This window comes from Neovison vison, chromosome 13, assembly GCF_020171115.1.
Source record: "Neovison vison isolate M4711 chromosome 13, ASM_NN_V1, whole genome shotgun sequence".
Classification (NCBI taxonomy): domain Eukaryota; kingdom Metazoa; phylum Chordata; class Mammalia; order Carnivora; family Mustelidae; genus Neogale; species Neogale vison.
Genome location: NC_058103.1, coordinates 9,638,242 through 9,781,445, shown reverse-complemented (window position 1 = coordinate 9,781,445; position 143,204 = coordinate 9,638,242). Strand labels below are relative to the sequence as shown.

The following is a 143,204-nucleotide window of genomic DNA, read 5'->3' as shown; positions in this document are numbered from 1 at the left end:
GTGGGAAATCTCTGTATTTTCCCCTCAATCTTGCTGTGATCCTAAAACTGCTTTAAAAAAAATGAAGCCTGAAGAAAACAAACAAACAAACAACAAAAAAACAAAGAGCCACAGACACAATGACATCTTCAAGACCCTGATAGATAATGTTTACAAAGGACAGGTACATTTCATAGAAGGGCAGTCAACTTTCAAATAAAGAGGTCAACCCCCTTTGTAATCTTAAAAAAGCAAAAAAAAAAAAAAATTCAATAAATATATTTCTAAAACATATTTTCTAAGTTAACCAAAAATGTATGTGAAAATGCCCAGATGTGGTGACATTCTGTTAAAACTACTGTATTCCCAGTAATAAGAATTGGTGCAATTTTTCTGGAAATCAACTTACTGGGAAACATAAAAATAATCACTCCTTGAACTGGTGATTATATTCTTAGGAAATTTTGCTAAGAAATACTGCAAAAAGGAAAGGTGGAAGTTGTTTATTATAACAGGTTTTTTTTAATCATAGTAAAATATTCAAAACAACCTAAATAATAAATGTTAAGATAGTAACTAAGCAAAATATGCAATCAGAAATGATGAAATATTCTGCAGCCATCTAAATACATTTTCACTCCATATAAAAATATGAAAAATGCTTGAGTGAAAGAAGAGTTGGATTAAATATTTCCAAGTATAATATTATATATATGCTCTGGTTAGGTTTTGTGAAAATTGTACATAAATATAAATAAGGACTAAAGTAAATGGAAAATTTTAAATAATATATGTATTAGGTGATTACCAGTGGAACTGTCTCTTCTAAAATATTTTCTGTTCTTATAATGTTTTTGCAGGTAAAAAAATTCTGAATAGTAACTCCATTCTTTTACTGCTAGATTGAAGCAGGCAGACATATGCTGAGATTCAGGATTTTATATCTAATCAGAAATAATAGCATTATGCTTGGCCTGGGAAAGAGCTATTTTCCGTCAATGGTGCACATATTTCTGTCTTCAATCTCATGTAAATTAAATCACCCGACTACATGATCTTTAAAAGAGGGAAAAATAATGCCTTATTAATTTGTTTTCTCCAGACCTGCACAGTGCTTGGCACATAGTAGATGCTGCCTACAAATTTTTCAGAGTCTGTTTTCATTGAGGAAGTGGCTAAGAACGTCCCCAAATAAGCTGACACTAAAAATTCGTAGCCCGTGTCTGCGAAGTTCACGGATGCCCTGTGATTTATGGCACCTAAACGAAGCTGGTGAGAGTGTGTTCAATGAGTGACTTCCGAATGAAGGCCCACTTGAGGTAGTCCTAGAAACTGGTCCTGAAATGATCCGGGGAGATGAAGTATCCTTCACTCTTACTCTCACACAATGAAGAATGAACTTCTCCGATAAGAGACAACAAAAAGATCAAGATTCCTTGGTTCCTTCTGACTTCCCCCAGGATAGCTGTGGAAAATGGCAAAGATCAAGAAAACAGGTGTACATGGAGTTTTGTTTTGTTTTGTTTTTAAAGCAAGACCCATGAACAGCATGTGTCACGTGTCACTTTCTCTTGCATCATATTGGTCAGAACTTCATCACACGGCAACACCCAGCCACAAAGAGGCCTGGGAAATGGAGTCTTTACTAGGCAACTAGGTGCCCAGATAACTATCTAGAAAAAGTAGTAAGGTACAACTAATAATCTACTGAAATGGGATAGTTTAAAATTTTTTATTATGGAAAATTTTAAGCATACAAAAATGTATAATAAATATCAATGTACCCATCATAAATCTTCAGCCACCATCAACATTTACTAATCTTATTTCATTCCCACACCCCTCTTCCCCACCACTACATATATTTATGGATTTTAGAAAATTATGGTACAATATACATATCATAAAAGTTGGATTATTTTCAGCATGACATCTTACCTATAAATACTTCAAAATGCCTATTTAACACTGACTTTTTAAAACATAATCATCTGCCACTCTTTACATTACAAAATTAACAATAACTTGTCAATATCACCTCATTTCCAGTCCATATTAAAATTTCTCCATAAGTCTAAAAAGAATCTTCTTATAATTCATTCAAATCAGAGTCCAGACAAAGTCTATATATTGCATTTGGTTGTTAAGTCTTCTAAGTCTCTTCTATTTTGTAAAATTGCCCCCACCCACTTTTTAAAATGTTATCAATGTATCGGAGACACCAGGGCATTTCTCGTGAACAATAATATTCCTCAATAGGTTTGTAACTTCTGTAGAATCGGGTTCTCAGCAAACATTCCTTAGAATGAATTTCTAGAATTTTCTGGTCAAAATTCATGAGCATCGGGACGCCTGGGTGGCTCAGTTGGTTGGACGACTGCCTTCGGCTCAGGGCGTGATCCTGGAGTCCCGGGATCGAGTCCCACATCAGGCTCCCAGCTCCATGGGGAGTCTGCTTCGCTCTCTGACCTTCTCCTCGCTCATGCTCTCTCTCACTGTCTCTCTCTCTCAAATAAATAAATAAATAAAATCTTTAAAAAAAAAAAAAAAAAAATTCATGAGCATCTTGCTCCGCACACCAGCGAACGGAAGTGTTGATCAAGTAGACTCCCACTAACGGGAAATTATCCTATCACACTTCTCACAGATTTGCAAACGCCAGGTGGCATTTAAAATTGTATGCTGATGTAGCGTGTGTAAAATAGCACTTCGATTTGCATTCTGTGAATTTAAAATGTGCAAAGTGGTACTTTTAACTTACATTTCTTTAGCTGTCTTTCCCCCCATGTGTTCCTGTAAGTTTGTTCTTTGTCTTATGTGACTTGACTTTTCAGATCTCTCCACTGAGACAAGCAGTGTACCTCTAACCCCAGAGGTAATTCTGGAATAACTTCCTGTTATAATCATGGTTATCATTCATCTTTTTTTTTTTTTTCGTTAAGCTAAAAAAAAATTGAAAAGACGTCATGTGTAGAGCTGTTTTAGGCTTAAGGAAAAACTGCACAGAAAGCACAGAAAGTTCCCGGGTGCACTATGCCCCGATTCTACAATTTTGCTGTTTTTCACAATCTTGCATTAATGGGGTACCTTTGTTACAATCGCCTAACCTGCACTTGACACATCATGATCACCCGAAGTCCGTACTTTATGGGAAGGTTCACTGTGTTGGGTAGGGCTGGGGTTCTGACAAAGTCATAATGACAGGTACCCACAATTACAGAATCGTACAGAATAATTTCACTAAAAATCCCATGCTCTGCCAATTCATCCCTCCCACTCTCCCCTGCAAACCTAGGAGACCACAGATCTTTCTACTATCTCCATAGCTTTGCCTTTTTCAGAATGTCATGTAGTATAGTTGGAATCATAAGGTGTGTAGCCTTTTCACTCTGGCTTTCTTCATTTACTAATTTGCATTTAAGATTCCTCCATGTATTTCCATGACTTGATAGCAGATGTCTTTGTATCGCTGAATAACATCTCATTGTATAAATGTACCACGGTTTGTTTATCTACTTACCTGTTGAGGAAATCTTGGTTGCTTCCAAGGTTAGGCACTTCAGAATAAAACTGCTGTAAGCATCCGTGTATGGGTTTTTGTATGGGCAGAAGTTTCAACTCATTTGGATAAATACCAAGAAGCATGATTGCTGGATCATTTGGTAAGACAATTGTTACAAAAGAAAGAACAAACCCAAATTGGAGTCTTTCGCCCCCCACCACAGCAAACGAAGATTTCTCTACAGTTTCAACCTCTTCCAAGAATATGGCCTTTTAAGTCCCCGGGACATTTCGGATCAGCTGTGGTGAGATCATCTGCATGAAACAAACCCTGCCGTTCCCTCCCCTCCCCCAACAAAAGAAGATGTTCTGACTGAAACAATCCTTTCTTTTCTTCTGCTAATAACTTCTTGCATCACCCTCCTGCCTATGAAAACCTTCCGTTTGGTACAACTCTGAGCATCTCTCTACTTGCTTCATGGGCTGCTACCCCATTCTTCAGTTGCTCAATAAGGCCAACTGGATCTTCAAATTTACTCAGTTGAATTTTTTTCTTTTTTAACATGATGCTTAGCTTTGTGGGAAACTGCTAAATTGTCTTCCAAGGTGGTGATACTGTTTTGCATTCCCAACAGCAATGGATGGGTTTCTGTTGCCCTGTATCTTCACTGGCATTTGGGATTGGCAGCGTTCTGGATGTGAAGGGCGATCTCATTTTGATTTGCAATTCCCTAATGATCTACGATGTTAAGCCTCCTATTAAATGCTTACTTGCCATCTGTTTATTTCTGTCGGTGGTGTATCTGTTCGGATCCTTTTCTTTTTAATTGGGTTGTTTTCTTATTGAGTTTTAAGAGGGTTTTTTGTTTGTTTGTTTGTTTGTTTTTGGGTTTTTTTTTGATACATGTCCTTTTTTTACAGATATGTCTTTCAAATACTTTCCCCCAGTCTGTGGCTTGTCTTTTTATTCTAGTCACAATCTTTCATAGTTAAACTTTTTATTTTGAGATAACTATAGATTCACAGGTTGTTGCAAAAAATTGCAGGGGTCAATGCCAGGCTACCCCAAAATGTGCCTTTTTTGGCATATTGGTTACTTTAAATAAAAGTCATTTAAGAGACAGCCCGTACAAGAAGGACAATCAGAACTTCATCCATCCTCTTGAAAGCAGTAAATAAAAGTCACATGTGAAAGGTCCCCTTCTTGTGCCAGGGGGTAGAGAGCCATCCTTATCAGCAGAGGTGGGAAATTTAGAACCAGGAAGCCTGTTTAGATAACCCTTGTTATTTTTTGCTAATTGACTACCCCCGTCCAAACTAGAATTTCCTACTAATGAGTGCTGTCAAAGTTTTCTGTGGGCACGTAATAAAACTTTGTGTTTTTTCTCCTGTGAATCTGTCTCATGTAAATTTAATTCTCAGTCCAGCTGGAAGACCTTGAGGGTTGAGAAGAAACTTTCCTTTCCTTTCAAGATAATACAGAGACCCTGTGTACCTTTTACACAGTTTCCCCCAACAGTACCATCCTGCAAATGTATAGTAACATATCAGGACAAGGATGGGGATGTCGGTACAGTCTATCACAGAACATTTCCATCACCACAGGGTCCCTCAGTCCATCATCTTCTGAATAGTCTTCCATACGTAGAGAAATTCCTGCTAGTGGAGGAGATGTGGTGGTGGAGGGCACCTGGTTTTCGGGGAGGCATTGGTAGTAGAGGTTTGCGAAGTTGAGCTCCTGGTGCATCAGAGGGGTACTGCTGGTGCCTTTCCCTGGAGCTTGAAGGGGCAGGGTAAGTGCAGAGATTTTCTCATCCGACTTGGGTATTGTTCTCGAAGCTTTAGCTTCAAATTCCTTTCCATATCCTTTTATTTACTTATTTAGTTGATTGGGTGAGAAGGCAATAAATAAACAAACACACTCCAGCATTATTAACTTCTACCTCTATCCTTTTCATTGACTTTTTTTCTGCTTCATCATCCAGCGTCAATTTCTTTTGCTTGGAAGGAAGCATTTTGACTGATCAGTTTCTTGAGACCCAAGTTCCCTTGGACCTCAAGAAACAAAGGTTAACTTTCAAGCTTTTGTGTTTATAGGAGTTTTGGTACAAAAATATTCATGGGAACCAAAAATAATGCAGATGGCCATCTGAGACTGGATACCAGATTGTTTGTATCACTGAGTGAACCCAGGGGACAGGCAGCTGAGGAACAAGCGGAAAACAAAAGATGCTGAATTTAGAAGAATGATCTTCAGTATGAAAAATCTCAGCCCCAGCCCTTCCTCTGAGGCACTCATCATGGTGTATACTGGGCTATAGCAGAAAGTTCGATCTTAAGGAGACCTCAGAGTTAAGATTTAGATCTGGGGCGCCTGGGTGGCTCAGTGGGTTAAGCCGCTGCCTTCGGCTCCGGTCATGATCTCAGGGTCCTGGGATCGAGTCCTGCATCGGGCTCTCTGCTCAGCAGGGGGCCTGCTTCCCTTCCCCTCTCTCTGCCTGCCTCTCTGCCTACTGTGATCTCTCTCTGTCAAATAAATAAATAAAATCTTTAAAAAAAAAATATTTAGATCTTCTCATCTATTGCCTAGGTGATGCCTTGGACAAGACCTCTCAGCCTCTATTTCTTCATCTATAAAATGGGGATGATAGGGATGCCTGGGTGGCTCAGTTGGTTAAGTGGCCAACTCTTGATTTCAGTTCAGGTCATGATCTCAGGGTCCTGGGATTGAACTCTGAGTCGGGCTCTGAGCTCAGCTTGGAGTCTGCTTGGGATTCTCTTTCTCCCTCTCTGTCGGCTCCTCCCCTCCATTCTCTCTTTCTCTCTGTCTCAAATAAATCACTCAATCTTTAAAAAATAATAAATAAGGGGCACCTGGGTGGCTCAGTCAGTTAAGCATCTGCCTTTAGCTCATGTCATGATCCCAGGGTCCTGGGACCAAGCCTTCTGTCACACTCCCTCATCAGCAGGGAGCCTGCTTCTTCATCTCCCACTCCACCTGCTCTGTCTCGCTCTTTCACATAAACAAATAAAATCTTTAAAAATAATGAAATAAAATAGGGATGATAATAATCTACCTTCAGGTTTATTGCAAAGATTGACAAACTTCCAAGCTCATAATAGATACTTAATAAGCAGTCATTATTATTTGGTGTTCTATTGCAAAAGAATGAGCTAACCCATTCCCCAAGATGGACAAGGGGATGCTGGAGCAGACACAACCAGCAGCTTCCCTGCTGTTCATTTCCTCCTTCTTCTCTATTCACAGACAGGTCCTTCTTTTGCAAGGGCAGCAACAGTCTTAACTACAGAACTACATTTCCCAACCTCCGTTGCTGCCCAGGGCTGGTCATATCCACAGTGTCAGCCAAGGGGACTTACATGGAAGTCTACCAGGATGGCTTTACCTTCTCCTTGGGGCTTCCTTCTGCATTTCTGGCACAGAGATGGGAGGCTGGAGCTGTAGAGACCATCTTTTGACCAGAAGAGACCATGAGGGCAAAGCCCACATGCTAAGAGTGGCAGAAGAGAATAAATCCCGAGATACTGGTGACATCATAGAGCCACTGCCCCTCAGGACCACCTACTTCAATGGCCTGTGGGAGAAATTAAAGCCTATGTGGTGAGCTCCTGTGGCTAGGTTTCTATAGCACGCAGCTGAATGGACCTGATGTGGAGACCCCAGATGTAAATTAGCTTTTAGTAACAACTTTAAACCACAAGTTCTAGAATGTACTGGGGAGGAAGGGCAGCTTAGACTTTTATCCCACTTATCACATACATAGTAAGAGAGAAAGCTTTTATTTTTTATATAAATTTAGAAAAGTTGGATGTTTTCCATAGCATCTATATGATGGGATGTCTCTGACTTGAGGTCTCATGGGTCCCTGGAATGCAGTGCCAGCCACCATTTCACATGCTGTACATAGGAGGATATTTGGAGATTTGTCCTCCCCTCCCCAAACTGTCCAGGCTTCTGGAGTGTTTGAAAGAGGAAGAAGTCTGATTTGGTTCAGTCCTGTCTGATGCTTTGATGATGTTGGAGGATACAGGCTTCCTGAAGCCAGGTACTCACCTGTGTTCACATGGTGACAGCTGGACAAGACCTCCTGCACCCCTGGCAGCCACAGGCCCTTGACAGTCTCTTTCCTTGGCTGGAGTATTCTTCCAGTGGCATGTGGGCCTACCTGCCAAGGGCTGTGCTCAATGAAGAAGGCTTGAAGATGAACTGGTCAAGGCCAGTTGGGAGAAAGCACTTATGATTCTGTGGGGGTGGAGAAATTTCTTTCTACTCTTCAAGGTTCTTACATGAAACAGATTTAAAAGGAAAAGAACAACAAAGTATAATTACTTTGAGGCCCAACAATGAAATGGGGACTTAAAGAAATGACAAAGGCAGGCAGTTTTTATATTTTTTAGACAAAGACAATATGTCTGTGAGGAACTGATGGGACAAAGAAAGCTTAACTTTGGGAGTTTTCTTCAGTAAGGAATCCTGAACAGAATTTGGGCTGGAGTAGTAAATTCATAAAAAGTTACAAGGGTTACTAACTCTGGTGATAAGGATGTCTCCTTATCTCCTGGTACAGGGAGGGTACCTTTCATTTGGGATATTTATATCCAGCTTTCAAGAGGACAGAGGGCGTTCTGAGTGTCCTCCTTGCACTGGCTGTCTCTTAAGTGACTTCTATTTAAAATACCCAATAGGCACATTTTGGGGCGGCCCACAAGTCTCTCCCCAACCACTTTCCAGGGCACGTGGGCAGCCCTTTGTGGTGGAGATGGGTCCAATGGGTGTCAGCACCTCGGGTGTGGGCTGCGGTGGGGCTCTCTGACCCTTCCCCCTCATCGCCAAATGACCTTTCTCAGTTCAGTTTTCCCCTCCATACCACAAGAAAGACCACACGCCTTTAGGAAACACAGAGGGATACCAAGAACATGAAACTAAACCATGTGTTGGCAGGTGCCTTGTACCCTCTGCAAGCAAATTGAACCCTCTAGGAAGTACACCGAGCAGCTGTGATGTGTGGGTTCAGGTAAGTGGTATCTGTTTAGCTAATAATGATGGGGATGCATAAGACAAAAACCAAGACTATCATTTCCCTTTTGAAGGTGGAAGGTGCAGGTGGTTTATGACGATGCTACTCAAAGTGTGGGCCCTGGCTTGCTGCAAGTCCTTGGGCCTCTGTGAGGTTGAGTTCAAAAGCTGAGAACATCCAGATATTTTTTAGGGATGTGACAGCATACCTTTATGTCCAGTGACTCTAATAACGTAAAATTGGGGCTTTTATTTTTTATGTCTTTATAAAATTTCATTTCTTGGTTATTGATTTATACCATATGGTACAAAAGTTGCTCTACGACAGATTGGAAATACATTCTTTTTTAAAAGAGATGTCTTTCTCCCAAGTAGTCTGGGGAGACCTCTCGTTGAGAGTTTCTCCCCACAGACTTTGACTTTAGGGAACTCTGTCCCCAGGTAGGCAAGGCTCCAGCCCACAGTCCTAGCTAAGCTCTGTCTTTGAATGCACATTTCCCCAAGCAGTGCCACGCGGGATCCTCAGGGACTGAGCTAAGGCTTCTTAGCAAGTAATTTTGCTTAAAATGGCACCTATGTGATTTGAAAGCTAACATTACCTAAACCCCAACTCCACACAGACTATTAGGAGGAGGGGATTAAAACTATGCTCAGCCTCTAGTTTTTCCTGTGGTCACTCCAGGGAGGTCTGTCTTTCACCCAGGAAGGCTGGATGACTTTCCACAGGGGTTCCCCATCTGCTGGCAGAGGTGGAGCCCCCTGTGGGAATTAATTCTCTTTCACGCTAATTTCAGTAGATGGGGCATTGCCACTTGGGCTGGACAGAACCTTAGTGTGAAATGCTGCTGTCTGTCTAGAACATTGATGGCTGTCAGGACATCCCGAGGGTTACAGCAATGGGACACAAAGTCCACAGATGACGAATATTGGCTAAGAGGGGGTTGAGTTCTAAGCAAATATAATGGGAGCTTTGACTCTGTTGTTTAGGAGGGAAAGAAATAAGGGCGCTATTCTAATAATATGAACATCTGTCCTTGGGTCATTTCTTGGGGATTTTCTCAGACAAGTCGCTCATTTCAATACTCACAATGGGCCTGTTACTGTTTTCCATTTCACATCTGAAGGATCTGAGGCCTGGGAAAGTTAGAGACTTCCCTGAGGTCCCCAGGAGAACTGACCCCCTGGTGCTAGGTAGCAAGGGAAGCTGTCCTGTCCAGTTTTCTTGCCTTTCTTGTGGAAGCCTGTGGGCCTCTGACCAGAATCCTGGGGGCTGTTCTTTCTGGGAGGAGCCATGGATCCGAGGCCACAGGTCACATCCCCCCCTGTAGAGGGGGCTACAGCTGGGGGCACGGAAGGGAGGCTGATATAGTACACAAAGTCTGGCAGCCCCAAGTTCTTATTCTAACTTTGCTGGGCAGAGTGTGAGTGAATTTATTTTATCCAGCCGCAGCGTTTGCATGGGCAGGATAGGGCCATCTCCCTCCTGGGTTGTTGTGAGTTTGATGACAGTGTCAAGGGTCCCTATGGTCATGGGGGAGTGCTCAAGAATTGGTAGCCAATGGTAGCCATATACACCGCTTTGCTCTCCAGCTACTCGCGGGCCCCTTCCAGGGCTGGACTTGACCTTATTCCTGCTCTTATTCCCAACACTGAGCCTGTGCACCCAGGATGGCTTCCACACAAGCGCATTTAACAGAGAAGCTGCACCCAGAATGCCCAACCTGACCGCCAAGACTTAAACAAGGGTCATCGAGGCTGCTAGTTGCCTGTCCCCAGCTACATCTGCCCTCCTGTTAGAAGTCTGTGTAGCCAAAGGACACCTGTCCTGACCACCTAACAGCCATGCGTGTGACCAAGCTCAGTGATCCCAGGAGAGATGGTATGCTGTCTGCTTCTTCCGGGCAGTCATAAAGGCAGGATGGCCAACTTCTGCTCCTTCTGCCATCCTACAGCATGGAACTGCCTGGGTCATTTGGGGGGACAGACAGCATTTTGGAGTGTGAGGGAAAGGACGTCGGTCTAGGGACGATACAGAGAGAGTGCTGTGAGAAGGGAGGACAGAGAAGGGGCTGAGCCAACCCTGGATTGACGGCCTCTCTCCTACAAGAGACAACATTAAAACTTTGGTCGCGTTTAATCCTGTGCTGTCATGGGCTTTCTGTCAAAGGCACCTGAAATCAATCCTAAATGTTACAGCTATTCATGGGAAGGAAAATGTCTTCACGTTTGACCTTTTCACGGCACAGGTGTGCCATCCAACATTAGGTAGAACGTCAAGTTGGAACAAGATGGCGCAGCTGGTTGTAGGCTTTGGTTGAGCCAAGTGTGGGATCTATCTTCCCAGCATGGGCCCCTGGTTCTTACTGTGGCCAGATAGTTGGATGTGTTTTCACCCTGCATTTCCTCCTTGCCTCTGATCAAGCAGGGAGCAGGCCTCGCATGAGGTCAAGGAGATCAGAGATTAAACCAAGTTTGGAAGAGGAAATATGCAAAGACAGCAAGGGGGGAGGGCAGAATGCCCACCTGGGGAGCAGGGAGCACAAAGTGGAGGATCCTTGGGATTCCAGTGGGAATGGCTGGTCGGGGTGCTGAGGACCTGGTGTCCAAACCCCATTGGAGATGCCCCAGCCTCAAGGCAGGGCAGCAGCAGAGCTTCAAAGGGGCTGTGCCCAGGGCTGACTGATGAACGGTCACCCAGGGCGCTCCCCGCACCGTGCGCTGGGCAAGGAGAGAGAAGGGGGACGTCCAACAGGCATCCCAACTTAACAAATTCAGACTCCAAACCTGCCCCTTCCACACACCCCCACCTCGGCGCATAGCGTATCCCCTGTTCCAGCCACTCAGGCCAAACCTCAGAGTCTTTCTTGACCCTCTTCTTTTCTTCCAAGCCACACTCGATCCATTAGCAACTCCAGAGGGTTTGCTTCCAAAATACACCCCAGTTCAGGTGCTGCTCACCATGGTGGTCCGTAGCTGTGTCCTCTCTTCCAGAGCTGGCTCTGTGCTCTGACTTTGACCCTCAGCACCTACTCTGATGGCAGCTGCCCAGCCTGCTTAAGTCCCATACGCTCAACCCTCCAGAGGGCCCCAGCTCACTTTTTTCCCAGAGGAAAAGCCGAAGCCCTTATGACATCCTACGAGGCCCTGCCTGACCTCATGCAGTGAGCCCCGACCTCTCCTCCAACCCCCAACTCACTGCTTTGGCCCCATGGGACCCTTAAGAACACTGGCCGTGGGCCCAGCTCAGTGCCTCTGTCAGCACTGCTCCCTCTGCCTGGAAAGATCTTCCTCAGACCTTTGAGGGACTTATCCCTGCATCTCCTTTGGGCCTTTATTCAAATGTCTGTCCCTCGAAAAGGCCTCCTTGACTATTCATACTGTTCCCCTCCCTACCTGCCCTCAACCTGATCCCCCTTCCCTGACTTTTCTTCGAGCCCTCATGGATAGTATGTGACATGCTGTGTATTCTACTTATTTTGTTCAGGTCTCTCTCCCTCCACTGAGACTGGAAACTTCAGGGGCATCTGCATGGCTCAGTCGGTTAAGCAACCGACTCGAGCTCAGTTCAGGTCATGATCTCAGGGTCCTGGGATCGAGCCCTGGGTTGGAGTCTGCTTAGTGCTCCGGGATTGTCCCTCTCTCCCTCTGTCCTGCCCCTGCTTGCTCTAAAATAAATAAATCTTACCCAAAAACCCAACCAACAAACAAAAATGTAAGCTCCATGACTACAAGCCCCACGAGTACAAGACTTTGGTTTCATTTACCGCTGGATTTTCAGCAATTAGAATAGCACCTGAGACCCAGCAGACGTGCAATAAATATGGTACATGGCCTTTAATTCGCTTTCCCTCTTTCCCTTGCCTCCCTCTTGCTGCCCTGGGCTGTCCTCACCCCGCGGCAGTGCACTGGCACATTAAGTTTCACTCGGCCTCTGTTTTCTGGGGAGCCCAGGGTACCGGAGTCCCTTGCGTGGGTCCAAGGGCTGGTAAGAGACAGCTTCAAGTTCAGGCAGTGTTAAGAACAGAGCCATGTAGCTATTACTGGGTTGCCTAGTAATATTGAGGTGTCTTCTAGGAGCTTCGCGTGCCAAGGCTCACACTCCCAACAACCTCTACAGCTCGAAAGCCAACTGGCTTCACGCTTACTGGGACCATAGTCTTGGTGAGTGGGACGCGGGATAGACAGTGCAATTTCTGATTGGCAAAGGCACCGCCACGCAGGGAAAAAAAAGTTATCAAGGACATGGACAGTTGGTGAAATTTATACTTAAAAATTTTCTTAAGAATACATGGGATTTTCCAAGACCATTCTTCATAGCACCGAGCCTACCATTCCTTAATAGAAAACGGTCAAATAGCAAATACTCCAGTTAATTTCCCATAGGTATAAATTATGCAAATAGTCATTTATATCTTCATTTACAATAATCAATAAATAAGAGGGCACATTCATACAATTTTTTTTTTTACAAAGATCCCTTTTTACAAAGCTACGGCTATATATATACTCAGTAGACAAAATAATCCTTGTTCTACAAAATAACATTTCACTTTTTTTTCCCATAGTTCTCTTGGCGCTCTCCATACAAATGTTCCGACGTTGTCCCTGAAGCTCTGGCCTGATGTTAAAAGAAACAGTAGCAGTGAATCTGTTAAACATATTTACAGACCTTGAAACAAACCCCTATCATCATTCACTAGAACAGGCTCCTAAAAAACCATTGCCTGGCTGTCATCTGTCCAGACAACACAAGGGAGGGAACAACCTTTTTTCTTATTTGTCTTTGGCTGTAAGGCAGGTGATGCCGGCACTGTCTTACGGTGTGAGCTCAAGCACAAAAGGCAGACCTCCTCCTCCTCACAGCGCCCCGCCCCGCAGGTGCGATGCTCATTCTGGGACATTTTCCACAAACGTGCCAGCCTTCGGCGGAAGGGATCCGGTGTTCCCACACAAACACCCGACATGAGTGGGGTTTCTGTACCTGGGGATTTTGAGTCTGCTAGGGGGAAGGGGGAAAAGATGGGAAGGGTAGGAAGGGCCTGTTTAAAGTTCTTTGTTCCTACTGCTGAACTTGGGCATTTGGGACAGATTTCTCTGGCAAAGTGTCCCTGACACGGACTTAATTTGAGGAGACCGGTTTCGTTCTGGGAGCCCAAGGAAGCAGATCTCGTCAATTCTGCTCCAACGTTCATCCCCACCCCTCCCACAGACGACGCTTTGTTTTACCAAACCCTTTCTGAAGGCACCTTTATCAGATACGAAAGCCGGAAGGAATGTTCTGACAGCTTTGGATTTCACTTAGAAATACAGACATGCATTGACTTTAAGCAAATAGGTCACTTACTGAGATTAAAAAAAAAATCTATCTTGTTAACCGTTGGCTTTTTAAACATAGGAAGGACTTTTTAAAAGATTTTCCAACTTCTGACCCAGAGAGGTCAATGAATTATTCAAGATGTCACAGCAGGTGAGCCAAAGCCCCCATGTGGCTTCCTGATGCTCAGGCCAGTGTTGTCCTACTCTGGAACAATGTCAACTCTCTAGGTTACAGAAACGCCCAGAGTTTCCTTTAAAGAAGTGGTTCGAGCCTCAGGGGACACTTAGAATACAGGCCTTTGTGCCTCTCCTGCCTCCTAGCACAGCACATGCTCTTACTGACTCCAGGTGGGACTAAAAGAAGCAGGTGCTACCACAAATGCAATAAACCCATCAAAAGATTTTTTTTTTTTTGCAATAGTGCAAAATTCCCAACTTGTAAACTTAAAGGATACAGAAGTATTCCTAGCCCACAGACCAACCGATCACGGCTTCATCCAAGTAATCCAAATCCTCCCTCCCTATTTTCATTGTGTTCTGCCCAGCCCAGTGAAGTGTCTTCGTGTTTTGAAGGAGCGCGCTTGATTTCCTGCTCTGAAAAAGCACGTGCTGGAGTGCGCCCGGGTGGCTCAGTCGGTTGGGCGTCTGACTCTTGGTTCCCGCCCAGGCTGTGAGACGAAGCCCCACATCAGGTTCCATGCTCAGTGAGACCCTTGCCTGAGATTCTTTCTCTCTGCCCCTCCCCCTACTCGCACTTGTTCTAAGAAATAAAGAAATCTAAAAAAAAAAAAAAAAAAAAGCATGTGTTGGGGGTGGAGAGGTGATTAGCTGAGGCAGGATGACTAGTCAAGTGGTGGCTGAAGTTTTTGAGGTCAGATGCCGAGATTTTGCTGCTAGAGGTTCTTTAGAGGCAGTGATTTCGGTTGCAAATTTGCAAGCACAGACAAAAACATGAATCTGGGTCATCTTCAGGCATTTTTATGCAAGCAGGAAGGAGACATCTGAGTGGTTTCGGTATGGGGTTGGGAGTGGTGTGCAGAATTCTGGGAGGGGGGAGAAGGATGCGTGGTGGGGAACGGCGATCTGACGAACCAAATTCACCACCTTCCCAGCTCTGGGACTCTCCACCCACAGATGCCAACGTGGCCAAAGTCATCAAGAATCAGAACCTCCTTAGGGTGTAACTTTATCTTCTAAGCAGTGAAGTCCAGGGTGAAAATTAGCATTTGAAATCAGCATAGAGGGGCACCTGGGAGGCTCAGTTGTTAACGGTCTGCTTTCAGCTCAGGTCATGATCCAAGGGGCCTGAGATGGAGCCCCGCATCGTGCTCCCAGCTCAGGGCAGAGTCTGCTTCTCCCTCTCCCACTCCCCCTGCTTGTGTTACTTCTCTCACTGTTTCTCTCTCTGTCAAATAAATAAATCTTAAAAAAAAAAAATGAAATCAGCAAGGAGCCCAATGTGGGGCCTGAACTCATGACCCTGTGATTAAGACCCGAGCTGAGACCAAGAGCTGGACGTGCCACTGCCCGAGTCCCCCAGGTGCCCCACAAATTCCTCTTAAAAGGTTTGGTTAGATTTGAGACAGAGCAGTTAGTGCAGAAGGTGGGCTGGAGAGGCTGGAGGAAAGGAGGCATCTGCAAAGCTCAGAGAGGAGAGGAATTCAGAGCAGGGCATGCGGACACTCAACAGCTTCCGGGCAAGCTTGCAAGGAAGCATTCAGTGAGGATGTATGTAGGGTCTGCTCTGCGCAGAAGACACTGGGAGAACTTCATGATCATCCGGATACCGGATGAGAGCAGGGACTCAGACCTAGATCTGGCTGATTCCCAAACCTGTGCTTTCTGGGTCCCAGGACACCTCCCGGAGGAGGAGGAGGAGGAGGAAGGGAGTCATGATGTAAGGAAAATGGTTTCAGTTACAGACCCCTGTGGGTTGGAAGCTAGACTTGGTTTCTGGGTGTCAGGAATTGGAAAGTTCCCAACCATCGGGCCCCGGATGGTTGAGTAGTGCTGTATTTAAGAACAACGTGGTCGAACAGCATAAAGTATTGGTTGTCTCTTCCCCATATACGAGGATGTTCCCTGGCTTGTGCATGTGGCCGCCCTGGGCCGGTGAGAACTTCCTGCCCAGTGTGTTTTCATCAAGGTGCTCGGAGCAAACTATAAACACAAGGAAGTCAGTCTCTCGGGCTCTGCGGGGTCTGTGGATCACAGGATGGGCTGGGCGCCCAGGAACTCTCATGGGCCTCCACCGGCTCTTGGAGCTCTAGGAGCTCCAAGTCTCTAAGCCTTTGCTCAATGACTCGGCCAAGCTCACCCCAAGCCCACGCAGGAGTGATGACAAGGCCTGACGGTCAGTGGGGAGCTCGGAAAAATCGGAGCCAGGAGGGCTGAGTGCTCACGTGGAGCTTAAACCCACCGAGTCTGCACCCAATGGGAATGGAAGCTCTGGGGCCCAGCTCACCCCAAGCCCGGGCTTCTCAAGCACCGGGCTCGCTCCCCTGAACTGTCCTCCCTCAAGGAAATGCCTGACGAGCCAGACTCGAGAGATCTGTGCACTCAGCATCCAGCAAAGAAGCTACATCTCCTTTCTGGGCTCCCTCCCTCAGCTGACTGTGACGGCACACTCTGCAGCAATTTTCAGCAAACAAGCATGATACCACCCCTACCAACTCTCAGCTGTTGGTGGCTCACCCGTGCTCCTGGCCCTCGTCCTCGGAGGTGCCCCGCTCACCGGCTCAAGGGCTGGATGGATAACCTACTGCTCAGCGGGGTTCCCACGGCAGCTGCAGGCCCAGGATGTTAAACCTCCCCTTAAAGGCAGTTTGAGCTGCGGTGAGGCAACGTCGGGGAAAGAGAAAGAACACAGCTGGACCTGGAGAGCTTTACGGGCTCGTTCCCTGGCGAGAGCATTGCCGAGAAATTTCTGAGAAGCCAGGCTGGCCGGAAACTCCGACATTCTGGGGACTTTCAGGATGTAAAGCTGAGTACAGGTGGGGGAGGCGGCCGAGACCCGTGACGAAGGTCTCTAAGCAGAAAGAGAGAGAGGCCACATGTCAAAACTCCAGTGGGCCAAGATTCAAGACAAACTGAGCTTGCATGAAAAGCGTCCTGTTGTGGGACTGCACTCTGGTGACGTCATCACGGGAAGAGAAGAGGTCTTACCCCGGAAGCTCTGATGCGATGATACTCAGTAAAAACTTTCTGTACTTGTTTACTCACATTTGTGTTTGAGAGATGAGCTTCATGGTGCTCTGAGTCCTCAGCAAGGAGGGAGGAACAGGGTAGCTTCAGGAACTGGAGGGTGAAGTTTTGGAGAAAACGTCATTGGTAATCAAGATGACCACACTGGGGTCACTCAGTAGCAGTGTGGGACGAGTCACATCCCTTCCTGACCTTCAGCGTTCTCATCGCTCAGACGGAGTGAAAGACCCATAAGAGATCCCTAAGATTATCAAATATTCTATGATTTACAAAGATTGACCAAAGAGGCGGCCTCTAAATGCTTCTGCTTTCTGAAACTCATGCACTGTGTGGGGGAGACGACTGGTGGGAGTTTGTTGCACCCCAGAAAGGGAGCGGCTGTCCTGGGCAGTGCAGGTTCCAAGTCCTGGTGGGACCCCGTCTCCCTATGGAGGTCGGCTCGGAGCAGGACAGGAAGCGACGCTCAGGTTCCCCGCAGCTGACCAGCAGAGGGAGAAGACCCCTTTGCTGGCAAACACGAGCATGGGCTACTTGTTTCCTACGTGAAGCCAGGGTGGTGAGGGAAACCTGGAAACTGTTGGGACACCTCAGACTAGAGCTTGTGGAGGGGGTGGGGGATCCGAGTGTCTGGGGGCAAGGCGTGAACACAGAGGAAATAAAGAAGGATCGCTTCTTACTTGGGGCCTCCTAGCTGAGCTTCCGCAAGCCTTTCAACCCTCTCCGGCAGCGGGCACCATGCAAAGGCACTTGGCCATGGCTCAGCTGGACGGCCATTGCCACGGCCCCAGCTAGACTGGGGGCGGGTTCACAGACAGGTGAACGGAGCGGTGAGCCACCCTGTCAAGTGGTGAGCCTTCTGTGGGATCTGTGGTTCAGGATGGTGTGCTGAACACGTGGGCTCCTCCCCTCCCTCGTGAAAGCTCATGAAAATAAGAGCAAAGACAGACAGACAATGGGGTAATAAGGGATGACAGCAGGCAAGAGATGCCAACCCACGTGTAGTGGGGCAGAGGACCCCACTGCCCCACCCCAGCATAGACATGCCACCGAGCGGCCACAGCGGCGGCTCTACCCCACAAGGGAGTCAGAGGAGCTCTATTTCAGGGGGACGCCGGGCACAGCAAGGCAGGAGCAATTCAGCGAGTCTCAGTACTGATCGTGATGAACTTGCCTGCTTGGGTCAGGACATGAGCACTCACATGTGTGCTAGGATCTCTGGGTACAGCTCTACAGTCTGCGCACTGAACAAAGGCACTTGGCTAAGGGAAGAGTTGGGAGTAAAAATCTAGTCCTTGCTCCGCTACTCAAGTCTTGCCCAAGCTCAGGTCTACATCCCACTGGAGAAAGGGGCAAGAGAGGCCACCTGCCAGTCAAGCCAAGTGCCTATGGGTGGCTTCTGCCCATGGGGGCATCTTTCTCTAAGTCAGTCATCGAGAGGGAAGGCATTTTCTTGAAATTGCATGAGGACTCTGCATAGGCCAGTAGCAGCTCTATGGATGTCCCGCTTTCCTGGGCAGGAGAGAAGTGAAAATACCTTGAAAGAAACACAATGAGTTCTAGAGAAAAGACCTGCAACTGACATGTGGGTCCTCCCATGGGGGGTCCAGGTGCCAACCCCACGACTCTAGAGTAAAGCCCACCAGCTGATACACAGAGCTTCCAGTCTGTTTTCTGATGGGTCACCCTTCAATATGAACATATCCAGAGAACCCCCAGCCTGTGATGTGAAAGACAGAGCCTGAGACTGACCAAGAGAAAGGGTACTCAGAGGAGACAAAGTCAGTACAGGGAGCAGAAGGAACTTCCCCAAAGCCACTCTCCTGGGCATCCACAGGGAGAGAAGAGCTCCATCCCTGCAAGGAGAATAGGACACGATAAAACAGGAACAAGAGAACAGCAACAGAATATTCCGGAAACCAAGCATTAAACATCCATCAGGTATGCGAGAAGATAAAGCTGAAGACCTCTCCCTAAGATCAGATCCCCAAAATAAAGAGGCCACACACAGAAAAGATATATAATATTAAAGGACTATAGCTCAGATGATCCAACACTTGGATAATGGGTGGTTCAGAAAGGATGTGAACCATTAGAAGATTTATGGGGTGCCTGGGTGGCTCAGCCAGTTAAGTGTCTGCCTTCAGCTCAGATCATGATCCCAGGGTCCTGGGATCGAGCCCCACATTGGGCTCCCTGCTCAGTGGGGATTTTGCTTCTGCCTCTGTGCTCACTTGCTCTCTTTCTCTCTCAAATAAAATCTTGAAAAACAAAATTACAAAGTTTTCCATGAAACCAAGCATGACATTCATAGCATCAAAGATGCACCACCATCAGGACATCAGAAGAGCTAGGAACACTAAGAAGTAAGGGATCTTGAACGCTTCCGGAGAGATGGGGAGAAACCCAAGTCCCATCTTAGAGGCTTGGAAATCTGGATGGTGCCAGAAGTCTCCACAACTAGGCTGGGGGGCAGTTGGAGGGAGTTACTCTCCACCAGCAATCCTATACCCAGCTACACTGGGGGACGGGCGGCATCAAGACATTTTAAGGTATGCAAAATCTCAAGAAATTTGTAAGATTTACTTCCCACGTCACTTTCCTCAGGAAGTTACTAGACAACGTGCCACACCAAAAAATAAAAATAAAAAAATAAAAAACCCAAAAAACAAAGATTATCAAACCAAGGGGGATCATTTTGGCAAGAAAGGGCGTGCTACACAGTACACTACTTGACTCGGGAGTGAACTGTCGTTCCTTGCCTACACTGAAGAGACATGTATGAAATAATGTGATGTAAGCACATCAGGGACACAAAGTGGGGGGCAGAGAAGCACTGAGACCCACCCCATCTACCATAATAGAAGTTGCAGGTGCTTCTAATTTAAAACAGGAAAATAAGCATAAGCATGTTATGCAGCAATGCAAAGGTAAATAATAAGCAATAGCTAAAAGCTTTGAAAGTGCTGCTTCTAGGGAACCAGACTTAGGGGACTGCTAGTTTTCATGAAAAGCCATATGGTACTTGTTTCTTCATAAACTATGAATATGTATTACTTGGATAAGAATTAAGAGTCAGTTCCTAAAAAAAAAACAAAAAACAACAACACTCAAAGCCATGGGGTGGTCTGTCCTGCAGGCTTCTCTAGACACCTTTGATACCCAACTTCCTCTCTCATGGAAGCCTAGACCCAAATGAGAATTTTTTTTGCCTTCAAAGAAGAAATTTGTTTACAGCCAACCAGAACCAAACGATTTTTAGGCAATGGGCCACTGGGTGGTTCTACACAGTATTACATGTTGTAACGGGTGGGAGAAGCAGCCTGTAGAGATTTTTTGGAACAAGGTCTAGCCCCATAAAATGGAATGATTCATGTTTGGGTCAGCTTCTCCCTGGCTCTTCCAGCATCTAGTTTAGACAAGGACCGCGTGCTGTGCGGGGTTATGAAATACCACACACGTCATCTGTACTATCCGTATCTCTGAGCTTTCAATGATGCCAAGGGAGCTCAGTAATTAGCCCGTTCTCCACGGGACGCTTGGCCTTTAAGATGGAACCGCTCCAAGCTCTTGACAGCTTTCGACAAGGAAGGCTCAGATTTGTTCTAAGAACCAAGGAGGCGAGAAGGCAGGCTATAACCAGAATGGGATTTTGGCTGTCATTGATCAAAATATGCTATGTAAATTCTTTTGGCCATGCTGGAATTCTGTAAACTTGAAGCCCGCTGCCTGAAATTTTAAGCAAGCTTCTCGCCTTGCTTGGAGAGAGCTCTGATTTCGGGGGGAGGAACAATTACCAGCTTGGCAGCCAAGCGGCTGTCCCAGCGGTCAAGGGTACTCCAGAGGTCACAGGGGCCAGGCATGAAAATGAATGCAGCTTCTTTGCTGGGAAAATACGAGTGCAAAGCAAAGGTTGTAGCTGGCCCCAGTTTTTGGTTTTGTTTAAATGAGGACATCTTTATCTAATCATTTAATTTTTTTTTTTTTTTTTTTTTTTTTTTAACGACACTCATGGATGGACCCGAGACAGGTTTCATTAAAGAGGGACAGGCTCTGGACCAGACATCAGGTGGCACAGATGCCCTTGCAAGTCTGTTCCTGGTTGGCTGTGTGACCCTGGTCAAACTGCTCTGCCTCTCTGGGTTCAGCAGACAAGAGGCTGTTTGAGGGCCCCTCCTGACCTACTGGTTTGTACCTCCTTGACCTACTGGTATGTGATTTTTAGGAGTACGGCTCAGAGAGGAAAGGCCATGGAGGAGGAAGTAAGACGAGGGCCCCAGGGCCTGCAACTTGGCTTGAAACGGGGGTGGGAGGGTGGTGCAGGGCAGAAGGAAGATGGGAGGGTGGGTGGAGGTCTCCCCACAAACCGCCTGCTCTAGTCTACTTTTCCGGGTACCTTCCAGAATGTCTTTTCAAGAATCCCATTATGACCAGCCACGAAGGCTGTCCGTGCTGACGCCCCAGCTCCAACGTCAGCCGCAACTTGTCCTGAGCCCAGCCATTCCTGCACTCCTCCTCCGAGAGTCTCCCCTGGCTAAGACATCATTTGAAAGGAGGTTTCCATGGGTGGAAAACATTTGAAAATCACAGCTTTAACCTCAATCCAATCAATGCCAAATTGAACATCCACCCTCTCCTCCCCTGCTCCCTCCAAAAATATTAGGGGGACAGAGTGCACCCTAGCTCCCTACACAACCCCCACTTTCCTCCTTGGGTTTGCTGTTCCAGAAGACAGCAGCTTTGTGCTGCTCGGATATAACCAACAGCCAGGCCACAACAAGTGCACGGACACCCAGCACTTTCACTCAAACCCCCCTCTGGGAGGAATATGGGGCAGTTTTCTTCCCCATGGAGGCCCCCCATGGGGCATCCCCCCAGCTATTCCTGTCAGGAGGATGTCCTCTGTAGAGTCAGGTCACTCGAGTCCATCTGGACCTTAAACACCTGAATGGGGGATGGGCTACGGCCCAGCTTATGGCTAAATAGGAGCAAGGACGCTTCCTACCTGACAAAGCAGGCACGCAGGATCAAACGCCACCTGACGCTCTAGTCTGACACACACCTGCACGTCGAGGACACAGCCAGGGAGCAAAGCACGCTCAGCACATAACAGGACAGAAAGGAAACCGGGGAGAAGCAGGGAGAGGGGGGCTGTTTCCCTGCGGCCCTCTACCGTCTGCACAGGTGCCCCCCTCCAGCCCCGAATAACAGTGAAGGAGGAAGAGCTCCCGCCCCCTGCTCAGGGGCCTGTGGATTTTTATTATGCAGACACGCGCATCAGAGTCTGTTGACGTCCAGCTGTGGGAACAGCAGCAGGCAGTAAACCAGGAGCCAGAGGAAGAGAATAAAATACATCATATCCGGCTGCTGGACAAACTGTGTCAGAGAGTCGCTCTGGGGGCTCTGGCTCTCTAGCAATGTGGCTTCGCCAGAGTTGCTGGCCTTCCTGCAGGACGGAAGACACAGGCAAGGCAGTTACACTCGGGTCCCGGGTTGGAGGACTCCCCCGCCCTGCCTCCCCGGCCTGTAACCTTACTGCCCAACGGGAGAGCCCAGGGCTTCCCAGCCAGCCGGTCAAGGGGCCCCTCGGGACAGGTGCCGACCCAAGAGGAGGGCCGGGGTCCCGGGAGAGCGCTGTGTTTTTGCGCAGGCTCAGTTCATCCGCACAACCCTAGGAGGGCTGGGCCATCAGCCCCATTCTGCAGATGGGCATGCCGAGACTCACGGGGGGTCCGTGGCTGGCTTGCTCAAGGCCACATAATGACTAAACCCTCCCACCCCCCTCATCCAGGACACCTTCCTTTATGCCACGGTGTCCTTAACGCAGAGCTGGACACTGACGGCACTCTGCCATCTGTCACTAACAGAGGGGACGTCATAAGTCATCTAAAGGAATAGAGTGCCCTGATTACAGATCATTTAAAAACAGCCATCGGAGACACAGGCACGCCCCGCCCCCCACCGCCCGGCTTTTGATCTTGGCTTTGGAACAGAACCTTGACGATAATGACTAGACTTGACTTTGGTCTGACTAGTCTTTCTTCTTTTGTGTTTCAGAGGGTGTCCAAGTGATGTTTCACTTTGGCTTGGTGGATAAAACCTACGAGGGTGAGGTGGTAACCAACCACAGCTCCCAGTTCCGGCCAAGGAAAGGGCTGGGGGCATCCTCTGACTGGAAGGGGGTTGGGGGCTTCTGCTTAAACCTGCATTTATGGAAAACTCAAGTGTGAGCTTCTTAGGGTCATCTGGGGCGGGCAGTGGAGATGATGAGGAGGGAAAACCACCTCATCCCTGATCCGTGTCCTGATGCAGAGTCGAGGCCAACAAGGGGTTAAACCATGGCCTTTGGGTCTAGGGACTCATTCACATATGACAACGGACAGAAATTTTCTTTCTTAAAACTTAAAAAAAGATTTAAACTCTATTTATTACAAAGGTAATAAATGCTCCAAAACATTTGGAAAGCATGACTGCATTTCTTTACCTTCTAGTTTAAATTGTCAAAGTCTCTATCTCCTGAAAGTGAGAAGCACTACTTTCCTAAGGAGTCTGTCGTGCCTGGTGGACAACATGAATTAATATTTCCATTTTATGGCAGAGGAGGGAAACAGGTCTTGCCTCTGGCCAGAGAGACAGGCTTCTAAAGGTCACACTCACGGGTGTTGGGCGATATTCAGAGAGGCTTTTCCACTCCAATAATCTAAGTCCTTCCAAGCCAACCGAAATCCGTGGCAAATATTTAAAAAAAAAAAAAAATCAAGACAATTAAGTGATTCGGTAACTTTAACAGGGATAGGGGGATCTCCAGATTGCCCGAGTTTGGGGGATTTCTCTGGGCTCCTGTGTTCTACACGGGCTGTGATTCAGCAAGATCTGACTAGGTCATCTAGTTCTCGAACAGCAAGAAATACTTTCATAGACATCCTGGCATGTTTGTACTCCCTCTTCATGTCTGCTCTGATGCCATAAAACTGTAAAATCAGCTCAGTGAGCTTCTGAGTATTGTACCTGCAGTGGCGACACAGAATGAACACGGGGTCAGGGGCGACCAGGTGGAGACCACACCCAGCATCACATCTCTCCTGCCCCGCTCTACCCCTCCCCTGCTGCACGGTATAAATGCAGCTATAGGCTCATGACCCTGATCCGGCTTCAAACGGAAGCATTATCTGAACCCTGCCCCGCCCCCCGGTGTCCATCAATTTCCACTCTCCCTCCTGCTTATATCCAGTTTCCATTCATTTGCTTTGCACCAGGTATCTCCTCGCACGAGCTCAGGCGATGACTATGGCCATCGACCAACGAGAGGTGGAGAAGAGCCACCCCACAAGGCAGACTGCATCATGGAAAAAGAAAAAAATATATATATCTATAGACCCCACAAAACTTGCGAGGAAAGCCACCAACCTGGTTAACGTTCGGTTTCTTCTGTCATCCAGATCTGCTGCGTTCCTCAACTGAACATAGCTAACATGATCCTACAGTGAAATTTATAAACAAAACCCCCGCAACCCAATTAGTAAAGATGAAATCTCTGAAACAGAAAATAAAATGATTTTAAATATACAAAGCCGAGCATGCAGCGCTGTTCTCAACATTGCAAACATTCAGTTCCCAAATCAAGTTGCTAACTGACGTTCTACAGCATTCTATCCTCTCCCCCAACCCCCGCCTAGTGAATCGGAGAGGCACCCCCCCCCCACTCGAGTCGGACCACAGTGCTCTGGGTCCCAAAACAGCCCGTGCTGAGTCGCTGCCTCAAAGTGTCGCACGGATATCTCCGAGGGTGGGCTTTCTGGGCGTGGGCACCAGGGTAGGATTGGGGGTCTTGGGTGCACAAAGAGGCCTTCGGGCTTTACCATCATTTTTTACCACTTTATTTAGTCACACCCCCTACTGCCCACACTGGACATCCCACTGGACTACGCTTAACCACAAGGTTTGAACTTGCTTCTCTTCTATCCAAAAGTCTATCTGTTGCACATCAGTGATTTCAAACCTCTGGGCTGAGGAGGAAGGATGGAAATGAACTGATTAGCAGGGCTCGTGCAGAAGAAGAAATTCACATACTAACCGATTCCAAAGACCTGTTAGTATGTCGTCGAATGTAAATGCTGGAGTCACTGTGACTAGTCCTGAAAAACAAACACACGTTTTGAATTGGTTGCCACCAAGGGCTCTTCGCGGCTCAGCTGTCCGGTCACCCCCATCCCGAGTCCTCCACCTGCGGATTTAAGGCAAGCTAGGATTTCGGACCCAGCAACGGAAATCTTATCCAATATGTTGGGTTGGGGTGTGCTTACAAATAATGGGATGGGTATTAGAGACACACTGTGGCCTCATCTACAGGAAAAAAAAAACAAAACAAAAATAACAGTGAGAAAGAATTTTAAATAGAAAGCAGACCACATATTTTTCAAAGTCCCAGGATTTCAGGGAAGGAAGGGAGGTCCTTCTCCAAACAGCCCAAAACCTGGGAATTGCTGGAGGTCCTCTGCTAATATCAGATCCAGGCTGAGACTGGCCATCCAGACTCCCTTTCTAGTGCTCCCTTCTGGGCAGAGCGCTGCTGTCTGACTGTCCAGCTCTGGGGTGTGCCACCTCTTTTCCTTTCATGCCCGAGGATGCTCATTTTCTGACCGTATCTTTGAGGCTGATGTATGTCTGATCATCTACTAGAGCTGATTCACACGGGGCTGAGGCAAAAGATACCCAGCCAAGCAGCCTGGGCTCCTGATTAATTGGCCATCTTAGTCACATACGGTGACTGTTTTCCTCATCTGTAAAATGGGTCATCATTCCTTCCCCAACTACTTCATGGAGCTGCAGTGCTGGTGGTAAGAACAGTGTACTCCAGGTCCCAAGGGCCCCGTCTTGCCGCTCAACAGAACTAGGGGTTGGGTGTCAGAGAGAGCCACCTCAGTTTCCTTAAGGCAAACCTCCCACGTGGCATCTGGGGCTCCAAGAAAAAGGCATCTGACCCAAGAGTTTATTTCCTGGGAATTCATACCTGGCAGCCTTGGTAATCCTGCCCGCTGCCATCCCAAAGCTTCAACAACCTCTTCCCCTGCCTTGGCATGTTTCCAGCTAATAGGTATTGAGTACCTACTATGTGCCAGGCGCTGGGTGTGGCCCCGGGAAACTTCAGTCCTTGTCCTCAATGCAAAGCCTGTGCTAGTTCCCCCAGCCAGTATCACAGCACAGGAACGAGACAAAATGTATCACGAAAATGTATCACAAAATGACAGCCTCAGGTGTCAGGGACCCAGCACTGTTCACTTCACGGGAGTGCCCAGAGACGAAGGGAAGCCCGACCTGCTCATAGTATTTTCTAGTAAAAAAAGCACATCTGCTTCAGGAAGGGCCCCTGTCCTCCCGCCCTCTCTTTTTCCGCCTGTTTTCCTACAGGTGGTTTTTGTGTTCTAGGACTGTCAGGCTTCCCTCCTGAACCTCATTCTTTCGCCAGACATTATCAAGAGCCTACTGTGTGCCAGGCACTGGGCTTGGTGCTGAGCCCACCCACCACAGCCTGAGAGAGCGATCTGACCCATTCATCATCCACCCGAAGGAGAGTTCTTATTAGAGGCTGGCTGTGAGCCAGGCGTGGCGCTAAGGGCCAGGACTGCTGTGCGCCCTCCCTGCCTCCGGGGAGCTGCTTCCCCGTCTCAGGGAACAGCAGATGATAAACAGAGCCTTACACAAACGACAGGAGAAAGGACTGTTTTGAGAGATGCTGTGAAGAAAGAGAGTAGGATTGTGAGAACAGATGAAGGGGGATTAAAAAGAGCCCAGAGCAATCCAAGAAGGCTACCTGGAGGAAGTGGGAGTGGAGCTGAAACCCAGGGAAGGAAGTCAGGGAACGTGCAGGGGACAGAAGGGGTCCTCAAAGGCAAAGGAGCTTGGGGGGCATTCAATGATCTCAACGAAGGCCAAAGGGCTTGGCAGGCTGGGGAGGAAGGCAGAGGTGACCCAGAGAAGACACGGATGAGCCTGGACAGACAGGTCCTCCAGAGGTCCCACAGGTTCTGGGACAATGGGCCTTTCTGCCTAGACCAATGGGAAGCGCCAGGGGGGACCAAGTCAAGGTACAGTCAGGAAAACAGGCTGTCTGGCAGGGAAGGTGCCCGGGGCTCAGTCCCCTGCAGGATAGCTTTAGGCCAGGCACTGACTTTTTTGAGCTCATTTTCTCAGTTGTCAAAGGGGGCGGTGGCCCCCTCTGCATTGCAGGGGGCAGGAGAGATGACGTGGTGCACGGGAGGGGCTCCAGGGTTCCTCACTCATTGCTTCCAAGGAGCGCACCTCTGCCCATCTGCTGAACGGCTGCCAAGAGCGGACCGCAGCTAGAATGCAAGGCCGTACCGACAGCTTTGCCCGGGGTGGGATAGGAGGGGTGATGCCACCCGCTCCAAGCAGATCCGTCAGATCTTTGCCGGGAAAAGCCAACTGGGCCTCCTTCCCGCTTTGTCTCCTCTTCCCTGGGACGTGTTTTGTGGGCATGGCTGGATGCAGCTGGTGTCCAAGATGCTCAATCCCCACAAGGCTCCCCCTGCTCCTTCTGACCCCCTCGCATCCAGCTAACATGTCCTGTGTGCCTGCTACCGGCTCGGGCTGTCTCCTCCACTCGGGATGCCTTCTCTCCTCACCCCCAAATCCAGACCCTGCTATCCCTCCGTGCTGAGCTCAAAGAACATTGCACACTTTCCCTCCCGCTTGCCCGAGCCCCTGGGGGCTGGGGCCGTGCCCGCGTCACCACTGCGGCTGACCTCTTCCCGGAGTGACTGGTCAAGGAGCACTACCAGCTGCCTGCTTAGTTCTCCCGAACTAGATGACTAGTGGCCCCTCCCTGAGCTGGGGTGACGAGATGGCAGCCCGGGCACCTGCTGCTAAGCCACGGATGTCTGCTGGATGGTCATGACCATGTCGCTATAGGGAGAGGGATTCTGGAGTCACGTGCAAAGTGGGCGGCAGTATTTTGCCCCTCACCTGGGTCCCCGTCTAGCCGCCTTTTATCCTCTGTAGAGCAGGTGCAGGAGTAGAGCGGAAGGGAGATGGAAAGCAGGACCCCTGCCAGCCCCTCCTCCGGGTCCGCTGCCCTGGCTTCTCCCCACTCTCTCCCTAAATGCTGATCTCAATGATTTCCCCTTTGCAGCCAGTGTGGCTCACCGACCACAGGCCAGCAAGGCTCAAAGGGAGAATGTGGATTACGGAGTCTGACAAGTCTGCATCCGAGACCCTAGCTCTGCCGTCCCCCAGGCTGGGCGGCACCCCCAGAGCCTCTGTGCCCAGCGTGGTGACACACAGTCCCTCCTACCCGCCTTGGGTGCTGCTGTGAGAATCAATGAGGGATCGGATGGGAAACACTGAACGCATCAGGGCAGGTCAAACAGTGGCTATCCGTCTGAGTTGGTGATGTTCCACGCCCCACGCCTACTCGGCCTCTGCCATCTTGCTGCCCACTGCCAGCTGCCCCCCAAAGGTCCTCGGAGTGGGGAGAAGGCAGGCCTCAGGTCCTTCCAGCTCTCTGGGCAGCGTGGGGCAGTCCGGGTGGAGAGGATGAGGGTGAATCTCTTTCTGATTCTGGCAAATGACCCATTGGCCAGATGAATTTTGTATGAACCTGTGTTTCCCTTGCTTCCCGGTCCCACCCCTCTGCGTCCCCACTCTGAGTCCTCGAATCAGAAACCAAGAGCGGAATGAGTTCAGGGAGCAACTCTTGAGCTCGGTCCCTAGGGAAGAAGAGAGTAACAAGATACCTGGAGAGGACTTTGTGGTCGCCAGGGTCTTCTTCTAGGTCCTCTGAGGATCGGACGCTGCCGGGTGCTATAAATATGGAACTTTCTACGTGGTCCACATGCTTCCTTTTCTCCTTTTTTTTACTGCTGATCGTTTCTCCCATTACCTTTTCTTCTAAAGAGTTTGCTAAGTTTCCCTGGTTTCCGAATTCCTGGGACTTAAGGACAAGACAACCGAACGTTTCAAGTCAGCATTTCATGCTGGGAGGCCCAGTGTGTGAGCACCCCCCCGGCCCCCGCCAGCAGCGCTCCGCTCAACCCGAAGTCCAGGAAGCTAGGGCATCCCCTCCAGTCCTGCCCCTCCTGGGAAGTCCTTCCAGCATGGCCTGTCGTGGAAGACAAGCCCACCCGCACTCGGGCTCCCTGGGCAGAGGGCAAAGGCCAGAGATTGTAACAAGAGCATGGGTTTCAGAGCCACCCAGACCTGCGTTCACATCGCGGCTGAGTTAGTTAGCTTACCCAATCGGCTTTCTCTTGCCCTCGGTCTCCTTGTCTGTCTGATGGGTATAATCATTATCAGTCTTTTCTCACTACACCACAGTGTTTCCCATGAAGGCTGCCCCGTACAGTGGGCCATGTGGGGCCCTTCACGCAACCATCATCTGCTTAAACAGAGGAGCGGATCCGGGAAGCCACGTGGGCCACCACATGCAAAGGGGTCCCCTGAGCTGGGAGAGTTGCCCCCACACACAGACTCATAGCTCGTGGGATGACAGCTTCACTGTGCCTTTGGTGGCTCACAGGACAACATATCTAGCATTTCTTTGACGAGGAAGATTCTTTGACGGCTGTCCACAGCGGGCAAATCTGGAGCCCATCAGCAACATTCCAGAGGGAAGTTAAGAAGCCGAGAAGCAGCGGTGCCTGGGTGGCTTAGTTGGTTAAACGTCTGCTTTTGGCTCAGGTCATGATTGCAGGGGTCCTGGGATCGAGCCCTCCCTCGGGTTCCCTGCTCAGTGGGGAGCCTGCTTTTCCCTCTCCCTCTGCCTGCCGCTCCCCCTGCTTGTGTATGCTCTCTCTCTGTTCAATTAATAAATAAAATCTTAAAAAAAAAAAAAAAAAAAAGGAAGCCAAGAAGCCTGGGGATTGCTAGAGCCCGCTCTCCCTGGGTATTACACATAAACCACGAATCTTGGAATACTGCATCAAAAACTAATGACATATTGTACCATGATGGACATAACAAAATTAAAAAAAAAAAAGAAAAAAAAGAGTCCCTTCAGGGGCTGGAAGAACCTGCTCAACAGGTACGGGAAGCTGGGGATTAGCGGGGCTAGTCCAGGAGAACAAAGGTCCTTGCAGGAACTGAAAAAACGCTCCCAGCACTTTGGAAATGCGAGTTCCTTCTCTGGGATCCAGGGACCAACATTACCTTTTCTGAAAGGTGAAATGAGAAGAGGACATTTTTTTTTTTTTTAAGACTGAAAGAAACTTTCCATGTTCTAGTCTTCTTGGAAGATTTTTCTTTTACTTTTTTTTTTTTTTTAAAAAAAGAGGCCCAGGTATCCGAGAAATGTTCCTGTGTCATCTTGTCTGACAGGAGGCGAGACTCCCAGGCCTCACCTGTCCTCCTGGGCCCCAAGCCAGGCCCCCCGGGACTACCGGGACCCCATGTGTGCCACCAAAGGCACACCAAGGACCAGGTGTGCTTGGGGGGGGGCATGTGCTCCCTCTCATGGGAGGGGCGAGTGCCATGGGAGGCAGGCAGGTCAGAGCCCAGAGACGGAAATGGTGGCCCACTGGATCCAGGAATAGAAGCTCTCCCCAAGGGTCGTGCTGAGCTCAGTGGAGGGTAGAGTCAAATCTACGTCTCCCAATTCCACTCCCAGCCCAGGACTCGTCCAGCTACACCCCAGATCACCTGTCCACGCGCTGGGCACATGCACCCGCACCACCTGCTCCTGGCAAAGAACTTCTGTCTTTGTAAAGCAGAAGGCAGTAAAGGACAGGTCTCCATGGCCGCAGAGACATTCAGTCGGCCCCGAGGGAGGAAGGGAGCTGCTAAGAAGCCATTTTAAATAGTAGAGACGGGTAGAGATGAAAATTAGTCCTTCTTCCTGTCACCCACTCAGTCCCCTTTCTTCTGTCCTAAAAGATCTATCCCTTAACAGTCCCAAGAATTGCTGTAGTTGTTGTCATGGTCCCCCAGCCTGGGGACCCCAAGATCTGGTCTTCCAGCAAGTCAGCAGACGGCAGGTGGGGGGGGGGCTGGGCCCGGGTTCCTCACCCCGGAGGCAGAAGGGGCAGGTGGCAGGTGGCTCCGGGCACCTGCGGGACTCCCCCACTCCCTTCTCTCTCCAAACACAGACACAGCATCGGTCCTGCCGTGCTGGCTTCTAGGTCGTCCCTGTCGGAGAATTCTGTTCCACCCAGTGCGTTCTCTGGGATTGGCGAACCCAGAAGACCAAGCCACCCCTTCTGGCCCATCTAAATCCTACGGGTCTTTTGTGGGGCTACTGGGAGTGTCCCTTTCTCTGGAAGCCCTCGTGCAAGGATTTCTCATTCCCCTGAGCGCCTTTCAGCCCCTCCCTCAGCCTTGACTCTCCCCTGCTGCTAGCCAGAGTGTCATCTTTATCTTGGCCTTTGACTTGACCCTACGTGTGTCGCCTTACACCCCCCCAAGCCATCATGCAATCCAGCCACCTTTGTTTCCTGCACCTCAAACCCTCCCAGGATCAGGATGCTCTCCAGAGTCTTAAGATTCAAATGCTCACTCTTCTGCTGGGACAGAAAATCACAACCTACCACACCAGGCTAGCAGAAGACTCGAGAGCTGTCATGTGTTGCTGGCTATGGAGGAGAAAGCAACTGTTCTGCCTGGGGAGAACCTAGGAAGGCTCCTAGGAGGAGGTGTCACTGACACTGGGCTTTGAAGGGGCCATCAGTGTTTGCCAAGCGAAGCTGAGGGAGGCAGAGCAGAGTGTGGAGTGCCTGGGAGCCTGGGGGAAGGCTGGCTTGGCTGGACGGGAGGGAAGGGGGAGGACCGAGAGGAACAGCAGCTCAGGGCCCCCTGTACCCTTTCATAACCCATGCCGGCAGCCCCTCAAGCTGCTGTGCCAGGCAAATGGGGATACCAAGTGGTGGCTGAGTGTGTGCCCCGCTGCTAGAACTCTGAAGTGCGTGTCCCCCGCTTGTAAGCAGAAAATGTACCAACAGGCAATTTTCAAAACTCAAGGCCAGAGTCAAGGGGGGTTCAGGTTCACTGAGCATGCACTAGACGTAGCTATGAGTAGCACTGACAGTGATCACTACCACTACCCTTGGCCCTCAAACATGACCTCATTCCATCCCCTCGGCCCCCTTGGGTGGAGGGCCAGGGCTATGGGGAGGCCAGGGAGGCACCTGACGTACAAATCTCAGGAGTGCTGAAGGGTGCCAACCCTGTCCTTGCCCGAGCCTGAGCGAGTGCCTCCTTAAATTCTGGCCTGGGCTGCCCATGAGGGAATCTTCTCCTTCTCTATTTTGTGGAGGGAGAAGAGCAGAGTCCTCATGTAGGGCCCAGGGTTCCCGAACCCACGAATAAGTACCTGCTGGTTCTCCACATGGGAACTGTCTTCGGCCTCCCCTTGCTGGTGGTCATCTGGTGGGGACAGGTCGGCAGGTTCTGAGGTCAGTCTGGTGTTTTCCACACCCCCAGTGGGGCATGGCACTGCAGGGAAACTGGCCTCGGGGACATCCTCGCCCAGCCCTGAGAAGCTGCAGCTGCTCTGAGACACCTCGGCTTCCTCGGCCTCCTCGGCCTCCTCGACCTCCTCGACCTCCTCGGCCTCCTCGACCTCCTCGGCCTCGTCCCTGGCCCCCACATCACACAGATAGCCGTCCGGCTCCTCAAGATCCAGGTCTTCGTTTTTCAAGTCCTCCGCGCCCTCTGCATAAGCCTCCAGAACCGCAGCCAGGGGCACCTCATAGTGCGGGTAGTAGAATAGCTCGTGGGGGATGACCGAGACCTTGGACAGCGGCGGGGAGGGCTTGAAGTCCAGGCCCGCCTCGCTGCGACTGTGCAGGGTCTCCAGGCTGACGCTGCTGCTCGGAGGCTCAGAGGGCGCCTCCCCTTCTGGCCCCCGCAGCCCCGTAACCTCCCCTTCGTCCTCGTCCAGATGGCGGCGTGTGGACTTCCGCTTGGGCTTCTCGTACACCTCCGGCTTCTTATCAGCAGGCGCCTCTCCTGGGGCCAGAGAATGGCCTTGGTCTTCTTGCCTGGGGTCCTTGTGAGATTCAAGCTTACTGGGCCTCTCCGGGGACTCATCTGAACCTTTCCTCTGGTGTGCAGACTTACTTCTCCTCTTCCCCAGTTTCTCAGCCTGATTCTCCAAAACCTCATCCTCTGCTGGTTTCTTCTCATGAGGCCAAGGAACCTCCGTGAAAGCCTGGCTGGTTGAGGCAAAATCTATGAGGTCGTTGTTAAATGTAGAGGCTTTTAAAGGAACATCTTCATAACAGTCTTCGTTACTCATAGCTTCTACGGTCAGCAGCTTGACCTTGATCTCCAAGGAATCAGCCATAACAGTGTTGTCCCCAAAGGGTGAAAGCAGACAACTCTCCTCCCTGGGGCTGGCCGCACCCTCTGGCTCTCCGTTCCAGGAGGGAGAACTCTGGGCAGTCTGCGAATGATTGATCTTACTGTCCACCAAAGAGATGTCACCTGGGGACTCATCAGAGGTTGCTTCCGAACCTTTTGGAACCTCCTGTTTTGGCTTTTCCTCAGCAGTCTCAACTGCCAGGATGTACCCATCCTGCTTTGGCAATGAGTCCTTTGTCCCTCTTGGGCTCCCTTCAAAGCGAAGGTCTTGACTGTAGAAAGGGTCCTTACTGCAGGAAGCATCCTTGTAGGTGTCAGCCTCGAAGTGCACAGTTTTCTTGATGGGTAAAGAGTTGGACCTCCGGCTGTCCTTTCTGGATGATAAAATGGAAGATTCTGGAGGTGGGTCATTGGTGCTGCTGGCTTTACCTGGGACCCCTTGGAGGGCCTGGTCGATGATCTGGGGCGTGAACTCGGGGGAGCGGTCTGACAGTGCATGGCTGGACACACCACTGAGGAAGCATTCTTTCTCGCTCTCGGGCTTGTCACAGACAAAGACTTTGGAGGGTGGTGGTTGGCTGGCCTCATGGTTAACAGTGTAGGCTCGCTCCCCGTTTTCAGTCAGAAGGAGCACTGTGCTCTCCTGTTCAGAGGGAGTTTCTTTGATGCGGACAAAGGTGGATTCGATAGGGGCTTCTTTATCTGAATCCATGAAATCTTCCTGCGAAGAAACAGGGCAACATAAAAATCAGGAGTGCTGAAGTACAATGTATATTCCATTTTCACAAAACAAAGACCAACATGGAAAAAGCCACTTCAGAACTAATGCAAAGCATTCTCACGGAGAGATGCCAATAGTTGCTCTTGCTGAAATGTGAAAACACCAGATTAAGTTCAAAATAATGTATTTTTTAAAAATTTAAAAAAGATTTTATTTATTTATTTGACAGAGATCACAAGTAGGCAGAGAGGCAGGCAGGGAGAGAGGAGGAAGCAGCTCAGCTCCCTGTGAGCAGAAAGCCTGATGCAGAACTCGATCCCAGGACCCTAGGATCATGACCTGAGCTGAAGACAGAGGCTTTAACCCACTGAGCCACCCAGGTGCCCCCAAATAATGTATTTTTAAAAGCTATGGGTGCAAAGAGATCTCAAAAAACTGAACTCTAGAAAAGGACCAGCCCTTCCGAAGTGAGTCTCAGCTACTTTACATGGGTGGGCCATTACCTAGTCTGAGCATGGCTAAGAGAGTGAGCCTACCCAGGCTAAGGAAAGATGAGCTGAATCTTTCTTGATTGCATGGGCCAGTGTGGGAGATTAAATGTGGAAGGGCCCCAAATGCAAAACCAATTGTCTTCATAGACTATTTCTTCCACATGGGGACTTTTGCTAAGAAGCAGCTGAGAGCAGGAGTGGACAGCAGAGAGCCATCTTGGTGGTACTGGCTCCCGGCGTACTGGTGGAGAGAGTCAACTGACCTCATCCTAAAATCATCGGAAATCAGGTGGCTGACATTAAGTGGAACTGCAATGGAGCCGTTAGTGACTCTTGAAAGGTCAAAACAATCAGCTACTCAACTAGGTCCTTGTTTGGGAAAAGGCTACATGTCTCTGGGGTAAAAATGTTGGCTATCTCAGTCTCTACTGTTCTTTCTTATACCAGGTCTAGCATAAAATGTAACATTGTAAGACACAGAGAAGCAGGAAAATGAGATCCACAGTCAAGAGAAATGACAATCATTAGAAGTAGACTCCAATATGACCCGGGGTTAGAACTAGCAAATTAAAAGTCTCCAAAAGTAAGCAGGACAACAAGAAATACAGAGATAATACAAGATAATATAGAGATAGAGATAGTTCTCCAGGCTGAAGGGAAAGGACCATAGACGGAAGCCTGGATCTGAAGGAGCGACTACAAAGCACCCAATGGTAAATATATGGTCAACATAAAAGACTATTTAAAAACTTTTCTTGGGGCGCCTGGGTGGCTTAGTGGGTTAAAGCCTCTGCCTTCGGCTCAGGTCATGATCCCAGGTTCCTGGGATGGAGCCCTGTATCAGGCCCTCTGCTCAGCAGGGAGCCTGGTTCCTCCTCTCTCTCTGCCTGCTTCTCTGCCTACTTGTGATCTCTGTCTGTCAAATAAATAAATAAAACCTTTAAAAAAACCCAAAACTTTTCTTAAAAAGTCTCCTATTTAAAGCAGCAACAATAACAAAGCACTGGGGGTTAAAACACATATAGAAGTAAAGTAAATGACAGTAATAGCCCAAAGGAACAGAGAAGCAAATGGAATTACATTGTTACATACTTAAAAATGCATACAATACGCATTTTACTCAAAGCAATATAACAATTCAAGGCAGACTAAAGTAGGTTCAAGATGTGTATTATAATCTCTAGAGAAGCTACTGCAAAGATAAAACAAGGAGACGTGGTCAAAAAGCCAACAGAGGAGATAAAATGGAAACAAAAAAAATCAAATAATAATAATAAAAAGTTAGGAAGGAAGGACCAAGGAGCACAGAACAGACAGGACCAATGAAAAACAATAATGGTAGATTAAATCTATGTCAATAGTTGAGAAACACACTAATAAAATGACTCACGAACTCTTGTGAGAATGGATAAAAAAGAAGACCTAACTGTATACTGTTTTTACAAGGACCTGCTTTAACTATAAGCACACATACACTGGAAAGAAAAGATGGGAAAAAGAAAAAAGGTAGATCATATAAACACTAATCATAAGAAAGCCGGTATGGTTATATTCCTATCAGACAAAGTATGCTTTGAGACAAAGACCGAAACAGCAGAAAAAGCCAATGATCAAGGCATCAAAAACAAACAACAATCCTAAATGTGTGTGCGTTTATAGCACAGCTTCAACATCAAAAAGCGAAAACTAACAGAACTAAGAGAAACCCGTCCACAACCATTAAAAGTTGGAGATTTTTAACATTTTCACCTCACACTAGTTGATGGGGGGGAAAAATCAGTAAGTGTACACAATACTAGAAGAACAGAGTAACCAACTCTATCTAATCAGTATTCAAAAAATGTCCATTTTTTCACTGCCTAAGACACCTTCTTTCCAAGCGCATGTGATCCATTTACTCAAAGAAACCGTATGCTGGGCCACAAAGCTAGACACGGTGTCTGGCACATGGCTGAGCTGGGCTTACCCAAGGGTTAGGAAGATGAATTACACTCAGCTGAATGGTTAAGGGACCATTGAGTGAGTGTCTAGATCGGCGGGGACTTCCCACCTGTATTCCATTGAGGATGTATAAGGTCAGTTGCAGTAACGTGCTGTGTTCTGTGAACCAGGATCGCTCTCTCCAGGTTTCTTCTCTCATTCAATCTCTTTCCTCCTAGCCCCAGTCTCCCACCCCAGCGCTGGGGAGGTCCAAGTGTCAGATTTGCTGAATCTTGGCTATGACCTCGACTCACACGGTTACCGTAAGATTCGGTTGATTTCAGACTCTGCCTACAGCTTAAGAGCTCAGGGTTCATAAAGGCTCTGGTGCCTAGCATCTCAGAATTTAGTCATGGGCAGAGAAAACGGAATTACAAAACAGTCACAATCACCACCCTTTGCTGAGCATCAACTGTCTGGCAGGCAGAAGACTGGGTACTTTATACCATCAATTTATTCTTCACGCATCTCTGCCATGTGGGTACTATTTTCATTTCACTGATGACATGTATCAGAGACGTTAAGTAAGCAGCTCAAGGTTGCACAGCTTTAAGTGGCAGAACTGCCATTCCAGCCCAAGGAATTCCTTTTAGGCACCTTGGGGAGTGATCTGTGGTGCAGGGACAGGGGGAAACACAGACACACAGAAAGGGAATGGAATGAGAGCCGAGCCACAGCACAGGAGGACCCCATCTGGCTCTTTGGAGGTGCATGAAATGGGGCCTCAGTTTCAGCCACATGTTGTCAGGGAATCTAAGAGCCTGAACTGAGGAGTCACAGAGACCTGGGGTCTCTCAGTAGCCATGATCCTGGGGTGGTCTTTGAGCTTCTCTGACCATCTGTATCCTCATCTGTAACACACAGAGCCATGTCGGGCGGGAGGGGCAGCCAGCCTGGAGACACGCAGGGCACCGATCTGACCAGCCTCCAGCTCCAAGTGCGGCTCTGCTCCCCGTCAGCATCGGCTTCTCATGCTTACTCTGCTTCTGTCTAGTACTTAACCACCACCTGAACCACTAGAATGTGTTTGTTCACTTGTTAACTGGTTTATCCAGTAGAACAAAGCTGTACCAGGTCAGGGACCTCATCCGTCCAGCTTACTGCTGAGTCCCCTTGACCGTGTCTGGTAAATTACCAGTGAATTCAACAGAGATTTACTGTTACATTGTTGCCATCACTATTTTACCAGTGAATTCAACAGAGATTTACTGTTACATTGTTGCCATCACTATTATCATCTCAAGGTTGGGCGTGGGGTGGGTGCAAGTTCAGTAGACCTGTGATGACTTCTGAAGGGTCTGATTTTGTTCCAAGTATAATCTGGGATTCTGAAAATAAGAGGGTGTGTGGGGCACCTGGGTGGCTCATTGGGTTAAAGCCTCTGCTTTCAGCTCAGGTCATGATCCCAGGGTACTGGGATCAAGCCCCATATCAGGCTCTCTGCTCAGCCGGGAGCCTGCTTCCTCCTCTCTCTCTGCCTGCCTCTCTGCCTACTTGTGATCTGTCTGTCAAATAAATAAATAAATCTTTTTAAAAAAAAATAAGAGGGTGTGCTTCTGAACGATCGGTCATTGTCTTTTTTTGCACACTCTGATAAAATCTGATAAACTGCTAAAATGTTCCATCGGACGCCTAGAGGATCAGGTCACCAATCCATGTGATAAGAGAGCACCTTTGACAATCTCAGTGAAGTCTGGTATGGGAAGACGTCTGTAAGAGGTATGGCTAACCAATTTGCCATCCTGCTTTTAAACATAAACCTTATCTATGATTCTGAAATTAAAATGTGCCAAGGCAACGCTCAAGGGACTTGAGATCCAATTCTGACTATCCCTGCTTGTTGCACAGAGCAACGCGGCCTGAACCCCAGCTTTGTGTGATGCCAGCAGATGCGAATGTACGCTTTCTATATTAAAGGTAAGGGAAACAAACATACGGCCTCCAGCTCCGGGAAATGTTCCAGAAACTGTGCCACGTAAGTCACGATAGACTGCTCGTCTGGCGTGTCAACCATGATGTCTGTCAAGAGAGACACAGGAGTTAGAAGGACGGCAATTGTGTGATGTTTAAACACGGTCAAGGAATGCTTCATGGTGAAGAGCCCCCAAGAACTTTGAGGTTTTTTTCTTCTCTTTGTTTTGTATTTGAGGAAATTGAGACCCAGAGCGGATGAATCACTTGACTATAGTCTCACATCTGGCTGATGGACAGCGGAGCTGGGATGCCGAAGAATCCAGAATTCCTCGCTCCCAAGGCTGTCCCGTTATTTCCTGCTGAATTCCCACCTCCTCCTGCTCCCCCAACCCCGGGAGCAGACGGCTTACTGCCGGCCCCATCCGGGAGTCTGCTGAGTCGGGACCCTTCCTCTCTGCTGGAGGGAGTCCCAAATCAGCCCCAGCCACGCGGAAAGCAGCCTGACAGCCAGCCAAACACCTTAGAAAGGTGCTCACTTTCCAAGTCCGGCATTCCCCAGGCGGCGTCTGGTCCCGGAAGACATCCTGTGGGACGCCCGCCCGCTGAGGTCCGTTCAGTAAGATGGTCACTGCAGGTCATGTATAAAAGTGACTATTTCCAAACAACCTCAGTGTCCCCCGGGGGTAGGAGACCTACGGAGACTTTTGGTAGGCCCATGAGCTAGGCCACTATGTAGAAACGGATAACAGAGACACGACAGCAACAGGCACAGCGCAGCTGTCATAATGACAACGCTAAGTAAAAAAAAGCAAAAGACAGGCAGTGGGGACGGAGAGCACGGTTATCATGAGGAGCACTGAGCAATGTACAGAACTGCCGAGTCACTAGACTGTACACCTGAAACGAAGACAACACCATATGGTAACTATGCTGCATTCAAATAAAAAACGTAATCACAAAAAGTAAAATATAAAACCACACGTGACCCTGGAAAGACTCGGGTTTGAGCTGGGCAGGGCTGCTCATACGCAGATGTTTTTTCCCCCCAAAAAACACAGTACAGTCCTATAATGTATTTTCTCTTCCTTATGTTTTCCTTAGCAACATTTTCTTTTCTCTAGCTTACTTTACTGTAGGAACACAGCACAAAATATATATAACGTACAGTATGTGTTAATTCACTGGTCCTGTTCTCGGCAAGGCTTCTAGTCAGTAGGAGGCTACTGGCAGTCACGTTTCTGGGGGGTCAGAAGGGACCCGTGGGTTTCCAAGTATGATGGGCCAGTCAGCACCCCTACCCCCACCCCCCCACGTTGTTCAAGGGTCACCTGTATACATGCACCAAATGATCTCAATTATATAAAAAAAAAGTAATGAGACGCGTGGAAAAATACTAAGGGGCGGGGATATAGGAAATATAAACATGTCTTCATTAGATTTTTCTGTATTTTCCCAATTTGTCTACATCTTATGTCAAAAAAATTGTTAACAAGCAAAAAAAGAGAGAGAGAGAACGAGCACTACCTTCTGGCTCCAGGAGCCTGGGGATGTGGAGGGCCTCGTGCGCGATGCTGAAAGCCTTCTCCAGGTTCTCCCGCATGGAGTCTTCCAGGGCCTGCTTCATGTCCACCAGGCTGGGGTCGATGGCCTTGATCACTGCCAGGAAGGCCATCCCGCTTCTCCAGCTGCCAGCAAAGTCCTGCACCGCTACACCATACCTGCAGCAAAGCGGCCACGCCGGCCACGCTGTGAGTCAGGACAGGCACGCCCCTCCCCGGCGAGGAGCCCACACATGGCAGCCTCACAGGCCTCGGAGCCCCCCGAGATGCCGATTCGCGAGGCCCTGGGACCCGGGAGAGCGGTTCCGAACCACCCAGATCTCCATTTCCAGGGAAACAGAATAATGTTAGAATAATCTAGAATAATAGAAGAGAAAGGTATAATCTGCACTGAGAGGCCAAATATAGGAGCTTGTGCTCTCAGATTCCCAGACACGTAAAGGAGCGACTCTGCACCCTGTGCATGCTGCAGTGAGGGTCGCAATAGCCAATCGGGGCGTGTAGTCAACACCAAGGTCACAGCCTGGCTGCTCCCAGCCCCCGCAGCCCCGCTGCGGCGAATCCTGGATCCTCTGACCCTCCAGCTCCTCAGTTGTAAAATGGGGATCGTCTCATGTCGACCCCTTGGCGGCTGTTGGGGGAAGTGTTAGGTTTTGCCCACGTGACACACACAAGCCACCAAGTAAGTGGCAGCCAATGTCATTATTCCTATCAAAAACATCAACCATCTACACGTGAGGGATAGAGAGAGAGAGAGAGTCCTGCCAGGCACTAATTTCCTTTAGGATCCATCCCAAGACACCACCCATCTCCCAACTGTGGTCACTGACCTCTCTGAAAAGAGAGTTTCATTTAGAAATCACTTGAGATTGCTAAGAAGCTGGAAAAGTGGGTACAGAGAGCTCCCATACTGTCTGTCTGGCTTCCCTTACATGCCTTCTGTCCCCTGAGTCAACCGCCAGAAGCGAGACCCTGACATTGGTGGGAAACTACTGAGCCATTGACCTCACCTGGATTTCTCCAGAGGCTCTCCGGTGGGGGTGGCATAGGGTACAGATGGCGGCCACTGCCATGATACAGACACAGACCCGGTCCACCATCCCGTGGACATGAAAGCTTGACTGTCACCCCACCTCCTGGCACTGAGCTCTCCTTCGGCTGATTTATTTTAAACCACATCTGAGGGTTGTTAGTGTTCACCGACTTTATCATGCCCGATCCCTCAGCCCAAACCCAAAGATCCAACTCTCTTCTCTTCTTTTTTCTTTTCTATTTCCATTGAGCGGGGAGAAGGGGCCCGATAAGTGCTATAGGACCGTGCAAGGCGCTTCCATGAGCTTGCGTCACATAATCCTCACGGTCCCGGAAGGTGGGTAAATTACCATCTTGCAGGTGTGGCTGTGATGTGCCAGGAGGGCACCAGGTCTCTGTGTGTCCCCGCAGGGGCGTGGCTCTTATCACAGGTGACCTAACTTTCCAGCCGTCCCCACCCAGGGTTCACTGCCCAGGGGCCCCAAGAGCCGTCAGCTGGCTGCCAGTAAAAGCCTGATGCAAAGTTGCAGAGAGCCCCGACCTGCTGGCATGGGGTCACCCAGCCGCCCTAGGACCTTTGCTCTGGGTCACCTGTCTCGGTTTTGGCAAGGTTACACCTAACAGAGCACGATACCGCCTTTATTGTTCCTAGTGTTTAAGTTGGTACAGACTCTGAAAGAGCCCTTGAAGCTCAGCAGTGGATACGTACCCATCATGAGGATCCAAGAGCCTTTCTCACCTTGGCATTAAACGGGGCAAAGCCCCTTTGATTTGTATTCCAATCTTCCTGTCAGTTTTCTGCAAACCAAGCGCTCTGCAAAGGCAGCTCTGTGTGTGCAGAAACCGCAGATGCACAGCGCTCCCTGCTCTCAGAGCCTCTAGGAGGCGACAGGTGTGTACATTAACACATGCTGATGCCCCCTTCCTCCGCCCCACTCCGCCACTCCGCAAAGCACCCCCCCCCCACTGCCCTTGGCCTGACAACAGCATGTGCTGGGCGGGGTACAGGACACCAGGGCTTACTTCCTCGTCTTCCTCTGCACCCATGCCAGCAGGGTCCTGATGGCCTTCCTCTGATCCTTCACGGCTACCGCTAGGCTCCTCTCTGCGGTGGGCGTGGGTGGGAAGGAAGAGTCGGAGTCTGTGCCCCCCGAGCCAGGCGACAGGCTGGAAGATGGAGAGTTTCTGCTGAGATTGCCCGTGAGCTCCTTAATCTGGAAGGAAAATGGCATGTCAGGCCCCGGAGACAGTCTCTGGGCAAACCCTTCTCTGCCCGCCCCCCGGCCACAAGGAGCCTGGCTGGAGGGTCCAGCTCACACACAACCAGTTCTCCGCATAGGGAAAAGCCGCTTCCTAAAATACCCGTTACGGCCAGACTGCTCTGTGGGGCTGGTGGAGCGTGTAGACGTTTCCCAGGAAAGCGCGTTTCTTCCTGGAGTCTCTCTCTTCTGGGGCTTTGGCCATGCACGCCTGCGAGGTCTTCCTGACCTGCTTCTGGCTATACCTTTCCTCTCATGGCTTACTGGCTCCAGGACGCAGGAGGCTGTTTTAAGCCCCATGCCTGTGTTCCTCCTGGTCCTGCTGCCTGGATGTTCCTTTCCTCCATCACCAGATTCCTGGCTCCTATCATGCGGCTCTTGCAAGAAATACAGAACCCCAGGCCCTGCCCCAGAACTACAGAATCAGAATCCGCATTTCAACACCTCCCCCAGGCAATCTGTACTATCTCTACACACAGCGAAGTCTGAGAACCGGTCTAACGCACTCCTACTCATCCTTTAAAACCCAGCTCTGGCGTCACTTCCTCTAGGAAGTTTACCTCACTCCCTTCCCTACTCTGCTTGCTCGTGCTCTGCATTCTAACACTCTGCTCATACTTTGATCAGAACCTGCGCCACACAGTTCTGTACTCTGGGACTTCCTTGTCTGTGGTCCCAGAGTGTCAAGAGGGCAGGACTTTGTGTATGAAGAGCCTGGCACGTAGGAAAAACTCATTAGACATTTACTGAATGAATGAATGAATGAATGATCGGGGGTAGATTTAAGGCCTTGACCTTGGACACATTTTCAAGATGTTTCCAGCATTGATCGGAGAGTTTAATAAGAGACATTAGTAATTGGAGCCTGTATATAACACTGTTTTTTTAAGCTCAAGGCTCACACGGAACTGGGTCTGTTGTCCGTAAACCTTGTTTGTGCGCATTCCTCTTAGCAACGCAAGCACCGAGAAAAAAGCCCCAACACATCACCACTGGGCAGGTCACTGTTGATCTTGGCAGGACAGTTCAATGAGCCAGGACATTCTATTTCAGAAGAGGGGATTTTAGAAGACAAAATGTCGGCTTACTCCCTCCTGCTCGGGGACAAGAACTTGAGCTTGTTTTAAATGCCACCCTCAGACTCCAGCCACCAATTCTGTCCTTCCCTATAAAATCCGTGTTTCCAAAAACAGGCTGAAGTCACCAAGGATGGAGAGCAGGGTCTCACCTGTCACACGTGCCCCTTCCCACAGCCATCTTCCCCACCCACTCCCTAATTCTCTCTTCTGCGCGTCGGTCATTTTAGTAAAGTAATTCCAAGCTCAGTTTTTGGTTGGAGTGACATTTACTTCATTCATTCATTCATTCATTCATTCAGTAAATGTCTATTTCCCCGCTTTACAACAAAACGATTTTCTGAAATAAATCTGTAACTCCCTAAGTCCCAAGGGGACGGCTCTACCCTTCTGGAGGACGGAGTTCATATCCCTATTAAAATCACAGGGACCCAGATGGTCAGCAATCAGATGGTCCCTGGTTCTTTCTCAAGACGCAGAGAAGTCACAATCCGTCAGGAACACGATCTCACAGTCTCCCTCGACGTGGCCCCCACCCCCCCACCCCATTCTGCTGGCCCTAACCAGGCTCAAGGAGATGATACTGTGTGTCACAGAAGTCACTTTACCTGGAAAAAGAGGATTATGTTCCATATCAGCCCAAGAACCAGAGAGGGGTTGCCGTCTGCTATTTCTGCTGCGTCGATGCTAACCAGTTTAACCTGCAGAGAAGCAATCGAGGAGCTTAATGTGGGGCCTTCCAGAAGGTTGCAGCCTGTTCCTTTGTGATGCCCTCGTGGGCCTCTCACTCTTTCTCGTCTTATCACTCAGGCCTCGCGTGCAGAACACAAGTAAATGAGTTTATTAAACGTGTCCACAGTACTTACCAGTAGCCGCTATCATAAGCTCCTCATAAGGAGGAACTCAGTTCGACCTCACAAGCGCCCCACAACGTAGGTGCTTCTGTTATCCCTACGTGTCGGGTGAGGAAATCTCACCGAGGCTAAATGTGACGCGCCTGAGACCCAGAGCCAGGAAAGGTCTTGGTCATTGTTCTCAAGGGGAGATGGTGGTGCCCGCTGGTCTGTTTGCATGCCGCACCAACAGCACAAAACCTCCAGATTTAACACGTTTGGACAAACACAGAGCACCAACAACAGCAATCATGGACCACCGATGGCTAAGATAATTATCCACTGCTAAGTACAGACAGCGGCTTGCGGGGGGCAGGGAGTGCCTGGGTGGCTCAGTCGGTTGAGCATACAACTCTTCATTTCGGCTCAGGCCATGATCTCGGAGTTGTGAGATCGAGCCCCATGTCAGGCTCCTCACTGGGTGCAGAGTCTGCTCACGATTTTCCCCTTCTGCCCCCCCATCCCCTTCCTGCCTCTTTCTCTCTTCCCTCTCTCTGAAAAGAAAGAGAGAGAGAGAGACAGAGAGGGAGAAAGAAAGAGAGAGATAAAGAGAGAGTGTTGGTGTAAGACTTATACACACTGCCCAGAAGAGCCATGCCCGGTGCACCGTTACTAAGTATTTTGGTTAAAATGCTCCCATTACAGAAACTCTTAGGGGACTAACCTATTTATTTAACTATGTTCTGACCACGGGATGATGCTCTTGGTGAATCCCTACAGCACTCGTTTTCAACGTGTGTTCCCTTGGCCCGGGGCAACAGCACGGCCCGCGATTTGGTTAGAATACACATTCTCTCCTTCATCCTCCCGAATCAGGAATCAGAAAGTCCGAGAGCAGGGCCCAGCCACCTGCCCTTGGAACCAGCGCTCCAGGTGATTCTGATGTGCGCTCAGGGTTGAGGATATCGCTTTATCCTGCAAACAGAATCTGAGTGCACAGGTCCGCACCCTTCTTCTGGAAAGGGCGGGAGATAATCACAAGGGCTTGTGGGCCACACCGGCCTCGGGCACATTGGCTTCTTTCCTTGCCAACTCCTCTACAGAAGTAAAAACCATTCTTCGGGGGCAGAGAGGAGAATTAAAGTCAGTCAAGTTCTCCTCCCAAATCCACTCTGCACAATTCTGCCAGGAGACCCAGGAAAGCAAGAACGAGGAGCGCGTCTCGCTCAAATACTTCTCGCGCTCCTCCCCGGGCCTTTTCCCAGCTGTCCACGCGGGTCTCAGGTTCTCTCCATGTGTCAGGGGGACCTGATGACCCCCGTCGGTAGGGCTGGGCTTTCCTGATCGGGGGAGAGACTCCCGAGGTCCCGGTCTGCTAGCAGAGAGCACACGACTCCGGCCGCCGGGAGCCCGGAAGGCATCCGTCAACGTTGTGAATTAAAGGGCTGATGGAATTTGGGTCCGGCGTTCTCTTCGCGCTCCTCAGGGGCAGCCCCATCCCAGGGAGGAGTCACCTGCCACACGGGGTCCTGCTGTCTCCGGACTCCCTTCGCTGACGGCCCCCCTCCCATCGGCGACGCCGTGCACTGGGATCATAGCAGCCCATGGGCCTGTCTCGGGCCTCACTCCCACCTGGAGGAAGCCCAGCGTGGCCCTCTGAGCTGGGCTTTTATGGGAAACCTTCCCAAGCCAAAATATGCCAGAGCGGCCTTGTTGGGAGACGCTGAGTCGGCTGCTGGACCAGCCGCGGAGGATGACAGAGGCCGGGCCTTCCCGCCTTAGCTGTGGGCTTCCCCAGTCCTACCTGCGCGGCCCGCCACCCCGGCTGGCCCCTGCCAACCACGAAGGGATCATGGCTCCCTTGGATGCCCCTGGTGTGACACGCAGCGTGCTGGCCATGTGAGGCCTCTCCCGCCGGACTCCAGGCTCCCCGAAGGCGCAGGCGTGCTTCTCACGCAGCTGTGTGTCCCCAACCCCGGGCACAACCCAGGCCCACAGAAGACACTTGTTCAATGTGCTCCGAAGGCTTGCTGGAAGCAGACCCGCCACCTCCGCTGCCCACACTGCAGGCCCAACAACTCGGGGCGGCGGACAGGGCAGGGAAGGGCTGGGGGTCGACCAGCAGGAAGGAAGAGCAACAAACCTCCCAGGCACTTGTTCCAAGGCTCTACGTTACCACAAAAAGGGCCGCTTTGGGAATGGGGGACACATTGCCCAGAAGAGCCATGCCGGGTGCTCCCTTCCAGAAGCAGAGATGCGGGGGGCAGGGAAGAAGTCAGAGCAGGTGCCCACGGAGCCCTGGCCCAGGGCCAGCACTTGGCTGACCTCCACCGGGCCGGGCACACCCAATCCTCAATGAGCTTCTGTGTTTTTATCACTTTCATTTTATGGATGGGGGGACTGAGGCTTGGAGCGTTGGCCTGATTTTCCCGAGCTGGAAGCCCGCCAGGTGTGCCCCAGGACCTGAGCTCCGAGCACCATAGGAGCCAATGCCAGGGTGAAGCCAACGCCGCAGACCGGCCAGACATTTTCATGAAATGTGACCTGCTTTTTTTAAAAAAAAAAAAAGGTCTTGGGACGCCTGGGTGGCTCAGTCAGTTGAGCCTCTGACTCTTGACTTCGGCTCAGGTCATGATCTCAGGGTGTGAGACTGACCACCCCCCGTCGGGCTCCGTGCTCACCGGGGAGTCTGCTTGCGTTGCTCTCTCCCCCTCCGCGTTCCCCCCACGCATGTGCACTTACTCGCTCTCTCTAAATAAGTCGGTCTTAAAAAAAATATAGAACAGCTTTATTAAGCTGTAACTCACATTCTGTTCCATTCACCCGTGTAAGCTGTATCTGTCAATGGTTTTTGGTATATTGATGAAGGTACGCGCCTGTCATCACAATTTTTAGAACATTTTCAGCACCTCAACAAAAGACTCCATACCCTTGAACTATCACGCCTCTACAACCCTAAGCAGCCATGAATCTATTTTCTGTCTTTTTTTTTTTTTGAAGATTTTATTTATTTGACACGGAGAGAGAGAGAGCACAAACAGGAACAGCAGCAGAAAGAGGGAGAGGGAGACGCAGGCTCTCTGCTAAGCAGGGAGCCCGATGTGGGGCTTGATCCCAGGACCCTGGAATCAAGACCTGAATTGAAGGCAGATGCCTACCTGACTGAGCCACCCAAGTGCCCCTATTTTCTGTCTTGAAAGACAGAAAATTGAAAGACAGTGTTGGACTTTTCATATGAATGGAGTCAAAGAATAACGTCCTTTGTGTCTGACTCCTGTCCTACGGCACAATGCTTTCAAGATTCCACCATGTTGTTGTACTTGACTCTTTTTTCATGGGTGAGTAATATTCCACCGGGGGGACAGACCCACTTTGTTCACCCACTCATCTGCTGATGGACACTTGGGCTGCCTCCACCTTTCTTTTCTTTTCTTTTTAAAAGATTTATTTATTTATTTGAGAGAGAGAGAAGGGGAGGGGAGAGGGGCAGAGGGAGAGAAAGAATTCCAAGCAGACTCCATGCTGAGCGTGGAGCCTGACTCGGGGCTCGATCCCAAGACCCTGAGATCCTGACCTAAGCTGAAATAGTCGTCTCTTCAAATGACTGGGCCGCCCAGGCACCCCGAGTTCCCTCCCCCTTTTTGGCTGTGTGAAAGCCACTGTAGCAAACTGTTACCAGGCTTCCTTGCTGCCATCACCTGAGCTCCCTCCTGTATCTGGAGCCTTCCCCACAGTATGGGAGGTGGAGCCCACCTCCTTCAAAAGGGAAAGGGCTTTCCCTCCCCCATGGCAGCGTGGAACTGGACGGGACCCAGGCATGGTGGCCCAGGCCTTCGAATCTGAATGTGTAACACTGAGAATTCATTCTCAGGGGCCGTACAGTGGACTGTGCTCACGGGTCCTTACACTGTGGGGAGGCAGGCTCTGCAGTGGTCCTGGCACCTCACATCCCTGGATTCCCCACACCTCAGTCCAGTAAGGCACTCTGGGTGCACTCGGCAGCCCTTCCACGAATTCCTTTTCTGCTTACAGCAGCCCAGGTCAGCTTCCACTGCTTACTATTAAGAACCCCATGTGCGTCACACTTGAGGTTTTCTTGCACGCTCCGATATGTGGGGCAAGCTGTGGACTTTCTACCTGGGCTACCTGGTGAAGCTTTACTGGAAGAGCAGCTCTGGAAAGTTCATCCCTCTAGGACCGCCCCTCCCCACTTTTGAAGGACATGAAGCAGAGCCCAAAATACAGAAAAAGCTAACTTCAGTCTAGAAAGTTCCTTGCTAAGAGGAAGGACCCCACTGTGGCACGCTCGCTGCATCATGCTTCAAAGGGATACAGAAGGAAATGTGAAATACTAAAGTCGGAGGGCCAGCCTGCTGGTCTACCCTTCCCGCGGCTGGGTGCCCGGCAGAGATGACATCGGATGGACAGGCCGCAGCGGGCAGGGAGTCAGGGACCATCTGTCCAGTTGAAGGCTGGCCGGAGGGAGTCCTGTTATGTTTAAACTTAAATTTTGCCGTGTTAGCAGGGTCCCCTTTTCACGCCTCTCCTGTGACTGGCCCTCGTCCTTCTCGTTGCAAGAAAAGCTTGTGTTAACAAGATGTGTTTCAAATACTTACGTTGCTATCTTCCAAAAACTTAAGTGCTTTCGCTATGTTGTTCAACCGGAAAATGCGATGGGATGAGGATTTGTACTCCTGCAGCTGCAAGACAGAACAGAGCAAACGAGTGTGACTGCAGCAGAGGCGCGCCATGGCAGCGGTGCTGTGGGGCGGGCCTTTGTCGCTGCCTCTTTCTCATTAACCCCAAGGAAAGTTAGGGGCCCGCAGCTGAAGCCCACCCCTTATGTACGGTCCTTGGGACTTAAACTCACTTGAGTTGGTGAATGGGGAGGACCTAGGCAGGTTAAACAGGGGACAGATTTGTCACATTGTTGTCTCTGACCCGGCTCCTGGCTTTGATATCGACCCCCCCCCTCCAGAGACCTCCAGGGACGCGTTCTCCTCCCCACGCAGATGGTTGGGTCAGGCAGGGAGCACCAGCCGGGGTGTCCCTACAGCTGCTAAATCAGCCAGCAAGTCCCTCCGAAGCGCCTCCGGCTGGGTGGGGTAACGTTACCCGGCAAACCAGTGGGAGTCAGCTCCACCGGCGGGGACCTGCCAGCCAAGCTAGCGGGCAGGCAGAGGCCAGTTCTTAGCTTAGAATCAAAGACCCCCCCAACAAAGACCCCCCCCACCTCACCAAGGACAGGTGTCTATCAACCAGTGGCCTGGACTGCTGAGTGGGAGTGTGTGTCGCTAGAATCACAGAACATGGAAGGAGGATACACTTTTGCAGGAAGCCTATGGGGACTGTGCTGCTGGCTCATCAGCCCTAAGGAAACGAACCCTGTTTTTACCACAGTGGGTCCATCCCTTGTGAGAGTTCATTATGAGATTCTGCACAGCCCCCCTGGAGCGGCAAACAGGAATCTCCCGTTTTGCTTTGGGAGGTGAAGACGGGAAGGGTTAAATGGGTACAATGAGATCCCAGCAACAGTAGATCTGAAAGCAGGATACACTCTTGACTTTAACTCTAATTAGAAGTAGATCTGGAGAGGTCCGCACTGGCCGAGCTATAGGCTGGCAGAGTTGTGACCCATGGCTGTGCCTTCTCTTCTGCCACCATGGGGAACAGAGGCCACATCAAATGCTAGACTCTAGAGTACGGTTTCTCAACAGCACCGGCATTTTGGCCGGGTCCCCATGCCCCCTCAGTGGACATCTGGCAATGTCAAGTGACATTTTTGGCTGTCATCCCTGGGGGTCGACTGGCATCCAGTAGGTAGAGACCACCGCTGCTGTTACAGATCCCGCAATGCCCAGGACAGTCCCCACGATGCAGAACTATCAGACCCAAAATGCCAACAGTGTTGGGGTTCAGAAGCCCTGCTCTGGGAAGGGGAGAGAGAAAGGACCAACCTGCACACATCGGACACATACAACGTGGAGAGGCAGGGAAGAGACCCACAGTAGAAGGACCCTCGAGCTTGGCTGCTTCAGTACAACACGGTTCTATCACACTCGCCCCTTAAATGTGGTTTCACTTTCAGCTGACTGCAGTCCAGAAGCCGAGGACCCTCCTTCTGACGTGTGGTCAGAGGGTCAGAGTGGCCTCATGCTACATCATGGACCTACGTCCCTTCCCCTCGCTTCCTCTCACCATGTGGGCTTGATGTCAACTGACATCATCATGAGGAGAAGGATAAGGACAGGACAGTAAGGCATTGTGAGAGAGGGAGAGTTCACATTCACATAATTTGTTTTTAATTTAATTTATTTTTTTCATGTTCACGTAATTTCTGTGACCGTATGTGGTGATAGAATTGTTCTATTTTATCATTAGTTATCCTTGTTAATCTCTCACTGTGCCTGATTTCTAAATTAAACTTCATCAGAGGGATGTGTGTATTAGAAAAAACATAGCATAGACGGGGCTCCGTACTGCCGCCAGTTTCAGGCATCCACTGGGGGTCTTGGCACGTATCCTCTGCAGATAAGGGGGAATGACTATACTTAAGAGAAGGTTCTAGAAGCCAGCAGTTGTATTTTTAGCCTCAGGCGGGTAATGGAATCCGGTTGGCAAGATGCCTTTCTCCTCCAACTTCCTGATTCTTGGCTAGTTACTATAATGCCTGGAGAGCTAAAGTTTAATGATCTAGTTTCCATCTTTACCCTTAGCTGACTCCCGGAAAATACTGAGCATTTATTTATTTACTTACTGAAGCGTATTTACTTAAAAAAAAAAAAGATGCTGCTTAGCTATTCATGATTGTATCACTCTTGGTCACTGAGAAAGGAATGTCACCCCTCCAAGTTTCTGGTCACGGGATCGCGCATGGCCAGGCATGGGCGCGTACATATAGCTGTGTACTGAACGCAGACCAGCAGTTTTCCTTTGCAGCTGATGTCTCCCTGACCCTCTGTGACATACGTACCAGATTTCGCCCAGACAGGACTTCTAACAAAGCCATTAGGATTTTGCCATCTTGTATATCAACGAATAAATCTTTAACTTCTAGAGGTGGGTTGCACTGTTGAAGAAGCGGGAAAAAGCAGCTGATTAGTGGCCTGTGAAATCCACCAATCTGTGTCCGAGCTGCAGGTCTCCCCCCGGAGAAGACTTCCATGCATCCAAATCTGGGTACAGGCAGTCCCTGGGGGCGGGGGGAAGGCACACCTGGGCTGGTGAACCAGGGAGGAGACTTGGTACCAAAGGGCTGATCACAAAAGGGACCTTGGAGATCCCTGGGACCCTGAGATCTGGGATCCCCCTCCCTCATCCCCATTACATTACATCCACACTTCTCCTTAAGGGGAGCAAGAAAGGGCATTATCGCTCTCCATAGAATAAAATGATTCCAGCAGGACTTCCAGGAACTTACCTAGTATAAGCCCTTCACTTTAGATTTGGGGAAACTGAGGCTCAAAAATGATTCCAGCAGGACTTCTAGGAAATTACCTAGTATAAGCCCTTCACTTTAGATCTGGGGAAACTGAGGCTCAAAGAGGCTAGGTGACGCCCCCAGTGTTTGGGCAGATCTGCTCTTTCGTACCAACAGTCCTGTTCCTTCATCAGGACGCACTGGCTGCCCGCGGGCGCTGTCCAGACCCATGTCACGATGCCATGATGCTGAGTCAGTGACCCTCTGGGCCTCGGTGCCAGTGTCCACAGGGATTCCCCGCCTCCCACACTGCTCCATCTCCGAACATGACCCTCCTGACGTGCCAGTTGACCTTCATCAATCTTCAGTCCAACTCTGGAGGTGGCGGGACCCCTGGCGGAGGGAGCCAGGAAGGCGGCGAGTGTGTGTGACTCAGCTGTGGTGAGTAGGGGCCGGATGGACAGACTGGACGGCTGGCTCAGGAGGAGAATCCCTTCTCCGCCCCCCACCCCCACCAAGTTCGTAGGCCTGTTAGGGACGCAAAGGTTGGGAGGCTGATTTATCATAGGTGTTCATGTATATTTCTATGTTTAGCCACAAAAGTAATCCATGCTTATTATTACAAATCAAACTAATTAAATTGTATAAAAATGTTAACTAGCATTCTGAACGCCACTCCCTTGGTTCTTCTCCAAAAGCCAGACTTCTGGAGAACCAGTGTGACCTCAAGATGCTCCTCTTACCTGTTCCACTAAGAATCAAGGGAGTTCCTGAGTTCAAATCCAGGCTCTACCCTCAACAGGAACTGGGCCTTGGTTATTTTCCTTAATGTCCCTGGGCCTGGCTGTCCTGGTCTGCGAGGTCTTAGAGCCACAGGTAGGCTTCCCTGGGGCAACTCGGCCCCCGCGATCTGGAGCATGGAGGAGGCCTGGGTGCGCAAAGCTGGGGGCTGCGCCTGGGGTTTCCTCTCTGGGCCTGGATGCAGGGAGTTCGACTGTCTAGGTGAACTGTGTCCACCAGGACTCTCGCTGGATGTGTGGCCTGGGGGCTCCCAGGGCGGCCTGGAAACTGTCAGTCAGAGGCCCCAGCACACAGATCTCCAAGCATGTTTTTCCTGGAACCCTGGCCTGGAGCAGAACAGCTTCAGGGTGTCCTATGGGGACCTGGGGGTGCTGAGAAGGAGTCTTATCGCTGGCACCCCATGCTTTCATCAGAGAGGTTTAGCTCTTACTGGCCTTTCTTTTGGGTTCGAGGTTAATACTTTGCCTGAAGAAAGGTTGCTGTTGACCAAACCGACTTGATAACAGGTCCTTCAATGCTGTATGATGAGAACTTAGCGTACAGAATCGCAGGGAACAGACTCTAGAAATGCACCTTTGTAATACGCCCTCACCCCAGCGTGAATTCTCAATTTAGTGTTTGGTCGTGGGGCTTTTGGCAATATTGCAACAGGTGGGGCCTGCTCCTGGGTACAATGAATGGGCCGTTCACGTGGGACACGGGACTGGGGGTGGGGCTGGCGGCTGGAAACCAGCCAGAGACTCAGGGGTCCGAGCAGAGCCTCGGAAACACGGAGGAGCTGTGGTCTGGGCACCTTTCCCTCCAGGAAGGCCTCCTTCTTCTGATAGCTTTGGAGGGTCCTTGTGTTCTTTTTTTATGAAGGAAGGTGGCATTTCCTTACCCCTTATATGAGCCCCCTGACCCCCCGTTAGTCCAAATACAGGCCGATTCCTCCTGCAGGTGCACAGAAAAGGGATCTGCTTCTAGGGCAACAGTGCCTTTTAACCACCAGGCAAATTATTTTCTTTGCAAACCCCCACAGCTCCCTGGGCACATTCCGCTCGGAACACGACGGCATCAGGTTACAGAGACTCTCGCGGAAATGTTATTCCTGCTAACGCGAGGCAGAAAAACGTGACGCCCAGACAAAACACCCCCTGATAGATGGACTAACAAATTTTCCAGGTACCAGCCCCGGCCACGGCCAAGCCCTGCTTGGGCGTCGAACCCGGAGAGTAATTTCCACCGACAGCGTCTGGAAGGGCCTCGGCAGCAGCAAATGGGGACTTGGCCGGAGGCCACGCGGCGGAACGGCAGCGGGAGACATTGAACCTGCTCCAGCGAAAACACGGCCGGGCCCCCAAATGTTCCGCGGGCTTCACGAGATCGGTATGGCCGAGTAAACAGCACCCCCAGGGCTTTCTTCATGATCTAACTCCTTTGGTAAATGAAGGAATTTTTCCAGAAGCCCCAGACTCCGTAAATATCTCTGACAGCCTTCAAATTGTAGTTAAGCCCAAGTCCCTGAGCGGTTCCTGGGTTTCCTTGACATGAAAGGTTGGTCTTGAAAGTCTCCAGGTTGGAAACATGGCTGTTAATTTCGCCCTGTTTATTAGGCGTGGGTTTCAGGTGTTATCTGATTTATTCTCAGAGCGGGGCGACCCACCTGCCCCGAAGAAGGGACGGGGGCCTTGGCCAAGGAGGCCATCCCTGATCCGACAGGCGCGGACGGGGGCTCCCTGAGGCTGGGGAATGCGTGTACGGGTATTTGCGGCATTACGCTCTGTCCTTTTCAGTATTTGCTTTTCAATTAAGAAAGAGAGAAAGAAAGAAAGAACTACTATGGCTGCCCTCCATCCACCAGGAGGAATTTCCAGCTAACACACATCAGGCATTAATTTAGGAGTTCTGCGAACTTAGATTGGGGGAACGGTTTTCCTTTTTTCCAAAAATAACACTTCGCTTTATGAGCCCTGCCGAAAATGCACCAAGAGTCAAAACAACTGGCAAGTGGTTTGTAACTCTGCATCCTGGGCAGCTCGGGAGCCCTCCTGGGTCCAGGGGACCCCACTGTGCAGGTGCGGGATAGAGGTGTGGGTGGTCAGGGGCTGCTCGGGGAAACATTACCGACCCCAAGGTCAACGGCACGAATTAGAATCTTGGTCAAGAGCTGCACTTCCGAAAAACCACAATTATTTTCTTGGCGATCTCATAGATTTCCCCTATGACCCCTTCTTCTGGGTTAACTATGGGCAGTCAGTAGCTGCCTCTGAACCTTCTAGGAGGACAGGAGAGAAGAAAATCCACACACCTAACCTCACTAAAGTGGGAGACTTGAACACTATCATGTTATAAGGAAACGTGCAGTGGGCTGCATCTATCGGGGGAACCACAAAGTGGAATTTAAGAAGAAATGATGGGAAGGACAAGCAGCCTGATGAATCAGCTGTCTCTTCAAATCATCTCTCCTCCCCCTGCCCTTGGCAAGTTAGAATGTTCCCTGCCTCGGGGGTAACTGGTGTGTGGGGAGGGCTCAGAGGGCTCAGATTTCCACCGGCTCGGGCTCGGGCCTGGGCTGGTTATCCACTCTCCAACCTGCCTCTCCTCTGCAGCTGATCCTTCTGTCTGTTTCTCAGGGGCTGAAACAGCCACTTTGGTTTTATGGTGACCGTTGTGAGAAGCCTGCAGACAAAAATGCAATCCCAAATTGCCTGGCCCCAGAGTGTCAGAAAGAAAAGGGGTAAAAGAAGTTGAACGTCAAGTTGAATAGAGAGAAGAAGCCACTGGAAGACGTTCCTTCTTGATTTCAGGAAAACCATTTCAGGTCTCAAAAGCCTCTTCCCTCATTGGTAACAGGAGGGGGAATGAGGGTTGTCGTGGGGATTGAAGGAGATGTGTGATGCACAAAGCCAGAGGCACCCAAAGGGGCAGGTAATATCGTTGGGTCAGTAGCGATATTCTGTGATTAACAAGGGAATCTGGCTTTGTTAAAAGGTATTGAGTTCTTGCATAAATCAATCCAAATACCTACAAATGATGCTCACACAGAGGGTCCCCTACTGTCCCCCTAGGACTGGAAGCCCAGCCCTAGCCCCACCCCGGGTCCCTCTGTTTCATGGAGGCATCTGGGGTGTTCGACAGTGAACGTCTTCAAACATGCGCTCACTGATTCCTATTTAAAGACAGACCCTTTCCTTCCGCAACTGGACTGATCGCCCCATGAGGGCAGAACCCTGTCTTAACGTCCGTGTTCCCAACACAGAGCTGGACACTGCAGTGAAATGTACTTAGCAAATGTTTAAACGAACACGTGAAAAAAGCAACAGCCAAAAACACCGAGCTACCCCTTCCCTCCCACCACGCTCCTGCATTGCCCACTCACGGATGAATCGGTCACCAAACGAAAGCCCAAGAGCCCCGCTTACCTTCTCTAGATGCAGGTTTACCCAACGCGTGAAGGTCCTCTTCTGCACATTTTCCCTTTCGACTGAAAACAAAGAAATGCCATTAGCTGGGTGAAACAGAATACGGGCAAAATGCTGCTCTCCTCTTCCCAAGAGGGGTTCCAGGCGGATGGCAGACGGACCCCAGCGTGCCCTTGTATAAGGGAAGCCCTTCCTGGAATGGGGTCCTCGACGGCTTACGTGGCACCTGGAATCCACTCTCCCCCAGCCCAACCTCACAGCCCCTTAACGAGAATAAATAACCACGAATTCAGACACACGGAAAATGTTCTTTCCGGTAGGAAAACAGAGGCATCTGCCCAACATCACACAACCAGTGAGGTTATTCCCATTTTACTGATGATGAAACAGAGGGACAAACCGCTAATACGCAGCCAAGCTGGGACTCGGCAGCTGGATTCCGTGCGTTTCCCGCTGGCTCCTGAGCTCTGCAGGGTTAGCTGGCTTGGTACCCTGGGACCCTGGGACCCCAGGACACCCCCCCGCCCCCCGCCCCCCAGCTTAGGCTGCTGCGCCCCTCAGGAAGCTTCCTTGAAATGTCTGAGCCAGAAGACTCCTGAGTTACTAAGTTCTGGATTTCAACACATTGGAGGAACATATCACATATGCTTAAAACCATTCCATGTTTCTTTAGCATTAAGAAAATGGGAGGCAATTTATCTCCCGAGGGAGCCAAGGGGCTAGGGTTCTCTGTAACCACTATGGTTCTTTTTCCCTCTCAGCCTCATTATTAGGTGGATAGTGCTGCCCATAAATCAAATTTTAATATTGTGGCTTTCAATCTTTTTAATTGAAGAGCCGGCAGACAGTAATTATGCACATTAACTGCTGTTTTCTCATTTTCCTCCTTTTCTGTAAGGAAAGGTCACTTAGCAAGCAGGCTTAAGAATTAAAGATCTAATTCCAGTAAACTGTGTTTTGTGGGTAGAAGAGGAGGAAAGGAAAAGAAGTTGATAGAAATGAGGGAGGGAGGGAGGGAGGGGGGCATTTGCTGAGGGCCATGGGCTACAGAGACTCAGAGTTTTCCAGAAGACTGGGGCACACCCTGCCCCCAGCCCCACGTGGGACCTTTCTGCCTCTGCAGTGTTTGACATGGTATGGGTGTCCCATAGCTTGGCGGCCATTTCTCTGTTGATGGCACTTGGCAGTTTCCGGTGTTTCAGCGTCACAAGCAGTGTGGCAGTGCACATCCTTGTGTAAGTGCCCTTCTGAGGGGTTCTCTGGGCACAAGCGTATGAATGTACGTCTCATGCCTGACAACTGAAAGTGCAACCGCAGGGCTCAGTGGTGGGCACATTTAACATTTTAATAGCTACTTCTAAATTGCCCTCCCAAAAGGCGGCCCTGGTTTATACTCCACCCCCCCACCTGTCTTTAAACAAGTTTATGGGATTGTAAAGTATTTACACACACATTCAAACACTCAGGCTGGTTTCTCCATATGGCTTCAGAGAGAGCAAAGTGCGTCCCCTGAAACAGAAGTGCATTCAGTGAAAGCCTGAGAGAACCTGGTTTGGACTGTTGGTTTAACTACGTGGAAGGCTACAAAAGAGGAACTGGGTGTCTGTTAGTCTATGTATGCCTCATGTATCCATCCAGCCACCCATTCGTCTGTCCATCTATCCATCCTTGCAATTATCCATCCATCCAACCATGTATCCATCCATCCAATCATACATCCTTCCATCCATCCACCCATCTTTCCGTCCGTCCATCCATCCATCCATCCATCCATCCATCCATCCATCCATCCATCTTTCCACCCAACCGTCCATCCATCCATCCATCCATCTTTCTACCCAACCACGTATCCATCTATCCATCCATCCAAACATGCATCTATCCGTCCATGCATCTATCCATCTAACCAACCTTCCTTCCTTCCTTCCCCCCAACCAAGTATCCATCCATCCATCCATCCGTCCATCCATCCATCCATCCATCCATCCAACCATCCATCCATCCACCATGTACCCATCCAACCTTCCATCATTCCACCCTCCTGGCTGATATTTAGTCAGTGATCATTACATGCTAGGAACTATGCCAGACCCTGTGGGCAAAGTCAGAGATAAAGAACACATTCATGGTGGGACTTCTGGGTGGCTCAGTCTGAGTGGCTCTGCCCTTGGCTCAAGTCATGATCTCAGGGTCCTGAGATCGAGTCCCGCATCAGGCTTCTTGCTCGGCAGGGAGCCTGCTTGTCCCTCTGCTTGCTGTTCCCCCTGCTTGTGCTTACTCTCCCTCTCTGACAAATAAATAAATAAATAAAATCTTTTTAAAAAATCACATTCATGGAATCTGCACTCCAAGAATTCACAGCTAAGCAGGAGAGAAAACATGGAAGCTAAAAGGCACATATGAAGACAAAATAAATTAACAAGTTTCCAGGGCTGATAGGGATGAGAGGAGGTAATTTCAGACCCCGGGGGGTACTCCTCCAGGGGTCCTAAGAGGATCCCACAGTGGAAGTGAGACATGGAGGGGGCTCCTGCAGGCAAGGGCAGTGTCCCAGCCCTGCCCTGTCCCACAACCAATCTCGGGGAGGCTTCATTTCCCTTCCAGCCATGGCCTGTGGGTGAATCTTAGCACAGATTAGCTTGGACAGCAAAGCTGACCCACAGGAGGGCAACATGATGACAGAAGACACCAGGGGACCATGAGACTAAACCACAAATAACAGATGAGTCCCAAACTGAAATAGGGTATGGAGACTATCATTTCTGGACCTGAAACTGGGACACATTGCTCAATACACAGGAGGGAGAGAGACTGTGCAAATTTAGCCTGCCCCAGAATATCCCCTGTGAGGCACACACCACTAGCTGTGCAACCTTGGGCAAGTTCACGACGGCCAATATACCCTTGCCTCAGTCTCCCCTCTACAGGAGGAGGAAAACTGTGCTTCCTCACAGGCATGCGGAGAAGATTCAAAGGCATCACCCCCACAAGGCTCCACCGGCAGCTGCTAAGGGAGGGCCACCTGCCCAGGCCTCACGGTCACACGGCGCACCCGGGACCCGCAGTATTCCGTCTGCCGTCTCGGCACCAAAGTCTGACGCTCTTTCATGACCTTCTCCATTTCGAGATACCCTCCCCCACCCCACAGACTCGTTCTACTGCTGGCCTGCCAAGACTCCATAAACTTTATATAGTTTCCATAAATCCCGTGGCCCCTTTTTTCCTCCGCACCTATCACGTTGTAAAGGTGTAGGGAGCGATTTCTCTGGAAGGGGTCTGGCCTTTTCACGGAGTGTTTGTGGGGCCCAGAGAGGGGGTGCCGGGTAACAGCAGAGCAATAACAGAGCTATAAAAGCACCATCTCCAGGCCTGCCTGGCTGCCCCAGGTGCCCCAGTGTGGGGCAGGCTGGAGGAGGAGGAGGAGCTCGCCAGCCCCGGGACCCATGGGAGAAAGGCAGAAAGGGAAGCCCAAGCTTTGGGCACAAAGCCACCGTCCCGAGTCCCACCCGCCACCCCTGGAGTGACTCTAGCCCCCTGCTTTGCCAAGAATAGACAATTTCAGGGGTGCCTGGGTGGCTTAGTCGGTCAAGTGTCTGACTCCTGATTTCGGCTCAGGTCATAATTTTAGGGTCATGAGGTTGAACTGAACCTGCTTGGGATTCTCTCTCCCTCTATCCCATCTCACCCACATGCACACACACTCGCTCTCTCTCTAAAAAAAAAAAGAAAGAAAGAAAAAAAGAATAGGCAATTCCAAAATGTGACCTTTCTCCCTTTTCAGGCCACCAGCGGCTGGTTCAGGAGTTGGGAACCATAGAAAGAGGGATGTTGGCTTGGGAGTTAAAATAGATTTATATTGTAGCCTTCTTCCCCTATGTCCACACTTCCCTTAAAACTACTTCCTCTCTAACATTTCCTCTGTAATATCTCTGCTCTTCCTCACCCAAGAGAAAGGCCTGATGGTTTATCTGTCTATAAGCACATGCTCGTAATAAGAAAATTAAAATACAGGAAAGCATAGAGAAACAGATCTAAAATCTGTTGTTGAAATCTTATTACATCCAGAGATCACCACTATTGATAATTTACTGATTATCCTTCTAGAACCATGTGCGCACACACACACACACACACACACACACACACACACAGCTAAAGCATGAAGATACTCACGTATGCAACTTTAATGTGATCAGCGAATGCCTCGGTGTTTCTCAAAGTATGGCCCACAGATGACTCACACCAAGACCTTCCAGGGTGACAGTTAACACGCTAATTAATTCCTGGACTCCACCCAAGACCTCCGGACTCACTCTTTCTGGGGCCTGGGCCTGAGCTCTTGCATTTAATCAGCTTTGCTGGGTGACCACGTGGTACACTTTGAGAACCTGGATCTAACTGGAAAGAGACTATTGGCACAATCTCTTGGTTCTGTTTCAGGCAGTGTCTGGCATGCACCAGACTGTCGCTTGGCATGGAAGGAACAGGCCGTCTGGAGCCTGGTACATAGGCGGCACCGGAGACCAAAGACAGGGGACACGGGTACGGTTCCCAGCTTGTCTTCTGGCAACAGGCAAAAAAAAAAAAAAAAAGGCATTTCTTTTTCCTTCATTGTCCAGAGGGCTCTTCCTGAGAGTGCCTTTAGTCCTGAATTCATACACCTCTCTGACTCCCCAGTAGATGAACCAGAATTTACTAGAAGGACTGCAGACCAGAACTCCCATAGGGGGCCTTCACTGTAATGTCCATTCAGACGTGTCAGCCGGGAGCATTTCTTTCCAACATCAGAGGCACTGCCTAGTGAGAGGCAGGAGGCAGACAGGCAGGCTGAGGCCTCATCGCTCTCCTCCTCCGCCAGGCTGCTGGGCTCAGTGCTCCACACCCACCTCCAGGAAGTCCTCCGGCTTTCCTGCAGCCCTGGCCCTACTCCCCACGCTGGGCAGGCCCTATATGGGCTGAAGTCCCCTCATAGGCCTGGCTCCTGGCCAGTGCTCAAGCAGTGGGGTGCCTCTGTCCCTGTGGGACATCTGGCAGCACCTGGGGACGTTTTGATTGTCACGGAGCAGAGGGGTCGACTGGCATCTAGCGGCTTGAGGCCAGGGACGCAGCTCCACACCCTAGCGTGCTCAGGATGGCCCCTACCACAGGACAGATGTATCCAGCCCTGAATGTCAGCAGCGCTCAGGGTGAGAAGGCCTGGGTGGGGGGTGCCTATGGGACGCCCCCAGCCGGCTTCTGTCTCAGCCTTCCTGCCACAGAATACAAAGAAAAGCTCCAGCAAACGAGAGGTCTGCTGCTATCTTCCCAGAGAGACTGTTTACCCATCCATAGAATGGGGCTCATGATACCTACGTCATGGGGTCGTGAAAGTCTTAGCCATTGCAGAAGCGCTTCCCACAGCGTGTGTGTGTGTGTGTGTGTGTGAGAGAGAGAGAGAGAGATGCATGGCAGTGACTCTTCAGGTCATCAGGCAGCTGGGGAGAGGGTGCAGGAGGGGACAGACAGGGGCAGGGGCAGTGGCCGTGATGATAGGCCTTCCACGGGGCACAGCATTCGAAGGGCTCAGCCCAGAGCAGGGCACGCGGCACTGCGGAAACCCAGCTGTCCCCATTACTGCTTACCTCCTGGCGTGTGACGCATGTCGGGAACCAGACCTGCCTGTCCTCACCGTTCACGGCCCCTCACGGGCACACGTGCTCCTGTATCCTTCAGGCCTTTAGCAAGTCCGGGACACAAGCTCCTTTTTACAAGTCAACCTGGCGGTCGTGGAGGCCGCTCCTTTCGGTCTGGTCAGCGCTTGGGAGGGGATAGCAGTGGCAGTGGGGGGCGCATGGGGTCACATACCCAGGACTGGGACAGCAAGGGCATCTGGCTAAGGGGCGCTGCTACCCGGGCTATGGCTGGTGGGCTCTGCCTGTCTCCAGTGGGAGAGTCACCCACCCCTTCTGTCCAGGGGCAGGCAGGTTGGTGGGAGGGCCCCACACTTTCCTATCGTTACTTCTATTTGGCGCAGGGGTGGGTTCCTAGCATGTGGCCGCTCCCATCCGCCAGGCACGGGACAGATGGCCACCTCAGCTCCAGGGGACAGCTGCAGCCCCCACCGGGGACAATCTCCAGGGCTTCCTCTGGTAATAATCTGATCCAGAAAGCCTTCTACCAGCAGCCTCCTGAGAGGCTTACACAGACTCTCCCATTCCTGCCAAATATTCTTTTTATCCATGGCTCAGACCCGCTCTCAACTGAAGTGTCCTCCTTGGCTCACATCACCCGTGCCACCCTCCTCTGTCGGCTCAGGCTGGCCCGGAGGATCTTAAACAGAGACAGAGAGACAGCTCCATCTCTCTGGTCTCCCCGTGGACGGCCAGCAGCCCATGCAAGGACACGTCTCGCCCGCCCCCACTCCCAGAAGCACCCAGAGAAGCCAGTGCTCCGGCAGATCCCCCCAGCCCCCAGTCCTGCTGCTGCTGGACCCCCGGGAGCTCTCGGCCACCCCGTCTGGCCGTGGTTTTGCTCCTTTCCCGTCTTTCAACACCTCCCAGAAACACAAGCTCATTACATGGCCCCATGCTGGTTCACTTGAGAAATAAAACTCAGAAACAAATTAAACGGCAATTTCTTTTTCAACAGGAGAGAGGGGCCAGGCTTCAGGAACACCAGGCCAGCATTCCTTGGTTCCGACTCCCGGGGGCCACTTCCCCCCACCGGCTCTGGTGGTATTAAAGCCAAGGCCTCCATGTGGTTTTGCACCCACACTGATTTTGCATTTAATTTCCTTTGTTTTTTTTTTTTGAATGTTTGCTCTGACCTGAGTTCCTTTTATCAAGACTTTGGTAGTAAAATGCAAAACCCTCCTTGGGACCACAGGCCCAGCAGCACGCAACTTACTATTGCCTAAGTGTGCAGAGAAGTGGCAGGCCAGAGCTGGCCGAGCGCGGTCACCCTCTCTGTGGCTCCCGCCTGCTGGCCTCTGTCCCTTGTGCAGGCGGGGGACGCGCCCAGGGGCATCACAGACGGAGACTACCGGCGACCTGCTCCAGCTGGTGCAAACCAGTGGTCTTCCCAGTTTGCACCACTAGAGACTCGAATAAAATTGCCAAGCTCATTCTAACTGGGGACTCAAATCCAATTCTCTCACAGGTCCCAGAGGCCACCAATTAACATACCACGTCCTGCCCCGCCATGCCCCTGCTTCTCAGCTGCTCCAAAACCCATAACCCAGGGCTCCACAGAGCTAGTCCCAATTACACACCAAATTAAGTTTTAAGCTATATATATATATATATATATATATATATATATATATATACTGCCTGTAACAGAAATAAAAAAGAAAGCCGCTCTAGTTTTTCTCTGTGAGCGATTCTGTCTAACCTCAACGCTAAACCTCAGTCCACTTTTATGATGATGGATGACGCCAGCCAGTCATAAAAACCTAAGCTTGGGAAAGGGATTTTTCACATCGACCCAGATGGACAGACCAGGGTGACATGACCAGTCCAGGCGGACCACCCTGACGTGTCCGGCTGAAGGCGAGATGGGGACCGAAGGAGCCCCGCATGGATCATTCATGCACACACCCCTCCAGAACGCAGACAGTAACGATGACACTCAGCCATGGGTAGTAAGACGGGGACCCTGTCCTGACAGCTCTGCAAGGACGGATGGAGAGGGGGAGAGAAGGAGGGAAGGATTAAAAAAAAAAAAGGGAAAAACGGTAGAGAAATATTCTCTTCACACAGCATGGAGGCTCACCTCAGGAAACTCCTGACACCGAGATCCTTGGGAAACTGAACTCTGCTATATTTTTATTTTTATTTTTTTTTACACGAGTGTTTTCGTGACAGTATTCTGTCCTCTGAATACTGAGTTAACTTCTAAGGCAGTGTTTTCTGAACCACATTCTGTAGACTACTAGTTTTCAAAGGCCTCTCAAAAGACGAGTCCAGGGGCACCTGGGGGGCTCAGTGGGTTAAGCCTCTGCCTTCAGCTTGGGTCATGATCCCAGGTCCTGGGATCGAGCCCCGCATTGGGCTCTCTGCTCAGTGGGGAGCCTGCTTCCCTCCCTCTCTCTGCCTGCCTCTCTGCCTACTTGTGATCTCTCTCTGTCAAATAAATAAATAAAATAAAATAAAATAAATTAAAAAAAGGAGCTCAAGAAGTCTGGGAAATAGCAGTCTATTAAAGGTTGTGAGAAGTCCCGCAATTAAAAAAAAAATTCTTTAACTTGTTCAAAACTAAGCTCGCTTGAAGCCAGACCACTCTTCTGCATAAAACTGATCACAGCTTCCTTGTAGACGTCTGCTTTGCTAATAGAGAGAGATGTTCATTAATGAGGGACGTCTCTCTCCACCGGGTCCTGACAGCCAGTGAACCGGGCAGCCACACGTCCTGGGACAGACTAGCATGTGTTTGCCAAACTCTGTTTCCTTTTCCTCTTGGGCACATAGCCAAACTATACTTCCCAGCCCCCTCCTTGCAGGTGGCGGGGGCCTCACGACTGGGTCCTGGCCAGTGGCATGTGGGTGGGTCCAAGGTAGGCCACTTTCAGCGCAGGCGCGGGTAATCCGCCACGCTTTGTGACCACTACACAAGGACGGCTCCAAGGACACAGAGGATGACAGGGCCATAGGAGGGAGGGAGCCGGCTTTGTGACCACTATTCAAGGACAACCCCAAGGACACAGAGAATGACATGCCACAGGAGGGAAGGAGCCTGGACTCCCAATTCTCCCCTTGGACAAGGATCACCCAACGACACCACCCAATGAGGAATACCACGGTCGGACCACTGAGTGAGTCAGAAACACGCTGTCCCTGTGTTAAGCCACAGGCATCCTGGGATTTTTGCTGGGGACCCACCTGTCCTAGCAAATACCTGTCACAAGTGAGAACCGGGCTCCCCAGGAAGGAAGGGAGGAAGCCCACATTTACTGTTTGTTGCCGGCACAGTGAGAATCAACTGACACCCGCCATTCAATTGTCCTAGCGCTCGCTCCCCCGAGGGGAGCAACAGGGCTTCGGGCGTGGACGAGGACACCGAGTCCTGCACACTTGGCAGTCGAGCCTGGAGAAGACTCTAGCGCAGTCACCGTAAGCCAAGACTCTCCCCGCGGCGTGGCGCTGGGCTGGGCAAAACCTGTTTCGTACCCGGGTACGGTCAATGGTGGAGTAACGGCCGACCTAGTATTTTATCCCCAAACGGATCTTCCCAGGCCTCATGAGAAGAATTAACTTGACTGCTTGGGTTCAGCTTTTTTTTTTTTTTTTTTTTTTTTTTAAATTTAAAGGAGATGAAAAACATTCCACTTCATACAAATGACCTTGATTTGCATTTTTAAGCACATCTGTCTTTAATAAACCCCGCACCTGCCCTCACATACTGATGCTTTCAGATACAAGCAAAGGCCGATCAGCCGTGGGAATCTCGAGAATTAGGGCGTCCCACTTCCCTGGGTCATCCAGGATCCGGGGTGGGGGGTGGGGGGACCCCAGGACTCGGGATGTTCAGGGCTAGAACTGGGAAAGTTTCCAGCACACTGGGATGAGTTGGTCATCCTGGCCGGTAGACACAGTCTGAGGCCGGGCGGATGGGGAGAGGCAAGGTGGTTAATACTTGCTTTACATGCGAGGGAGAAAGCAAACTGTGAAACCCCCATGTACAGCTTTCCCTGCTAACAGAAACGGACACCAGCGTGACTCTAAATTCCTACCGTGAGCAGGACAGGGAGGGCTGGGACCTACGACGAGGGGTTGGGGCTGGATGTGGCACCAACATTCCATGTTAATTAGCAGGAGAGAGGCCAGGCTGCCTGCGCCGGGGTCCAGCCACTGAGCTGTGCCAACATGACGAGGACGACTGCTTCACACGACACTGGCTCCTGTTAGACATGCGTTGGTTTGAAAGCAGACCACAGTTACCTCCCGACACAGACCATCCAAATGGACACTCGCGTGCGTCCGTGTGCACACAAGGGCACCTCCAACCCTCTTCAGGCATATTGAGTCCCCAAGGATCCCAGAAGGATTTTAGTGTGCCTGTGCCACAGACACATGGTTGGGACCCAACGGCTGCACTCTGACATTGAGGTCAAGGTTGGATCATTGTTATGGGTACGAATCCTGCAGAAAGGCAAATTCCAGGTCTGTAATCTTAAAAAACAAAACAAAACAACCCAGAGACTAGACATGTGATTCTCAACCTTGGCACACATGACAGTCACCTGAGGAAGCGTTAAAATATAGAGATGCCTAGGCTCCACTCCAGACTAACAGAACCCAGTTCCCTGGGGGCAGGGCCCGGGCATCTGCATTTTTAAAGCTCCCCAGGTGATCGTGACGCTGAGCCAGAGCTGAGAGCCACTGCTCTGGGCCAAGAGTTGGCAACTTTTCCTGTCAAGGGCCAGACAGTAAATGTTTTAGACTTTGCAGGCCACGTGGTCTCCAGCAACTAGTCAACTCTGTGGTCCTGGCGGGAAAGCAGCCAAGACAGTACATAAATGGACATGACTACGTTCCAATAAAACTTTATTTATATGAACAGTGGGCCGCAGTTTGCTAAGCCCGGCCCTGAACTCCACTGGCTCCTCCTCCTGATTCAAGCAGCCATCCCGGGTCTTAACGGTGGCCCAACCTCACAGCGCAACTTTGTTTTTCAATTATGTTCAGGTAGCCACTGTGTAGTACGTGATTAGTCCTTGATACAGTGCTCAGTGACTCATTAGATAAATATAACAGCATGTGCCCTCCATATCCACCGCCTGGTTACACCGTTTCCCCTGCCCTCCTCCCCTCTGAAACCTCCAGATTTTTTCTCAGGGTCCACAGAAGCTCATGGTTCATCTCCCTCTCTGATTTCTCCCTCTTTGTATTTCCCTCCCTCCACGCTATTGCTTACGATCCACATATGAGTGAAACCATATGATAATTGCCTTTCTCTGCTTGACTTCACTCAGCATAATCCCCTCCAGTTCCATCCATGTTGATGCAAAAGTTGGGTCTTCATCCTTTCTGATGGCTGCGTAATATTCCATTGTGTATATGGACCACATCTTCTTTATCCATTCATCTGCTGAAGGGCATCTCAGCTCTTTCCACAGTTGGGCGACTGTGGACATTGCTGCTATGAACGTTGGGGTGCACATGCCCTTTCTTTTCACTATGTCTGTATCTTTGGGGTAAACACCCAGTACTGCGATTGCTGGTTTGTAGGGAAGCTCTATTCTTAACCTCCACACTGTTTCCCAGAGTGGCCGCACCAGCTTGCATTCCCACCAACCATGTAGGAGGGGTCCCCTTTCTCCATATCCTCGCCCAACACTTGTTGTTTCCTGTTTTGTTAAAGTTTTGCCACTCTAACTGGGGTGAGCTGGTATCTCATTGTGGTTTTGATTTGTCTTTCCAATGGCTAGTGATGTGGAGCATTTTTTCATGTGTCTGTTGGCCATTTGTATGTCTTCTTTGGAGAAGTGACAGCCCAACTTTTAAAATTCACGTTGGGGCTTCAAGAGCGGGGTTTTGTTTGCATTCTATTTGCTGTCATAGGAAAATAAAACAGCAGTGGTGGAGTGCTTTGGGTTGGTGGAGTGGCAGGCAGCTGGGGAATAAAGGCCGAAAAGGAGGGGCACCTGGGTGGCTGAGTCGGTTGAGCTGGCCAACTCTTGGTTTCAGCTCAGGTCATGATCTCGTGATCGTGGGATCGAGCCCCTCGTGGGGTCCACTCTCAGTGGGGAGTTTGCTTCAGATCCCTCCTCCCTCTGTCCCACCCCCTCCCCCAAATAAAGAAAATCTTTAAAAGAGAGAAAAGCAGAAAAGCTGAGTGTTTAGTGCCTGCAGATCAGAGAATACCTTCTCTCCTCCCAGCACTAACTCCAGTAAGACAACACTCGGGCAATCACGCTTTGATGTGATTCTTACCTTTTCTTTCCTTGTTCAGCTACTGGCCTTTTCCAAGACAAATTGGTCAGAGCACCTACTCCTTCCTCGCCTCACCCCTTTGTCTGAGGAACCCAAGGGAGCAAGAGGAAAAACCACCCCAAATAATCATCATTGATTTTTTTTCTCTTCTTCTGTAATGTTTAAATGGAAATGAGTAAAAAAAAAAAAAAAAGAAAGAAAGAAAGAAAGAAAGAAAGGCTACCTCCTTCTTGTAGGCAAAACTTCTCAGTAGATTAAATTTTGTTCAAGGAGAGTAATCGTGTTCCCCATTTTCTGAGCTCCACGAGGAACCCAGAATCCCTCCGCTCATCAGATCATTCAGGAACCTGGTGTTCTGATTGGAAAGGTTCTCAAGATTACCGAGGCAAGCTTCCCCGCCAGCACTGGCATTATTAAGGCAGTCATCCAGAGTCTACTTGAATGCCTCTCAGGACGAGGCACTCAGCACTTCTCCAAAATCAGGCTCCCATGATCTTAAAGCTGTCTTTCGGAAAAGGGCAAATCCAATAAGGGTACAACAGTTAGGGAAGGGAGAGGAAGTCAACGGGCCTCCGTTTGACATCAGGAAGGCAGGCCATCGGAGGTGACCAACAGCACAATGGGCTACCTGGAGAGGCCCAACATTTCCAGTCCTTCAAATCTTCGCATTTTAGAAAGTAAAACTACACTCGTGCTCGCCAGCAGCTGATTTCAGTAGAAAGCGTGGTAAATGGTTTTCAGGCTGCCAAAAAAGCCAGTGAGCTGGAAGAAGGCTTTGTTCCCGCACTTGAAAACGATTCCCTTTCCTCCATCCGGACATGCTGCGACAACTCTCCTTGTCACAGATTTCTTCGGGGTGAATCTGTATTTGAAAATCAATCTGTGTGCTTATGCAGGAGATGAAAACACAGGAGTCCACCCAAAAAAGGGACAGATCCTGTCATGAACAGCTTCTTACAGAAAGGTGCAGGGGCTGCTGGAAAAACTCACATTTTCCTCACTGGGGGCAAGAAAAACCTCACAGCCCGCGGAGTTTCCTTTACTGCTCTGCTGCCGGGAAGTTCTTTACGAAACCTGAAGTCCAAGTTTCACGGATGAATGGGGCCGTGGCCCACGTAACCTGGACACTAACTTTCACCCCATGTTTACGAAGATATTATCTGATGCAGCCTCTTTTGTTGATTTTCTTTTTAAATCTGTTTTACGGAGCAGGTAAGCCCCCTTGAGGGTTTTTGTTCAAGAAGGTAGGGTATCCTCGGTGAAGGCATGAACACGTGAATGAGTAACTCCGTTAGCAGAAAGTGTCTTGTACATCACTGTTGCCCCCGCTATGTGAGAGCAGATGTTTGTCGACAGTGGAAAATCCACGTACCAGCCTGCTCCTTGCCCCGGCCTCCGAAACCACCACACCCATCCCAGTACGGCCTGGATCACTCACTTTCCAACTGCAACCTTGACCTTCAGCCTGCCCATCTAACCTCCCCAGAGTGGCTCTAGGAAAAAATCCAGGTCTTCTCCCGTTTTGTACCTGCCCCCTGCAACTCCCAGTCTCTGCTCACTGTTTCTGGGAGCCACAACCTCAGGCAGATCCGACGGGATGGAACCCAGAAAGTTCGGGGGAAGATTTCCAGGAATCAGTGTGGGGACCAGCTCACCAGGGCGGTGGCCCTGAGGGAGTAGATCACTGTGGCTGGGTCTGACCTGGAATCCAAGTCCACGGGCTTGTTTGCAGCACTGGGCTGCCATGAAGGGATTTCTCCCAGGCCAGCATATCTGGTGCATGGGTTCCGGGAACATAAGGACAAGCCTGACGGCAGAATGCCCCCCAGCTGCACACAGTGGCCAAGGGCCACCTCTGGCCCATGTTAGCATTTGGCACTTGGCTTAAATGAATGGCCAATGAAGCAGCTAGGTCTGATGGACTCTCAGGAAGACGTGGGATACCATGCCGTGCAGGCCCATGTGCTTAAAGGAAACTTCACTTCAAGAGTTTTTGGCGGTCCGTTTTTTACGGCTTAAGGTGTGAAGTCTTTAGGGCTCACACCATGCATGCCTTGTCTCTTTCTTCTGACCCTGTGAACCCATGGGGGATGTGTACTATCACTGGGGTGCATACCCCCGAGTGCTCTGCCCGTTGCTTTGGGTGGTAAGGGCAGTGGGACCCTGGAGGCCAACTCAGATGGGGACTGAATCCTGTCTCCATCCAGCTGGACCCTGAACGGAGTGGATGGCCCAGAAGCCATCAGCTGCCGTGTAGGCGGGAGGGCACAAAAAGAATAATCAGGAGAAAGATGGAGCGAGGCAAAGCATGCAAAGGACAGTCCTGTTTCAGTCTTTTCCTGAGGCCCTGCTACACCCGGGCCTTTGGACTCCGTGGGGCGGCTGTCGTTTTCTTAATGCAGTATTTTAGCCTCGTCACACTCTCATGGGTTTCTGCTGGTTACGGTTAAAACCATCCTCACTAACTAACCTCCTCAACAAACAAAGTACAAAGAAGAAAGAGATGAGGGAAAACCTATGGATTAAGCAAGGGTTGAAGGCTTAGGAGACACCAGCCCATTGCCATGTAGGGCCCTTCTCTGCATCCCGATTCAAACAACCTTTTTAAAAACAAAATAACTGTGTTCTGAAAGTTCAAAAACAGAACTAAAATAAATTCTTGGAAAACCAGAAACAGCCAAAACGAGAGAAGGAAGAAATAGAGACTTCAAATAAATCAACAGATGTTTAAAAAAAAAAACAAAACCCCACAGCAAAGAGCCCTTACCAAGAACATCCCTAATTCCCATTTCACAGATGCACTACCAAGGTGGGGACAAGTGAGGTCATCCCAGCCGGGAAGAAACGGAGCCGGGTTTCACATCTAAGTCTGGCCCCAAAGCGTGTGGTCCTAACTATGACACTTCTCCCACCCTTGCCCTCCACCAACTCAGACTCGCTGGTAAACCAGGACGGAGATCATTCTAGAACATTCGTGGAATATTCTAGGTCCTTAATTTAGGTCAACACCTCCGGCCACACTGCCTGCCACCTTGGTAGATCCCTCTGCAAATGGATGCGTATTTTGGGGATTTTCAAGGTCACATTTTTACTCAGTTCTTCTACAAAGAACCATGCCTCGGGCCCAAAAGAACCCGAAGTGAGAAAGTCCGAATGCTGCAGAACGGCTTCCCCGTGGGGACAGGCCCGCAGGTGGAGAAAGCTGCCGGAGAAGGACTCTGCTTTCCTTATAAGCCTGTCTGTGTATTTTACCATTTGAGCCATGTGCATGTATTTGGGAGGAATTTTAAGTTTTACTTTAAAAAACCTGCCATGTACTCAACCCCGTGCAGAGCACAGTGTTTCTGATCTTCTGTCCTCCAGACCATCGGGGGGAAATATTTACAAACGTAATATTCGACAAAAGGATTTCCTGTTTATAAAAGATACCCAGAACAGAAAAAACTGGAAAAGTCAATAGAAAAGGGTCACACGGGTGAATTATTCCCAGACCGCTTCTTTCCTTCCATTTTTGCCTTCTGCATGAGTTTTCATTGTGCTCACTTGTGTTTTGTTTTGTTTTTTTAAGATTTTATTTATTTATTTGACAGAGATCACAAGTAGGCAGAGAGGCAGGCAGAGAGAGAGGAGGAAGCAGGCTCCCTGCTGAGCAGAGAGCCCAATGCGGGGCTCGATCCCAGAACCCTGAGATCATGACCCGAGCCGAAGGAGAGGCTTTAACCCACGGAACCACACAGGCGCCCCTCACTTGTTTTAATATACTTTTAGACCCCGTTACGAGTAAAGCGTGGTATTCATGCGGCGGGTGTTGCTGGGTGCCGAGGCAGGATCTCTCCTCGCCTTTCCTGGACGTGGTTATTGTTGTCCTTATTGTTACCTTCCTTCTCTTCTCTTCTCCATCACTGTACAATGGGGCTGGGTGAGGGGAGGCAGGCAGACAACCTGTCCTTCCGTTTCAAGGAACCAGCCACATTCAGACCTGGAAGGGAACCTGGAAGAGCCCTTCACGGTCCTGGATTTTGAGCCCCAGCTGCAGGGACGGGATGAAAGCCTGTGGCTCTCTCCCTGGAAGAAGGCATGTATGGACTGTACGGATGCCATGTGGCTTAGGGAGGGCTGAGCACACACTGCGGGGTGCCCCCTCCCAACCATTTTGCTCTTCTCGACTACACCAGGATCCTAATTTCGAGTCAGCGATCTGCCTAGTTCATGAAGGATCATTTGCCAGCCTCCCGGGCAGCGAGGAGTACTCATGTGACAGCTCCTGGCCAGTGAAGTAGGGGTGGAAATTAGGGACTTGGGGTGGGGATTCCAGGAGGGCTCTGTAGAAGGGAGCGGAGAATGCTGGAGTGTGCCCTCTCTGCCCCTCTCCTGACCCTGTGGGGCCGTGGAGCTAGAAACACAAGAGCCAGTGCTAAGGATGGCTGAGCAGTGGGCGGAAGCAGCTGATTCCCTGACGGTTCCCTGGCGGCCCCACTGGGTCCCGAACCGGCCGTGGGCTTCCCAGCTCTGGGCTTCCCGTTGTGCGACCTAGATCAACGCTCTCGGATGAAGTCCCGTAAGTTGCGTTTTTGTTACTTGCAGCTAAACACAATCCTAACTGGTACAAGACACGTTCTCTTGTTTCTTGAAACCCACCAGCGCCGACTCAGCCACATCCCCGTTGTCGGCAGTCCGGCTAGCTGCGATGTTTCAGGCCACTGAAAATTCTTGAGCAATGAGTCCAGTTATGCATACGCTCCGCAACCTGCAACCCTGTTCCGCAGACAGCCCGATCCCCAGCGCAGCAGCCAAAAATGACTGGTGACAGAACGGCTCAGGAACCACATGACAGACAACGGGCTCTCCGCCACGTCTTTTCTCTCCTTGGTGACCCTCCCCCCGTCTACGTTGTGCTCAAAAAGCCATGAACTTCAGCGAATCACGGGTGCTCGTCTACACCAGAAACGAGAAACAACTACACATGGTGAAGAATGGAGAAGAGCTAAGGGACGTGTTGTCCCCACGGATGAGCCCTCCTGGGAGTCACCCTGCGAGCCGGGAAGCCTCTCACCGCGGGGTGCAAAGAATGAATGGACGCAAGAGGGGGAGGCACGAGGAAGGACTCGCACATGCTGCATTGGCCCGGGGTCCCTGAACAACGTGGCAGTGGACGGGGCGCGGGAACTGGACGGAAGTCTCAGAGACGGGGAACCGAACGTTTCTGTGTGTCGGGGGTGAGCTGGGGAACCGGGGCAGGTATTAGCCAAGGGAGCAAAGACTGTGGGATCTTGAAAAGGCATTAGGCTTTTAACGACGATACAGGAAATCTGCTCAGGGGACCACCTGGAACCAAACCTCACCCCGTCTAACCTCCAGGTTTCCTGCGCACACTCGTTATTTCCCAGGTGGTATGTGGGCTCCGCGTCTGCACCAAGTGATCCCACGTGTGTCGGTGGGGGTGTGGGGGGCTGTTGGAAGAGCCAAAGGCAACGTCCATCTTCCTGGCCCTTAGACGGCGGCGATGATACGTCCACCCACTGTCTTGCTGCCAAAGCCTCGCGCCTCTGCCCTGCGTGCTCATGGGGCGAATGGGGACCCGAAACGTGGCTCATCTCCCAGCGGAGCGGTCTTCGCCATCTTCCAAACACACCGGTTCCCTCCTTGCGCCCTTCTGAACGCCTTCAGTTTGTAAACCGAGCTCCTTTGCTGTCGAGCAAGGAGGGCCCGGTGTCCCAGTCACAGAGGCCATCTGTTACTCTCGCGTGTGGAAACCAGGGAACTCGATGTGTTAAGTTGTGTGCTTGGCGCTCGGCACGGGGTGGGTGGACGTCACGATATCCACCTTACGGACGAGGAAGGAGAGGTGATGGGGGAGTTGCGTGCTCAGGATCACACAGGAAGAAAGAGAAACCCTAAACGCAGGGAGCAAACTCCCTCCGACTCCAGAGCCGTGGAATCGCAGAGAATCGTTGGGCCTTTTTGGGAAGCCGCTCCTCCCACATTCAATCTTTTCCTTCAGAAGGGGCAGCTGGAGCTCTTCGGGCCCGAGACACATTCCTTTACTTCTCGGCCCAGGTTCTATACTCGGGCCCGAGGGCCAGAGTCAGGCCCGGGGTCCCTTCACGCAGAGAAGAGTTTTCTGCCCTTGGCCCCCGCAGAAGGGAAGGATTAGCGCGGCAAAGCCCAACTTGATTGAAAAATAACTTCCCTCCAGGCTGCTTTATGGCTTTGCACCTCTTCTAGCTCTTGCTGAGTCTGGCCCGGGGACCGGGGGACTCCGGGTGGTCTTTCCTTCTTTAAGGGGCCGGAAATTACCAAAGGAACGCCACGGGGTGCTGGACAGGCCATCTGAAGTAGGGCAGCAACTTATTAATGTTTTTTAAACCAATAGCCAACTCTGAGGGGTCAAGGCCTTCTGGCTCCACCACTTACTAGCTCTGTGATGGGGGGGAGGGGCCTCCCCTCGCTGTCCCCATCTGCATCGTGTGTGTCTGGGTGTGTGTGTGTGTGGAGCGGGAGTTGTCTGTGTACCTTGTGGCTGGCGAGGATGAAATGAGATCTGGGGCCTGCAAAGGGCTTCCAAGGGACCCACGGCCGTGCCTGCAGAAGGGACAGCCCCAGGCCCGCCCCCATGAGCTTATTTACATTTACCAGAGCAGCCAAAACCAGACCCCACCATGACTTCCGAGCAGGGCCGACTTTGGCCTTGTGCAAAGAGAGGTCTGGCCTGCACGCTGGGCTTCTGGGACGCGATCTAGGTCACGGGCAATAGGAGTGTCTGGTTAGGGCAGGGCCGGACCACTCTGGATCTTAGGGTAGGGCTGGCCGTGCCAGAAAGACCAACTGTGTGATTTTGTTGGCAGGGGTGAGGGGCACCCAGTATCAGCTGGCCTGGAGACCAAGTTCCACAAGGAGGGCCGTCCGCCAGTCAGTCCATCGTGCCTCAGTGAAAGCCCTGGGCTCAGGGATCCTCCCCAATGTAATGGGAGGGTAACAGCTTTCGGTGAGTATGGTGTCCTTCTAACGAATTCTCAAAGCAGAGGGTGCTTTCTGTAACTCCTTGAACTTGTAGTTGGTGTCGGAAATACGAGGGGTCTTATGGGGAGACTGTTTCCATGACCTCTGCAGTCTGGTGCCTCCAGGGTGATTTCTACAACATGAACCCTCCTGAGCTTCCTGCTCACCGTCACCCCCAACCACCTGAACTGGAAAGGATGAGGGGTCAACAGGAGCTCTGGCGGGCACTACGTGACCTACTTTCCAGAGGCCAACTCCTGGGTGCCTTAGTCCACCCATCTCTAAAATGGGACTCACTGAATGGGCCTCTCTCCAGGCTGTGGCTTATCTGAGGTCTCATAGCTGGGGAGCAAGAGCACACGGGTCACCTCCACGGTCTCAGCCTTTCGCACTGAGCTTTGCTCCCTCCCGGGGCTGGGGTCAGCTCAGTGGGAAGACAGACCCAACCTCAGTGGCAGGTCTCACTCACACGGAAAATGTCATCTCAGACATCAGAATCATCACAATGACAAACACGGATCAAGTCCTGCCTACATGCTGGGAGACGGGGGACAGGTGTCACCTAAGTGACACCTGCCTAGTTGCATCATGACGATCACCCACCCGGGAGCCTCCTCGGCCCAGGCCCTGCTGAGAGCCACACGCCGGCAGAGGAGCCTGGGAATCTGCATGTTCAATATGCCCTGGGCCCAACCTCTCGCAGGAGCAGGTTTGAGAATCGCCATCCAGATCAAAAGGGCCTGGGTCCCCAGCTGGGCAAACAGGGGTGATGCCTGTGGCTACACTTTCTCACTCGTGGTCCCAGCCATGAGGATGACATACCTGAGCAGCGTCCAGCACCACGACCCAGGAGCCCCACCCTGCCCTGCCCTGCCCTGCCCTGCAGAGCCGCAGCACACAGCCCTCCCTGGACCATCCTGCACGGACACCAGGCCCGCTACTGCCCTTGCCAAAAACACAAACTCCTGCCGGTGCAATTGGCATGTTTGGGAGAAACTTAAGCACGACATGAATTTCACGTTTGCTGAGGCAGTTTTGTCTTTAAGAAACACTGGATGTACACAGACGGCGCCACCCAGCCGATCGGAGCTAAACAGAGTCACACAGGAATCTATAACAGACACACATGCACACATATATACACTCACACACACTCAAGTGTGCACACTGCACACATCGACCCGCTACCTCATTCGCCGCCGTGTCACGAGCCGCGTCCAACCACACCTCCTGTTACGTGTTACTTGGGCTGACCAGCATCCTCCCCACATTCCTCTGTTGGAGGCCTGACCCGCAGGGCCGCCGCATGTGACTACAGCTGGAGATGCACACATAAAAGATGATTCCACTGAAATGAGGCCGTTAGGTTGGGTACTAGTCCAGTATGACCGGCGTCCTCATACAAAGAGGAGATTTGGACACACAGACCGCAGGGCAGCGACTGTCCAGAGGGAAGACCATGGGGGGCCCCAGCAAGACAATGACTGGCTGTCTGCAGGCCCACGAGAGAAGCTTCCGGAGAAAACAACCCAGCCAACACCTTGATCCTGGCCTTCCAGCCTCCAGACTGGGGGACAAAAATATGTCTGCTGTTCATCCCACGCGGCCTGAGGTGTTTAGCGACAGCGGCTGGAGCAGACGGGCACATACCGCCTTCCATCCAGTTCCGGGTCACCCTCATTCCACCAGCTCGCCGTCTCTCAGGAGCCACACGCGTGCCGCGCCCCCCACCACGAGCAAGCTTCGGGCCTTCCTCAAGGCAGGCTGCCACACCGGCTGCGTCTTTATGTCTTTCGCAACCACTTCCCAGGTATAAAACTGGGCTGCTCTTTTTAGGAGGTTCCCACTTCTTTTTCCTATGTGTCCCTGCCAAGTTCTTGAGTGTCGTGCTCTGTTCTAGACCAGATGCTGTGTCCCCCCCCCAATTCGCATGGTGTAATCCTCACCTCATCATGGAATGGTGTTGGAGGTGGGGCCCCCAGGACGTGATGAGGTTGAGAGGGTGGTGCCCCTGTGGATGGGATTAGTGCCCTGATAAAAGGAACCCCAGAAAGCTCCCTTGCCACCCCCTCCCCACGCCCCGCCCTGCCGACCGTCCATCAGAGGAGTGCACAAGAAGAAGACACCGACAGTGAACCAGAAGCAGGCTCTCGCCAGACCCCAAATCTGCCAGCACCTCGACCTTGACTTCCAGCTTCCCAAATCACAAGAAACAAATTTCTGTTCTTTATGAGCCCCCTGGTCTATAGCATTTTATTCTAATACTCATGACTCCAGCCTATTTTTCTCTTATTCTCAGGTTTTTTTTTTTTTTTTTTTTTTTTTTTTAAGATTTTATCTAGTCATTAGAGAAAGAATGCACACATACAAGCAAGGGGAGGGGCAGAGGGAGAGGGAGGAGCCGACTCCCACCTGATGCGGGGCTCAATCCCAGGGCCTGGAGATCGTGACCTGAGCCGAAAGCAGATGCTTAACCATCTGGGCCACCCAGGCGCCCCTCTTATTCTTATGCTTACAAGGGTGGGGTGATTTGGGGGGGCTCATAGGGCATATGTTACATAGCCTGTTACAGTAGGACTATTCTAAGCACTTTGCCTAAACCAATACTTTTAATCTTAATTCTCTTACCCCTGTGAAGCAACTATGGGTTATTATCCCATATTACAAACAGGAAGCCTGAGGCACAGAGAGGTCAAGTAACTTGCCTCGAGTCGTACCCCCAGAAGTGGGCGCCGCTGCAGTTCGAGCCCAGGCCGTCAGGCTCTCTGGAGTCCAGCATCCCGAAACTGGGATGTTTGGTGGTTGTACGGGGAGGGGGTGCGGCCACAGGTGACACACTCCTCCCACAGCTCAGCCACCACCGAGTCCCTGCCACCAGTCAGAAGGACTGCGTGGTGCCCCCTACGCGTCATTTTCACCCCACCTTACTCACAAAGCAGCATCACTGGATCAGGTGTATGCATGTATCGTGGGAAGGAACTCTGGGTTCTACTGTAAGACAATGACTCTTGTCAGAGGAGACGGCAACCGGTGGCTCTGTGACTTAGCAGATAATTGTAGCACTTACAATGTACGAAGGTCTTAAGGACCACTGTTTTGTTCCCTAAGAGGCTGCCTCGGCGAGCACATCCCAACTGCTATGCCGAGGGGCGGGCGAGTCCTCCACGAGCCCCCAAACCCCCCCCTTCTCAACCATCTCTTAAACATTCACTCAAGACACTTCAATAACCAGGGGTTGTATGTCCCTTTATTTATTCATTTAAAGGTGAAACAACACACTCGACACAACATGTGTCTTTGCTGGTCTGGGAGAAACACTGCCAAATACAGGCTGCCCATCCGTACCCTTCTGGGCAGAGACCCTGATAACGTCTGGATGGCAGAAGGGCTCTGCTGCGGGGCCAGGTCACCAGCCTAGAGGACCTGAGCAGACAGGGAAGTGGGATAATAGTAATGATGATAATAATAGTGATGAATGGTGGCTTCTGAGAGGTGCCAAGCCCAGCTCCGGGGCAGGGAGGGGACGAGGGGAGCTCAGCGAGAGCCCTGAATGCCACCCAAGGGCTTCCTTTGGACGGAGCATACAATGAGGCCATTCTTCATCTGGGTTCCTTAAATTAGAATGTGTGATCTTTCATTCTGGGTTGCAGTTTACACTAGTTAGAATTTGATTAGTAAACCAAAGGAGGCAAGAGTAAAAGAGAATGATTTATACTTTGTTCGCCCAAGTAAATGATTGTCGCGTACCTGCCGCCAACTGTGTCTAGACAAGGAACTATTCGCTACTGTTTTTATTCGTTTTCTGTCTTCATCCTCTATAAGGAACGATTTTAAGTCATTCTCTCGGATCTGAAGGACGCCAACCATAATGAAGGTGTCTATTCATTGACAAAGACCCAGCAGCAGCCATTTAAAATATTTTGTTAATAGAATAATGATGTGCTTCAACGTTAAAAATATTTTAACTGCACCTCATTAATTCAAATTAATCTTCTTCAATTCCCTCGCATTCCATAAGCGGTGGGTAGGGGGAAGGGAGCGAACATTTCTAGAGGCGGGTGGCTGGCCAAGCGTGATCATGAGCGTGCCATCTTGTTTCCTTCCTGTAACACCTGTGCCTGGGAGCTCCGTTTTGGACACTGCCTCCTTGCTCCCTCGCCAGTGCCACGTGGCTGAGAGGTATGGAGCTACTGTGTTCTACTGGGATCTCACATCTGAGGCCATGACCCCACCACCTGTCAGAACCCGGCCCTTTGCAGTCACAGATGGCCTTGGAGGACATGGGACCGAGCTAAGCCAATGAACTCCTTCCCCGGGACCTTAGGACTTGGGACTACAGAGACCATCAGGGATGTCTCTCGCTCATGACTGCAGCTATGATTTGAACTTGGGGGTTAATGGCGTCATATTTCCACTCTGTGGTGAAAGCTGGTCTGGAGGGTAAGAGAGAATTTTTTTCAAGATTTATTTATTTGAGAGAGAGAGAGACAGAATGAGTGAGCAACGGGAGGAGAAGAGGGAGAGCGACAAGCGGGTGCTGCACGGAGCCTGACACGAGGATCCCAGGACTCCAGGTCATGACTTGAGCGGAAATCAAGAGTTGGATGCCCAACCGTCTGACCCCCCCAGGCACTCCAAGAATTAGAGGGAATCTGACAAAATGCGGAGAGGAGTGAACTAGTGGTTGATGCCGGAGTCCCGGTGTCCTTCACTCCTGGGCCCCCGCTGTACCCCTGCCCGGCGAGTGGCTGCACCCGCATCTCCTCCTTGAAATCCACACACAGATTTACTCCCGTTTGTGCTTAGGTGAATTCCAGTTAGGGTTTCTGTCACTTGCCACCAAGAGTCCTAATAGACAAGCACCATCATCACCAACTCACCGAAGAAGAAATGTGTGTGTGTGTGTGTGTGTGTGTGTGTGTGTAAAGTGTGGAGTATGAGGAGTATGTGTGTGGGGTGTGGGGAAGTGTTTAGTACATGTGTGTTGTGTGTCTGTGAGAAATGTATAGTACATGTGTGGTGTGTGTGGTGTGTGTGACGTATGTGTGTGGGTGTGTATAGGGGTGTGTAGAACATGTGTGATGTGTATGTGTGATGTGTATGTAGCATGTGTATGGTATGTGTGCGGGGTGTGGGTAAGTGTGTAGTACGTGTGCGTGGTGTGTGTCGTGTATGTGTGTGCTATGTTTGTGCTGTGGGGGGGGAGGTGTGTAGTAACATGAGTGTTGTGTGTGTGTTGTGTGTATGGTATGTGTGTGGGGAAGTTTGTAGTCCATGGAGTGTGTTTGTGTGTGTCGTGTATGGTATGTGGGGGGGTCTGGGGACGTGTGCAGTCTCTGTGTGGGGTGTGTATTGTGTGTAGTGTGTGTTCGAGGCCGCTGGGAACCCTGGAAGCAGGGAGCCAGAAGGGCCAGCCCGCCAGGGCTGGGGGAGGTGAGGGAGGGCAGGCAGCGCCCCCCCACCGTGGGCAGGAGGTGGTGTGGGACACAGGGCAGGGCTGGACCCCCCCAGCCACACCCCACTCCCCCCACCCCTGGCCCGACCTCTGGCCCAGGAGCAAGGAGGAAACGCTGCCTGGAAAAGCCTGGCAGGTGCCAGAAGGCAGACTTCGGAGGACTGGGAGGGACACCCTGCCCCCGGGGCTGCTGGGCCCCTCTGGGATTTCCAGAAACACTGGAGAGGAAGCGAGATGGCTGCAGTTCCCACAGAGCTGCTGGGAGCGGGCCAGCAAATTGAGATCTTGATCTGTTTGCGGATCCTGTTTTCATGCCTCGCTGGAAGGGCTGGGCAAGAAAAGTGCGTCTCGGCCCTCTCCTGGGTGTGAGCCCCCTGGAGGACTATGGGGAGCCTTGGGCCCTAAGCCCTCCTGCTGGCCAGCACGGGACAGATCCCTACTCTGCATTACGCACATGTGTGGTGGAGCTGATTAAAGTTTCATGTCCCACTGCGTGCTTCAACCCTCAAAGGCTCTTGGTCACTCAGGGCCGCTCCCGCACACACACATGGCCCCTGGGGCCTGGCCCCACTGCTTGTTCAGCTCTACCATCCTTTCTGCCCCCTACCCTCTCCCAGACCATAATCCCCTTCACTGCTGCACATCTTTGTAGTTTCCTAGCCCATCTGCCTGCCATGCCTCTGGGCCTTTGCACGTGCTTGTTCCTGCTGCCTGGAACACTGTCCCTGCGCTTCTGCACCCAGCTGTCTGATTTCCCTCCTTAGATGGGAGAGTGTCTCCTCTCTGCTCTCCACGATGGCAGCACCCAGGACTCTAGGACTAAGGTCTTCCTCATCCCTGCAGCCTCCCTGCCTCCCATGGATATGGGCATTCAATGAGCACTTTTCCTTTCTGCCCCCAGGCAGTCTGCAGGCAGACATTCATTCAAAGTAAGGAATCAAAGTAAGGAATCAAACACACAAATCAAATGAATGAATGGAATATTTGCGGAAAGAATCAAACACATTGCCTACCGTGCGTAGGGTCCAAAGAATTATAAAAGATACATTCCCAGCCTTCAGGGAGCTCATCCTCTTGTCACACGGGAAGAGGACTGTATGGGGATAATGACTACCATCCTGCAGTCTGTCACGTGCTAAATCAAGGATGAACATAGGGGGGGTGAAACTGTCTAGGGGAAAGATCTTTGGAGGCTGGAGAGACCATGGGAGGCTTCCTGGAGGAGGTGGCAGCTTCGTGTCATGTCTTGAGTGACTACATGATCCCGTTTATCCCTATCGGCCAAAGATCACACAGTTGGTTCTCCTTGTTCACAGTAGTTATGCTCTAGAAAGTCTGAACTGCAGGGGCCTGAGCTTCTGCGCACATTTTCCCTATCAATCCGGTATGTCCTGAAAAAGTATCTGTTTTATGGTTTTCCACGAAATGTTTTCTCTCTAGCTTACTTTATTAGAAGATTATAGTATATAGTATATACAACATACAATATACGTGTTAACCGACCGTTCATGTGGCTGGTAAGGCTTCCAGTTCGCAGCAGGCTCTTAGCGGGTACGCCGGGGAGGAGGAGGCAGAAGTTACACATGAATCTTGACTGTGGGAGGCATCACCTCCCCCACAACTCCAGGGTCAACTGTACATTGTCGACTCATTAACACTGAACTCCTGACCACAGCACTGTAACTCTGGCCTGGACGAAGTTTAGGTAACACAAACCCTTCTTCCTATCAGGTAGGTCATGGCCTCTTTGGGCGGGGGGCACCTTAAACAGCAAAATCACCAACCAAAAGTCCAAAAACACTACAAACGTGACACCAACTAGACCTCCAAAAAGACACTGGTTCACCCGATGGGAGCCGAAACAGGAAGACAGATCGTTGCTTTGTTCTGCCTCCGCTGGGGCCCCATGCCCCAGAGAGGACACCGATTTTTTGGTCACTGTGCGCATGTCTACAAATGACCAGGAGAAGATCACTGCTGTGGATTTTTGGGTTCCAAATAATTTCAGCAAGTGAGTGAACTGCAAATGTGGGATGTCTGAAGAAGGGGTGTCACCTAGAATAAGCCGCATCCCCTTTCTTGTTCTCAAAAGTTTGAGTCACCAAGGTCCCCGAGATCTGTGTCTTGCACACTGTGGCTGTCGGGCCAGGTGGCTCTTCCAGCCCTGGCCTTCCGTGGCCGTCTGCAGCTGTCCGAAGTTGTGGGGACCCCCCTCCCCCCGCCTCCCCCATGAAGGCCTACCAGGATCCCCACTGCCCATCTCCCACCTGCAGCAGGGGCCTAGAACCGTCCCCACCCTGGCCTCCGAGGGCATCATTCCGAGAGGGAACGAATCCCAACAAGCTGCAAGTAGCTCCCTCTCCCAGATGCCTTTGCTGGGAATCTCTCCTTGGAGCAACAGCTCGGCTTGAGGTGTGGGGAAGCTGGCATCAGAAGCCTGGGTGACAGGTGCTGGGGCTGGGCCAGCGTCTGTGTCGCCAACCATTCTGGAAAGTCAACATGCACTCTCCCCCAGTCGCGTGGGGCACCGGCCTTCATGCGTCATCACCGTCCAAAGATATTAAAGCTATTCTCAGAGCTGAGCTCCGGGGGTCTCTCTGGAAGTTGACATTCCTTAGGGCCCGGTACCTACCCCATGGTGACCCGGGTTTCTGGCCTGGCTACTCGACACGCAGCCTTTCTCCAGCTGTGCGGCTCACCGGAAGGCCAACCCCACCTCCCTCCACGGAAGACAAGCAAATACATTCCAGCGACCAGAGGACAACTCAGCAAGCTATGGCCTCCAAAATAATCTAGAGCAAGCGGAGGGTCAGCCAAGAGATATCCGCTGGGTATTTATTAAATGCCTAATAAAAATAGACACATTTCTTGAGCTCCTGCTGCGTGCCAGGCAAGGCACTGGGCTACATGCTTTAGAGAGTACTTTTTCCAGTCCTGGTAAGTTCGAGGTGGGCGCTGCTCTTTCTCCCTTTTCCAGATGAGGAGGTCAAGCCTAGGGAGTCTGGGAATGGGCCCCGGGCCACACAGCTTGCCCTTCAGGGAGGGGAGTGTGAAGCCAGGGCTGGGTCCCAGAGTCCAGCCTTTAATCAGCGAGCAGTGGGGGCCACCCCAGGCCCAGCTTCTAGTGGCTAAACCCACAGCCCAGGGAGCATGAGGCTCGTTGGGGCCAGGCACCCAGCAGGCCTGAGTGACCCAGATACTGACGGGAGGAGGGTGCGGCCACAGACATCCAGAAAAAGGGCTGTGCAGTGGCCCAGGAGGAGAAAGAGGATGGAAAACCTGCTCATTTCACCCCAGATGCGGAATTTCAGCAACAAAGCCGTAACATTTATTTGCAATGGGGCCACACACTTAGAATTGGAACAACTGCTTTTCTGAGCTGGATGCAAGGTCGGGGGGCGGGGAGCTATGTGAGGGACCGAACATTCGTGTCTCCCCAAAACTCCTACGTTGAAACCCAACCCCTAATGGGATGGCATTAGGTGGTGGGGCCCTGGGGGCGGTTAGGTCCCGAGGGTGGACTCCTCATGAATGGGGCTTAGCGCCCTGATAGAAGGCGCCCCAGACAGGTTCCTCGCGAGGACAGAGCGAGAAGGTGGCGTCTGTGAACCAGGCATGAGCTGTCCCCAGACACGGTGAGCGTAGCCTGCCAATACCCAGAACTGGCGGAAATGAACTGCTGTCACAGTGCATCAGAGTGGCCCGCGCTGACTGGGACAGACTCTGCAGCCACTGGCCATGAGGCCAAGGAGGACACCTCAGGCAAGTCGTACACACGGAGCCTCGATCTCCTGGAAGAAGAGGCCAACAGCGTCCCCACCTCACAGGGCTGCCATGATAGCTCCCTGAGCTAGAAGAGCTGGCAAATGCCCAGTGAATGGTGGTTTTCACTGTCCTTGTCGCCATCGTCACCTGGCCTGAGACTCTGCAAGTCCACCACTCCCAGTGGGGCACTTCGGGGAAGGAACCTGTTATGGACCGAGTCAGGCAGATGCCACACGTGCACCTGCCTCCTACAGAACTAATTCTCACCTGGGCTGGAGCGTGGCAGTCGGAAGACCATGCCGCCTAGGCCAGACCTGGATCCCACACCCCACTCTTCCAACTCCAAGCGGTACGACGTGAGGACAGGCTCTTAAAATGTCCTGTCTTTAAACTTGGGAAGAATCACGACTCCCCTGCACTCGGGCTCCACGAGTGGCCGGTACTTTTACAAGGCTGCAGGGGCTCAGTGAAGTTAAGGTTACATCCCTAGAAAGTTCAGTTGGAAAGATGCCCACCCTGGCTTCCCAGCCTCCATGCACTTTGCGTGTCAGCTGGTGATGGTGTTTCTGTGAGCCTGTCTGGATTAAACACAGCATGACGGTTAATTTTATGTACTCACTGGATGAGGCCATGCACCCCGATATCTAGTCAAAGAGTAAGCTGGATTGTTTTCTGGGAAGGTGTTTTCTGAATGAGACTGATATTTAAATTAGTAGACTCTGAGTAAAGCAGATGACTCTTCAGGATGTGGGTGGGCCTCACCCAATCAGTTGAAGACCTTCATAAAATAATAAAATCTGAGCTCCTCTGAGCAAGAAGGGATGGGGCCAGCATTCAGCCCCTGGACTCAAACTGTAGCTCTTCCCTGGTCTCTGGCCTGCCAGCCCACCTGTCTCCATAATCATTAGTCAATTTTAAAAAAATAAATCGCTATATACAATGCCCTGTTGTTTCTTTTCCCTCTGGAGAACCCTGACTAATACACACAGGTATGAACTGTGGTATGTGAAAAACGGGAAAGAGGAGGAGAGCGGCACTGCTGTATCAGACCTCCTATCTGCAATAATCTGCAATCAACCCATCTCATTTTCCCTTCTCAGTGACTCATCCTTCAGACGGCTGGCTGGGATCAGAAGGAACAAGGCCTCCTCTCATGCTCAGACACACGCTGTTGAACACATCCCTTCCAATAGCCTGGGGTAGGAGGGAGGAGGAAGGGCCTCCCTGTGACATTCTCCAGCCTCGAGGAAAAAGAACATTCTGATTTAACGAATTCGAGTTTGAATATAATCAGATTTTCTCTATAGCAACAGCTCCACAACACACGCCTCTTGGCAGCTACAAGCAGCGAGTGGCCAACTCCCGGTGAAACACATCTCACACGGAGGCCACAGGACAAGCTGCCACGGGAGGAGCCGCCACCGGCACACGAGGCACCAGAGCCGTACGTGGCACAGTCACATTGAGGCCTCAGCTGGAGACCAAGGCGAAGACAGCCACCATAGGCCTTTGGTTCGGCACTTGATAGGTGTTCTGGTAAAAATATGCCTCCCCTCTGACTGGCAGATCTGAAAGGTGTTCAAGATGGTCTGACCCTCAGAACCCAAAGCACTTTACCCCAGCTCATGACCCACGATCACGGTTAGAGTGCTTTGTGTTCCTATGTTGCCTTCCAACTCATCAGAGGGCTTATTCTCATGGTCCGACTGAACAATACTGTGGCCTCCTCTGACTGGTCAAAAGGCTCTGTCAGCCCGAGCCTCTGCCAGGCTCCCCTCCTGGAGCCACGAGCCTGGCTGCCTTCCCATGAATGTTCACACTTTCCCTCCGAACTGTGCAGACATTCCCAGGAGGCAACGGTATCGCCGGGCCCTGCATCTAGCTAGCATCATGAGATAGAGTTCTGGTCGACGGGATGGGGTGGAAGGTGTCAATTCTAGCTCCGCCCTAATGCCCGCCCTGGTGCTCTCCCATCCCACCCACTGGCTAAGGTGGACTTTGCATGAGTAAGAAATTCACCTGTGTGAAGGCAGCCTAGGGAACATGAGGACATATCTGCAAACGGCACACATGACAAGGGGTTAGTAGCCAAAATGTATAAAAACGTATACAACTACACATCAAACAAAAGAAATAATCTGGGCGCCTGGGTGGCTCAGTGGGTTAAGCATCTGCCTTCAGCTTGGGTCATGATCTTGGGGTCCTGGGATTGAGTCCCACATTGGGCTCTCTGCTTGGTGGGGAGCCTGCTCCCCCCTCCACCTCCAGCTGCCTGCCTCTCTGCCTACTTGTGATCTCTCTGTCAAATAAATAAATAAAATCTTAAAAAAAAAAAAGAAAGAAAAGAAAGAATCTGATTAAAATGGGCAGAAGACCTGAACAGACATTTTCCCAAAGACATACCAATAGCCAAGAGATGCACGAAAAAATGTTCCATATCACTAATCATCAGGGAAATGCAAATCAAAACCACAATGATATATCGTACCTGTCAGAATGGCTAGTATCAAAAAGACAAGGAATAACAAGTGTTGGCAGGGGGGTGGCCCTCACGCACTGTGGTGGGAATGCAAATTGGTGCAGCCACTGTGGAAAACAGTATGGAGGCTCCTCAAAAAATGAAAAATAGAAATACCACAGATCTATCAATTCCACTACTGGATATTTACCAAAAGAAAACAAGAACACTGATTCAAAAAGATATACGCACCCCTATGTCTACTGCAGCATTGTTTACGAGAGCCAAGATATGGAAGCAACCCAAGTGTGCACTGACGAAGGGATAAAGAAGATGTGGTACGTTTATACAATGGGATATTACTCAGCCGCAAAAAAGAATGAGATCTTACCATTTGCGATGCCATGAGTGGACCCAGAGGGTATTATGCTAAGTGAAATCAGACAGAGAAAGACAAACACCATATGATTTCACTTACATGTGGGTTCTAAAAAACAAAGCGAACAAAACCAGACAGACTCTTAATTCCAGGGAACAAACCGGTGGAAACAGATTACAGGGATTAAGAAGGACAAGCTTCCAGTCATGTCACAGACATGAAAGTACAGCATGGAGAATACAGTCAACGATGTAACCACGTTGCACGGCAACAGATCGCAGGAGCTATACTTAGCATCGTGAGCGCTGTGTCATGCGCAGAATCGTCAAATCAGTAGGTGGAACATTTGAAACTCACTTAACAGTGAATGTCAATTACACTTCAATAATAAAAAAAAAATTAACTTTCAACATTTGCTGTGTTAAACCACTGCAATGTATAGGTTTATCTGTTACAGCAGCTACATATCCCCCTAACATGGGATTTCTCTTTTATGAATAAATAAACAAAACCCAAGGAAGTAGAATGACTTGGCCATGCATGGGGGACGGCCAGCACGGGGGAGGGCCAAGCCCAGGATGCGGGCCGTCGCGGTCCCCGCGTGCCACGCCCCATCTGTTTGTCAAGCCGCAGCGCAGTGAGCCCTGTTCATACTGGCCATCTTCCCGTCATGATCACCTAATTCAGTCTTTTTAATAAAAATTAATTAATTTCCCATTGTATCTGCCAAGTGCCTTATTCATTTTTTAAAAATGTGACTCACATGCCATTACCTATTTAAAGTGCAGGTCAGTGATTTTTAGTAGCACACGGAGTCCTCCAAACATCATCACGACCTAAGTTTAGAATACGCAACAAAAATGCTGCTCCCATTATCAGTCATTCCCCAACCCGCACCCCCTCCCCAGCCCCAGGCAGACACCCATGTGCTCTCTCCCTCGGTTCAGGACATCTCATCTCAATGGAGTCACCACAGGTGGCCTTTTGTGACTTGCTTCTTTCATTCAACATAACGTTTTCAAGGTTCATCCATGTTGTAGCACGAATCAGGGCTTTATTCCTTTTTAGCACTCAACAGTGTCCTAGGACACCACATTGCTTGTCCGTCTGTCAGCTGATGGACATCCGGGTGGCTTTCATTTCTGGATAATTCTGCTCCGCTGCTGGAACATGCATGTGCAAGTTTTGTGTGGATATAGGCTTTCATTTCTTTTGGGTAGATACTCAGAAGGGGAACTGTGGGATTTTTTTTACGATACCTGAAATTCTGAGCAACTGCTAGGCTATTTTCTAAAGCAGCTGCCCCATTCTACATTCCCACCAGCAGTGTATGACAGCTCCAACGTCACCACATTCTTTTATTTTTTTATTTTTATTTTTTTTAATCTTAAACCCCGTCACCACATTCTTGCTGACACTTGCTATTGTCTGTTTTTGTTTTGTTTTTAATTTTAGCCAGCCATGGGGTGTGACGTGGTAGTTCACTGTGGCTTCTGTACCATTCCCCTAATAAATAATGATGCTGGGCTTCTACTCCTCTGTGCACTGACCATGTGTACCTCTTCTTTGGAGAACTGTCTAGTCAAATTCTTCGCTCATTTTTAAAATTGGGCTGTTTGCCTTTTTATTTTTTTAATTTTTTTATTTTAAAGACTTTATTTATTTATCCAACAGAGAGAGACCACAAGTAGGCAGAGGCACAGGCAGAGAGAGAGAAAGGAGGAAGCAGGCTCCCTGCTGAGCAGAGAGCCCGATGCAGGACTCGATCCCAGGACCCTGAGATCATGACCTGAGCCGAAGGCAGCGGCTCAACCCACTGAGCCACCCAGGCACCCTGCCTTTTTATTTTTAAGTTACTAGAGTTCTTGATACATTCTGGAGGCAAGTCCCTTATCAGATACGTGATTCGCAAATATTTTCTCCATTTTACGGCTCATCTTTTTGCTGTCTTGATGGTGTCCTTCGGAGCACAAAAGTTTTTAATTTTGATGACACCCGTTCCATTTTTTTTTTAAAGATTTATTTATTTGACAGAGAGAGATCACAAGTAGGCAGAGGCAGGCAGAGAGAGAGGAGGAAGCAGGCTCCCTGCTGAATAGAGAGCCCGAGATGGCGCTCGATCCCAGGACCCTGGGATAATGACCTTAGCTGAAGGCAGAGGCTTTAACCCACTGAGCCACCCAGGTGCCCCTACCCGTTCCATTTTTATGAGTTCTTCCTGATGAACAAAATTATTCTGGACATTCAATAAGGACAAGAGCCGGGTTCTCCTGCCCTGACTGCAGAGACCACATCCCCCGGAAGCACAAGGAGGATGCCAAAGATACTGGGCAGCCCCTGTCCTCTTGCATCATTGCAGAAGGATGTTCTACTTGGGAACAAAGCTGGTCTCAAAGATACAAATGATGGCCACTCAATGGAATACTAGGGAGCATGGCAGAATGTTTTTAAAAAACCAAGGTCAAGTATCAGGGAACAGAGCAGGATGCAAAGCACAAACCTCTCCTTCATTTCCCCCAACACACAAAAGTCAAGTGCATATAGTTCAACAAATTTTAGCACAGGTATTTATCTATATACCCACAACCAGATCAAGAATCAGAATATGTCCATTACCCAGAAAGCTCTTCTGTGTCCCTTCACGGTCCATATCCACCTGGCCCTGGCCAAAGGTAGGTACTGTTCTGACTTTCATCACCACAGATTAAATTTGCCTATTCTTGAACTTCACATACACGAATCACATAGCACCTGGTCTTTGTGCCTTTTTAAAAAATTCCATTAATATTTCCTATTTTCCTCTATGTTACTGTGTGTATCAGTACAATGGTCTTTTTAAAAACTATTACAGCTGTGTATTATTTTATTGTATAACAAATGCACGGTTTATCTGTTCTCCTGCTGATAGGCATTAACCCTGTCTTCTTGTAAAGAAAAATATTTGAATGGAAAAAGGGATGGAAAGGAAAATGCCACAATGTCAAACAGGGATCATTAAAAAAAATAAATAAATAAAATAAATAAATAAATAAATAATAAAAAACAAACAGGGATCATCGTTAGGGAGAGCGAGGTACTCAGTCCACTGCCGTCAGCCACCCATGTGTCACTCAGTAATCTCTCTACCCACCTACTATGCACCAGGCCCCATGCTGGGGGGCCAGGAAACTGAAGCATTTCAGCGCTAAACTCACCAGACTCTGTGTGTTCCTTGACATCTACGGCAGCAAAGTATGGAGTTTGGTGGATACAAATTCGACTTTACTACTCCAGTCACCAACCCTATGCCCTGAGTTAGTTCATTCTTCCTCCACTTACCAAAGGGTTAAGTCAGGCTGTGTGCCCGGCCCTATGCCCGATTCCAAAGAACGAGGCCAATACGGCCCTGCCTGCGTGTTCCTATTCTTAAGGGAGAAAAGAAAAACCAAACTCAAGCTAATCAATAAAATAACTTTACGTGGTCTATAGGGCTCCAGAGGTAAAACCCTGGTGGGGGGGGCACAAAATATTGAATTTCCGTTATTTGTTTTAATGTAAATTTGAATAAACATTCACAGGGTTCAAAATTCAAAACGTGTAACCAAAGTAAATAAGAAAATAATAGATAATAAGATAATACACGTGAGCTTCCTCTCTCTCCAGCCAGTCAATTTCCTTTCCCCAAAGTAAATAATAGAGTCGTGGTATGTGCGATTTCTTCTGGAAATACTTGAGACTTTTATAAACAAATGTCTGGATACACATTCCCACCCTCCCTCCCCCGCCAATTTAGCAGACTCTAAAGGACTGGATCCTGAAGGCTGAGGAGGAGTCAGCCCTGCAGAGGGTGGTGGGAAGAACATTCCAGAAAGAGGGACCAGCCGGTGGAAAGCCCCAAAGGACGTACAGACCCTGTGGACATCTGGGCGAGCTCCTCCATTACTCATCCCCCGTGTGGGAGAGGATCCTCATCTGGTGTCGGGCCATGTGCTTATCGGAAAGGAGGAGGAGGAGGCAGCATTCACGAGGCCATAGTTCACCCAGAACCAGGAGCTACCCGTGGTCAGCTTTGTACCCGACAGGCCTCACATCCCCAGTTCGAAGCTGGCTCACCCCTAGACAAATAATACTCCCAATGCAGGGAGCCATATTCAGGAACAGCCCCTAAAGGCTCAGGGGTCTTTGTGACAGATCAGTAACAACCACCCTTGTCCTGCACTCCCGACGCCCATGGCTGCATCTCAGGAATGTCATGACCTTGACTGTCTCAGCCCGCCCCACGGGAGGTGGAGAAGGGAGGGCGGGTAACTGTGCATGTGTATTTGACCTCTGGTTCTGCACATCCGGCCTCTGCCCTCCCCCTACCAGATCTCCGCTCTGACTGCACACCCTAAGTCAACAGCAATAAGACACCTACAATGTCCCGATTCCTCACTGGTCCCCAGAACCGGTCCTACGATACAATGACCACAAGGGATCGTCCTGAAACTCTCAAAGACTGGCCCCGGGACGCACGTCCGCAATCAGAGTCTCAGGACGCCGGCTCGCTCAGCACTCAGCCGCCCAGCCAGGAACCCTCCTCCGCCCGCTCTGGGTGTCGGAGAACCCGCGGCTGACCCACATGGCTCGGAAGAGCCTTGCCCTTTCAGCTCTGGGTTTCTTCATTTCGTCTCTGGCTTACCAGTCCATTTCGTGCTACCCTTTATTGCAATTTCCCATCATTTTTCCACCCCAGTTTTGCTGGGCAGCAAAATTTTTCTGCTCCAGGTCCCTTCCTCCTGGCCTGTTCGCCGTCAGATCTCTGCACACCCAGAGCTCTCCCTCTTCTGCTCTCTCTCTCTCCCTAGCTCTGCTGGGCAATGTCTGTTTTCTCTCTTTTCCCCTATCAGACCCCACACGGCACTAACGGCACCCGATTAACTTCCTGGGGCTACGTGGCACCCAGGACCATGAAGTCAGCTGGTATTTTAATTGCCACCCCTGCCCACACCTTGCACTTGTGGCCTCCTGATTAGCCATCGCCGTGTCACGGTGTGCCCAGCAGCACACTCACCCCTGCCTGGCAGCAGCTGTCTGGAGCCCTTCCGCTTACTTCCTGGGCACCTCCGCCATGTGGTCCAAGCCACCTCCTGGGAGCGAAGCATGTCCTGAGCCCCAGGGAGCTGGTCACCCTCAGCACGCTGCCTTGGAAGGAAGGCTCCAAGCCTCAGCTAGCTCCTTGCAGGGGAGACTCTGCCTGCCTGCTTCCTTCTGAGTGTGTCCTGCAGTATTACTGAGCGGTCCCTTGTTGATGCAACATTTATGATCCCTCCTACGGGCCTGGCAGGGTTCTAGGAGACCATAAAGATGAGTATCTTACAGAGGACGCAGACAAAAGTCCCAGGTGCACGGCACTTACAGTCTGGTATGGAGAAGCCAACCATCCCTGCATAAATATGTAAAATGACTACTTGGTTAGGAGGGGATAGGGGCTCAAGAGAAAATAAAAATTTTTTTTAGATAGGGAAGGGGGATGGAGATTATAGGTGGAGGCAGGGCAGTGCATGGAAATGGGTGGGCAAAGGGTGATTTTTTATTTTCTGCAATTTATATTTAAATGAGTTCTCAATCAGAGGGGATTTTGCCCCCAGGAGACATTAGCAATTCTGGAGGTTTTAATGGTCACGGTGGAGGGGAGGGAGCCCTTGGCATCCAGAGGGCACAAGCCAGGAAGTCTGCTTCAGCATCCCCCAATGCACAGGGCAGCCCCCCTAGGACTCAGAACCCCTCAGCGAACAAGTGCTCAACACTGAGATTGCGAAACCCTGATTTCAAAACAGTGTCTCAGGAGTGCCTTACTGAGAAGGTAGCATTCGGGTAAAGACCAGACGGAAACAAGGAGCACCAGATTTATGTGATTACACACACACACACACACACACACACACACACACAGTGAATAGACTGACCAACACCAGGCACCTCACCTATGACTTTCTGGTGAGACTCTGCTCTTCATCCTGGTATCTAGCTCAGACCACAAACCCTGGGGGGACATTTAGGACACAATAAAATAAACACAGGAACAAGGAGGGGTTTGTCGAGGAGGAAGGACAGACAGACAGATGGAAGCAGGAGCTCCAGAGGGACAGAGGCGGAGACGTCGGGGCTGGAAACCCTGAGTATTTCCAAGCCCCCCCACAAAGCACCTCTCACTTCAAAACACCTAGAAGACAGAGCCGCCAAGTACAACGCCCAGCCCTTGTTTGGATTCCCACGTGAAGGACAAGGGCAAAACGCAAAACCGAACCCCGATGCTGAGACGGCAGGAAACCGCGCAGGCTGATGGTGGCTGATCATTAACGGAGGGTCTTTGTTTGGTTTTCAGGTGTGATAACGTCGTCGTAGTTTAATTTTTTAAAGTGTTTCTCCTTTAGAGTTCTACACTATAATATACGTGGATAAAATGATATAATGTCTGAGATCTGCTGCAAATTAACCCCGGGGGCGTGCGGGCGGGTCACCGGTGACACTAGAGTGGGTCACAGCTCCATTACTGCTGGAGCGTGAAGGACGCAGGGGCGTCACTGTCCTGTTCCCTCTACGTTGCTGGATGCTCAAGATATTCCATAACCATGTTTTTAAAATTAATAGGAATTAAGGTATACAGTGCTTCTAAGAAGAGTTCGGGGGGGGGGTGGATTTTATCGTCCCCTCCTGGCAGATGGAAGTCAGTGAGGGCATGGATCGCAGGGTCCAGACCCGGTCCTTCTGGTGCCATGAATACAGGGACACAGGAGGGGGTGGCTTGTCACAGCGATGAGGCCCCTGCCGCTGGGACCCTCTGTTCCCTTCCCAGCTGAGCAAGTCCGTCACCCCCGGCTGGCCATTTGGGCAGCCCACCGCAACACGGCCTCAGAATAAAATGGACTTTTTGTCAAGTGCCCAGAAACCTCTCCCCATCCCATGCCGTCGCGAACAACTTACAGACGGGGACCTCGGCCAGGCCAAGGAAGAATCACCAAGCCGAGCTATCAGACTCCTGGTCAGTTTCCATTCTGGCAACGCAAACATCGGGAGCCGAGGACTTCGGTGCAAGCTCATGGCCCACCTGGGAGCCCTCTGAGTTATTTCAAGGAACAGCACTTCATTTGGGCGGTTGCTGGGACCGAGAAGGTTCTAGATAACCAAAGCTTATCTGTCCGTGATCCAAACAAACTCCTTCTGATGAAAACCTTTGTAAACACACTCCTCTTTGATGTTTCAAATACAAAGCAGGCGGACGCTGCCAAGTACGCAGGGCCAGGCCTACAGAAGGGTAGGCTAATTGAGAGAAGAGAAACAGAGGAAAAACTGAAATAGGGAAGTGAGGGCAAAACCCAGAGAACCAGGTTGTGGGGGGCAGTCAGGCGGTCTCCCCCAAAACCAGAATGATCAGTCAGTGATCGCTCACGCATTCATTCAACAAACCCAGAGCACCACCTCTGAACCCAGCACCGTGTTAGACACGCAAAATAACAGCATGAAAATGCAGCATCCCTCATCCCTGCCTCCAGGAGCTTGCGGTTTAGAGGCAAATAAGCCCCAGCTACAAACTCTGGCAGCAGAGTTTTTCTTGCACTAACATTTGGATTTCTAGAGAACCGTGGGGAGTGGCCAGATCAGACTTAATTGTTACGAATAGGACTCTGGCAGCATACAAAGAGGAGACTGACCAGGAGCCATTTAGGAAGCACTATTAATCCAGACATGAGTGCTGGGGGCCCTGACCAAGGGCAGGAGCTGGGGGTGAGGTAGGGAGGGTCAGATCTGAGGAAAGAGCTAATGATTTGCTCAGAGTCACCAGGAGGCAGCAGGGAGTAAGGTGGGGCGAGCTTACAGGGGCTGCTGAGTCCAGCATGCAGGCCACAGGTAAATGCCACAACCCCCCCCCCGCCCCCCAAGGCAGAGTTGAGGCCTGAATTCCAAGGCATTTCCCACCTGGGTGCTAGCAGGGTTATTGTCCTGATCAGAGGCCAGAACAGGGCCCCGAGAGGAACAGCAGCCCAATTTCTAACAATCTCTCTGCTTCCTCTTGGCTTGCCGTCCTGTCTTCAGTGGGTCTGGACTGTTCTTTGTGGGAGCAGAAGAGGAGCCATCAGATGCAGCAGGGCCGGCAGAGGGATCAGCTGTGACCGAGCCCCGGGCCCTGGTCAACACAGGATCACACAAGACCAGGGGAGGAACAACAACCCACCCAAGGTCACCCAAAGTCACGGAGTGGAGCGGAGCTGGAAAAGATTAGCAATGACTGGGCGGACAGAGAAGGTCTTTCAGAAGAGCGCACGTTTACGCTGGGGATTCAGCAGGATGAGATCTGGGGGGGTGGGGACGTGGAGGACGGGTGGGCAGGTAGGAGGTCAGAGACACCGCACAGGTGACTTAGGTTCCTGAATAAATGCAGAGACAATCTCTAGGATCTGCAGCTAAGGCACAGGCTCCATCCGCTCCCAGGTGGGCACTGCCAATGACCTGCACGGCTCGCCTTCCACTCATCCTGGACTTGACCTCAAGATCCTTTGTGCTGAGCGCTCCAGACAGCCACTAAACATCGATCCACGTGGGACCGCGTAATAAAGTCTCTGTGAGCTCTCCGATATGTGGGAGGAGGAGGAGGAGGAGGAGGAGGAAGAGGCGAGTAGACGAGGCAGGGGCTGGGGGCCCAGGGCCAGGCTGAGAAACTTCTTCCTCTGGCTGTTTGGTGATGTTCAGAAACTCATTCATTGGTTTAAGTGTGGCCGTGGCTTTTAGAGCGTCCTTAGCTCTTAAAGAAACACACTAAAATATTTATGGATGGACCAGTGTGATGTCTGCAATTCACTAAGTCCCGACGAAACGAGAGGGGAAAGGTAATATCCATGTCACAGAGCATTATCTGCTCATAAAAAAGGAACGCAGAGCTGACCGACGCGACAACACAGATGAACCCAGACACCATATAACACGGAAAAAGCCTGACAGAAGGGTACCTACTGTATGATTCCATTTAAACGAAATATCCAGAAGAGGTAAACCCATAGAGACGGGAAGCAGATCCGTGCTTACTGGGACTGGGGTTCGGGGAGGCACGGGGACAAACTGCAACCGGGCACAGGGATCTCCTTGGAGGGTGATGAGAATATTTTGGAACTAGAGAGAGGTGATCAATAGACAATACTCTGAACACACTAAATGCCCCTCTAATTTGGACACTTTATGGATTATTTTATTTATTTGAGAGAGAACATGTGCACGTGAGTGGGGGGAGGGGCAAAGCGGGAGGGAGAGAGAGAATCCCAAGCAGACTCCGCGCTGAGCACAGAGGCCAACACGGGGGCTCCATCCCAGGACTCTGAGATCATGACCTGAGCCAAAACCAAGAGTCGTACGCTCGACCGACTGAGCCACCCAGGGGCCCCTGATCTGTATGCTGTAAAGTGGTTAATTTTATGCACTTTGTTAAAAAAGGGTTTTGCCCCAAAATTAAAAAAAAAAAAGAATTGCTTTTCCAAATAAAAAAATTATAATAAAATAAAATAATGCAGGAGCTAAACGTGTGAAGATAAAGAGTCAGAGGGGGAGGACCCCTTTCTCCTCCAGGCACCTGCTCTGGGTGGGCCAGAACAGGGGTGCAGAGAAATAAGGCGGGGAGCCCCCTGGAAGCAGCAGGAGACACATGAACAGGTGCGTGGCCAGAAGTTGGCTCTCTGACCCACCAGCAACCGAGGCCGTCCTTCTCCTCATCATATTAGCCACCTGCTAGGCTCTGATCTGACCCAGCTCTGGGGTTGAATTCGGACTTTTCTTCCTCCCCCCAAGAACAAGGACAATTAAAAGAGAAACGGCTGGAGCAGAACCCAAGCGACGAAGGTGTCCCTGGTTACAGAAGAAACATTCCCAAGTTGAGCAGGAGGAGTGGCGCTTTCTTGTCTGCCTGGGGCTTGGCTTGTCATCCAGGAAACCACCTGCTGCAGGCCCCCTGTTCAGCGGGAGCCCAGCAGCCTAGCGATGGCTCTGTAAACAGATTCCTCCTCCCGCCCACAGCAATCTGCATGCTCCAGCTCCTGCCCTTCTCCCAGCTGCCTGACAACTGGGACTGCAGGCTGCCCACGCCACAAACACAAAACCTGGCCACCCACATCCTCCCTGCAAATGTCACAGTCCAGAGTAGCCGCCTCTCATCCCCAGAGGCTCCTGGTCACAGGCATGGCTGGCACAGATCGCTTTTGCAAATAAACATCAACCCAACCAGAATGCGGGCGAGGGAGGGGTGAGGTGGCCCCGGCGAATCTGGTCGGGGGAACATGAGGGGCTATCACCCTTTTGCAAAGCCATCTGGTCTCTGTTCCGGAAACCCAGAAATCAATTCCCATAGCCTGTGACCCAGTAGGTCTGCCTCTCGGTGTCTGCCCTAAGAAAGGTCATCAGAAATCGGGGCTGACAATCGACATGCAAAGAAGTGCATCATCACAGGATGTACAGAAAGGAGTAGAAAAGCTGAGAACAGAATTGTAGACGGTGGCTGAAGACACCGTAAGAAGAATTCTCCCGTAGCCACGGGGCGAGGTTCGCCGGACATTTCAGATGGGAAAATTCTGGAAGCCTAACACAACATGTAAAAGAGTAGAGTCAAAATTGCACATGTGATTGACTGAAATCACTAATGGTGACGATGAGCATTTATTACGAGCTCCGTGGGGGAGCTCCGTGGGGGCCCGTGCCCAGGGCTGGGCTTCGTTTAGCCTTGCCGCAAGCCTGAGAGGAAGGTCCAACCTCACTCCCATTTCACAGATGAAGGCGTGGAGGCACGGAGAGAACATGTCATCAGCTCCACAGCACCAGGCCCTAAGATCACTGAGCAGTGACTTTGGGACCCATTTGCAGGTCCAGAATACCGCATGTGATGACATTAATGTTAAAGCCATCAACACATTTATAGGACAAAGAGCCTGAAGGTAAGGGTAGTTATCTCTGGGTGGTGCCATGTGGGATGATTTTTATTTTCAAAGTTCTTTATATCTTGGGTATTTTCCGTATTTTATCCAGTGCACAAAGACTACTTTTAAAACCAGAAACCATGCTATTTTTAAAAGGCTCCAGAGATTTCATAACCTTCCCTAGAATGGCTTAAATAACAACACAAACAAAGACCAGTAATGCAAGGAAATCTGCCCTCCCAGGGCTCCCCCCCCACCCCCTGCCCCGGGCAGTATGAGCCGTACTGTCTTACACATTGATTTTCCTTCCTGGGAGACTATGCCCTTGACTTTAAATAGCTTCAGGTCAAGAGCCTGAGAACAGCTCTCCCCTTCCGCCCTCTCAGGGGTACAGGGGACCCTCTGCACCTGCTCTCTGGATTCCCAGGCTGGTGGCAGGGGAAGGGGTGGAGGTCGAGCTTGTGCCCCCCACTAAAAGCACCAGCTCTCCCAGGACCCAGGATTTTCTCTAGGAGTTACAGAGAAATCATCAAGGATTAACACGGGCAAAATGAGGCTGGGAAAGGACAGGCCTGAGGGAGCACAGGATACCAGCGGGAGCGTGGGGACAGGAGGCCTAGAGTCTGTGCATCTCCAAGGACATAGCTAACCCAACCCCAATGCCCCCAACCAGTCAATGAACCTAATCCAAGAGGGGAAAGCAAGCAGCAGGAGAAAGGAGGTAGGTAAGTGACACAGAGCAGAATGCAGCTTTTACGTAGCCTTTCATGGCTGTGGGAACAAACGTAAGTGTATTAGAGAGAGGATTAAAATAAACAAATACATAACACGACAATAATGATGGCACAGGAAATGTGCTGGAAGATACTTTCTTTCTCTACCCCCACCCTATATGCCCACGTTTTCTCTAATTTGTCTTTAAATCAAATCGAATAAACATACATATTTCTGAAGCCATCCTGGGAAGTCTGCCAAGAGCCAGTCTTCACTGCCCTCTTTGGACCCAAGGCCAGGAGCAGCTTCCAGTGGGTTCTGAGCACCTGACCTTGTAGGCAGGAGGAAACCATACAAACTCCAGCGCCAGGGCACAAGGGCAGGGCCAAGCTGGCACACTGCTCCCGACTTCTCCCTCCCTCCATGAGACCAAGCCATTGTCTCTAGAAACTGGGCCTAGTGGGGGAAATGGCTAGAAAGGAGGCAGCGGAAAGAGAAAAAGGAAGAAGCCCACTTCCTTCCCTCAGTCTCTTCCCTAATGCTGCAGCTAAAGCTTGCAGAACTCCAGCAGGGAAGGAGCCAGGGGCCGCAGAGGAGGAAGCAGGTGCTTCTACACCCTCCTCGGGAACAGAGGGATGGGATGCTGAGGGAGAGGGGAGGGGGAAGCAACTCTCCAGGCGACCCCCTCCCCAAATGGCCAGGACAGAGGTCAGCCTGCTTGCTGAAGAGCCGAAAATGAACAGGGAAGAGCTACTCATATTTCTAGGGCTATTTGCTAAGCACTTACTATGTTCCGGGCTCCAGACTAGGCTACAGTGCGAAGCAAGATGCATGGCTCCTGCTTGCCATGGGGAAGAAGGTATGAATCCAGAAACCCAACCACGGAATTACTGTGATGGTTGCACTAAAGGAGAACAAAGCTAGGCTGCTGGAGGTGAAAGCCCAGAATGCCTCTGGAAGGAGAAGGGCCGGGGTGCTTGGCTGGCACACTCGGGGCAGGCCCTGCCCACAGCCAGAGCTCAGGGACCTACGGGAAGGGTATGCAAGCCCACCAGCTTTTGGATGCAAGGATCAGGTAGAGCAGAAAGAGCCTGGAGACAGACCTTCCCCGCCCCAGCTCCCGTCCCTCGCCTGTCCCTTCCGAGCAGCGTGAGCTTGTAAATTACTTCATGGTCTATAAAAACACGCAGAAAGACAGTCATTTTCAAGTGCCCTGTTGAGGAGGAGAATGTGAGTCCCTGTAGGGCTCGGTCTCCGCTTGCACGTTCCCTCTCTCCAATTCACGCCCCATCCGGGAGGCCGGTCTCTCCACAGGCTGCATCACTGGGCACCCTTGTCCTCTGGCTGCCTGCTGGGCTCGGCCCACAGGCAATGCTGGCAGGACGACTGGGTAGAAGGCTCCGAGGTCTCATCGCATTGCCGCCACGCTCAGCTCCCCAGCTGTGGTTTTGGCCAGGGCTGCCTTCCTCCGCCTCCGACCCCAGTTCCTACAGGGGGACCAGGCTATGGCTTTTGGGGGTTCCTCCAGCCCCACCCCCTCTCCGTGCCCGCAACAGCTCCCCGCTGCTCTGAGTCCCCCCAAATGCTGCATGGTCCCTGCAGGGGTCCTCCTCCTGCCCCCCTCCCCTCGGAAACAGCCCTTCTTCCACTCTGTACTCACTTCTGTGCGTGCCCAGCTGGGCTCCTCACTGATCCAGCCCTGTGACAAGCTCGACCCATCTGGTGGTGACCGGGATGGTGGAGGACATGGAGGGGGCGGGAAATGTGTTCAGGCTGCAAGGCTCACAAGCTGGCTAGTACAGGCTCCTGTAAGGAGCTAGGAGCTGGGAAGGCTGAGCAAGAGGCTGCAATCCATGCTGAGGTCAGAGCCACAGTCCCTTGTGTTCAACCTCCTCCTGGAGCCACCGAAGCCGGTGTCCTAGGACAGTCACGCTCTGGGCTGAGGAAGGCGGGTTCAAGTCAGGGGTCATCAGACAGAGAGGGGAGGCTACCCAGTGGAGGCCCGGCCGAGGAGGAGTAAGGTGAGCCAACAGAAACAGCTGGACCCCCGCACAGCAGGCGGGCGCCCAGGACGAGGTGGCTCAGGGCCCCACAGCGGAGGGAGATTGGGGCAGGACGGCATCACAAGTCACAAGTCTGGGGCCCAGGCATGTGCAGGCACAAAAGGTGAGGCCTTCGGCAAGCAGGAAGCAGGGCCCCGGTCCCACCACAGGCTCCAGGGAGCTCCTGCCTGAGGGCTGCCGGCAGCGAGCTCCTGAGAAGGACAGGACAGACTGACTTCCTCACTGCCAGCCAGGGCCCCATTCTCATTCCACACTGCCTTCCTCCAACCACTGGCCAGCCCCAGGACAGGTCACAGAAACGCAGACTATCACAGAGATTTCTGAGATAATCTAGTCCTGGGGCAGTAAATGCTCCACCCGGGGGAAATACTCCCAACCCAGCACCCCAGCAGACATTGCTAATCGAACCCTGCACGCCAGTCCAAGGAGCCCAGAGCTGGCCCCACCCCTGATCTGGGTGATTGACCAATCAGAACAGGCAGCAAAGTCCAACCCTCCACTCCCGGCCCTGGGGGGTGGGGGCCTGGTGGGGGCGGAGACAACGCCTGGTGGCGTTGGAGACCCTAAGACCCGCACAAAGCGGTCCACCCTCCATCAGGCCAACCTTTTGGTTTCCCCAGACAGCCTCTGTCAGATGAGGAACCCCGAAAGCAGACTGCTGTCAAGGCGATACTCCCTTTGTATTGTGAATTATTCATGAGTTTTAAGACGTTTCATTTCCATGGAGTAGGCTGAGATGGAGACTAAGCGAGAGCGGGGTGGATGTGTCTGCGGGGAAGGAAGGCCTGGAAAGCAAGCCCCAGTGCCACCCATGCACCAGGCGGAAGGCTGGAAGCTCATTCTTTAAAAACCAGTTTTCTGCTTAGCAAAACTCAACATATCGTTTGTAGAAAAATTAGGGACTCCGCAAAGCCAAGAGAGGAAAATAATCAGACTATCAGGTCTACCATGGCCATGGCCTGGGGTCCAGCTAGGGGTTTTTCAAGGAGGCAAACCACTCCCCTCCCCTCTGCTGTGTGCAGGGCTCGCAGAGAAAAGGCACCTGTGGCAATGAGATGTGGCCCTGGGGGACTAAGGGACCCTCCTTTCACCCGGACCACCAGGGCGCTGACCCCCCACCAGGTACGGCAGCCTTGTTGGGGACTTCTTCCACTCCCAAGGAAGAGGGCACAATGGATCCTGACACTGAAGGGGGGCTGGTCTGCTCTGCAGACCCTCAGCCAGGGGAAGTGGAGGCCACAGGGCCCATGAAGGCCACGGTCAGGATGGGTCAAGGGGAGGAGAGGCCATGGCCGACAGGTGCCAGACACTTCCTGATGGATATGTCCAGTCACCTCAAGCAGACCTGGCATCAGGCCCATGATATGGAGAAAAACAAAGCATAAGTTCAGAGAGGTTACACAGCTGGGATTCACATCATCCTGTAAACTCAGGGTCAACGACAGCCCCCGCCCTCCTGCCCAGCACGTACAGTACTTATTTTGAAGACCGACAGTTCAATGACAAATGGAATGAATGGCCATGACCTTATCTAGATCACTCCCCATGGACATAGCCCTCTCCACCTTCACCAGCATTTCCCTCTGCCTGGCATGTCCCCCTGCACCACTAGCTGGTCTCTCTACTGAGCTGCTGTGCTTTCAAGGGGGGCATCAATCTTGGGGATCCCATGGCCACCTGTAACGTATCTGCCCATCCCGCCCCACTGTCCTGCCCCGCTGTGCGTGCAGTCTGTCCCTGCACGGAGCTGTGGGCACCTGCCAGTCAGCAAGGGAGTCCAGGCCCTGTCCGCATGCTGCCTGGGCTCAATTTCAGCCCGCCTCTGACCAGGTGCCCTTGGGCGGGCCTCTGATCTTCTCAGTGCCTTGGGCAGGAATGACAACAGCATCTCTCCAGCTCCCAGAGAGGCCCTGAGCTTGGGCCGCTGCAGAGGAAAGCTCATGGTGATACCAGAAAGCGAGGAGCTTGGTCCTGTGAGCCTATTAGAGTTAACTGCTGTGCAAATAGGTTTGGATGGCTGGATCTTGGGTGCCTTTAAAGTGTCTGCTCTCTGTATGGTAGTCCCTGAAGTGCCCCTTAATGACCAGAGGCCACTTAGAGAAAACAGAGTAGGAGTAATAAACACGGTTACCATGGGGAAAATGAGTGCCACCAGGGGGGTATTATAATCATCTTGTTTAATACCCATAACAAGCAAGAACAGAAGGACTTGTGCTCACTTTACAGACAGGAAAAGTAAGTCCTAATGGACTTTGAACCCCGTCCAGGAACCCAGAGCAAAACCATGGCAGGGTCGGGAGCTGTGGTGGAAAGCAGGGCTTGCATTTCCCACCCCAAAAAGCCATTCTCTCTTCCTCCTATAGAACTAGAACCCCATTCTTAGGTGGGCACCACTAGACTCAACTTCCCAGCCTGTCTCAAAGTTCACTGAAACTATGTGACCACGTGCTGGCCAATGAGATGTCAGCAGAAATACCAAGAGACAGCTTCTTGAAACTTCCGTTAACAGAGATGTAGCACCCAGCCCTTGCCTGACCCTTATTTATTGTCCCTCCCTCCACCCTGCTGCCTGGAACACTAAAGGTAATGGCTGGAGCTCTAACAGCCACGTTGGATCAGGACGCAAGAGCCAGACCAGGAGATGGCAGTGCAGGGAGCTAGAGGAAGCCTGGGTCCCTCCGGTTTTGTGGTTCACAATTGCCACACCAGCTCTGGATTGCCTGTGCAGAATGTGCACCTGTTTACGACACTGTTGTGGGGCTCTCTGTAATGCACAGCCAAACCTAGTCAAGGCGGATCCAGAATCACCCCTAAGTCTGTCTCTCTTGGAATAAAGGCGTGCCCCGTTGGTGTGCTCCCAGGGAGGGCTCTGGGCTTGGTGCCTGCTGGGGGCCAGAGTGAACGGGTGGCTGCCAGCCTCCGCCCTGTGCTTCTCCCTGCAGGTCTCACTTTACTAGACTTGAAAGAAGTCTGTAAAGTCTCATTTACAAGGTAAATCCATGCCCAGGGCTCAGTGGGGGTTCCCGTGGCTTTTACAAGGAAGAGATTTCAAAGATCATTTAGAAAGTGCTGACTTACATCAACGGTCACAGGACCAAGGAAGGCCACTTGTGTGCGACGGCCCGTTTCAACGGACACGCCAGCGTCATGAGAACAACTGTGATAAAGACACTCTGCTTGCTAGTGGTCTGTCCCTCTCTCTTTCCCCCTCCCCCCACTTTTAAAGTCACATTTATTGAGGCATGACTTATAGATGGTAAAATTCACCCTTTCTTGTATACAGTTCTATGAGTTTTGATGAATAAAGTTGAGTAACCACCACATTCAAGGTACAGAATAGTGTATCCCCCCAAAAATACCTTAGTGCTCGACTGTAGTCAATTCTCTTCCCCATTCCTCGGCCCCTGACAACCACAGATCCACATTTTTGTTCTACAATTTTGGCTTTTCCAGAATGTTCTATAAATGGAATGCCATTAGAGCCTTTAGAATCTGGCTTCCCCCACTTAGGTTTGTGCAATCCACCTGGGTCGTATGTCCTTTCTTGTGGCTGAGCAGGACTCCTCTGCCGGAGGCACCATAGTCTGGTTAGCCACTCACCAGCCCGGGGACATGTGGCTTGTTTCCACTTTTTGGCTACTGGGAATAGCGCACACACAAAAATTCATATTTATATATATATATATGAATTTTTCGTGTGTATATATATACATACATATATATATGAATGTGTGTGTATGTGTGTGTGTGTATATATATATATATATATATATATATATATATAAAGAAAGAGTTGTGTGAGTGAACCTGTTTTCATTTTTCTTGGGAAAATACCCAGGAGGGGAATGACTGAGGCCAATGTATGTGTCGCATTTGAAAAAACTACTTAAAAAAAAAAAAAAAAACCACTTAAGTTTTCCTAGGTGGTGATACCATCCTTCGTTCCTGTGGACAGCGAGGGCGCTCCAGGTGCCCCCACCTCACCAGCCCTTGCTGAGAACTACCATAAAGTCCCAGCTTGTAGGGGCACGTGGGTGGCTCAGTGGGTTAAGCCGCTGCCTTCGGCTCAGGTCATGATCTCGCGTCCCGGGATCGAGTCCCGCATCGGGCTCTCTGCTCAGCAGGGAGCCTGCTTCCTCCTCCTCTCTCTCTCTCTGCCTGCCTCTCTGCCTACTTGTGATCTCTCTCTGTCAAATAAATAAATAAAATCTTTAAAAAAAAAAAAAGTCCCAGCTTGTAGACACCGGTGATCATCCCGGCCCCAGGCCCCGGACCACCACCACTGCCATGCCCAGCTCCCAACGGGGACCCACCTGCAGCTCTCTGTCCTCTCCGGCTAGCCGCCCCCAAACAGGTGTTGGACCCCAGCTAACCACAAAGCATGAAGCCTGCTTCTCTCTCTTATCATTATGGACAGAAAGATCCGTTAAGCCTGTACCAGGCAGCCCCCCACTGGCAAAGGTCCTCTCGCCATCAGGACCTTCTCCCGCCGTCTGGTCTGCCACCCCTAGAGTCAGGCTGGGTCACGGAAACAGAGATTGTTCAAAGGGCCACACGGCTGCTGGCCCAGGGGCCCCCAACAGGGGAGGGTCAGTGGTGCAAAAAGATGGTAACCTCGGCGAAAGCAATGTAGCTCCCCCACTTGTCAGCCCCCTCCCCGAAAACACACAATCTGTATGAGAAAGAAGCTTTCCGCTCAGGCGAAGGAGATCTGGGGACTGAGGGCTGAGCCAGGGATCAACCAGGAGGATCCCTAACAGGTGAGCAGGCACTGTTTCACTCAAAAAGGTGTATTTTAGGGGCTCCTGGGGGGCTCTGTCGGAAGAGCGTCTGACTCCTGATTTCAGATCAGGTCCTGATCTTGGGGTCCTGAGATCCAGCCCTGCATAGGGCTCTGAGCTCAGCGGGGAGTCTGCTTGAGATGCTCCCTCCCCCTCCCCTTCACCCCTACCCCCACTTGTGAACTTGTGGGCTCTTTCTCTCTCTCTAAAATAATAAATAAATCTTTAAAAGAACAAAAGGTGCGTTCATATCTGCGGGGAGGGGCAGTAGGCCTGGCACAGGCTAACATGAAAGGGAACAGGACGCACGTAGCACATCCAACCTAACCCCCTGTGACTTGGGCATCATCATCCTCACTTTGCAGAAGAGGAACAAGATCCCAGAGACACACAACAACCCGCTTGGGTCACACAGCCGGAGTGGCCAGTTGGCGAGTCCATCTGGGCTTTCCTGACTCCAATGTATCTTTGGAGAGAAGCTTATTTAAAAAACTCCTATGTTACCACCAGGTTCTAGGTATTTTAATGCCTCATAAAAAAACCTTCTAGCACCTTCTAGAATTTACTCATGCAAATGTTTATTGAGTTCCCTCTATGTGCCAGATGCTGTTCCAGACACTTGGGACATGTCCATGAATGAACCAGACCAAATCCTGCCTTGGCAGAACTTAGGGTCTAATGAGCCAGTGCGTGGAGCTAGGAGATTTGGTCTGCCCGGGGTCCTCCCCTTGGGCCACCCCCCAGACACTCTCCCAACCCGAAAAGGTTTGCCCAAATCAGGAGTGAGCACCCAGGGAAAATCAGAACTCCCAGAGAATATTCTGTTTCTTGGTACTCAGGCCCCACTGAGATCCACGTCAGAGGTGAGGTGCTCTGACAGCAGGAGCGAGAGTGCTCCCCAAGCACACGGCCATTCTGTGCATCTGTTCCGGTGTTTTCTGAGCACCCACACTCTGCACCAGGCACAGGGGACACAGGAGACCACAATAGAGCCCCTGCCCCAGAGAGGCCTCACACCTTCCAGAGGAGAGCGGTCAGTGCTCATTAGGGGGCAGAGGGCTAAGTGCTGGGGTGCTGGAAACAGGAGGTGGAGAATCAAGGAAGGCTGCCTGGAGGTGGTGAGCAGCAAAGGTAGACAGATGGGGAGTGGAGGGAGGGGTATTCCTCACCCAGGCTTCATTGAACCCTTTCTGCCACTGTGAGGAAGACAGGCCAATGGTTTAAACCTGCTTCTCAGAAAAGGAGATGGAGACCAGGAGGCCAATCAGGGTCTGGTGGCTCCTCGGCAGCCTAGAACGGATGGCTGCTGGTTCTGGAAGGGCTGCTGTGCGTGAGGTCTGCGTTACACACATGGTGGGCGTCAGCTAATCCACACCACAGTTCTGAGTGGGGTATGAGAATCTCCCCCATTTCTTGTGAAAAAGTGTCTTGTGTAAAGTCACAGGAGGAGCCAAGATTCAAGGCCCAGCTTCGCGAGTGTTGGGGTCCAACACCCAGCGTGGGCATCCCATAGACCTGGGTCTCCCCCTGTCCTCCGGGAGCCCATCAGGCCTCAGCTCCTACACCAAGTCCCGGGGGCAGGAAGGGGCACAAGGAGGCTTAGCGCCCCCACCCTGAGTTCTGAGGCCCTGCCCATCCACTTCTGGGTAGGAGACAGGTCCCCAAAGCTGGTCCTGGGCAGGCTCCCCTCGCCACTCTTCTCTAGGACAGGGGACCAAAGCCCGGGGGACCTAACCGCCCCCCCCACACCCCGTGAAGCTAAGGAACAGAACTTGGACTGGAAGGGGGAAAAGGGGGAGGAGCACGCTGACCTCATCTCCCAGCACCTGCTGGGCCGGGAGGCCGCCGCTGGGCTGGCCTGGGCCCTTCAGAGGGAGAGCGCACCGCTCCACCGGGGAATGATGCGTGCAGGTACTTAGCGTGAATCACATTTTACGAGCCTCAGTTTCTTCCTCTGGAAAATGGGGGGGTAGACAAAAGTAGCCCTCTCTCAGGATAGTCATGACATGTGGGTAACCTGTTCACAAGGCCCCTGGCGAGCTCTCACAAGCACTGAAAATAGCCTTAGCCAGGAGCAGAGCGGGTGAATGTGCCCGGGGGTTGTCCATCCGTCTCGAGGGACCAGTAGCACCTGGGGACTGGCTAGACATGCAAATTCTCACCCCCAACCAGACCTAGTGGGGTGAGGCCGGAGGGCTGGGGTTCAGCCAGCCCTCCAGGCAATCCCAACGGGCCCTTGGCAGGGTTCCTCAGCCTCGGCGGGGTGCATATTCTGGGCTGGGTAACTCTCTGCTGGCGGCCGTCCTGTGCACTGTAGGACGTTGACAGCATCCCCGGGCTCCCCCCACCAGAGGCCAGGAGCATCCTCGCAGCTGTGACAACCAAAAATGACTCCAGACCTTGTCAGAGGTCTCCTAGGGGCAGAATCACCCTGCGCTGAGGACAAGGGACCTCCAGTTTGGGAACCATTGCTCTCTGGGGCATGAAGCAGACACCTCCCTCCAGGAGCTCCCCGGGGAACTGCTTCGAGGAGCAGGACAGGTTCAGCCCAGACCCCAGGCTCTGCGCTGTGATCGTCCTCACCCCACGGCACCGCCTGGCCCTCGCTGGCTGTCTCCCCTCTGGACAGCCCCTTCCCGGGAGAGCTGGCCTATGAGGCTCTGTCCACACGGGCCACCCTGGGGAAGTGGCTTTCATGCCCGGCTCTCCAGGGACCACCCCAAATCACCTCCCCTCGGCCTGTGCCCACTGGAGAGGGGCTGAGGGGAGCCCAAGGTTCGGTCAGACTGTTCCATTCCATCTTAATTCCTGGCTCGCACTTGCTCCCATCAGAACCAGCTTCACAACTGGCTTTTCCTGCCTAAGTGCCCAGTGAAGGGAGTTTGAAGGGAACCCGGAACCCCACTCCCAAAAAGAAGGAGTAGCCCCAAGTTTAAAACTTTAAAAAATGTTGATCGGGACTCAGAGAATGTTTGCCCTGGTCATTTTTCAGGGAACCTATCTAGCCTGAGAAAGTACCACCCCAAGGTCAAGACGGCTGTCCCGAGCGAGACGCTCACGGCGGTGCTCTACTTGCAAAGCGGGGGCGCCTGTCTCAGGAGGGAGCTGGTTAAGGAAATTCTAGTCGGGCTGCTCGGTGGGGCACGGCACGTCCACTCTGTGGGCACGGCTGGGCCGGCTCAGACCGGACCCTCCCGGCAAAGGGCTCCGGTCACAAGTCACGGCAGCGTGATAACGAAGTGACAAGAGCTGAGACACGGTGACAAGAGCAGATGGGCGCGGCGGGGTGGGGGCGGCGTCACCCAGCTCGGGGTGTCAGAGAGGCTCCCCGCAGCACGGAAGGCGGCACTGGGTGAGGGGCAACATGGAAAAGCCCAAAGCAGGCCTCAAAGGGGTAACAGATACAAGTGTGGAGCTAGGATCGCAAGAAACATACCGGACGGGCAACACAGAAGTGTGCGGGGGCGGGGGGGTGTGTGCAAAATGTGCCTGTGGCACTTGTAGAACCACGTGAAACAAAACCAGCAACTGCTACAGATGAGGACCCCAGGGGACACCCCTGCACACCACAGCGCCCAGCAGTGCCAAGGGCTTCCTGGGCCTTATCACAAGGTGGGCCCTGGCTTCCTCCAAGTACAGACGAGGAAACGGACCAGGGAGGTCAGGAGGCTCGCCCTGGAATCCACAGCTATTGTGGCCTACGAGGGCTCTGTGTCCAGTCGGAACACTGTCTAAGAGCGGGTGAGCCTTCCCTCGCTGCTGCCCTGCCCTCTGTTCTACCCTGTCCCCTTGTCACTGCCACCAGCCAGGATGGCCCCACCAGCACCGTGAATCACCGTTTTAAATCCTGGACCCCAGGGTCTCTCGATCTGAGCCCAGGTGAGGGGACAGACGGACCAGTGAGGGATCCAAGGGCACCAGAGACAGGATTACAGGTGGGTACTTGACCCATCTGTTCAGAGGGTGGACTCTGATTTCCCCGTGCTGGGTGTGCAACGTCAGCTAGGCCTCTAAGCCGCAGGACGGGCTGGCACCACCCGGTGTGCCCCACTGCGGGGGCGTCTCAGCAGCCTCTGCGGCATTCCCTCACCTCCTGTCTGTCATGGGGGTGACACAGGTTGCTATAGAAGGCCCCTACCAGGTGCGGGGACCTGAAAGATATCCTCGTATCTGAACAGCCCCACGAGGAAGGCAAGTCACTTCCATTCTAGAGACGAGCCATTTGAGACTCAGAACAGCCAGAATGACTTGTCCAGGGTGGCAAGGGACACTGGAGCAGCACGTCCTGGGATGGAGTCAGAGGTCAGGCAGGAGAGGAGTCCCCCGGGACAGTCTCGGGGACACACATGGGGCAAGTAATTCAGAAGGGGCTTGGGGGTCAAGGACATTGGAGAGGAAGAGGAGAAAGGCAGACACCGAGTCTGCAGAAGGAACCACTAAAAGGTCCTCAGAAACCACAGTCTCGCCAAAGTCCTGCTGAGTCGAAATATAATGTGAGCCATGCGGGTTATGTTGCAAATTTCTAGTCGCCATATTGCAGAAGGTCAGGCGACGTGGGTGAAATTCACCTTAACAATGTACTTTATTTAACCGACTACAACCAGAGCATTTTCATTTCAACATGGAAGCAATATTTAAAGATCACTATTGAGATGTTTTACATCCTTTTCTCCTAGTGGGTCTTCAAACATGGTGCATCCTTCCCACTCCTAGCCTGTCTCAACATGGATAAGACCCAAGTCCCCAGGAGCCTCAGATCAGTGGTGGTGACCACAGAGGCACTCAGTGTTCACTGCAGACTCAGAGGTCTACATGGGGGACTCAAAGAGGCCAGCGCCACAGGCTTGTAAACCACATTGTAAACTCAGCTTCAGTGGGGGACCTGGTGTGGCTTACATGGAAAAAGCACAGCTTTGGGAGCAAGAAAATCTAAAGCCAAATTCTGAGCCTGCAACTCTAACCAGCTGTGTGACCATGAACTTTGAACTGGACCTCTCTGAGCCTTAATATCCTATATAACAAAATGAGCCCCTTCCCTACTCATACAGTTTCTGGAGAGTTAAATATAAAATCCCCAGCAGAGTTCCTGACACACAGTAGGTAGCCAATACGGGGACATAATGGTGACATACGCGGTGACTGTGTCACCATCACCATCTACACTGTCATCCTCCCCAACACAGAGAAATGGTGCTTGAACAGAGCAGATCTGCCTAGCCTGGGGCAGGTGGGACAAGAGCAGGAAGAGGAAATGAGATGACATGGGGACAGGAGAGGACACACCCCCAGGACACTAGACCCTCAGGGCACACACAGGAGTAAGACAAAAGCCACCCCAGCTCTGTGACCCGAAGCCACGCAGTGCACTCTCAGTGGTGGGGAGCAGGTCTTCAGAGCTGAGCCTATTTGAAAGGAAGCGACTCACAGACCTTGTGATCCCCCTGATAATGGCCCAAAGCCCCACCAGCTTCGTTGCATGGAAAAAATCCAGAGGCTCTACCTCCAACTCCAAAGACATGTCCATCTTCACCCAGGGCAGGGCTCCAGGGGTCGGCACAACAGTGCCCGGGATCCAACGGCAATCTCTGGGGGCCCCAGTCAGTAGCGCTGTGTCTTTGAGCCATGCTCCTGCCCACCGCAGCCCCTGGCTGAGTTGACCCCTCGGCATGGAATGTTCCTCTCCCCCTTCCATCTGGCTAATTCCACTTCTTCTCATTTCAACTAAAAATGTCACCTCGTCCGCAAGTCCTTCATGGCACTACACGGGGCTCCCTTGGGAGACACTCACAGTAGCTCCCCATCCTGGTCATCCTTGATGTCCTGATGGGACCACGGGGATGGAGTCCCTGCCATGGGACACAGACAGGCCTATCTCTCCCCGGAGCCTGGCAGGGTGTTGAGCAGACGCCCGTACTACCTGCTGCACGTTGTCCTCCCATGAAGTTAACTCAGGAGCCAGAGGGGCTCTGCCTGTTCTGACACAGAGAGAAAACGGGCATTATTTTAGAACACAGAAGTAAAAATTACAGCTTCTCCTGACGCAGTAAGTGATTTTCCATGGAATAATCTGAAAGGGCACGCGTTATCACCTCACTCTGCCGATTCTTCCAACAGCTGGAGCGCACTTGGTTATAACGGACACGATTCACAGAATGACTATTACATCAACGACTGATTCTCCAAGAGCCTTGGAGCCGGAGCTTCAGATCAAAGAGTCTTTTGAGTGAGGGGCACGTGTAGTGATGACAGTTCTGCGTACACAAGTGGAGACAGCTCTGGAGAAGCACGGGCTCCCCCTTTGTCTGCATCCACGGTGCCCTATTAGACTCAAATGGGTGCTTACCACTCCCGGGGAGACACGGGGAGGGAGATTTTGATTGTCACCTGATTAGCATTTCACGGGCTCACTCAAGGATGCTAAACCACCTGCCACATTGGGGACATCTCAACACAGGAAGACCATCCTGCTCCGAAAACCAACAGTGGCCCCCCTACTACTCGCTCACCAAGGAAAGAGGGCCACAAGCCAGCCTAGGCCATGTCTCCAGGGTCAAACGCTGGCAGGGGAGGAAATGAGTCCAAAAGGTCACTTGATTATTAACGAGCACCCACAGACACTGCCCCACTCTGGGCCCCTTTCTGACCCAGGCGGGACCACGCACCTTCTGAACATTCCAGTTCATTCCGGCCTCTGCACCTTGGCTCACACCAACCACCTCACTCACTCCGAGGGTCATCCCGGCTCGTCTCCTCCTACCATCCTAGACCCTCTCTCAACACAAGGTGCTGCTACTTCCATCTTGCTGGATGGCTCGCCCCCCATCATCTGTCCCATCTCCAAAGGACGCCTGGCCTCCAACTACACTACTCACTTAGTGTCAGCTACTGCCCTGTGGTCTTCACAACATGATCCCGAGGACAGACACTGAATCTGACCTTGAAATATGGACTAAGCAATCGATCCATTCCTATGGTTCAGTTGGACCCCTATCAAAATCTCTATCACCATACCAAAAAACAAAACAAAACAAAATTCCTCTTTTAAAGAAAGAAACATTTATTTCAAAGGTCCTGAAGAGCGCTGGGCACTGGGCATTCATGACTTCACGGAGTCCTCCAAACAACCTTGGGAGGGCATTACTATTATTAAAGCCACATTACAGATAGAGAAGATCAAAATTCCATAGGGACCCATAACTGCGCTAACGTTCCACAGCCACAAAGCAAAGGAGCTAAAATTCAAGTTCACACCTGGCCTCAAACACCTCTTCCCACTGGAGATCAGGCAGGCTCTCCTTTCTCTGGTTTTGTTCTTATTCATCAACTCTGTTGACTCGATGAGGGCTGCAGGATAAAAAAGCATCATTATTTCAGGGAGCCTGCGGGGTCATGTATTGATTCTGCCTTTCCTGGGTATCTCCAAGGTTCTTCCACGGTGCTCCTCCTCCTGGGTAATCCAACCCACTCAAAAATCGAGGAGATCAAGTACAGTCGGCCTGCCAGTGTCTGATAGAGGTTCAGGCAGGAAGATCTTTAATCTTGCCATGAAGAATAGCTTAACTTTCAAAGCCCGGCACCAGCCAATTCTCCCCCAGGTAGCCTGTGGCTTTGGGCTTGGGATGTTTTATAAAAGCAGGCAGGGCTCCAACATCAAACAATGTAGCAACCAAACAACCCGTTCCTTCCGTGGTTGGTTTTTCTCTCCTGGGAGCCAGTGTACCCCGTGGGCGGCACAGGCTGCAGCCCAGCCGAGAGGAGCCTTGAGGCTGCTGGCTGGGGATTTGAGACCTCGGAGGACATCAGGGACAAGTTTGTTAGAGAAGGTCCCTCTGCTCCTAGAGCTGCACCCTTGCCTGGACCCCTGATCCCCATGCCTCGAAACACTACGTAACCAGAGCGTGCGCCTGGAAAAACAGCCAGCAGGGGTGACCAAACGCATCTGCAATGTCCCTGATCTCCCCTGGTAACCAGGACCAGGCAGCAGTTTCTGATAAACAGTCAAAATGGAAGGGAACCCAGGCAAGCAGGTGTCCTCACACTTCAAACCTTCAGGGCTGGGGTGGACGCCGCTGTCGCCAGCTTCCTCCCCAGCTACTGGGAGGCACTGGGAGAGGTGAGGGAGTGATTTCCTGCCAAACAGGACTTGGGCTTCTACTCAGCACAAGCTTCTGATTTCAGTCCATCTTGAAATCCTACTAAAACCTAGGGCAAAGGGGTCTTTCTGGGATATACGCTATGTATTTAGAATATAAATCCACAAGGATGGAGAGAACAGGAGGCAGGACAGTAGCAAGATCCCAAAGGGTGGAGAGAAGACAGACCTGTGGTAACTGATTAGCATTGCAAGAATTCTATCCACACCTTAATGTGGTGGTGAGGAAGGGCAAAGACAGCCCAATTTACGACCCAGAAGTCTCAAAGGTTCTTAGGAATTACTGGTGACAGGTATCTGTGGACATGGGGATGGGGTGGGAAAACACAGGAAGATGAGTCCCTATATCCCCGCCCCCATGTCTACTTGCAGGTGACGGTCCCATCCTCCATCAGGCACAAGACCACAAGTCTGTTCTCTAAAGAGGATAAAACAGAAGGTGTGAGTGTGAACTGGGCTGAAACGAGGCACAGTAAGTGATTTCTACACACTGGATGCGGAGGACGAGCTCCTTGCCCCTAGCTCCCTTTCTTCCTCTAGCTCCCAGATCCCCGGCCCTCACCCTCCAGACAGAAGACTGTAAGCCTCTCTCAATCTGATCGGCCAGGAGGATGCAGGGAACACGGGGTTCCCTGTGACACAACCCAGCAGGGTGCCCATCAGAGAGACTCCTCGCCAAGAAGTGCCCCCCCCCGCCAGCCCGTGCTCCAAGCTCACAGAACACTTTTCAGACCTCAACTCTTAAATATGAGAAAACAATTAAGGACTATGAGCCAGCGAAACAAAGAAGGCTCTAACGTGAAAGTTCCAGACCCAACCAACCCACATAAACAAGGAGAACGGCAGATGTAACAGACACACAGCACCCCCAACAGCTCTGCGCCCTCTGGCATCCTGAGGCCATCCTACTTTCATCTTGCAGATGGAGTGTTGGAGGAATAACGACATTGAGAAACTTTCTCAACCTCACAAAGCAAGTGAGTAGCAGAGCCGGGATTCGAACCAGACCATTTGGTTCTGTGCTCTCAGATGCTGCCCTTCAAAGCAAGCTCTGGGCTCTCACTGTCCACAGTTAATATTCCCAGTGTGTAGGAGAAGGTACTGCAACCCTGAAATAAAGACTTCTCTAAAGAATAACAAAGGGCTCTTTTTTTTTTAAAGATTTTATTTATTTATTTGACAGAGAAAGATCACAAGTAGGCAGAGAGAGAGAGAGAGAGAGAGAGGGAAGCAGGCTCCCCGCTGAGCAGAAAGCACAATGCAGGACTCGATCCCAGGACCCTGAGATCATGACCTGAGCCGAAGGCAGCGGCTTAACCCACGGAGCCACCCAGGTGCCCCACAAAGGGCTCTTGTAAATTAAAAATGTGGAAGATTAAAATGCAGAATATAAAACTGATTAAATCTCCCAGAAAGTAGAGCAAAAAGCAGTAGGGAGGGAAATTTAAAATGGAAATCGAAAATTAAAGGATTAGTCCAGAAGGACCAATATCCAAATAAAAGGAGTTCTAGAAGATTAGAGAAAACCATGAGCAGAAATCAAGATTTAAAAAAAAAAAAAAGAAAGAAAGAAAATTTCCCAGAACAGACAGCCACAGTTCCAGCGGGAAATGTCTCACTAAGTGATCAGCATGGAGAAACCAGCACCCAGGCAGGCCAACCTGAAGTCTCAGGGCACTGGGGACAGAAACAGGTTCCTAAAAGGTTCCAGAGAGAACAAAGCATGTCACAGAAAAGATCAAGAATGGCTTCACATTTCTCAACTGCCATGCTGGGAGCTGGAAGACAATGGAGTGGGACGCCTCAGTCAGTTAAGCCACTGCCTTCAGCTTGGGTCATGATCCCAGGGTCCTGGGATCAAGTTTTGCATCGGGCTCCTTGCTTGGCAGGGAGCCTGCTTCTCTCTCCACCTCTGCCTGCCACTCTGCCCGCTTGTGTGCTCACTCGCTCTCTCTTGCTCGCTCTCTGACAAATTAATAAATTAATTAAATCTTAAAAAAACAAAACAATGGAGCAAGGCTCCACTTCCAAAGGAAAGTGATTTCCAACCTTGAATTTGATACCCAGCTAAAGTAGCAATCAAGAGTCAGAAAAGAATAAATTCATTTTTCCATGGGCAAGTTCTCAGAAAGTTGGCCCCTCAGGCACACTTTCTCAGGAAGGATGTACCCTTGTATTTAAGAGACTAAACCAGAAGAGGAAGACAGGAAACAAGAGAACAAACCCAGGAAAGAGGTGGGGGTGGGCCCAGGTGACAGTGATAGAGGGCCCAGGTGACAGCCACGCCCCAGGTATGGAGGGTAATGAGTCCAGATTGGAGTAGATCAAAGGACCCTGATGTGCTCAAGAGGAGGAAACTGAGAAGGTTTAACTGATGCAACAAACAAGTTGCAGGGATATCCAGAATACCAATAGAGTCTGGGAATGAATTAATAAGCACATATGCCAATAACAATGGACAGTTCTAACTCCAAGGAAACCAAAAATAGAACAGGAAAGGAACAGTGATCATAAGTAACTAGATGACTCAGCTCTGAATAGTGCCGGCCTAATGATGTTAACCTCAACCACTAATCTTCCAAAAGTATGATGAAAACATATCGGGCAGTTGGAAGGACGGAAAAGATCTGCGGTTAGAAGAGGTAAAGAGGAGAGCAACAGCCTTACCTTCCAAGTTGGAAATCAGAGCCCTGAACCAAATATCAAGACAAAGGAATATATGCATGCTATTCAGCGACATCGAGGAAAATACCAAAATCATCAGCTAAAAAAATCTGCAAGCTATTGCTCCTGGGGAAGGAGGTAAAAAGGAGAACCACTGTTTTTCATACATATCTTGGAAAATTATAGTTACATACAATTTAGAAAAGGTGAGTATAGGGAAACACGCTGAAGGTATGTGATACCACTGCATGTTTTAATAACCATGAGAAGGTGGGATTTTCACCAAAAAGATGTACAGTTCAGATATGTACAGCTAGTCCACAGAAAGGAGACTAACATGAAAATCCCAGCTCTGCCAGATCCTGGAATCTACACTTTCATGTCCACATTCACATATCCAACAGATAAACTCTGAATGCAAGCGGAGTCTGGAACAAGAAGTTGGGCCCTGGGACACAGGGGTGGCCAGGATGGGCCCCAGTGCCCAACACAGTGAGCCTTCTGGTTCATCAGGGCAAGCCAGGCCAACAACAAGCTGTCACTAATAACAAATCCCAGTATAGCAGTGCCCACCCAAGGCAAACACAGTCTATCAAGGGCAACTCTTGATTCCTGGCCGCCTCCTCTGCTTGCCCATCATCAGTCCTATGGCATCATGGCACCTTGTCCTCCACATCCACCACCCCCCACCACCACATGCCATTTCGTGGCACTTGCGCACAGCAATTCTGGGAACTTGACAGGCCATCGTCCGGGCTTGCCAACACCCTGCCACTGGGGCCCAAGGCCCTTAGCTTTGATCGGAAAGGTATCACTTTTTGTTTTGTTTTAGATCAGAGTCAAGCTCAAAAGCCAGACCAGCTCTCCAAGGGAAAGTTCCACACAGTCCCTTGTGTACATGAAAGGAAAGTGAATCCCTTGTACAGACTAGCTCCCAGCAACTGCTGGTGGGACTGGAGGGCCACGGGAAGTCTCAGATGCCATAGTGACCCTCCTCTGGGCCCCAGTGTCTGCTTCTGTAAAGGGAACAGAACACTAATCTCACAGGTTACAGTAGAATTAAATGATAGAGTGAAGGTGACCGTGCTTTATAATCTGACACCGCCCTTATCACAACCCACAATGGGGAGGACAGGATGGTTTCCCATGGCTGCCTCTGGTTCTGCCATAATTCAAGGTTATGGAGATTTCATATTGTCAAGCTCTTAAGATGGGATCCTTGTCTCTAATCTTCTTGACTCTGCCCCTGGGAATCACTAGTTGGGGGTCATCGGTCAGGAATTTAGACTTGATTTTGTCACAGTGTGAAGAACCTGGTAGGTACATGGCCTCGAACAGCTGAGTCACTGATTCCCCTCGGATAAGGCTCAGTACCCAAGGCCTTATTACTTCTTGCCCAACATCCTTCAGGCTGGTCCAGCTCTCTTCCAGGGTTCCAAGTCAATTGCGCCCTCCATAGCCAACTGGGCCTGGAGCCAGCATTCACCTAGTCTCTCCCCTACCCCAAACCAAAGTCCCATCAGTGCTCCCTCTTCATACCCCATCCCCCAACTTATTCCAACCTCCCAGACTTAAACTTCTGATTCCTGGTTCTATGACTTGTTAGCTCAGTAGCTTGGCATTGCTGCTCAGCCTTAGTGTTTGGGGGACAGATAATAATGCCCATTATGGGGGCTGTTTGGAAGACATGTACAGTGTCTAGCAAGTGGCCAGCCCCCCGCCATATTCCCCATAATCATAACATCAATGCCTTATAACCAACGAAGACAATCCTTGACTTAGTTGATTTTTACACAATCTAGTACTCAATATGACACACTTTACAACAACAACACACCAAATTATCCTCTGTTACTCAAGTCAGGTCTTCACGAAGATAGTCTGACAAGGAAGGGGCCGAGCCTCAGCACAGGGGAGCCCTTTAGCTACACTGCCTTCTTCATGGTACCACATTTCAGAAATTACTGGAACATCTGATTGCATTTCATCCTTGTTTTATAAAAATAAGTAGAAACAGAAAAAAAGAAAGTGTCATTATCAGTGATTACTACTGGTTTCATACTTAATACCACAGAGAAGTTGGAACCAGAGCAACTTTAAGCTGGTGGGCGGCGGGGGGTGGGGGTGCCCTTCAACTAAGAAGGAAGGGGAAAATGGGTAAAATGGTAGAATACAATATGGCGGCCTTCAATCACGCTCCAACCAACCGTGAGGCTTGATGAGGACTTATCTTTCATTCTCTGGGAATTTAAGTTCCTCATAACTTGTATGTCTAGCCTTGGACTTTGAATGGTACCAACAAATCACAACTGTCCACAAGCCAACACCCTACGGATGTTCTCTTGTTTTCCAAATAGACTTAAACGTTTCATGTGAAGTAGACGACTGTTTCAAGCCGCCGGGACTGGACCCGCTCTTGGGTAACAGCATTTCCAGGGTTCATGTAGCTCAACCCTAAAGAACACAAGGCTTAGAAGGGAGGTGTTGCAGTTGCCAGAATGTGTTGGATTCCAGCACAGGTGGGTACCTAGAGGCCGCTGTGATGTCACCCTCTTCACGCCCCAGCCATCCATATCATCCAGTCGCCAGAGCAGAGATCGATCTTCATGTCATTGTCCCCAGGGTCATTCACGGCCCTGTGTGTATCTCAGATCACACCATGCCTGTGGATTCCTGGCTGGAATTCCTGCAAGCCCAGGCCAGCGCCCTCTCCTGTCCCCTCAAACCCTGCTCTCCTGCCCTCTGCCAGGTAGCCTCAGCCAAGTGGTGGCAGCCCTGTGGCCAGAGCCCCAGTCTCTTCACTCCCGGCTTGGGCTCCACGCCACCACCTGGGTGTCCACCGGGCTTGACAGCCAGTTCTCATTCATTTGTATGCCAGTTTCCTATTGTTGCTATGACAAGTTACTGGATACTTAGTGGCTTCAAACAACATAAATTTATTACCTTTGGAGATGGGCTTGATGGGCTAAAATTGAAGTTATCAGCAGGACTGTGCTCGTTCTGGAGATGCTTGGGGGAGAAGCCATCTCCTTCTCTTCTCCAGCTTCCAGAAGCTGCCTGCACTCTCCCGCTCACGGCCCCTTCTAGCATCGGCATCGCTACGACCCTAATCGGCTTCCCAGTCACCTCTCCTCTCTCTCTGAGCCTCCTCCTTCCCTAAGGATGTTTGAGATTAATGGGTCCCAGCTGTGTAACCCAGGATTATCCCATCTCAACATCTTTCAAGTAACCACATCTGTGAAGTCCCTCTGCCAAGTGAAATAACATAACACAACGCGGTGGACAGTTCTGAAGACCTGGTCCCCAGGAAGTGCTCGCAGAGGAAAGATACATGCACCCCTCTTGGGGACCTAGTCGTGGGGGGTCCCCGGGGACCCAGGGGAGGTGGCCGTGATTTCCACCCAGGTGGGTGCAGGCAGGGTTCAGGGAGGCTGCTCTAAGCCGGGTCATGGTCCTTCTCGGCAGGAGTCATGTACAGGGTCAAGGGCAGGTGCGGCTGGGGCTGGCTCATTCCAGGAAGAGCAGGAGAAGTGAGGGAGACCCAGAGCGCACAGCTCTGCTTCTTCCTGCAGGCCAAGAGGCATCTTCTACCAAGACACAGAAAGATCTCCGGGACTGCCGGGATGAAACGGGATCAGAGGGGCCGGAAGCAGAAAAAGTGGTCCCAGTGACCGAGGAGGAGGATGTTGGCAAAAGCAGGCAAGCACGGAAAGGTGAGAGGGGAGAGCTTCGGGCCCGGGACCGACGCAGGACGGGAGGGAGGGCGCGTGGAGGATGCCCAGGGCGGGCTAAGCTACCGCACCAGCCAACTGGCAGGTCATCGCCGTGCCCCCTCCCCACCCCCCGTCCCAGTTCCTAGCTAAAAGGCCTCAGAACCCTGCTTTTTAAGTATGTCATACCATAGAGGATTGAAAATAGTTTAAAAGAGGAGAGGGATATAAATATCGCCAAGGTTCCTGCCTGCGTGGAGAGCCCCCCAGGAGAGGGAGGCAGGAGTGGGGCATGACATCATCAGAGCCCTAAAGGTCCCTCCAGTGAGACCTCCAGTTCTGCAAGACCGGACAAGTGACTCTAGGGCTTTCTGCAGATTCCCCAGATCCTCCCAGGCTTGTCCCCGTCCTCGTCTGGGGGACCTGGGCTCTAATCGCCATACTGTGGATCACAGGGCTCCAGAAGGGCAAGATGAGAAGGAAATTCTCAGGGGCACGGGCTACTTCTGGGGCCCCTACATGCCCCGCATCCCAACCATGGCCACAGTTCTCCCCAAGAGCCCCCACCTCACCCATCACCATACACTCCCCTACTCCCTGGTTGCACACAAGGTACAGATCTGCAATTACAGACTTTTCCCGGTCCTCCCAGGAGGCCCACCCTGCAGGTTGGATTGGACCTCCCCTCCCCGCCATACTCCTGCAGCACCCACCGAGCACACTCAGTCCTAATGTGCTTCATCTTAGCCTCATGATATCCACCTCCTCTGTGTCCTGGGGACACGCCAGCTCCCAGGATTTCAGGATTCCAGCAATCCCGGGACCGCGGCTTGGCTTAATGGCCAGGCTCACAGAGGGCATGTGGTTTTGTAAGGCAGGGCCGGAACCCTCCTCGGCAGGCATCATCAACCTTCTAGAAACAAGGCTGGGCCTGTTACACATGGAACAACCATCGTCCGCTGTGGTCATCAGGGCATCTCCCACTGGTCAAGTGCCGCGTCTGGGTTCCAGGCCCCTGCCAGCCCACAGAAAGCCCTCTGGATTCCTACATCCCATACAGTAAATAACCAAACAGTAAATATTTCCGGTTTTGTGGGTACTTCCTTGTCACAACGCCTCAACTGCCCTCGGAGGGCAGAAGCAGCCGTGGACAATAGGCAAACAAATGAGCACAGCTGTGTTCCAATAAAACTTTATTCACAAAAACGGGCAGTGGGCGAGATTCAGCCTGCAAACCAGAGTTTGCCACCTACCCCCACCCCCAGCCCCGCTCTGACAGAAAACAACTGATGAAAGGCCAGGGGACAGGCCTGTGAGGGGGAAAAACCCACAAGGAGTCTTTAAACCCATACTTGTGATTTTTGATGCCGCCTCTAATTCCTTCTGTGACTGACACAATCTACCACGGGGTAAAAAGAAAAAAAAAAAAAAAAGACATACAGGGAGGGGGTGGGAGAAATCAGAGAAGGTTTCTATGGGAACAGGGAGTTCATTTTTAATGGTTCAATCACTAAAAAGACAATTACTTTATTTTTCTCACTTCCCCTCTGGAGCAGGGCGGGCGGGACCTCTGGCTGGTCAGGCGGGAGGACCGTGCCCTGGGCCTCAGCTGTTCCAGGCAAAAATTAAATGCCAGAGTGTTCCACAGGTCAGGGAGGGCACTTAATGCAATCTGGGCCTCTTCGGCTAAGGGCCGCCTCCCCAGAGCGCTCAGTGGAGTCAGAAGTTCTGCCTCTCCTGTGAGGCTCGGCGGCGGCGGATGGCTCTGGGCTGCTCGCTGGAGCCAAGGCCAAGCAGGAGCCGGGACTGCTAGTAAGTAACCCTGTGATGACACCTCTTCCTAGCTCTGCCACCAACTGGCAGCCCCCCCCCCCCCCCCCCCTGGTACGGACTCCCACCTGGTCCCTAAACACTCTGGTTCCTCAGCATTAATGTGACATGGGTGAGGCCAGGATCCCCTCATTCACCCTGACTGTGGACGGGCCACTCCACCCATGGGGGGAACCTCCAACTGCGCCCAGCTGATTTGGAGCAGGTGTCCCAGACCTGCCCTGGGCTCTTCATAGAAGCTATGACGGATCTGCCGAGAACAGACCAAGAACGCACACCGTTTACTGTGCCCTACTTCTATAACGAGCTTATCAACTGCAACCTTTTCTACAGGGGACCCTCAGTGGGGGTGAGTGTCTAGCACTTAACACTGTAAAGAATCCAGGGGGGAGCCCTGCTGTTGCATGCTGGCCGCCCAAGCGTGCCAGGGACTGGAACTCAGGTGCCTTTACGGGGACACGCTCTGGTTAGGCCATGCCACTCCTCACACCACCTTCCAGGGGGCCCATTTGAGCCAGGGAGTTCAGCCATCTTGTTTTGCAGTGAGGAAACTGAGGCACGGCCAGGAGAAGAGACTTCCCAGAATCCCATAGCAAGTTAGTGACAAAGCTGGGACTCGGGCTCATGGTGTCAACCTCCAGGTCCTGGCTGTGGCTTCCCCAGCTGCACAAAATGCTCCACCCAGAAAGGCCCCTGGAGAAGAATCCACACCCCAAGTGAGGTTTAGAGCTGGACTGGAACATGGTCTTTGAGGGAGGCAAAACCCAGTGTTAACTCAAAGCCTGTGGCCTGACTCCAGCAGGGAGCCTGGAAAAAATGTTCTCCATGAGCACTTATCCTTTAGAACCAAGCACACAGACCTGGGCTGGGACTTTATAGGCAGCAGTTCTTAGAGGCCTGGAAACCTCTGCATTTGATTTTCTTTGTTTTCACACAGAAACTTCCAGCACGTTTGCTGTGCTCTCCAGGAGCTGGGGGAGGTAGAAGCAGGAACGATTCTTCCTTGCTGCTCGGTAACTTTGACCACGGTGACATCCCTGATCTGTCTGCTGTTTGCAGACAGGAGGTCTCCAGGTAGGGGGATAAAAGCCAGGAGGGGAGGGTGTGGAGGGTTGGGAGCCGGTAGGGAGCTGTGGGAGGGGAGGCTGGTTGGCATCTCAAACATGACCACAGAGGACCTCGCATGCCAGACTAAGGGGCTTGGCCTTGATCCCATAAGCCAGTGAGGCCCAGCATTCTTCACATCGTGACGTCCGTGGACCATGATGCTATCATCCTGGGATGGTCTCAGGGGCTGGCTCAGCCGCAGGTTGGTCATGGAGACCCACCGAGGAGCTTAGGAGGGGCGTGTGCGGGGTGGCTAAGTGGCAGATAGATGGGAAGAAGGGACACAAGGCCCTGAGCCATAAAGACGTGACCACAGAGTCCAGGCGAGCATGGGAAGGCCTGCTCCTGGACCCGAGCCAACGCAATCAGAGAAGGGAGCAGAAAACACGGCAAGGGCTGATCTTTTTAACCACACAGGCGCTGTCCTGCCCAGAGCCTGCCTTCAGGCTCTCCTGACTGTCCTTCTTCTGACGCTGTGAACTGTGAAACGGGGATTTCACACCATCACGTTTCTGCTTAGCCCCCAAGGCCAGACCCCAACGCCCCTCCTCCGAGAGGCCTGCCCAGCTCCCAGGCCTGAGGCCACCAGCTCCTCCCTTGGGCACCCATCATACTTGACTCACGGAGCTAGTGTGACAAGATACGTGGGCTCAGTGGGTCCTGGGTTCACAGCCCAGCTCCACTTAGAAGCCCAGGACTGTGGGCAAAGCCCTCCCGAAACAAGCACCCCGCCTCAAAGGCCTGTGGGAAACCTTGAGGAGGCAGCTAGCACCGTGCCCGGCACCACCTCAGTTCCAAGGGCCCCAAACAGCAATCCTGTTTGTCAACCCTGGGCAGTACGGCTTCCCAACCCATCTGACTGAGGGAGACACTGAGGCAGGGGTGGGGACACAGCTCGGGGACGACCAGCCAGCAGGGCCCAGCTGGCAGCGGCGGACGCTCCCCCCAGCCCCACCACCAGAGCGGCAGCGGGCCTGGGCCCACCGAACTCCAGCCACACCCCCCACCCCCCGCTCCGGGGACCAGGCCTTGGCCGAACAGCTCTGAAGCAGTGAGGTCAAGGTTCACGGCATCAGAAGGAACAGGGCACCAGACGGCCAGAAGCCGGACACTGGAGGCCCAGCCTGGCTTTGTGCTGCTTTAAAGGCAGGAACAAGGACCAGTGACATTCCTTGTTGTCCACACACTGCTATATGCTTTGCACACATTTGCCCAACAGAACAGAAAAGTCCGGGGAATTCTGAGGATAGTGGAGGCTTCCGACCTGAAGAGGAATGTCTTCCAAACTCCCAACAACCCACCCAGCCTTGGACCAGAGTCAGACCTGGTGGAGCACTAGGCTGGACCCTGAGGCCCAGTCAAAGGGGGATGGGGGGGGGCGGGTGGTGGGATGGGGGAGGGGTGGGAGGGGGGCAGGGAACAGCCAAAGCAGCCTTGTCGCGCGGGAAAGGCACCGGAGCGCCCCCCACGCACAGCCAGGCCAAGAACTAAGGCACAGACAGTCCACCGACCACCTCACACCTCAGGGCTACCCCACAAAGCTCCAGGGAAGTGGGACCACCAGGCAGGGGAGAGGGGCACGGCTCTGCTCTCTCCTCTCTGAAAAAGTCAACTGCCTGGGCCACCTCCACTTCCCTGAAGGAGTCCCCGTCAGGGTGGCAGAGGCAGCCTGGGCCCAGAGGGACACCCGTGCTCTCCACCAGAGCGTCCTTTTAGGATCCATCAGAGCGAACGTATCCACGAGGACTTCATCGGCTCCTGCGGCAGCGACGGCAAGCTGGGGGACAGGCCTCTCGGGAGAGACCGTGCTTTTTGCCGAGCTCACCCGGCTCTCCAAAGACAGGCCCGGGAGTCTTCGTTCCAGTGCTCCGCGGGGGGTGATCGGGTGACATCGCAGTCATATCCGCTCGAACTCCAGAACCCCACAGTTCAGGGCCATGGACAAAGGGCTTCAAGGGGCAAATGAGAGGAGGTGAACAGACCTCCAAGTCAAATTTGAAATACAGATACGGAGAAAGATGTAAACACACAGGTATACCACTGAGCCATTCTTCCCTGAAACGCAGTGTCCTCTAGCCCGAGACTGTGGGGCAAGCCCCGGTCCCAGGACCACAAGAGTCAAAGCCTTGTGAAAAGAACAGGATTCCTGCCCACAACAGCAGCCACCTCCTGCAGACGGGAGGCTGGGCATCCTCCGTCCCTAGGATTACAGAGTCATGAAATCCCACGGTACCCGGCCTCCCATCACCACGACAACTGCGGGCTACCTGTGCTCTAAGCAAGCACACAGCTTTATTCAAAACACAGCCCTTCTGCCTGGACTCCCCCTGCTTCCTTTGCCTACCACCCACACGGAGTTCAGATGACAAGGTCCCCTACCCCGCCTGCGGCCTGCAGAGCTGGCCATCCACACATGTCCAGGCCCAGTGACACTGGCCAGCTGGTCTGGGCAGATGCTCAAAGCACAGCCCAGCAGAGCCTTCTGGATTTGGCCCTTTGGCTGGGGCTTTCTGAGGACCGTGGAGATGGGGAGAGAAGATCTCCACAAAGCATCCAGTCTAAAGACGGGGAAGCCCAAGGAGAAAGGGACAGAAGGTGGATTCCTGCTCCTGACATCAGCGAAGCCATGAAAGGCACTTCTACCATGCAAACACCTCCCCCCCAGGACAAACCGCTTCACAATAATGCCGACCTGCAAACAACGCCATGTCCCCCCACCGATGAGCAGCCCCATGAAGAGGGGTGCACCCATCGGACAGAAGGAACAGGAGCACGTGTCGCCTGGGCCCAGGGCTGAGACACGCAGATGTGCCCACAACCGGGGAGCTTTTTCGAGTGGTGAAAATGTTCCAGGGGCACCTGGGTGGCTCAGTGGGTTAAAGCCTCTGCCTTCAGCTCAGGTCATGATCCCAGGGTCCTGGGATCAAGCCCCACTTCGGGCTCTCTGCTCAGCAAGGAGCCTGCTTCCTCCTCTCTCTCTGCTTGCCTCTCTGCCTACCTGTGATCTCTGTCTGTCAAATAAATAAATAAAATCTTTAAAAAAAAAAAAAGTTCCAAACCTAGACTGTTGGGAGGTTTCCCCAATTCTGTTGACTTGCTAAACATTACTGCATTGTAAACTTAAGGCAAGTGAATTTTATGGTATGGAAATTATACTTTAACAAAGCAGTCTACAAAAGCTCTTAAAAAAACACAGGCAAGAACATGGATCAAGTACAGAGCAAAGCAAGCCCATGCAAAAGAGGGTGTATCGTAGTCTTCCATTTTATAGAAAGTTCTACAGGCAAAGTTAGAGTGATAAAGCTTAGAATAGTAGCTGCCGTTGGTGGGGGCGGGCAAGGGAGGGAGTCACTGCCCAGGAAGGGAGACAAGGCATCGATCCAGGGCACTGGAAATCATCTGTGTCTTGATATGGACGGTGACTATCTGGGTTATCCATGGGTAAAACTTTGTTGGCCCGGCACCAAAGAGCAAGGCACATTTTCTACCATACAGAAGATGTATGCATAATATAGACACAAATCTAAAAGCTTATCTTTTTAAACGGCAAAGCCCACGGATGCTCACATTGTACCTGACATTGCCTAAAGGGGAAGGACAGTTTGCTCACTGGGAGCTGAGGGGAGAACCCATTCAGTGACCTCCTACCCAACCTTCAGGACCCATCTCAAATTGCCCCATGGAGTGAAGTCCTCTCTCAGAGTTCCAGGTGTAACTGCTCACACTGCTGAGCATTGGGCATGAAAGTCAATCCCCTTTACACTGGAAGCTGGGCTTTGAGGAATGCAGGGAGCTGCTGCATTAAAAATTGGTTAGCATGTGTTTATTAAACACCCACTGATTGCCTAACACACACACACACACACACACACACAGCAAGACCGCCCAAACCACATGCCATCTCAGCAAGAAATGCTAATTCCCACCCCCAAATAGGATGTCAGTTCTGGGGCAACAGGATCCAGACACCAGGCTTGTTATCAGAAGGGATCATTTGCAACATCTCCAGCCTGATCCTCCTCCTCTTACACAAATCACAGCCAGATGGGTGGGGGGAGCCCAGAGCAAACTCCATTTCCAGTGGACACTGCACTGGGCTTCCCCCACCCCACGTGAGCTCACCTTTCCTAGCCCTGTCCTTGCGGAGCCTAGGGGTGGAGCAGGTCCACACGACTCTCAGGAAACATTCTTTCAGGTGCAATGTTTAAATTTGACTCCGGGCCATCCCCACCTCCCCCCCCCCCCCCCGGGCCACCCTCGAGCAGTAAAGGCAGGTACCCGGTAGGGGGGCACCCACCGCCCCATCCTCTCTCTGTCCAGGGCTCCCAGCTCTCTCTGCCGCGCCCCCAATCTTGGAATCTCTAGAAACCCAAGTCTGCCCAGAAAACTTAGAAAGAAACTTCCCCGGCCAGCCAGGTCTCTGTGCCTGCGAGGCCGGAAGTGGAACCCTGTCTCGTTCTGCAAAGCCCATGGATGAAAAGGGGCTAGAAATACACCTCCGCAAACAGCAGCTTTCTTTGGGTAGGCGGGTGGGTGCGTGGGTTAGACGGTGGTTGTGGGTAACTTTTTCCCTTTATTGTGCTTTCCGAGTTTCCACCATGAATAAACTCTTGAAAGGTTAATACACTTCGCGTTTGGCTGGAGGCACCCCCAGCCCCGGTCGGACGCGCCGGCCTCCCGAGTTTCTCTTTCACCTTGTCGAGGTAGCGGCGGGTCCCAGCGTCCCGCGTCCGGTGGGCGGGGCCTCTCGCCCCCTCCCCACTGGAGCCCCGGGCCCGCGGCAAGTGGCTGGCCCGGAGCTGAGCCTGCCCAGCCCCCGCATCCGCGCCCCCGGCCCTGGTCCCCAGCCCACCCCCTCAGGCGCCGCCCCCCGGTCCGTTCCCGTAGCCTCAGAGGCACTTGGGAGGTGTGCAAGCTCACACGCGCGCGCGCACTCACAAACGCAGTCGCACTTTCTCCTCCCTCCCTGACCTGGGCCACAGCCCCCAAGAGCCCACACGTTCAAACTTGGCCAAACTCGCAGCAGCGGCTGCAGGGGAGTCGTGACGTCCCCCCGCCAAAGAAAGCGGGACCCCCGGACACACACACGCACGTGTGCCGCCCCACCCCCTGGGCGACCGCGAATCTGGCCGGGCGGCCCCGTGGGGAGCAGGGGGGGCGGGGGGCGGCCGTCTCTGCCCCCTCCCCGCCAGCGGGCGACCCGAGCGGGGTCAGGCGGGGCCAGGTGGCGGCGCCGGGCGGCGCTGTCCCGGGCGGGAGCGGCGCCGGGGCTCCCGGGGCCACCCGACCGGGCGTCCCTCCCCGTGGTTGGTGTGTGTGGGGGGGGGATACTGGGGCGCCTTACCTTGCAGGTTCTGGACGCGGATGTCGCTGATCTGCCCTATGAGCTCCTCGCGTTGGAACCAGTCCCACTCGTGCGCAGCCATGAAGCGCGGGCGGCGGGCCGGGGCGCCGGGGCCGGGCGCGGGCGGCGGGCGGAGAGCCTGGCGGGCGAGGGCGCCGCGGAGCCGGAGCGGCGGCGGCGGCGGCTGGCGGCAGCGGGCGGGGCGGGCGCGCGGTCGGGCCGCCCCCGCCGCGGGCGGGCAGCGGGCGGGCGCGGGGCGGCGGGTGCGGGGCGCCCGGCTGGCGCTCACTCCCCCATCCGGGGGCGGGGGCCCCGGGGGGCGAGGGGCGGGGCGGGGCGGGACGGGGTGGGGGGGAGGAGGAGGGAGGCTGGACTCGGGCCGGTTTCTTTTTTTTCCCCCCACCCGGGGTGTTTGTTGGGTAGATTGTTGGGTAGCAAACGGGCGGTGATGAGGCGCGGGGTCCCGGCCCCCAGATTGTGATGTCTCAGGGGGCGGTGGGCGGGGCGACGCCGGCAGGGGTGAGCCCGCGGGTCCCAGCGCGGGTCCGGGAGGGCACGCCCCCCACCCAGCTCCCGGGGCCTCAGTGCACCCCTGTCCGGGGTACAGACACCCCACCACCTCAGGTCCCCTGCCTCGGCACAATTCCGAGAGGCCACCTCTGCGGAAGACAGGGACCCGGGCCGAGGCCAGGCGCCCCTGTGGGCACCTGGGGTAGCGGCGAGCACCTGGGTAGGGGCAAACCAACGCTGAGATGGAGTCCGGGGTAGTCTCTCCTCTGCCTCCAGACTGGGGAGCTCGAGCGAGCGAGAGGACTGCTTTCCCAGCTTGGAAACCTTTTTCTTGGGGATCCGGTCCGGAGATGACCCCAGATTCTGGGGAGGGAAGAAGCAGCCCGAGCCCCCACCCCCACCCCGGGCAGTCCCAGGCCCCTGAATCTCCAAGTGACCCTTTCTGGGGCTTTCCTGAAAATGAGTATGGGCCTTCTGGGTATGTGGGGGCGTGCGTGTGTGTGTGTGTGTGTGTGTGTGTGTGTGTGTGTTGGGGGGAGCGGTTCTTCACTGTTTCTTTTAACTCTTGAGAGTTGCAGGATCTTAATCTTGTTTGGGGCTGGCTACTACATCAGGCAAAGTTAACTGGTTTCCCGAACACAGAAAGTGAGGTCCTGGGATCTTGGAATTTACCCAACGCTGAAGAATGAGCTAAGGATATGAGATCCAAGCCCCTGGCTCAGTACTTTGACCTTTTCCTGAGTGCCAGGACAGGCTCTCCCAGCCTGGCTCCACACAGAATGGCTTATATATGGGATAGTCAAAAAAATAAAAAATTGTGGGCAGGTCTCCCTGAGCATTTAAATACAGGTTGAGTTGTGTTCCTCATTGCCATGTCCATGCTACCGAACCACTAGAAACTCAGATAGACGGGCTACTTCCTCAGTAGCTAATAACTATGCGGCCCCTACTGGTGAACAGACCCTGTGCCCCTAAGATGAATGAATCTGCGATCAGACTCAGATTCCTGGAGGGGAGGGGGGACATGACAACCAAGAAACCAAATAATACACATGGAAATGAATTCCAGAACAGAGAAAATGCACTGGGGTAGGTGGCAGAGATGGGGAAGGGGTCCAGAGAGATCTCAGGAGGACTGACCTTAGAGCTGAACCCGGAGGATGAAGGGAGCCCCCACCGGAAAAGCGACTTGGGCAGGGTCCGTGGACACAGGCCCCAGGGTGGCGTCCTGTGTGCCACCGGTTTCTAGACGGCAGGGGCATAATCAGGGACAGGACACTGCAGCCCAGTGAGCTGACCATAGCAGTAGGGAAGTTTCACCGGAGGATAAACAGGAATATAATGTCAAACTCTGCATTGCTTTTTCTTTCTCTTGTTCTGTTTGCCAAGTTTCTCACCATGAGCAAGTATTTTTATAATCAGGCAGAAAACCAACAAGTTCTCCTTTAACCTCTCAAGATTTTGTATTTCCAGGCTCTCCTCATCTGCGGGTCGACATGCCCAATGGAGGCCAGTGGAGCCAACGGGGAGGGGGAGCTCCTAGGTGCCTGGGTGCAGGCCCTGGGGCTCGAGGCAGGTGCTGCCTTCTCCTTGACTGGGTCTGAAAGCGCCTGTTCATTTCACACTCGGGGGAGCAGGGCTGCTTCTGTGTCCTCTGGAGCTGGGTGCCAGTAGCCAGGCATCCCTTGGTTTTGCCCCATCTGCTAGCCATCTCCCGTGTTTATGCTTCAATTTATTTTCCATAATTGCTGTGGAGAGGAGAGTGAGGCTGAAAATCATTTTCTTTACAAAGCAAAGAGCCAAGAAAATCAGCTTCCTTCTGCATCGAGAAGTGGGTCTCAGGGAGCAGAAGGCTTTAAACAAGGTGGTGCAGATGTCAGGGGCGGGGGTGGGCCCTTTTTTGGGACACAAAGACGACTGTCCTGTGAATGGAAGGCTGCTTCATTGGAGGAACATTGTGGGGACGGTAACAGCGCCCTGGCAGAGAGGGGCCTGATCACATTGATGGGGCACCAACCGTGTACTAAATGTCGGTGCAGAGGAATTCTTTGTACCAAGGCGTAGAGAATTTTAGGTAGTTAAGAGGGAGTAGGAACCCAAGTTGGCACAAAGCATAAGGCTAGCCCCAGCAGGTACCCGAATATTCACTTGAGCTAATGTGTCAGGATCACTCCTCGTTCCTTCATTCTCCCTGAACTCTGGCCCTCCCGGACTGGTCCCTGTGTCACCTCCTTGCCCATTAATCCTGGTTTTATGCTTTTCTACCTAGGAAGCAGAAAACAGAGGTCTGGCCACAGCCCACTAACCCCTAGGCCTCTACTTATTCTGTTCCCTTTGAAATGCCCTTCCCCTCCCCTGTTCCCTGCACTTTCCCTTCACCCAGCACACCCCTGCTAACTCGTGTTCATCCCAAGAGCACCTCCTCAAAAACCCCCAAGCCCAGCTGAGTGCCCATCTTCTACGAGTCCCGTAATATTCAGTACAAGCTCATGATACCCCATGAACCCCATCTTAACACGTTACATTATAATTGGGTATACTTGGTGGTTTCCCACTGAAGCTGAAGTACTTGAGAACATGGCTGTCTCATGACTTTGTTTATCTGAGCACTAGCACAGTGCCTGACACAGAGAGAGTTCTCAATATTGAGTGGGTGGATGATTGAAGAGTTCACTATAGGCCTGAACTCACAAAGCAAGGACCAAATGACAAATGGTTGATCCCATGTCCTGGGCCCAGGTGAACTTCTGGAGTGGTCGTCAAAGCAATGTTCACATACTGGCAATGGGCAAAGCTGGGCCCCAAGCAAAGACCACACTGTACTTTCTTTGCGTGTATACAGCCTCCTGGTTCTGGAAGTCCAGCGGGGAGAGAAGGGCATGTGACTTCCATGGGGGTTTTTAGGCTGTTTGCCCTCTTGCCTGAATTAACAGTACTATTTTTCTTTCACACTTTTATTTTTGGGAAGGAAAAGTACTCTGCCTGAAGGCTTGGCTTCCTGGGAGTTTCCAGAAACGGATTTTCTAGAAACTGCCCAATTCCACTAGAATCTGTGCCATTGTTTAAAACGGAGTTCTGCCAAGTGAAAGGACGTGGCATCAGAGAATCTCAAAGAATCCCTGATGGGACCTCAGAGATCAAGTCCAACATCTCTCCCTATGTAGGGACTTTTAAAACATCTGGCCCAGTTATCTTCTTGCCTCTGTTTATGGGGACGGATGACTTCATGCAGATGCTCTGGACAGGAGGTTTGCATGTGTGCATCCCAGACCCACTTTGGGAAAGAATGAAGACAACGGAGATAGCCCCAGTGTCCCCACCAGCCCCTGCAGGAGAGCGGTATGATGAGGGTCGCAGCCAGTGGGAAGCTGCCTTCTCCGGTCATTGTCATGACCCCGTATTTGTGTGTGACACTTGAGGCTTGAATGGCCCTTGAATGGCCCTTGAATAGCCCTGAATGGCCGGTGTCAGCCAATCTTCTTAATAACCGTCACGAAGCCAACAAAGCAGGCTCATTTTTTGGTGGGGCTTAAAGCTGTTCAGATACCTGCCCAAGGTCACAAAGCAAAAGGAGACTTTGAACTGTCCTTCTCACTGCCTGCCCGTGTCCATCCCAAGTACAGCTGGACTTATGCTGTGGACCGAACACATAGCAGTTGGTATTAGTCATATGGACTTATGTATTGTCGTGTTTATTTGACATTTTTAAAAAAAAGACAGCTCATCAGCATGTAAAAACTGTTGGGGAGGGGCACCTGGGTGGCTCAGTCTGTTAAGCATCTGCCTTCGGCTCAGATCGTGATCTTGGGTTCCAGGGATCGAGCCCCGCCTCAGGCTTCCGGCTTGGTGGAAAGCCTCCTTCTCCCTGTACTCTCCACTCACGTTCTCTCTCTCACTCGCTACCTGTCTCTCTCCCTCTCAGATAAATAAATAAAATTTTGAAAAAACAAAAACAACTGTTAGGAAGTTCAGTTAAGAGGCTGTAGTGGATCCCAGTCAGACTCACCGATGATTCACAAAGACCCAGACCACTTCCTCGGCTGGGGTGGGCAGGGTCTGCATTATGATGTCACAAGGCTGCCCTGTAGCATGAGCAGCCCCAGCCTCATTTATGCACTTAATAAACATTGGTCGAATATATCTACCCATGGCCTGGCCCTGCGCCAGGACCCAACCGTGGACAAGACCCAGAATCTGCCTGCGAGGGGTGGGGGGGTCCCCGCTCAGGGGTTTGGACTTTGTCCTAAGAGGAGACTTTGGAGGACTCTCACGGGTCAGCTTGTCCCTTCTGTTGTGGTGTGAGGGAGGGTCAGAGGTGTGGGACAGGAGCTCAGGGAACAGTCAGTCTCCCTGAGGCAGTGAGGGGGCCGTGGCCATGGAGGCAGCTGTTCAGATGGTGGAGGTGACAGCACCCACGCGAGGATGGCCCAGAACAGCGCAGTGACTGTCTGTGCGCTGGACACGTAGTAGGTGCTCAGTAAGGTGGTGTGTATGAGTGAACAAATTATATTGAAACTCCACCAAGCAGTAATTCTTAAAACTTTTGGAGCCCCGGCTCCCCTAAAGGAGGTCTCCTTGTGCCTTAGGAATGCCAGGTGTCTACCTATCTGCTGATTTTTTCCCTGCTAAAGATTCCCCACTGATTGCTCCCTGTCCCCGGGGAATCCTGCAGTAAATGACGCAAAGGCTGGTGGCACAGAGAGATCCTGAGAAATGGGAAGAGTCAGGCTCGAGCAAAAAGGAGGGAAGGTGTGTGGGGTGGTGGATAGTAGGCAGACAGTAATGGCCTGAGCTGTGTGACCTCAGGCAAGCTCTGAACCTCTCTGGGCCTCTGATTTCATCTGTAAGATGGGGCCCAGAGTCCCTATCTGGATTGTTGTGAGAACCAAGATACGGATATTAGAAGAGATGCTTCAGTAAGATTTTTGGTAAGATTCTTCAGTAAGATTCAGATCATTTGCATGGAATAAAATGAACCACACTCAGAAGAAAAATTGCCCCTGAATTTGGGAGATTACCTACAGTGTAAAATATTAATGTGTTCTCTGGGATTTTATTAAATTTTTTGGTATGTGTAGGTGTTGATGGGTGGTTAAAAAAAAAAACCTGCTTCCCTAAGTAGACAGCACCGGATGTCCCAATTTCCACAAATAAAACCCTTCATTTCTTCCAGGTTTGAATAGTCAAAGGCTGCTTCCCTGGAGACAGTACTGCTAATTTTTTTTTTTTTTTTTTTTTTGCAGGCATTAGAACACTATTTAAGGACAGTTGATTTTCCGGTAAGCAAAGGAACGTGTGAGATGTTGGCCATGTGAAATTGTGGGGAGAGGGGAGATGTTATGCACAGAACAAAAACATCCCATATTGTTGTTTGCAACAGTACTGCAGAAATATATATAGTTTTTAACATTTTGGAATCCAAAGCAAACTTTGTTGATGATAATCCCAAGAAGGGGGATTTAAAAGTCAAAGGTTAGTGCAGCCAAGATCCCTGGGACCAGCCCCTCATGCCTGTGTTTCCAGCACAAGCAAGTGGATCTTTTTTTTTTTTTTTAAGATTTTATTTATTTATTTGACAGAGAGAGATCACAAGTAGGCAGAGAGGCAGGTAGAGAGAGTGAGAGGGAAGCAGGCTCCCTACTGAGCAGAGAGTCCCGATGAGGGACTCGATCCCAGGACCCTGAGATCATGACAGGAGCCGAAGGCAGCGGCTTAACCCACTGAGCCACCCAGGTGCCCCCAAGCAAGTGGATCTTAATAAAGTTACTCTGTATCTCTTCCCCGCTGTGCAGCTAACAGTTAATGAGAGTTGTGTCAAGGGCTTGGCGTTATCTACTTTAATCCCACAACCCTTTGAAGGAGGTCCTATCAGCCTCTTTATTGATGGAAACTAAGGATAAAAAGTTCAGTAATATCCCCAAGGTCACACAGGTCATAGGCTTACAAGAGAAGGGACTTGACCCTAGGTATTAGGCAGAAACCAAGTCTGATCTTTCTGCTTCTTGTCAGCAAATGCTGACCTTTTGGTACTAGCCCAGGTCACTAAGTGGAACTGTTCATGCTAGAGATTCACTTAAAAAAAAAAAAAAAAAGTACAGCCAATTGGTGGCCTTAAGGAAACAAGACCACTAGGAACATGTTTTTCCTAGTAGGTCAGGAAAAAAAAATACACTCTCCTTTGCCCTCTGCAGGGACGATTCTTAGGTTTAGGTGAAATGCTGTCAGGCTTTTCCACTTCCGACCCTATGCAGCTCAGATGGCAACTTGTCTTTGTAAAGATCCCTCAGTGTGGCTCTGCTGGAAAAGTAAGTATTTCAGGCTATGCAAATGGATTTGGACTTGCAGATTCCAAAGGACGAAGGGCAAAAGTCTTACTCAAGTGAGCAGCATGTCCTGCCAGTTTTACATGCTGTTCCCAAATCCATGCTTGTAGCTCGCGTCCCATGTTCACTTTCCTATGTCTATAGTGCTCGGCAAGGTCTCACTTCTCCCCTAAAGCAATGCTGCCCTGCGCCATCCACCTGTTCCTTTCGCTTCCTTGAAAGAATTGCTCTATATGCAAGCTTCATGGCCTAGCAGTTCCATTGCTGGTCTATACTGAACACAAATGCGTACAGGCTGCTCAAATATGTGTCCCAAAGCATGCATAGCAGGTTTCCTCTGAGTAGCTAAGATGACCCAAACATCGACCAGGAGGAAAATGGATAAATAACGGAATTCCTCAATGAGGATCAAAGAACAACATGGATAAGTCTCAGAACCATCATGTGGAAAAGAAGCCAGGCACAGAAGAATGTGTCCTTTAGGATTCCACGGGGAAAAATTCAAGAGCAATCTAGGAAGTTCAAAACCATTCCTTACTGTGGTGATACAAGTCAGGCTACTGGTCAGCCTGGGCGGGAGGGGGGTCCTGGGAAAGAGCAGAAGGGGGTCCTCTGGGAGGTCACTCATGTCTTGTTTCTTATATGGGTCTAGTTACACGGTATTTACTCATTACATGGACAGTCCAATTTGTACAAAATAGAAGCACAGTTTTGCCTCCTGCCAAAAGACACACGCTCTTTGCCGCACCTGGAATTCTCCACCTTCCCTTAGCCTTTCCCTGGTGAATTCCTGCCCATTGTTCAGATCTAGCTCAGATCTTCTTTCATTGGGGGATCCTTTTCCTCTTGTATCAGTCAGTCTTGGCTGTGTAACAAACCACCCAGAAACATAGTGACTTACAGCAACAGTCATGAACCAGCTGCAGACTCTCTGGTTGCCAGCTTTGGGGGGAGGGGTCTTGTGTGAGTCTCATCTGGGCCTGCTTAGTCTCTGCACTTGGCCGGGCCCGATGGCTCTAGGATGGGCTCACGTGTGTCCCAGCGGGTCCAGTGTTGGTGGAGGCCCCTCAAACCCCCATGTGGCCTCTCCAGTGGTCTAGTTGGCCTTGTCACATCATGGGCTCAGGATTCCAAGGCCCATCAAAGAGGGCCAGCCTCAATGCCTAAGGCCTTCTTAAGCCTCTGCTAGTGTCACATTTGCTAATGTCCATTGGCCAAGGTGAGTACAAAGCTAAGCCCAGATTCAGGAGCTAAAGCAAGGAGCTCCACCTTTGGATAGGAGGAATTTTTCTGGCTGTGTCTTCTAAACATTCCAACCTCTGCTGTCCTCCCCAACTCCTCCCAGAGAACAACCTCCTTGTTACCCCTCCCTGAGAGTTCCCTCCATGCACTCACCCCCCTGTAACTGACTATTTGTAGAGTGGGTAGTTCATTATCTTCCTCCCTCTCTTCCCTATAACTCTGCACACAAGGACTGGGGCGTACAGTCCATGTCCAGAACAGTGGCTGGGACATGATGGGTACTGATAAATATTTGATGAAGAAAGTCAAAAGAAGAGAAGAAAAAGAGAGACAGGGAGCAGGAAGGAAGGAAAAGAAGGAAGGTGGGAGAAGTCCTAGAGAAACGGAGGCACTTCTTTGGAAGAGGACAGACTGGGCCATCTCTGGGAGGCTAGATACCCACATATTCTACACCCACCCCCAAATTCACTGTTCCTCCTTTAGCTTTTGTATCTTAGCTCCCCCTGTTCCTCTCACGGGGCTGCCCTCCCACCTTCCCCCTCCTGCATGTCCAGCCCTTGGACCCTCCCGTGGGCAGCTGAGAGTCTACCCGTCCCACTCCAGCAAACACCCCCCCCAGTCCTCTCCTCCTGGATATCTGCATGGCCCAAGGGTCCCTGGCATTCAACGCCCACAGTGTCGTGAACACGTTCCTTCACAATTTCAGCTGAACACCCCACCATCCCGGTGAGAAATCTGGGACGGGTATACTGATATTTCCATTCAGGGGATAAGAACGGGAATGGCTTTGGTGGGGGGGCATGTAACGGGAGCTGAAAGAGGCCTTGGAGCCGGGGGGCCAGGGCACGAGCTGTTTGCCTTCATGGATGCTGGAGCTGGAGGATCCGTGATTCTGACCTCTGGGCAACAGCAGATAGAGGGGAGCCAAGAGAACTCATCTCCTGGCTGGCACAGGGCTGTCCTGGAATGATGGGGCCCCGGGGCAGACCAGCGCTTCCAGGGCAATGCTCCTGTGGGCAGTGCGGGGCCACAGTTTCCAAGGAAGGTCAGGACAAGCCCAGCCCACTGGCTCAGAGAAGAGATGAGCCGATTCTCGAGAGGCAAAGGGACTTCCAATCCTATGCAGCAAATTAGGGCAGCCTGGGGCTCCCGGTGGAGGCCAGCATCCTTTCTGTCACAGCCTGTCCTTCCTTGCTGCCTTCCCAGCCCCCCTCCCCACCTCCACACCCAGCTTCCAGCTGGGTCTGTGACCAACCCAAGGAGATGAGACTAGTTACTGACAAGCCAGTTCCCGATGCCCAGGAGGGAAGGGGAGTTGACTGAGACACAACCCCGCATGAGCCTTTGTCACACGTCCGTGACCATCTTTAGAAGCACGCTTCGGTAGAAACTGCCGCGTGAGCGTGGGTGCGCCAGTTAACTTTAACCTACACCCCAGGGGCTAGTGTTTGAAGTAACAGGAGGGTGACTCCCACTCCACAGCACAGAGAGCTTCAAATATGGCTTTGCTAAATGGGCACCGAAGGGTTTGGCTAATTAGCATAGACGATGCGGCGAATGCTTTCTCTTTGGTAAAAGGAGCCATGTGCAGGAAATGTGGTCCGAGACCAAGGTGGCACGAGCCCTTCCTCCCTCCGTGAGCCAAGTTCAAGGATATGGGAGCCCCGAGGCTTCACACCTCACACCGCAGCTCCACTGGGGCCCTCATCACCACTAGACCGCTAGAAACCCAAGGGCCCTGTCTTTAGGGAAGGTCCTGCCTTCATGAGGGGTCCTCATTTTGGAAGAGGGTTGTCCTTGCCTTAGAGCAACATGGGCCTTCAGGGTGCTAACCGGATGCCCCGAAGAACAGCGAGTGGTCCTTGCTGTGAGCCTACTACATGGTAGGGACGTTTTTGATGCCGTTCCTGTATTACCTTGTTGGAAATTTACCTCGGTCAGTGGATAAATCAACTGTGGTCTACCCACACGATAGAATGGTATTCATCAGAAAGAAAAGAAGGAAAAGGAAAGTGGTATCACGCCATAAAAAGCCATGGGGAAAACTTAAATCTGGAAAGTCTGCGTACTGTCCCTTTCAACCACGTAACATTCTAGAAAAGGCAAAACTACGTAGAAGGTAAAAAGATGAGCAGCCGCTGAGGGTGCGCGGTGTGGAGGGATGAACAGGCAGAGCACCGAGGACGGTCAGGGCAGTGACGTCATTCTGTTTGCCCTCTTGGTTTCAGCTCAGGTGGTGACCTCAGGTGGTGACCTCGGGCTGGTGACCTCAGAGTCCTGAGATGGAGTCCTATGTTCGGCTCCGCGCTGAGCAGACTCTGCTTGGGATTCTCCCGCACTGCCCCCCCCACTTGTGCTCTCTCGCTCTCTCTCCGCTCTCAGAATAAATAAATAAATCCTAAAAAAAGAAAAAAAAGATTCCACTCAGACCTCACCGCCTGTACAGGGACAGCGGGCCTGGACAACCTCTACCCTTGGCGGCAGAACACCCTAGGGGCCACCCTCACTTGGCCTCACTTTGCTGTGTGACCTTGAACAGGTGACTCAACTGCTCTGAAACCTCAGTTTCCCCCATCTGTGCAGTAGGACGATCAAGTTTCCCTCCTGGCTGGTGTACGGGTTAGAGAAAACACACACCAGGCACCAGATACAGCTTCTGCCATGTCGCAGGAGTTTGAAAACTGGTACGTATTTTCAGAGATCTCTTCCTGCTCAGTATACAGGACCCTACACGCTCACAGCTCCATACCTGGAATGTCCTTGCGCGTTGACCTGCAGTTTTAAGAAGCCCCAGATACGTCGCACCAGCCTTGGCCTTTCCTTATTAACACCTTTGACAAGTTGGTATTACTTTCTTGCTTCTGTTTGTTCTCTCCCCTCCCCCTGTTTCTGCACTCTGAGGCACAGCTCCCTGAGGACAGAGATCTGGTCCCTCCTGCTCATCACGGGATTTCAATGCATAGGATGCTGCCCTGTGCTTGGGAGGCCCCGCACACCTGGTTGGGGAAAATGAGACCAGGCAAATCTCCTGCCCTGGACTTACTCTTCAGTCTCCACCCCTGACCCTGCCCCCAGCTTGGCTCCATGGCCAAGGGTGTAGACTGAAGAATGACTGTAGAATGAATCTTCTTACCGATACCTTGTTTTTTGCTCTGTAAGCTACAATAGTATAACCAATGCATCAGATCAATTTGCACGAAGCTTTCCATGGAACTGAATCAAGACTAATGGGCACCGCACCTTTCTCCTTCTCCATCCCTTGCTTGCTGGAAGCCCATCCTGTCTACCCCCGCCCCAGGGACTCTTTGGCAAAGAGGCCGGGCAGAGACCCTGCAGCCCAAGGGAGCTGGGCTTCCTTTCAAATGCCCAACTTCTCTGCTTTTACAAGTTGCAGTTTGCATGTACCTGATTTGCTGGGTTGCTGGAAATGCACACAGGCGTGAAATAGCGCACAGGAGAAGATGGCTCGGGGAGGGGTGATCATGTTTCCCAGAGTTTCTAGGTGAGACCTCAGTACCAGAAAAGTCTGTAACCCCACTCCTGACCCACAACCTTGTATAAACAAGTGGGCTCTACTTGCCACCCGACAGCTTTGCCGGGGTGATCCCCCGTCCTGGGAGGTGATGGAGGCCAGCCACTCAGTAGAAAAGGCTGGCCCCCTCCCACATACCCGTGCCTAATTTGGGAAGGAAAGGAATGCAGACACTCTGAGAAAAGTGACCTTTCCAGTTAGGGCATATGGCCAGGCTTTGGTAACACCTCTCCATTAAAATTGATGTTCCTCTTAATCAGCAGTGATGGGGGGATTGCTTCTTAAATGCTGCTAAATGTAGCGATGGGTCCCAGGTGAGAAGGTAGAGTTCTTGCTAATTCTCCGGCGGGATCTTCCGAAGCCGGAAAGGGTTTCTGGTTGCCCCTACCTGTGAGGAGGGCCTGTTTCCTGACGTTGGTTGACATGCATCTGGAAACTAAGAATTGTCTGCACGTTGCCTATAATTTCCTATTCATTTTACATGTCCTCCAGCCCCCAGAACCATTATTTCTTAAGAAAAGCAAAAATTAAAGCTTCATACCTCTCAAGAAGAGTGAGGGGGTGGCCGTATGCCAGCATCTGGTACCTCGTTCACCCCAAAAATTACTTCAAGTGAATCCACGTAATACTCTTCCAGGGGCAAAGCTGCAGAGCTCAGGGGCCCTAAAGCTCATTGAGGGAGTCCAGAGGGAATGCAGCATCCCTGGTGGGAGGCTGTGAATCAGACTACTCACTTTGGATGTGCTGCACAGTCCTCAAACCGTGACTGTCATCGTGACTTTGGAGTTGCACAGACTGGAACCAGACTCGGCAGTGCCCACCACTAACAAGCTCTCCGGCTTCTCCGAGGCTCAGCTCCCATCCGGAAAATGGGCTGGCTGTGGGATTAAACAAGACTGGATGCCTGTATGGCCTGCCCCTTTTCCTGGTGGAGGAAACACCTTCCGAAACCCCAGGGGCAGCCACGAACATCTAGCCCTTCGTCAGTTCCAACTGTGTGACTGTGCAACTGACATGAGGGGTGGTCTTGACCAGGCGGGACGCCCTTGGGCTGTAAAAGGAACAGCCGCTGGGCACCGAGTCAGCACACACAGCTGCATGGAATCAGCCCCATCTTCACGTCAGATGGGTGTCATTATTTCCATTTTATGGATGAGGAAACTGAGCCCTCGGAAAGGGCAATGGGGTAGGAATGTGTTCATTTTTCCTGTCCAACACTGATTCCTGCTCCTTCTGATAGGAGTGCCCTGACTTCCTTGAGGGCAATCACCTCCTCCTCCTGAGGGGCTGGATGGTGGGATTCTCAACCGAGGGGCTCACAGCGTCTGGCCCAGGAGTGGGTCTGGGACCCAGCTGTGACCCTCAGAGGCTCTGTCTCTGCTCTCTGGAGTTTCAATCTCCTGCACGGGGACAAAAGCACTAAAGATGGCTGAGGCTGAGGAAGAGGTGGGGGAGTGTGAAGGAGCCCCCCTCCCTTGTTGGTTCCTGCTCCCTAGCTGCCCCTCTTGCCCCACTGTCACCCCCAGGCAGCCTTATCCTTCTCTCAGAGTCTGGTCCTTCACTTTCCTTTCCATTCGAGGCCTTCCTGGGTCTGCCCTTTTCTGCACCAATGGGCCAGATTCGGGCAGCTTCGTGGCCTGGAGCTGGCTGGGGGGCTCAGGTGCGGGAGCAGAGCTCTGAAGGTTGCCCTGTGAAGCTTGAGGGCCTCTCTAGCCACGAGCTACGGGGAGGTCACTCACCTTCTTCAGTCGTATTTAATGGGATGTCTTTACCACTTTTGTCAAGCAAGCTAGGCTGTTCTTCAAGCCCCGAGTTCACCCAGCATTGTCACAGGCAAGAGCGGAGACCTTCCTCAATGGGGTTTCCTCATTCTCCTTACTCGGGGTGTGGCATAGACTCAGCCGTGACCTTCTGGGAGAGAATTACTCCCTCACAGCCTGCCTGCAAGGACCTGAGGCCGTCCAGAATATAGCAAGGACCAGCCTGGTTTGCAGTCCAGCCCCTGCCCTCTGCCTGCCTCCGCACAGGGCAAGTTGCCTGCATGCCCTCATCCACAGCGAGTACCAGGCCAGGCCAGGGCTAGGGGCAGAGACCTCACAGTGAGGCAGGCTCAGGTTCACGTACTCACGCTCTCCCTGAACTCACTTCCTGTGTGACACAGGACAACGTGCTGAAGACCGTGTCAGGTTCCTCATCTGCAGAAAGTGGGATTAACACCCCCTTCCTGCAGCCTGGGTCAGGGAGGGGGTACTCTGTGGCCTGTTGGCATGGCCACCATCCTGTCTCCCGCACCCATTCCTTTGCAGGTCAATGGATCTGAACTCCGGACATCTTGTCTCCCAGCTGCCCAGGGTAGCTCAAGGCCGCAGCAGCCAGCCCGGAGCGCTCCCCATACCAGCCTGAGCCCACGCCTCTGTCTGAGCACCAGCTATGGCCCGCCCGCTTCTCCCGGCCAACCTCCTCCAGTGGAAACTTGGAGTTCTAGACCCTCACCTTCCCAGACTCCTCTGTGGCCTTCAGTGGCCACATGCCTGGCCTGACCAAGGAGAGGACAGTAGCAGTGTCTCACTGGCCCCTAACGAGGGGTGAGGTGCTGTGGATAAAGCCCCTCTCCTTCCACCTGCGGGCGTCGTGACTGTGACCCGACGGTGGGCAGAGCAGAGGCAGAGGCTGGCGGTGGGGTGGGGGGCAGTGCAGTCACTCGGAAGCACCCCGCGCTTGGCATCTAGAGCTCTGGGGTCCCTCTCTTAACAATTAATGAAATAAACAAAATCCATTTTATCTCTGAACGTGTGTTTTGTAAGTGAAGTCTGATGGAGCCTTCGCTCACCCATGGTCCTGCCTCCTACTGCCTTTTCCCCACCTCTCAGGAGGGGGTCTCCGCGGGGGGGGGGGGCACCTCCTGGCACTCAGGGCCGCAGCCTGGTCACTGCGTGTCAGTCCCGCAGTCACCGGGAGAGGGGCCCAGCCGCCAGCGCCCCCCATGGGCTGCAGGTGGGATGGCCCTGGCCCCCTGCGTATCATTAAGTAGCAAATAAAAACACTGTGAAGGGTCGAGAAAGAGACAATAGAAAAAAAGAAAAGGTTTTATATACCAGTACTTTTCCCATCACTTTTATCCTCCTTTTTAAACCACGGGCCCTTCGTTTTCGTTACCCTGGGCCTTGTGGACCGTGTGGCTGGCCCTGGCTGAGAGGACAGGATGGCGTGGTGACAGGGACCGAGGGGAGAAAGAAACTGGATCCTCTATTCTTTGGGCTGTTAAATTGGACCAGACCTGCAAGAGCCCCCCCAGCTGCTGGCCGAGCTAATTCTCTTCATTGTTTAAGCCATTATCAGGTGACATCTTGTTATTTGCTCCCCGAAGCATCCTAACATGGTGTCGTTTTATTTTTTACTTTTTTTACTCTTTATTTATCATTTAGTTTTAGAAGCATGAATATAATAAAGAAATACAAATATATAAATAAAATAAATAAGTATAAAATATAATTTTTTTTTACTATATTTTACTT

At 51.5% G+C, this 143,204-nt stretch overlaps 1 protein-coding gene across 3 annotated transcripts; it reads right to left on the bottom strand.

Moving 5' to 3' along the window:
• Positions 1 to 22,261: 22,261 nt before the first annotated feature.
• On the bottom strand, positions 22,262 to 128,210 carry CLMN (calmin). 3 transcript variants are annotated; one of them, XM_044229752.1, is made up of 14 exons: positions 128,083 to 128,210; positions 55,837 to 55,898; positions 51,185 to 51,280; positions 48,828 to 48,911; positions 43,987 to 44,079; positions 42,067 to 42,257; positions 39,977 to 40,170; positions 38,475 to 38,557; positions 32,355 to 34,067; positions 28,789 to 28,985; positions 25,110 to 25,170; positions 24,443 to 24,513; positions 23,947 to 24,043; positions 22,262 to 22,477 (listed from the first exon to the last, which is right to left on the bottom strand). In XM_044229752.1, the coding sequence occupies exons 1-14, from the start codon at positions 128,162 to 128,164 to the stop codon at positions 22,313 to 22,315; spliced, it is 3,189 nt and encodes a 1,062-aa protein (XP_044085687.1). In that variant the 5' UTR covers positions 128,165 to 128,210; the 3' UTR covers positions 22,262 to 22,312. The 3 variants fall into 3 exon arrangements, with proteins under 3 accessions (XP_044085687.1, XP_044085688.1, XP_044085689.1); XM_044229753.1 differs by lacking the exon at positions 23,947 to 24,043 and having other exon boundaries at positions 22,262 to 22,481; XM_044229754.1 differs by lacking the exons at positions 22,262 to 22,477; positions 23,947 to 24,043 and adding an exon at positions 22,990 to 23,742.
• Positions 128,211 to 143,204: the final 14,994 nt, after the last annotated feature.

Coding starts and splice junctions, on each gene's coding strand:
- CLMN (XM_044229752.1), bottom strand. CDS start 128,164: ATGGCTGCGCACGAGTGGGACTGGTTCCAACGCGAGGAGCTCATAGGG. Junction 44,080..48,827: donor AGTTTTTGGAAGATAGCAAC/GTAAGTATTTGA, acceptor GCTTCTCTGCAG/GTTAAACTGGTTAGCATCGA. Junction 42,258..43,986: donor ACATAATCCTCTTTTTCCAG/GTAAAGTGACTT, acceptor TTTTCCTTCCAG/ATTAAGGAGCTCACGGGCAA.